The sequence below is a fragment of the Malus domestica genome, chromosome 02, assembly GCF_042453785.1.
Source record: "Malus domestica chromosome 02, GDT2T_hap1".
NCBI lineage: Eukaryota > Viridiplantae > Streptophyta > Magnoliopsida > Rosales > Rosaceae > Malus > Malus domestica.
In genome coordinates this window covers 3,402,658-3,544,568 of record NC_091662.1, presented here as the reverse complement: position 1 = coordinate 3,544,568, position 141,911 = coordinate 3,402,658, and the positions used below count along the sequence as shown (strand labels likewise).

At 37.6% G+C, this 141,911-nt stretch overlaps 11 protein-coding genes and 3 long non-coding RNA genes across 22 annotated transcripts; 11 read left to right on the top strand and 3 right to left on the bottom strand.

Moving 5' to 3' along the window:
• Window positions 1-194: 194 nt before the first annotated feature.
• On the top strand, window positions 195-9,427 carry LOC103452503 (peroxisomal fatty acid beta-oxidation multifunctional protein AIM1-like). 3 transcript variants are annotated; one of them, XM_070805917.1, is made up of 18 exons: window positions 195-455; window positions 537-608; window positions 792-854; window positions 956-1,012; window positions 1,099-1,166; window positions 1,276-1,357; window positions 1,450-1,505; window positions 2,057-2,359; window positions 4,532-4,618; window positions 4,986-5,160; window positions 5,424-5,545; window positions 6,729-6,892; window positions 7,092-7,346; window positions 7,680-7,801; window positions 7,914-8,035; window positions 8,194-8,342; window positions 8,854-8,992; window positions 9,096-9,427. In XM_070805917.1, exons 1-15 carry the CDS (start codon window positions 362-364, stop codon window positions 7,931-7,933), a joined length of 1,740 nt encoding a protein of 579 aa, XP_070662018.1. In that variant the 5' UTR covers window positions 195-361; the 3' UTR covers window positions 7,934-8,035; window positions 8,194-8,342; window positions 8,854-8,992; window positions 9,096-9,427. The 3 variants fall into 3 exon arrangements, with proteins under 3 accessions (XP_070662018.1, XP_070662020.1, XP_070662021.1); XM_070805919.1 differs by having other exon boundaries at window positions 211-455; window positions 7,092-7,492; XM_070805920.1 differs by lacking the exon at window positions 7,092-7,346 and having other exon boundaries at window positions 211-455.
• A 916-nt stretch (window positions 9,428-10,343) lies between these two features.
• On the bottom strand, window positions 10,344-15,871 carry LOC103448809 (protein tesmin/TSO1-like CXC 5). 2 transcript variants are annotated; one of them, XM_008388075.4, is made up of 8 exons: window positions 15,011-15,871; window positions 14,114-14,221; window positions 13,683-13,860; window positions 12,715-13,074; window positions 12,287-12,387; window positions 12,105-12,199; window positions 11,153-11,554; window positions 10,344-10,957 (listed from the first exon to the last, which is right to left on the bottom strand). In XM_008388075.4, exons 1-8 carry the CDS (start codon window positions 15,301-15,303, stop codon window positions 10,713-10,715), a joined length of 1,782 nt encoding a protein of 593 aa, XP_008386297.2. In that variant the 5' UTR covers window positions 15,304-15,871; the 3' UTR covers window positions 10,344-10,712. The 2 variants fall into 2 exon arrangements, with proteins under 2 accessions (XP_008386297.2, XP_028965575.1); XM_029109742.2 differs by lacking the exon at window positions 14,114-14,221 and having other exon boundaries at window positions 15,011-15,535.
• A 1,150-nt stretch (window positions 15,872-17,021) lies between these two features.
• On the bottom strand, window positions 17,022-21,526 carry LOC103448788 (uncharacterized). Of its 2 annotated transcripts, XM_008388069.4 has the most exons (4): window positions 21,095-21,344; window positions 20,378-20,415; window positions 18,403-18,703; window positions 17,022-17,871 (listed from the first exon to the last, which is right to left on the bottom strand). In XM_008388069.4, the coding sequence occupies exons 2-4, from the start codon at window positions 20,391-20,393 to the stop codon at window positions 17,250-17,252; spliced, it is 939 nt and encodes a 312-aa protein (XP_008386291.1). In that variant the 5' UTR covers window positions 20,394-20,415; window positions 21,095-21,344; the 3' UTR covers window positions 17,022-17,249. The 2 variants fall into 2 exon arrangements, with proteins under 2 accessions (XP_008386291.1, XP_008386278.1); XM_008388056.4 differs by lacking the exon at window positions 20,378-20,415 and having other exon boundaries at window positions 21,095-21,526.
• A 276-nt stretch (window positions 21,527-21,802) lies between these two features.
• On the top strand, window positions 21,803-26,472 carry LOC103448771 (probable plastidic glucose transporter 2). 2 transcript variants are annotated; one of them, XM_008388040.4, is made up of 14 exons: window positions 21,803-22,157; window positions 22,557-22,702; window positions 22,981-23,092; window positions 23,200-23,267; window positions 23,378-23,510; window positions 23,983-24,082; window positions 24,160-24,272; window positions 24,352-24,445; window positions 24,540-24,693; window positions 24,811-24,954; window positions 25,039-25,112; window positions 25,200-25,288; window positions 25,622-25,736; window positions 25,983-26,472. In XM_008388040.4, exons 2-14 carry the CDS (start codon window positions 22,579-22,581, stop codon window positions 26,163-26,165), a joined length of 1,503 nt encoding a protein of 500 aa, XP_008386262.2. In that variant the 5' UTR covers window positions 21,803-22,157; window positions 22,557-22,578; the 3' UTR covers window positions 26,166-26,472. The 2 variants fall into 2 exon arrangements, with proteins under 2 accessions (XP_008386262.2, XP_008386269.2); XM_008388047.4 differs by having other exon boundaries at window positions 21,853-22,157; window positions 22,562-22,702.
• A 206-nt stretch (window positions 26,473-26,678) lies between these two features.
• On the top strand, window positions 26,679-28,332 carry LOC103448759 (alcohol acyl transferase 1 allele RGa-like). Its single transcript, XM_008388030.4, has one exon. It carries the CDS (start codon window positions 26,816-26,818, stop codon window positions 28,205-28,207), a length of 1,392 nt encoding a protein of 463 aa, XP_008386252.2. The 5' UTR covers window positions 26,679-26,815; the 3' UTR covers window positions 28,208-28,332.
• A 604-nt stretch (window positions 28,333-28,936) lies between these two features.
• LOC103448750 (dnaJ homolog subfamily C GRV2-like) lies at window positions 28,937-42,904 on the top strand. Of its 3 annotated transcripts, none has more exons than XM_029109695.2 (22): window positions 28,937-29,898; window positions 30,481-30,714; window positions 30,883-30,970; window positions 31,074-31,282; window positions 31,649-31,750; window positions 31,823-31,885; window positions 31,991-34,210; window positions 34,746-35,108; window positions 35,579-35,719; window positions 35,834-36,226; window positions 36,315-36,809; window positions 37,531-37,754; window positions 37,848-38,192; window positions 38,526-38,820; window positions 39,012-39,470; window positions 39,557-39,902; window positions 40,015-40,358; window positions 40,434-40,898; window positions 41,242-41,366; window positions 41,450-41,573; window positions 42,201-42,269; window positions 42,411-42,904. In XM_029109695.2, exons 1-22 carry the CDS (start codon window positions 29,464-29,466, stop codon window positions 42,615-42,617), a joined length of 7,746 nt encoding a protein of 2,581 aa, XP_028965528.2. In that variant the 5' UTR covers window positions 28,937-29,463; the 3' UTR covers window positions 42,618-42,904. The 3 variants fall into 3 exon arrangements, with proteins under 3 accessions (XP_028965528.2, XP_070662007.1, XP_070662010.1); XM_070805906.1 differs by having other exon boundaries at window positions 29,026-29,898; window positions 31,639-31,750; XM_070805909.1 differs by lacking the exons at window positions 28,937-29,898; window positions 30,481-30,714; window positions 30,883-30,970 and having other exon boundaries at window positions 31,157-31,282; window positions 31,677-31,750.
• Window positions 42,905-55,404: 12,500 nt separating this feature from the next.
• On the top strand, window positions 55,405-59,990 carry LOC103448739 (palmitoyl-acyl carrier protein thioesterase, chloroplastic-like). Its single transcript, XM_008388010.4, has 7 exons — window positions 55,405-55,799; window positions 56,814-57,343; window positions 57,519-57,652; window positions 58,381-58,494; window positions 58,656-58,827; window positions 58,930-58,998; window positions 59,215-59,990. Exons 2-7 carry the CDS (start codon window positions 56,855-56,857, stop codon window positions 59,482-59,484), a joined length of 1,248 nt encoding a protein of 415 aa, XP_008386232.2. The 5' UTR covers window positions 55,405-55,799; window positions 56,814-56,854; the 3' UTR covers window positions 59,485-59,990.
• Window positions 59,991-64,826: 4,836 nt separating this feature from the next.
• On the top strand, window positions 64,827-66,443 carry LOC114822602 (auxin-responsive protein IAA1-like). Its single transcript, XM_070808939.1, has 5 exons — window positions 64,827-64,985; window positions 65,146-65,368; window positions 65,524-65,644; window positions 66,194-66,281; window positions 66,378-66,443. Exons 1-5 carry the CDS (start codon window positions 64,827-64,829, stop codon window positions 66,441-66,443), a joined length of 657 nt encoding a protein of 218 aa, XP_070665040.1.
• Window positions 66,444-68,360: 1,917 nt separating this feature from the next.
• LOC103426623 (serine/threonine protein phosphatase 2A 57 kDa regulatory subunit B' kappa isoform) lies at window positions 68,361-71,856 on the top strand. The gene is made up of 3 exons (XM_008364704.4): window positions 68,361-68,877; window positions 69,706-70,865; window positions 71,005-71,856. The coding sequence occupies exons 2-3, from the start codon at window positions 69,714-69,716 to the stop codon at window positions 71,359-71,361; spliced, it is 1,509 nt and encodes a 502-aa protein (XP_008362926.1). The 5' UTR covers window positions 68,361-68,877; window positions 69,706-69,713; the 3' UTR covers window positions 71,362-71,856.
• Window positions 71,857-72,810: 954 nt separating this feature from the next.
• LOC103426622 (uncharacterized) lies at window positions 72,811-73,884 on the top strand. The gene is made up of 2 exons (XR_528151.4): window positions 72,811-73,182; window positions 73,275-73,884. It is a non-coding gene; the product is annotated as an uncharacterized lncRNA (long non-coding RNA).
• Window positions 73,885-74,136: 252 nt separating this feature from the next.
• LOC114822599 (signal recognition particle receptor subunit alpha homolog) lies at window positions 74,137-75,657 on the bottom strand. The gene is made up of 5 exons (XM_029097306.1): window positions 75,652-75,657; window positions 75,226-75,471; window positions 75,010-75,123; window positions 74,672-74,791; window positions 74,137-74,259 (listed from the first exon to the last, which is right to left on the bottom strand). The coding sequence occupies exons 1-5, from the start codon at window positions 75,655-75,657 to the stop codon at window positions 74,137-74,139; spliced, it is 609 nt and encodes a 202-aa protein (XP_028953139.1).
• Window positions 75,658-76,122: 465 nt separating this feature from the next.
• Window positions 76,123-87,914, top strand: LOC108171427 (uncharacterized). The gene is made up of 4 exons (XR_011576270.1): window positions 76,123-76,287; window positions 86,737-86,852; window positions 87,214-87,326; window positions 87,450-87,914. It is a non-coding gene; the product is annotated as an uncharacterized lncRNA (long non-coding RNA).
• A 5,218-nt stretch (window positions 87,915-93,132) lies between these two features.
• On the top strand, window positions 93,133-99,073 carry LOC103426621 (disease resistance protein RPV1-like). Of its 2 annotated transcripts, XM_008364703.4 has the most exons (6): window positions 93,133-93,389; window positions 94,832-95,453; window positions 95,761-96,366; window positions 96,674-97,766; window positions 97,987-98,280; window positions 98,419-99,073. In XM_008364703.4, exons 2-6 carry the CDS (start codon window positions 94,921-94,923, stop codon window positions 98,812-98,814), a joined length of 2,922 nt encoding a protein of 973 aa, XP_008362925.2. In that variant the 5' UTR covers window positions 93,133-93,389; window positions 94,832-94,920; the 3' UTR covers window positions 98,815-99,073. The 2 variants fall into 2 exon arrangements, with proteins under 2 accessions (XP_008362925.2, XP_070661982.1); XM_070805881.1 differs by lacking the exon at window positions 93,133-93,389 and having other exon boundaries at window positions 94,600-95,453.
• Window positions 99,074-114,837: 15,764 nt separating this feature from the next.
• On the top strand, window positions 114,838-115,928 carry LOC139188452 (uncharacterized). The gene is made up of 2 exons (XR_011571875.1): window positions 114,838-115,358; window positions 115,552-115,928. It is a non-coding gene; the product is annotated as an uncharacterized lncRNA (long non-coding RNA).
• Window positions 115,929-141,911: the final 25,983 nt, after the last annotated feature.

Here is a 141,911-nt window from a genome sequence, read left to right as displayed (position 1 = left end):
TATAATTTTCTTGTCTCTAAGGAAGTATATTATTGATTTGTTGCATGAAACCGTCATGTCAACTTGTCAGCCAGTAGCTACACCATTAGATGAAGGGTTGAAGTTTTAGTATGGATCCTAATGAAGTACAAGATGACAAAAGGAGATACCAAAGGTTAATAGGTCGTTTAATGTACTTCACACACACAAGACCATACCTTACTTATCCGTTGAGTGTAATTAGTCAACACATGCATGAATCGAGATACCGTACCATTCAAAATAGAGGCACCGACAATAAATTCCTCGTTGAGATGAATCGAGATACTGTACCATTCAAAATAGCACTCTCTTCTTCTTCTTCACTCTGGTTTTCGAATCCATGGCGAAGGTCAAGGTCACCTTGGAGGTCGGCAACGATGGCGTTGCAGTCATCACCATCTTCAATCCACCTGTCAACGCCTTGGACATACCGAGTAAACGAGCTAGCTCTGCCTCTGCGTTATCAAATTTCTGGCGGTTCGTAATTGTTTGTTGATATTTTGGTGCTTCTGCAGCTGTAGCTAGCTTGAAGGAGAAATTCGAGGAGGCCGTGAGGCGAAACGACGTCAAGGCGATCGTTTTGACTGGTAATGCAGCTTCCATTCCTGCTCTTTCGATTGAATTGTGATGTGGTGACGTTTTGTTCGATTTAGTTCGTCCCAATTATAAAATCTAAGTTTAGACAATTGAAAGCTTGAATCTTTGTATTGATTTTCTTCTGCTTTGTGGATGTTTTGAAATTTAATTTTCTTGTTTTTTGTTTAATGAAGGCAATGCGGGAAGGTTTTCAGCCGGTTTCGATATCAATGTTTTCGGGAAGGTTCACGAGTCTGGTATGATTCAAATGAACAATGTTGGTCTCTCTCTATTTGTAGCATTGAGTTAACTGATGAAATGGATTGAGAACTCACCGTTGTTTTGTGTGGTGTTGTAGGGGATGTTTTGGTTATGCCCGATGTATCTTTTGACTTGGTGCTCAACACACTTGAAAGTATTGTCCCCAATGTTCTTTTCTAAAAGGTCAATTACTGGGTTCCATTTTTGCTGCTCAGAGTTAACCGCTTGTGTGTATAACAGATTCAAAAAAGCCTGTTGTTGCTGCCGTCGAAGGACTTGCACTAGGAGGTGGCTTGGAGTTGGCATTGGTTTGTGCTCGCACCCATGAGTGGACAACTTCTGGTTTTTAGATTTTTGGTGATAAATTTGCTGTCAGAACTGTAGTGGAATTGCGTCTTATTAGTAAATTTCATGCAGGGGTGCCATGCACGTATTGCTGCTCCAAGAGCTCAACTTAGTCTTCCAGAGTTGTCTCTTGGAGTAATACCTGGATTTGGAGGTATAACTTTTTTTCTACACAAGCAAGTAAATTGGACACTAAAATAATGTCGTTTGTGGTACTGAAATGTTAAAATATTGTTGCTATGTAAGGCACACAACGTCTTCCAAGGCTTGTAGGGCTTCAGAAGGCAATTGAAATGATGCTGGTAATTGGCCCCTCTGCTCATTTTTTTTATTTGTTTTCAATTTTCTAGTTTTGTGGTTGCAACTATATTCTTTCAATTCTTGATCTACCATAAACATTGTCATTTGCTTTGAGGGGACAAAAGGCAAAAGAGGAAAAGATAGCTTAGTGTGGAACAGTTAGAATTTATTAGAGCTTCATACTGAAATGTTGAGAATTATGAAATAATTTATTGTGTTCTATCTCTAAACTATATTTTGTTTGAGCTTTATACCCATATAAAAAGGTCGTACCCAGTGCACAAGGCTCCCGCTTTACGCAGGGTCTGGGAGAGGTGAATGTCGGCTAGCCTTACCCCCATTTATGGAGAGGCTGCTCCCAAGTTGAGCTTTATACCCATATGTCATGAAATAATTTCTTGTGTTCTATCTTGAAACTATATATTTAGGTCCGTACGCTGAACACACGCAGTGTGCTTGTTTTGGACAACTTGAAATTTTACTCAAAATTATTATCCATTATAAGCTCATTTTGCATTGATTCTAATTTAGTACAGCATGTGGTCCTTTTCAGTCGTTGAAGCCAATCCTGTCTGAAGAAGGGAAGAAGCTTGGTCTTATAGATGCTATTGTGTCTCCTCAAGAGTTGCTGAAAGTATCTCGTTCATGGGCTTTGGAAATTGCAGACAGACGAAAACCGTGGTTGCGCTCTCTTCACAGGACAGATAAACTTGCTTCCCTGTCTGAGGCTCGAGAGATACTGAAAGTTGCCAGACAACAAGCCAGGAAGAATGCTCCCAATATGCCTCATCACCAAGCATGCCTCAATGTGATCGAGGATGGCATTGTTCATGGAGGATACAGTGGCCTTTTAATGGTAATTTTGATGTCATTGGCTTTGTTTGTTAATATCAATGTTTTAAAAGGCTTGCCTCAGGGCGCGCCTAGGCGTTCTCTGAGGCTGGGCGTCAATGTTTGTGCCTTTGTTTTGAGGGAGTGGACAGAATGCTTTACCGATGATGCCGAGACGGCGGAGGCGTGCCTCAAGGCGTCCAGGCATCTTGTTTGGCTTTTTTTTTTTTTTTTTTTGAAAAACCTATTGAGAGTTGTTTCACATCGGTGAGGAACAATGTTTGCTATGTGCTTATATGATCTTGGGTTACTCCTCGTATTGCCAATTGGTTTAATGGTGGAACCCTAATTTCATCATGGTATCAAAGCAGGTTGTCATCGTGTGAAGCCAAACGGCCACACGTGCTCCACGTCACCCAGTTGTTATCCATGTGTAGGCTTGAAAATCTGCCATACATACGAGGCGTGTTGAGAGTTGTCCCACATCGATGAGAAACAATGCTTGCTACGTGCTTATATGATCTTAGACTATTACTCATATTGCCAATTGATTTTCTTCTTCTCCTTTTTGTTTCTTTACAATAGTCTCTCTCATGCTACACCTTCCAATAATGCTATGGCTATCTTGCTGCAACCTTTCAACCACCAACTCCTTCTTCTTCCTCCTCTATTTTTTTATTATTTAAATATAATGGAAGTAATCTCGAACTAATACCAGCTACGTAGAAGCCATAGTCTGTACTTTGAGCTTCCAAGTCTGTTTCTTTTTGTACTTGCTGAAGCTTTTTCTAGAGAGAGAGTGTGTGTGCGCGCGCGCGCGAGAGAGAGAAGTATATGTTCGATGTTTGTTGACTCTTCAACTTGAAAAGGGAACTGGGTTTTCTTGATTCGTCGAAATAAAGTTTCTTTTCTGTTTTGTGGGAGATTCTGGAACTGGGTTTCCTTAATTTGTCGAAATAAAGTGTGTTGGTTCTGATTTTAAGGCAGTATAGTTTATTTTATGCTAGATCTTCACTTTCTATTTCCTTTTTCTATTGATTCTTTTTGAATTTATTGTATTCTCTGTCTATGTCTTTCTGTCTCTAATTTTTTAATGGTTTATTAAGTTGAATTATATGATTAAATTAGTTTATTTTAATAGTTAAGCTTGTATGTAATGTGTAAAGCTGGCAAATTGGCCAAAAAGGTTTGGACTTGACTGAGATCTAATTGAAACTAATTGGTTTTGAAAATCTTGGTTTTCCTGAGATCTTGAATGATGCACATAATTTCTGTATTTTCAATTAGGGAAATTTTATTTAAACTTATTCAACCTCTTTTTACACTCAACTGAAATTTTAAATGTTAATTGTCTATTTTACCCTATTGCATCATTACTATTAAGTACAAAATAAAATTAATAATAAAACTCAAATTTATCAATAAACCCAAACACTATAATTAAACCCTACCATCACTCTTTGTTTATCCTACGTTCATTCTGGCTAAAACCCTAATTTGTTTGGGTGGCCTGTCAAGGAGCATGGCGGCCCCATGCAAAGTCCTGGTGGGAGTGTCCTGTGGAATGGAATAACTACGGGGGCCAGACCAAAGAAATCAAGTATTATGAATAAAATAGGTTAGATGAGTTTAAATAAAATTTCCCTTTCAATTATTTATGAATTCTGTAGAGTTTTTCAGTTATTTAGGGTGTAAAATTCTTGCATAAATATTAAATTAGGCATTTTGTGGTAAAAAAACAAAAAAGCTGCATTTCTTTGCTATCTAAAAAGTGGCAAAAACAGAAAATTCCATGTTTCAATTTTAGTTAATGTTTGTGTTATTTTTTGAATGATGAATTTGGATGATATTACCTTTTGAATGATGAAATTAGATGATATTATCTTTTGAATGACTATGATTTGAATGATAAATTGAGAATGGATGTTTATTTTACAAAGTATTATTTTTTTAATACAATTATATGTATAATATGTAAAACATATATTTAAAAAAAATTAATCCCGTGAAGCTTCGCCTCACGCCTCACGCCTAGGCCGGGCTATCCCTCCGACGCCTAGGCCGGGCTATCCCTCCGACGCCTCGCCCACTCCCCGGCCTTTTAATACATTGTTTGTTATACATGTTTAATCGTCCTTCATATGTGTAATGGCATGCCGGTTCACATATGTTCTAACAAATTAAATTGTTATTTCAGGAGGCTAAAGTTTCTAAGGAGTTACTTCTAGCAGACACTGCAAGAGGTCTTGTCCATGTTTTTTTTGCCCAACGCGCAACATCAAAGGTACGATCTTGATACACAAGTAGCTTCTTTACTAGCTTGCCCGGTCCCTTTTTCCCATTTTTTTTTTTTTAGATTTTTTTCCAGTCCTCTGTCTTTGTGTTGATGACATTTGTTGACAGATTTGGCCCTAAACAACCCTCTCCTGGCTTCTTAATGAGATTTCCCATTTGTTTTGGCTTTCTAAATCCAGTTATCCACTATTCATCCTTAAGTAATTGAATTTGTATTGATGCTTTTATGCAATGCCTCTGCTAATTATTTAAATTTTATGAAGAGTGTTTATTATCTTCTGTTGCCAGGAAGCGGTTTCTGCATTTTACCCTCCTTTTGATTCTTGTTGTATCTACTTAAATTTTAACTTATGCAGGTGCCCAATGTTACTGATGTTGGCCTTAAACCAAGGCAAATAAAGAAAGTTGCTGTTATTGGGGGAGGTCTGATGGGTTCTGGCATTGCTACAGCCCTTCTCCTCAGCAATATATCTGTGGTTCTAAAGGAAGTCAACTTTGAATATCTTCAGAAGGGCATAGAAAAGATAGAAGGTGGTTACCTCATTGGCAGAATTCTTGATATTTACCATTTTCCTATGAGTTATGAATGAGTCTTCAGGATTCAGGCTGCATTAGATCATGTTTATTTTAACTGGGAGTCCATGCTGAATTTTGTAGCAGATTGATGGTTCACTTGTTTTCAGATAACTAACAAAATCACACTCTGGCATGGTTTTTTTGAGTATACAGTGCACTGGTGATATTTGAAACCTGAAATCTTCAAATTCTTTATCGTTGTTTTTTTGTTTCAACAGGAAACGTTAAAGGCTTAGTAACTAGAAGGGGGCTGACACAGGACAAGGCACAGAAAGCTCTCGCATTGCTTAAAGATAGTTTGGACTACTCCGACTTCAAAGATGTGGATATGGTCATAGAGGTATGGAATTTTAGAATGCCATACCAGATGTTTTCAATTTCTTTTTTGTTTTTTCTTTCATATTTTCGGACCATTTTCTTAAACCTTCTCTGTTCTGTTAGAGGTGATTTCTTGTGCTCATCTGTATTGACCACCTTTTTGGGCCTGAGTGTCACATCTTGACCCGGGGTCCACCACATCCCAGACCCGTTCTACCGTCGTAGCACGATATTGTTCGTTTTGAGCCCCGACCACATCTTCAGTGTTTTGTTTCTGGGAACTCACACGAGAACTTCCTATGGGTCACTCATCATGGAAGTGCTCTCGTGCGCTACTCGCTTAACTTCCGAGTTCCAATGAACTCCGAAGCCAATGAGCTCCCAAAAGGCCTCGTGCTAGGTAGGGATGAGAATATACATATAAGGATTACTCCCCTGGCCTCGTGCTAGGTAGGGATGAAAATATACATATAAGGATTACTCCCCTGGGCGATGTGGGATGTTACAATCCACCCCACTTAAAGGCCCGACGTCCTCGTTGGCACACTTCCGGCCAGGGATTGGCTCTGATACCAAATTGTCACATCCCGACCCGGGGTCCACCACATCCCAGGCCCGCTCCACCGCCGTAGCACAATATTGTCCGCTTTGGGCCCCGACCACGTCCTCACGGTTTTGTTTCTGGGAACTCGCACAAGAACTTCTCAGTGAGTCACCCATCATGGGAGTGCTTTCGTGCGCTACTTGCTTAACTTCTGAATTCCGATGAACTCCGAAGCCAATAAGCTTCCAAAAGGCCTCGTGCTAGGTATGGATGAGAATATACATATAAGGATCACTTCCCTGGGCACGATATTGTCCGCTTTGGGCCTCGACCATGCCTTCACGGTTTTGTTTCTGGGAACTCACACGAGAACTTCCCAATAGGTCACCCATCATAGAAGTGCTCTCATGCGCTACTCGCTTAACTTTCGAGTTTCGATGAACTCCGAAGTCAATGAGTTCCCAAAATGCCTCGTGCTAGGTAGGGATGAGAATATACATATAAGGATCACTCCCCTGAACGATGTGAGATGTTACACTGAGAGCCTTAGCATCTGCTCTCTACTTAATGCTTCTTGTTGTAATGAAATTTGTATTATCTACATATTACCTCTTGAATTTCTGTTTGAAAGTCATTTGATACAATTATTCCTTGTTTGCAGGCCGTCATTGAAAGTGTTCCTCTCAAACAAAAAATCTTTAGTGAACTCGAGAATGTTTGTCCTCCTCACTGCGTATTGGCTACAAACACATCCACTATTGACCTCAACGTTGTTGGAGAAAAGACAAACTCTCATGATCGCATTGTGGGGGCACATTTTTTCAGGTTATTTCATGCATTTTTCTTCCCAGTAGCACACATCTTTACCACTCGAAGAAAAGAAACACGCTTTTTTTCCACTTAGAAATGTCTTACTCATCTAAAACCATTTTTTGTCATCATTTTTTATATATGTACTGATAGTTATGGTGGAATGCTTTTTGTTTATACTCTACTTATTTTTGAATCGTTCTTTGATGGCCAGCCCTGCTCATGTGATGCCTCTTCTTGAAATAGTACGGACAGAGAAGACTTCAGCACAAGTTATTCTTGATCTTTTTACTGTTGGAAAAATAATAAAGAAAGTTCCTGTTGTGGTTGGTAACTGCACAGGCTTTGCCGCCAATCGAGCATTCTTTCCCTACTCACAAAGTGCCCATTTATTAGTCAATTCAGGAGTGGATGTGTTCAGAATTGACAGGATCATCAGGGATTTTGGCCTACCTATGGGTCCATTCCAGTAACTTTCTTCCTTTTCACCGTACCTAGATTTCCTGTTTTCTTTTGTTCATTTTAGAGGGCGAGCCTTGGCACAACGGAAAGGTTGCACCTTTGTGACCAAAAAAGATCACGGGTTCGAGTTATGGAAATAGTCTCTTTGTAAAGGTAAGGCTGCGTACGATAGACATTCCTCCCCGACCCTTGCAAAGCAAAGAGCCTTGTTGGCTTGGGGTCACTCCTTATTCTGTTCATCTTAACATAGGATCTGGCTTTTTTTTAGGAATGTTTATGCCTACTGATCGTAGAATTAAGAACTACAATGTTGATAATATCTAGCGCTCTTGACTTGCAGGCTTCAAGACTTGGGAGGCTACGGAGTAGCCCTTGCTGCTGGAAAGGAATTATCTCGTGCTTTCCCTGATCGCACATTTAAATCTCCATTGGTTGAGATCTTGATAAAAAATGGACGAAATGGTAATCTAGAACTTCAGTAATTTTATTAGATCAGCCTTTTTCGGAAAGAAGGTGAAGAGGGGTATTGTAACATGTTTTTTGTTCCAACTGCTTTGTGCTTTTGGCATTTCAGGTAAAAACAACGGAAAATGATATTACGTTTATGAGAAGGAAAGCAAGCCAAAACCTGATCTTTCAGTCCTACCACTTATCGAGGAATCTCGACGAGTTACCAATATCATGCCTGGTGGAAAGGTACTTTTTCTGTACATCAGAAGATAGATTCTCATTTATGCACAGTAGTACTTTAAGTGGAATTCTGTCTTGCTGTTACGGGCTCAGTAGTTGCTTTAAATAATGCGTTCTTTATGAGCCTATCATGCTCATCGTGTTTGTTGGACTATGGCTTGCAGCCTTTGACTGTTACAGACCAAGAAATTCTGGAGATGATGCTGTTTCCTGCGGTGAATGAGGCATGTCGTATTCTAGATGAAGGAATAGTTATTCGAGCATCAGACCTTGACATCGCATCTGTTCTTGGGATGAGTTTCCCCTCTTACCGGTGAGTTCTATTTCGACCCTCGTGTCTGCTTGAACTTTAGATGTTTGAAATATTCGCCTCTCTACTCGTGCAGCTAATGGAGAGGGCTGATTGTTCGATCTGGACATCCGAGGTGCAGGGCAATGGATCCCTTGAGGGATCAACTGTCCCGACTTGAACAACCCTCTCCATTTTTGTACAAGCTTGTTGCAGTTGTGTACTATTAGTTTTTTCACTTGGTTGACAGTGATGGAGTTATTAGTTAATGTACATGTTACATCCCACATTGTCTAGGGGAGTGGGTCATGTAAGTATATTTTCATCTTTACCTAGTACGAGGCATTTTGGGAGCTCACAAGCTTCGGATTCTATCGGAATTCCGAAGTTAAGCGAGAACAAAACCATGAGGACGTAGTTGGGGCTCAAAGCGGACAATATCGTGTTACGGTAGAGTTGAGCCCAGGATGTAGTGGGATCCCGGGCCGGGATGTGACAGTACATGATTTCACGTCGTCTGTTTCTTACGTGGCAGGGGCGGTATTGTGTTCTGGGCAGATCAGGTCGGCCCTAAACGTATATACGCTAGTCTAAAGAAATGGTCCGGATTATATGGCAACTTTTTCAAACCATCAAGGTTTTTGGAAGAAAGAGCAACAAGAGGCTTGCCTCTGGTAAGAACATCGGTTCTTATTTTTCGTCCTGAACATCTCCCCTTTTGCTGGATTTGGATGAGTTGAAGTAAACATGTTACATATGTTTTTCTTTGTCCTGCAGAGTGCACCCACATCGTCATCCCCGTCTTCAAGGTCACGCATTTGAGCAGAAAGAACCCTATTTTCAACCGGTTTTCGAGCACATTCAGCAATCGGGAATATAAGATTCGAGTTCATCGATTCCTTGTAATATGCAAGGTGGCTATGGAGAATTCATAAGCAGTTGGGGTTTACAAACTAAAATATGTTGTTGTCACCTCTCTTTTCCTCATCATTCTTTCCTCTTTCTTTGTGAATGATTAGTTAGAACGCTTCGAAATGGTAAGGACTGTAATTTTGGCTATAATGTGGGCTCCACTAGCATAAAGTATGCTTTCTTAATTGCGACTATAATTCACGATTTTTAATCGGTTTTACTAATTTCAACAAAATCTATAAAATTTAGGGTTAAATGCATATAATTACTCAATTTTTAGAAGTGATTTTAAATTGGTCTCAATTTAAAACATTTCAAGTAACTGCTTAGTGTATATAAAATTGTACACTAGTTAGGTCAACAACATTATGTAAATACAGCTAGTTGATAATGTCCTTGACATTAAGTAATGAATGTGGACAAATATTGAAACTTACTCTCACTAACACATCATCTTTGGAATTTTGAATCCCAAATAGACCCCTATTAGCCAAGACAAACACTAAACTTATCTAGTTTTATTATTATTATTATTATTATTTTCTTAAAAAGAGGGACAACTAGTGGCAAGCCACAATTATCCATCCCTTCTGGAGGCGGGGAAAACTCACAAAAGCATTTTAACCTCCCCATGAGCACAAGTCTAGCTACTAAACTTGTCTAGTTAATAAGGATCAATTTAGAGATATAGAGCTCTATAGACAACATGAGAGTAAAACTCGCTTGAATAATTTTCAGGTCATCACTTAATATTAGAGACCGAGAGTAATTTGAAATTAGCCCTTACGATTAAGAAGTTATCCGTACTTAACCAAAGATCTATTTTAGAAAACTTTCAAAGCATAATTTTTTACCCCGCTAGTTTTCCAGTTTCAAAATTCAATAATATACCTATATAACTCAATAAATAATAAGATCGCTCCCATAAGACTTGTAATATTTTTCTTAAAGCGCACGTAAAAGATCTTATGAAAATCACTTTTCGCCAAAATTGTCAGTGGTTTGAAGAAGGCTAATTGTTTAAACACAAGGCGCAGAAAGATTAACCAGATTCTTCTCTCGAAAGAAAACTACATTGCGCTCGATTTTGTGTCAAGTCTTCAACCAGCTCCATAAAGGAAAAACTAAGTTACATATTATTTCCACATGTGAAAAGATCAAAAAGGGCAAGGGAAAAAAAAATCATCCTAGCATGTAGCAAATACAAGCTATAATGCTAATTTGTATGTAACGATCTAAAAACGATATCTTGCACAACTACAAGGCTCTGCATTTTACACAAATTCGACCGAAAAAACTATGGTTAAAGCTAAAAAAAACTATTCTATAAATATATTAATAACCTTAGAAAGAGAAATTAGATACTTCTACGAGTGGTTAATAACTTCCTAATTACCGGCTTGAATCTGCAATGGAGATAAGTCTAAGCGAAACAATACCTTTGGCGAATCTTGTGTGCTAAAATCTTTTTACATCTCTATTTCAAGCTTTTGGTCTCCCATCTCCATTTTCCGGATGGGAGGGAGCTTTACTAAGGGCTGAGACTGCTGCAGTAACCGTCTGTGATGTCGTTGTGTTGGCAGCGAGTGGAACAGCAGGTTTTGTAACACCGTTGGTAATTGGTCTCTGCGGAGTCTGAGAATCTATTCTTGTGTTTGTACTGCCATTGCTGTGTTGGTCTTTTTGAGTTTCCGCTTCGCTTCTAGCTAAAGATGAGCACTTCGTTTCTGCAGTGTTAAATGGAACAGACACATTGATTCCCAATGTAGAAGAGCAGTAAAAGAAAAATAACGAAATCTCAACTTAATGAACTATGCTGACAGTTTTATCCTGGAGTAGTGATAAAGGGTTTGGGTAAAATTTATGGAAAACTTTTAACCTTATACCGTAATTAGTCCAGAAAAGAAAAATGATTCACTTGCCTTTTATTTCACCGAAAGTGATGAGCCTGTTAAGACAATCTCGGAATTTCGTCAAGACAATCCTTTCCTGTTCTGCGTAGACTTCTGTCATTCCTTGTCCATTAGGCAACCGTGAAGATGTGTTACCATCACCCATTAACCCATTAGAAGCAGCTGACATGAACATTGTATCTTGCTCATCACACATCAATGCCAAAGTTCCGGGAGACATAGGCCTCCCTTTCGTTACATCGGCACCATCTGAATTGGAATCTTCAGGGCTGATTTTATCAGCCTCATTCAAACTAGATCGATCATCAGCCACAGCATTCTGAGCATCAGATTCCTTTTCGCTTTGCAACCTGTCTTGTGTCGTTGAAGCAAGGGAAGTTTCTGTCGGCTTCTCTGCTGTATTTCTTTGGTCTGTACATATTGGATAGATTGATGTACAAAATTTATAGACAAATCCCATTTCTACTAAAAGTCTAAAACTACTTGAAAAGTGACTACTCAAAGTATCATAATAATAGATAGTTTATAACTGAATTTGCCATATAATGCCCAATTAGTGGTTAATGTGTCTTTACGAAGAAAAGACAAACAAAAATCAGTATGAAAAATCACCTACAAAATAAACTAGTAAGATCATATACAAATGGAGAAACTCTACAACGTTGCATACAAATAACCACAACAGTGAACATAACAAGGTTCTAAGCATCTCCGACTTCTAAATTTTTTGTAAAATATGGTTTACTAAAGGAGGGTCGGAGTGAAGGCCTATCTTTCCAGATTTTTTTTGGTAGCTTGTCCTTGACATTATTTGTAGCGCTTCATGCTAAGATGATTTTTTGTTTAAGGAAGAAAATATCAATATATATAATTTTAAACACAAGTCTATAATTACACACACTCATGAAAAACAGTGAAATCTGAAAGATAGTGATTCGTCATATGTGAATCAATAAACTACCTGCAAGTGTCTTTGCAGCTTCTTCAGCTACTACAACCAAAACTGAACAAAGCTCCTTCAAGTCCTGTGGTTGGATGATGTCTGCTAGGAGAGACCTTCAACAATCATACATAAATTAGTATTGAACCACGTCAATTCAGTTTATATATATAATAAAAAAATAAAAATAAAAAAGACTCTACCTGTACGTAAACTTAGAAGGCCCTAATCCTGTGGTGCCACCAAGGTGATTAACAGGGACTGAAGACAGCGGAGAGGGTGCAGGGGCTCTGATATTGTTTCCCTGACAATTACATGAAACATGCACTTAATGATACTATCCCAAATTAGAATATGGTATTAAAAAAAAATAGATAGAAAGAATTATCAAAAATCATTCAGCATCCACGTTTAAGCACTAAATTCAGTGTCACAAGAAGTAAACAAAAAGAATGTGAATCTCACTAAAAATGATTTCTACTCATGCACTTACTCCAAAACTTAACAGCTGATCTGAAAATAGGTCTAGTGAGTTCATAAAAATCATAATCTTAATAGGACCATTTGTCCAATTGGTCAGCACCAACTAATTTGTCAAAAATTTGTTCTTATACCATGAGACTAAATTCACCTGTTGAAACTGTCCAATCCGGTGTAATGATGGATCCTTTGCTGTCGGTCCAAAGAGTTCCTGACCTTTTCTTTTCTTGGATACTGGAGGCGATGATGCATAGCCAGAGGATCCAATAGCTCCAGTAATGGCAGCATTTGCTGCCTGTTGAAGATATGCCATGTTGTTGCCATGGTCTCCATGGAATAGAGCTTGTCTCTCTTCACTTCCTTCAAAGTTCTTGCAGTCCATGCACTTGCAGTTCTCCGAGCAGAGAATGTTGGCTTGGAAGCATTCACAGTATTTCTTCAGGCACCCTGATTTCTTGCAATGGCATCCTTTGTTGTGCTTCCCCAAAATCAAAACCTCGCCAGCTTCCTCCTACATGTTTCCAAACCAGACCACATTCTTGTCAACAATGTCATAATGAAGGGTACTATAATAAAGAACACCAATAGAAATATTTAATATAATTCTAATTAGAAGGTATATAAAGTAAAACAAGTCACTTTCACCTAGGCCATTTTTTGTGATGGCATAAAAAAATAAAAACCATACATAATTCACTAAAAATGGAAAGGCAATATACACCACAAGCTCACAAATCATGCCAAATAAATTGGACATGCAATGATATTTCATACGCTCCTAAACGGCTTGATCAATTTCAAAGCATGTGTCCTGGTCCCTCATGCACAAGTCATAAATAGAACACTGGTCAGAAGTTCATGGTGACAGGTAGACCAAATTCCATATTAGATGAAACCAACAAAATGAAGGGAAAGTAAACATCTTGAATGCTCTCGTGACTTTAGAACCATCATAAAAGGTAAATAAGAGAAAATACTATTAAAGAAATCTCCTTCTGTAACATTAACAACTGCAACTCACAAAAGCCGAATAGTTGAACTCAGTTTGTTGAACAAATAATACAACATTAAAAGATCCATCATGTCTGAAACTAGGCCATCAAACTAAGAGATATGTACCCGAGTATCCCTTGCTCCATGAGGGCTACTTGCAATTTTTGGCCTGAATGCATTTGGATTGCGCTCTAAAGTAGCTTCGATTGCATCATTCCTAGCACTTTCATTTTCAACATTATTGCAACAGTTTACGCAGTTGCATCCGTCACAGTAAATTCCAGATGCAAAACACTCGCAATACCTGGTCATAAAATGACAACGTTATTGCAACAGTTTACACAGTTGCAACCTAAACCCTTTGATGCATGAAAGTCATGTGAATTAACAATTCTTGTATGACAATTGAGAACTACAAGAGAAAATCAAAATGAACCATATAAAACGTAAGGTTAAAACAATAAGAACAGCAGTTCCAAACAGTAACAAATCATCAAATCCTAGAAGGAATGGTTTTTCATACTAACCGACCGAGTGCAGAGATGATATGCACTTACAGCTTTAAGCAGCGAGAGTGTTTACAGTTACACTGTTTTTGCTTCTTAGGAGTACCATCTTTTGCATCAACATTGGGTCTTGGTCTCGATTTTGGGGATTCTGGTTTCCTAAGAAAGAAAAATAATAGTGTTTAGTGCTTACAATAAAAATGAAACAGCTTGAGGTTGCACACAATGATTCTACTCTTAGACACCGGTATGTTCAGCTGTATCTCAATGTGCAATAACAACCACAAAATTCAAGCTTTACAAATAAAGTTCAGTAAATGCATTGAAGGATAAAGATGCATCATCAACCATAGCCATTAATCACCACAGCCAAAATTACCACTAAAATTCCAAAACCAGGAACTCAGTTCAATGATGTTGCGTAAAATAAAAGTCATACTCAAGTCAATAAGGGTACGAGAATTTTTATATCAAAATTTAGAGAAAGGGAGATCCTTGATACCAGACTAAAACATCTTCAACAAAACTAAACTATCAGAACAATGTCCAGTATCAATTCATCAAATTCAAATATTCCAAAAATGCAAATGCAGTCCTCTCATTTGTTTACAAATGTAGAAGTTCAACTAACCCAACTTCAGCAATGCCAATAGCAAAAATCCCATTAAAACTTCCCCAAAATCAATCCATCAAACAAAGATTGGAACATTTTTTATTACACCCGAAAACACACGAGCTCCAAAACTACCCTAAAAAAAAATAGCAATCAAATCACCTCCAAATTTGAGAACAATTCCCACATTACCTCACAATCCAAAATCCAAACTTCTCAACCAAAATTGAACTACGAATCCACCACAGAACCATAAAATTAACAAGCAGCAGAATTTTCCAATTCCAAACAAATTAAACTTATATGCCTATCCATTTGAAAAGCTACAAACTTACCCAGGCTTCAGTGTATGCGGTTGCTGCGGCACCGACACCGGCACCGGCATGGACACCACGGGGGGCTTTGGCAGACTCGGTGGCACCGCAACGGTCGGAAGTGGTGGCTTAGGGAGCTCAGGCACCGCCACACTCGCCGGGACGCTACCAAACACCGTGAAATCGAGCTGCCTCGCCAGCTTCTTCGCCGGAACATCGTTCATCGATGACGAGGACGATGTCGTGGCAGCGCCCGCTGCCGCATCCGACTGAGCCTTCTTCGGAGCTGAATCGGCCCCGTCGCCTTCCCCCATGAAATCCAAAAAATTAAATTTCCAAAATTTCACCTGAAATTTTCGATTTTTTCTTCTTCCAGAGAAAAAAAAAATCCTCAATCCACTGATTACTCTCGGATAATCTCCCAAATTCTCCAAATTAACAAACTTTCAGATCCGAAACACAATCGGGTTCCTCCGGAAGAATTCAAACACTCCGAAACTGCTCTCCCCGCAGCTCAAGATTCGCGGCGAAGCTCCGCCAGTGGCCGGCCGCAATCAAAACGGCGTCGAATTGCCAAACAGAGGCGGTAGGAAAACCGAAAATTCCCAGAGATAGAATGTAGAGAGAGAAAAATCGAGGCTTTCGAGAGAGGGATTGAGAAGAGAGAAGGCAGCAAAGGGGGCCTTCCTTTGTTCTTCTTCTTCCTCCTTTCGTCTCTCCTCCCTCTCTCTTCCAGTGTTTTGAAATTTCAATTTTGCGATATTTTGACGGTAAGATCGGGACACTAGGTTTGATCCGACGGTTAGTGTTAAAAGAGGTGATCGACGGCAGGAATTCATAGGTGAGAGTAAGTTCGGTGGTTCACCGTCGGATTTGACGAGACAAAATTTTCCACCAGTGCAAGTCTGTGAGTGGAGGTGTCTTAGGAAACAAAAATCAGGTGCACGCGGAGCCACTGGAACTATAACGTGTTCGCAGTTGAGATTGTGACACGTATCGGATAGGTCATTGTGAAGCGTGGAGTGTGTAGCTGGAGATATAGCGTATTTGATTAAAATTTGGGTGGTGAAAAAACTGGGGTAAAATTTAAAAGATTCCGCACGGTAAAACGTGAAAAGGTAAAAGTAAATCAAGTACGGAGTTTGGCGCTAAAAAGGGTTTGCTGACTTTGAGGTGGTTAATTGGGATTGGAATATTGGTGGGGCCCGCGGTCAACAACTCTATGCCATCTCTGATTTGTGATTGGTGGAATTTTCCTAGTTTGGTGTGATGGACGGAATGGACGGAATGGACGGAACGGATGTGAAAGAAAAGAATAATGGTTCCAATCGAAAAGAACCCAGATCCTGTGCGGATCCCTAAAAACTAGCCTATGAATCAAATGATCCGGACCATTGAAATTTGATCCAACGACTACAATTATCATTAACTTTTAGAAGAACTCCTGCTTGTAGCCGTTAGATTAAATTTCAACAGCCCGGATCATTTGATCCTTAGGCTCAGTTTTTGAAATTCAAGGAGGATTTGGATTCAATCGAAAAAATCCAGATTCTCTCTGAATTCCTAAAAACTGTGCCTAATAATCAAATCATCCGGACCGTTAAAACATAAAGGTGCAATAAATAACTGAATATTCACATCAAACATTCCTACTCAAAATTCATCACGTTCAAACCATATACTTATAAGCAAAATTGTTTACATTTTAAATCACTCTGTAAGATCATATATGTAAAAAATAAATTAAAAATAAAATCGTTTAATCAATCTATTGTAACAAATATATAAACAATTTATAATGCTTTTACAGATTCTGTTCATATTTTTGTACACAATTCAACAACTAAACAACTTTAGTTTTAATTTATTTACTGCAAAGACGATATTAATAAAATAATTTACAATATGAACAAGTTTGATCATATGAATAAAAATTCTATGAGTCAGCAATGAACAATTTTGAACAAGTAAGAAACACACGAAGCAAGAAAAACCATAAAAGCGAATCGAAAACAAAAATTTAAAAGTAACATGAAGGTCAGAAGGATAACCGTGGATAATCCATCATATGAACAACATAACCTAAAAAACATGGAGGACTGAAGAAACATATAACCTGTTCAAAGTCACAAATACGAATTCAAAACCAAAATACGAAAACTAGTACTAAACTCTACGCATTCTTCCTTACTCTCTAGATGGAAAACGGATACCTACTCAGACAAAATTACACCAGAAAAAAATCCCCGTGGCCTCCTAGTCAATATGCATCTCCAACTCGGCCTCGCCCCATGCCTCGACGATTATCTCGTCCCCGGTCCATGTACATAGGCCTGTTGTAGTCTTTTGGTGGTGGGCCGCCTCTTAATGGGGACCGGCTTCTCTCTCTAGCATCATGTGCCCATCGGCCACGGTGAGGAGGTACATGCGGTGGTGGTGGTGGTGGTGGTGAAGGAGAGGGCGGTCGCCTGTCAAATGGTTTCCTTTCATTAAAGAAGCCATCCCTTCCACGATCTCTGTTACCCCAATCCATAGGCATTGGCCTATCGAACTTGCTTCTTCCTCTGTAGTTGTCAGAGTAGTCCAGCCGGTCTCTTTGCATTTGACGGTCAGGAAACCTGCCTTCATGCCTTGGAGGTGGGAGCCCAGGACCAAAATCTCTGGGGCCATCTCTGCCCCAGCCACGAGGTGGAGACCTATAGCCACCATTTAAGGTCCTTCCAAGGGGAGGAGGATCAATTGGAGGACCAGGGAAGCGTTTATGAGGAACATTAGGAGGTGGTGGCCCAGGATAACCCCTTCGAGGACTTCCCCCAGTTCCACGGCGGGGCTTGTTGCAGTTGTTACAGTATTCTCGCCTTGCAAAGTTCAGGTTGCCACATCTGAGACACATAAACAATATAAGGATTGGGGCATGATGAATGCATATTTACAAGCACTTAACTCGTCAAAAACGAAAGTAAAACTGAAAGGCAAATTGTTCCAACCAATCCTGCAATCAGAAAACAGAACTGCTACAGTGGTAACCTCTTCCACTTAAAGTGGTTAACAAGATTCTGAAGCTTTTACCTATTAAAATTCATAATTTGATCATTGTGATCGGTTCCCAGAAAACTAACTATAATGCAAGAAACCAAAATTCAACTTGGATAAGCTCCACTTTTGAGCTAAATAGATTTAAATAAATACAAAATTCTCAAAAATTGTACAAGATTTTGTAAAGTATAAATGCATTGTGTGCCTCTCTGTATAGCCGTGCCCTAGTTCCAAAATCTCGCCTTAAAACAAAATCACAGGAAGCAGAACCCTCTAGCAATCACATTAGTGACAAGTTCCAACGAGGAAAACCTCAAAAAATAAGGAAACGTAAATGAAAAACCAAAAGAAAAAAGAAAGGGAGAAAATGAACCTACAAAGGATCTGGGCAAATCCAGTCTCCAAGCCTTTGGCGCACATTTGGATTATTTCTACTCCCTTCACCTCTGAATGGCCCAGGACCGAGCCCCGGTCCATCTAAACCTCTACCAAATGGCCTGCCAGCACCCCTTCCTCGAGCATAATGGGGTGAGCGGTCTCGATATCTACCAGAATCCCGTGCACTGCCAAAATCACGCCCACGTAGGGGGGGCCCTGATTGATTATACTCAGAGCTGTAGCGATGATCTGCATCCCTGCGGTGTACAGGTGAAGCAGAACCTGCACGCACTCTATATCCTGGAAAGGGTAGTGAATTGTAAATATAAGTAACTACCAATTGCACAGAAACACAGACAATGGGAGTATAATGTAAGTAGCTGAGGAATTGGCAGTTGTGACCCAGAAACTTCAATACCATCATTTCAAAAGTTTGTAAGGACTGTTACCATAACTCAGGAGAAACATAATAAAAGTGGAAGATAATAAGAAGTTCAGATGATAACTGCCCTGGTTACTTCTCAAACAACCGGCGAATAATACCAGTAAATACGGCAATGAGCATGTCAAACCATGATTACTCAACCTCACAGTCCTCAACATGTAGTGCAACTGCTCACCCTAAGAACAATAAAATTTCAGAGAGGTTTTATATTTTCTAAAGTCACATCCATCTACCACATGAACCATTACAAGCTTTAAACCTACATATCTGGAAAACCCAATAATCATAAGTCTGGTGTAACCATAACAATGTAAGACCTTCTCGGTAATAAGGACGAAAATTTCATCCATATCTGCAACCAACGGATAAAAAAGATGCAGATACACCTAACTAATATTTGATACTAATCCAGCACAGAGAACAATAATCCCAGAACCAGTGGAAGCATGCCTGCAAGAAGGAGCAGTGAAACCAAAGTGCACGCCCACAGGAAATGAACTGCCCAAAAAAGACCCACACAGAACTTGAAGCCTCCAAATAACTCTACAATTTAACCACTCCCAATATGTTCATTTCTTCAGAAACCATCTTCACATCTTTGAAGAGAAATCAAAACGCCAGAGTTCACTAACCGCTGCATAACCATTCTGAATCTTATAGTGGGATGAAACAACAGAGGCATGTCCAACCCGAGTAAGTAATTCCATTAATTTGTTGCCTCAATTTACTAGTTCACCTTCCATCAAATACAACTCAGCAAAGTCTTACAAAAATACATAACCTAGAACTGACATACTAAAAGAAGTTCCCAAAGGTCCTTGCACTCTATACCCAATTCAGCAATGCTGAGAATTAGTTACCATATAACTATCCAACTGACACTATACAGGTATCTGACCCCCCATAAAAAAAGGAAAATTGAAAATGATACCACAAACAAACCACTTATCAAATACAATTCCCAAGCACAAGTTAAACCAGTGAAACCAAGAAAACTAGAAAAGCTCAATGTTACCGGGCAAATAACATTGTCCTTAATTTTCCTAAAATGGTAAATTCAATACCACTTGACCAAACTGAATTTCCCACCATCTGGCAATTGTAACCAAACTCTCCATCTTCCAGCAGCATCTCACGTAAAGCATCCTCACTGTTGGTTGCAAACTTGCAATTCAAAATAACCAAAATGATACCGTTAGTGGGAATAAGTTCCACGCAAAGCTTGCACCATATCCTGTGCCCAGAAATTCTTAAGACCCTCTCAAACTTCCAGTTTTGATTGGCATGTCTACATAAATATTTGATATGAACCGGACACCATAATCACCAATCCCATAAAAAAGCAGACAAAAACCACAACCATAGTCAGTACAACAAAATGATGCCCAGAAACCCATATTCATTGATGCAGCAACCCACGAGTTCACGCATCATATACATTTCCCATCAATACCCACAATATGAAAAAACAATTTGCCCCAGACCATTGCCCGAGACCATGATCCAAGACTGCATTCACACCAACATACCTTCCTCAAGATTCATGTTCTCGCAGGCACATTCAGAGCTGTAAGACACAATAGCAGAATTCATTTATTCACAGTTTGACACTCTATAATTGGTCATAGATCCACATGTTCGACACGCAGTGTAAACAATCAATAGGTTCAAGAAACCCATATTTTGTTGCCACAAATTCATAGGACACTATTTATAAGAGCACCGTAGCTACTTCTGATAATCGTAAACACGATCAAGCACAAACTAAACTTTAAAATCAATTACTGATAAACTAAGAAGTTTCGACACGAAATATATGTAGCTCAAATTTATGCTCACAGAAGTTCAAAAACTAATTCCAACATATAACCTCTTTGTTCTACAAATTTCACTTATTGCTTCTGCATCAAAAGGCCAACAGAAACTCAAGAAAATAATAAATAAATAAATAACCATGATTATTGAATCTATAAGATAAAGGAAATTGCTATTAGCACTTCAAAATTCTCAACGCTTATCACAAGCTTATCGCAATTGTATTTTTCTTTCTAAATATAGAAAGTTTGGAGTATCGAATGAGATTTTTGGAGTAGCAATAACAATTTTCAAGATAAAATGCTAAATACTAATCAAATTAAGATTTATGTACAAAATATAAAATAAAACTTAAGATTTGAGCATTGTGACACCCTCAAACAACGAATAAAATCCATGAAAATAAAAATCAGAGAATTAGAGATACGAACCAGGGTCATCGGGGTAACGATCCGAGCGAGTGTAGGGAGGAGGCTCGCGGCGAACTTCGCCGGGCTCGTAATCGCTGCCACGGCCACCGCCTCCGCCGCCGGCTCCGTCGCTGGTGGAGGGCCGCACGACGAGGCTGCTGAGAAGAGGCTGATGATGCGGTGTCGTTTGGTCTTTGTCCCTTGACCCCATCGTTCTACGCGCTTCGCTGTTCGAAAGCGATGAGTCGTGAGAAAAAGGTGCAAGCGAAATGCAATGCCCTAAAACTAGGTGTGAGAATTTTGTGTGAAATTACAGAAAAGGGTGGCACTTTTTCTACTTTTTACAATTTACATGGCTTCCGAGCAATTTAACCAAACTACAGGGATCAAAATGAAAAACTCAAATTCTCAAAGGTTCGGATGGAAGTTCCGCCGGTACTTTTACGTAACGGAGACCGACCACCGGCAACTCCAAGGCTCCAACACGTGTCAGAAATTAAACTCCTTTCTGTAAGGATTTTATTTTTGACGTCATAAAGGAAAATTAACATAAAAACAAGAAAGTTTTAATGAAAAATCTACAATTTTCACGAAAAATCACATTTTTACACTAAAAAATCAAATCTAATACCATTTATTTTATCTTTATTATTAAAATTCAAAATTTTCAAACATTTTTCATTAATTCTTTTAAAATAAATGTTTATGTTTTTCTTTAAAAAAAAAATTATGTTTCAGCTGTATCTTTTGTCTGTTTCTCTTGTGTCGCTCGAAAAAGCAGAACATGCTCCCGTAGATTTCTACGTAATTAAGTTCCAGCACCTTCCTTTCCTTCCTCACTCGTCATTTATCACACTAGAAACCACCGCACCCGGCCCACCACCGCCGCAGTACCCGCCAGTTTCTCACTCGCGCGTAAACGAAGCTGCTCCAAAGCTTCCTTCTCGAACGTTCGTACCTCAGTGCTATAAAGGAAAGCACTTCGAGAGTGAGAGGCTGCCAAACCTCGCCGAAACCCGTTCCAACACGTCTCTGATTTGCTGCTTGAATTTCAGATCCGTTGGGCGATCGGAACGTAGATAAGGTATTCCAGCTCGATGGATTTCTGTGAATTTTGAGTGTTTTCTGAATCGCAACTTGCAGCTCCCGTTTTGGTTCCATTTATTTTTTGCTTAATTGTGATTTTTTATTTCTTGATTTCCGTGTTTTCTTACTTGAATTTAGATTCTGGTTCAAAGTTTGATTCTTGATTCGGTTTTGCTGTGGAAGGTTTGGCGGAGGCTCTGTTTTTGTGAATTTTTTAATTTCATTTCGGAATTATTTGATAATGTTATCTGTTTGGTTCCCGAGAAAATGAGGGAAGGAAAATTATATAAATTTCATGTTTTGGCGTTTCCTTTACAATCGGTTAAGTTAGTGCTTGTTTTGTAGTTGAAGTGACGGATATTTCGAAAGTGTGATTCCAAATTGTTCTAATTTGTAGGGAAGGCTGGTTGCAGCTTGGCATGCGGGGCCACCAATGCGAAGCTTTCTCGATATACAATCGGTTGTCATCGAGAGACCATTCAAATACCATTGACATGGATACGAATGAGTTGATGGATCCTCTTGACATGGAAGAAAATTCAGGTAACTCAATTTATTGAGCATATGTAGTTTATATGTATGCTGGGTGCTATCAATTGTGATGCTCTGGTGTTCATTTTGTACTTTCGTATGATGAATTCACCACAAAAAGTAGCAGATTTTAGAAGAATGATGGCAGAGATATTTGTAAAGACCGCACTTTTCTTGGAAATGATAGTGATGAGTTCATTGATTCTAAGGTCTTCTTAATTCGGCATTAGGCATATACTTATTGTATGTGTATAATTCAATTAAGGGTTTAATTCTTGTATCTGTTTTAGCTCTTTTACAGAAAAGTACAGTTCCAGAACATTCAAACCCCTCATGGAAGCGGTCTTTTCCCCATGTGCTTGTGGCAACTCTATCTTCATTCTTGTTTGGCTACCATCTTGGGTTGGTGCTTACAGTCCGCTTCCCCTCTCTTTTGATAGTTTGTTTTATGTTGCGGCATAAGAGAGTAATATACCTTCCTTTTCTTTTTCTACTCTTGCTTTGTGCAGGGTAGTTAATGAACCGCTCGAAAGCATTTCTAAAGATCTTGGTTTTAAGGGAAATACCTTGGCAGAAGGTGACTTGAAGTAGATCTCTTCTTTGTTGGTTTGCTATAACTTGTAAACTAATTTATGATTTTTGCATTCAGCTATCTGTTCTAATGGGTTTTAATAATTTCAAATGAAGGTTTGGTGGTGAGTACATGCTTGGGAGGTGCCTTTATTGGATCTTTATTCAGTGGATGGTTAGCCGATGGAGTAGGACGTCGTAGGGCTTTTCAACTGTGTGCATTGCCCATGATAATTGGTGCTGCTATGAGGTGATATATTTACTTTGAAAAGCAACTGTCACGATATCATCATTTTGATTGAGAACTACATGGATCTATATTTTGCAAGATTGGTTTATTCTTTATAGTACCACATTATGTCATTGCTCTTTCTGTTTTAGTAGTTAGGTTCCTGGAATTTTTTGAGTTGTGAACTTGTAATATAACATTATGACAGAGCCCCTTTTTATGTACCATTTTTGTAGATCTTTCTGATCCTCATGGTACTGTAGTATTATAGGGCTTTACTATTTTCCTTTTATGTGATCTTTCTTTATCACAAAATCAGTGCGGATCAGTCTGGTTTTTGTAATGTAGAAGTATGATCTGTCAGTACCCGATGTAACTGCACACATTTAAGTACAAGTAAAAGTAGTCCGAAATACTCATATACTCTTATCTTCCAAGGCTCTCTTGTAATACATCTTGAAGTACTGGCTAAAACTACTACCTGCTTTTGCAGTGCATCAACCAAAACTCTTGCTGGTATGCTTATAGGAAGGTTATTTGTTGGGACTGGTATGGGCCTCGGCCCTCCTGTTGCCTCTCTTTATGTGACTGAGGTACTAGCGTAAACCTTTCTGTAGGTTGTCAATACATATTGTACTTCTTATCTGATGTTTCGTCATTACTTGAGCAGGTTTCTCCTGCTTTTGTGAGGGGTACTTATGGCAGTTTGATCCAGATTGCAACATGCCTGGGAATTATGGGGGCTCTTTTTGTGGGAATCCCTGTTAAAGAAATCGCTGGCTGGTAAGAAACATGACAGGCTTCATAATAGCGTAGATTCACATTTAACCTTTCAAATTTATAACCTTTATTTATGTGTCAGGTGGCGTGTTTGTTTTTGGGTATCTATAATTCCAGCTGTAACACTGGCTCTTGCCATGTTATTCTGTGCTGAGAGTCCACATTGGCTACATAAGGTATGCCTCGCATCTCACTTGTCTTTAGTTGAATAGAAAAATTGAGCACACCTCTGAAGACAAATGTTAATAGTCTCGGTTTCATGTGATATAGCAAGGAAGAACTTCTGAGGCAGAAGCCCAATTTGAGAAACTCCTTGGTGGATCACATGTCAAAACTGCCATGGCAGATTTAGCCAAGTTGGACAGGGGAGATGAGACAGATACTGTAAGCCTTTCAGAGTTGTTCCATGGCCGCCATTTTAGAGGTATATATTTAGGCTCGCCTTTCTCCTTCTCCATCCATCTATGGTGTATTTCTTTCCTCTTATTTGTGATCTTTCGCCTTTCTAAAAGTGCTTGGCTATTCACATGTTTGTTTGCAGTGGTTTTTATTGGGTCAACCCTATTTGCTTTACAACAGTTATCTGGTATCAATGCTGTCTTTTACTTCTCCTCGGCTGTATTTAAAAGTGCCGGAGTACCATCAGGCCTCGCAAATGCCTTTATAGGAATCGCAAATTTGTCAGGTATACCTTAGATTCTTGGTTGCATATTCACCTACCCACAACGATTGCATTCTGCTTGACTGGATGAATTTTTATAATTTCCAGGATCCATGGTTGCAATGCTTTTGATGGATAAAGTAGGGAGGAAGCTGCTACTCTTATGGAGCTTTTTTGGCATGGTAAGTTGAAGTTGCATATCATTTGTTTGGTTCACGGAATTCAATATTTTGCTAGCTTGGCAATTATGTGATGCATTGTCCGCTCAGGCGATGTCAATGGGTCTTCAAGTTGCTGCGGCAAGCTTTAATTCATCAGGGTCTGGATCACTGTACCTATCTGTTGGTGGAATGCTAATGTGAGTCATAATTTTGAACTTTACATCTTGAAGACTAATATTATGTTGTATGATCATGGCCGCATCAAATAAAGTATTCTGCATCCAAATTTTTCCAACGATATTCCTCTTATATGTTGTTCATGCTGAGGTTGCGTCCATAGCCTCTGCAAATGTGACGATAATATGATTGTTGCCATGCTTGAAATTGTCGTGAGATTTTATGATGCTGATGAATGCCCTTCAGAAAATTATAGCCACTGGTTTGGCACCTTGGTGAATAATCAAGTTACACAATAACATGAACTAAATCAAACTTCTAATATTCAATCATCTACCCTAAAATTGGTGCAGGTTCGTCTTAACATTTGCTCTAGGAGCTGGTCCAGTTCCAGGTCTTCTTTTACCAGAAATATTCCCCAACCGTATTAGGGCAAAAGCAATGGCCGTCTGTATGTCAGTGCATTGGGTAACTCTCTTTCTCCTTCTGAATTCCATGTTGTCTTTTTTTAAGCAGGTCCCCTGTTGTGAAAGGCTTCTTGTTCGGGTGATCTGAGCAGCATATTGCTTAGGCTACGTTCCTAATTATTCTACAGCTTCAGCAGTCTACTAATTTTGCGAATTAGCTTCTTCCTCCATGTGGATTCTGAATCAATCAATGTAGTAGTTCAGTTAACTTCTGGTTTCATTTATTCCGTTACTGGGTATTTTTCAGGTGATTAATTTCTTTGTGGGATTGCTATTCTTGCAACTGCTTGAACAACTTGGTCCGCAGCTTCTGTACTCTATATTTGGCGCCTTTTGCATGATGGCTGTGGTTTTCGTGAAGCGAAATGTGATCGAAACAAAAGGAAAATCGCTCCAAGAAATCGAGATAGCACTCCTTCCACAAGAATAGAGATAGATGCTTCTAATATGAGAGCAGTGTTTGCTGCTGGAAGCCTACCAGTTGCGAGTTACTGCTGAAAATGGTACTTTTTAGAATAGATAGTACTTTCCATGGAAGGGGGAAAGAGTAAAAACAAGCAAATCGTTCAGATTCTCGTCCGGTGAAATTTCGGTGAACTTGTAAGTGTCTTTATCCAGGTACGACAGAGACAATCATAGTCGTATAGACGTAGTGTAGGCACAATTACGTATCTGTATTTGTTTAAACTATATATGTACCTTGAGAATGAATGATAAATTTGAGGCTTAGTTCTACACTGATCAGTTTTATTCACCGGAACTCGAAGCACGGTTCCTCGGGACAGCTTTTCGGCACGTCGCATAACACATTATAATTTTATGTCAATTTAGAGCATACGTTTTTCTTCGTCTGCTGAAATTATATCCGATAACATCACACAAAGATACAGAATTGTTAATTCTGTCAAGATCTAATATTTTTTTTATCATGAATAATATCAGCACCAACTGTTCTACACCAAGAACTTTAAATTCTTCATCTATTTAGCTCAAGCATCTTTGCATGTCAAAGAGAATAGTGATCTTCCTACAAATGCAGCTTTTCGGCATCGATGGCCTCAGATTCCTGCGTCACCTCTCATGGCTCCTCCGTGGGTTCAAGAGCTCCATTTCTCCGACCTCCACATCCCCATCACCATCGATCATATGGTTCCCGTCATGCCCTCGTGGCCTACTCCCGCGGCTCCCGGGAAAACCCTTTACCTTTCGAACCTCGATGATGTGGTTGGATCTCGTGTTTTCACTCCCACCGTGTATTTCTATGCCTCCGATGACCAAAAACCGGTTATGAAAACACTGCAGGATGCTCTTGCTTGTGTTTTGGTTCCGTACTACCCTTTATCGGGTAGGCTGAGAGAGACTGGAAATGGAAAGCTAGAAGTGTTTTTCGGGCAAGACCAAGGAGCTCTCATGGTGGAGGCGCACTGTGAAATGTCCTTGGCTGAACTCGGGGACCTCAAAGTGCCAAACCCGGCATGGACGCCACTGGTCTTTAGGTTTCCCAACGAAGAGCCATACAAAGTGCTTGACATGCCATTGCTGATAGCTCAAGTGACTCTTTTCCGCTGCGGCGGGTTTAGCCTTGGCTTGAGAATCTGCCACTGTATTGTCGACGGGATTGGTGCTATGCAATTTCTCAGCTCCTGGGCTGCCACCGCCAAAGCCGGCACATTGATCTCAAACCCTACGCCGTGTTGGGACCGGGAAATTTTCCGGCCTCGTGATCCACCGCTGGTTAAATTCCCACACATTGAGTACATGAGAATTGATGACGGATCAAGTCTCACAATGAGTCTCTGGCAAACCAAAGCTGTTCAAAAGTGCTATAGAGTAAGCCGTGAATTTCAAACCTGGCTGAAAACTTCGGCGCAACCAAGTGATGACATGTCGAGCACTTGCAGCACTTTTGATGCTATGGCCGCTCACATATGGAGATCATGGGTGAAAGCACTCGATGTGAAGCCGTTAAACTACGAGCTCAGGCTAACATTCTCCGCCAACGCGCGGCAGAAGCTTAAGAACCTGCCGGTAAAAGAAGGGTATTACGGAAATGTAGTGTGCCTTGCTTGTGTCACAAGCACTGTGAGAAACCTTGTGTATGGAAGGCTTTCGGACACAGCACGTTTGGTTCGCGAAGCCCGGCTTGGCATCTCCGAAGAGTACCTGAGATCGACGGTGGATTATGTCGAAGTGGACAGGCCAAGGAGGCTGGAATTTGGAGGCAAATTGACAATAACTCAATGGACAAGGTTTTCAATCTATGACTCAGCTGATTTTGGATGGGGAAGGCCAATATACGCCGGTCCTATAGACCTCACTCCGACGCCACAAGTTTGCGTTTTCTTGCCGGAAGCCGAGGCTGAGCAGAGCGGGACAATGCTTGTGTGCATTTGCTTGCCGGAATCTGCCACAAAAAGCTTCACACAGCTTTTGTCCCTCACAGAGAGTCCGGGTGACCAAAGTGTTAATTAGCTAAATTGATCAAACACTTGGCATTATTTGTCCCTTGGATTTACCTACCATCCAACAACATATATGCGATTCTACATTCACCACTTAATTTCGGAAATACATCATTATTCTTTGGCTTAACTGCATTTTACATTGCAAGATTTGGGTGCTGTTTGCAAAATGAGCTATGAGGTTTCAATATTTGCATTTTACACACCTAGTTTCCCGATGGAGTGAGTGTCAAGTTTCACTCTTCCATTTGAGAAATTAGGGTTTCACCACTTCCAAGTTCCAACTTAATGGGTTGAGATAAGTGCGGGAACAAAATAATTTGGGACATACGAAAAGTAGGCCTATGTCACATGACTCATAATTTGGGGCTACATCCAAATAATCTTATGTGAGTCCCAAATCACATGTCATGTTATTAATTCATGATATGCTCTTGGGAATGATAAATATTTAATGTAACTGTCACATCGTCACGTGATGTTATTAATTTGTAAATTATAATATGCATGCATAAAAACTAATATTTTATCAAACAATATACATGTAACACTACATAACAGTAAGACACTTGAATTAACTAAACTCTCTAAACTATATATTTCTCCTCTTACAATTCTTCATGACTTAAGTAAAAATAAATAAATAAATAAATCCTTCAATTAAAAATAAGAATTCTTCAATTAAATCCTGACCGTCCAATTTTCATATAACTTCGAGACTAAGAAATATTTAAAAAGTAGTGGACTTTCAAGACTTTTGAGGGCCAACACGGCATCGTTTCTGGTTATTCGAGTTTAAAGATAGGTCACCGTCGGGCGACATCGGTATTTCTTGACAGTATTGTACACAGCGAAGCACAGCTCTTCTTCTTCTCCTTCGCCCCAGCTGTCATTCCTCTCTTTCTTCTTCCTTCCAATTAATTCATTTTTTTTTTTCCAATTCTCCGATCCAAACGCGGCCTTAAGATCTCCGATGATTCAATCCGGTTCAGTTAGGGTTTGATCGATCGGAAAACGGAGAAAAAAACTGGACGCTGTGGCAGAACGCTTAAATAACCGTCAGAGCTGGGGGCGAATCAGTCTCGGTCTCAGGCCGCGGCCTCTGCGCCTCCACCGAGTCGACCCGGTTCGGGACTCTGGTTCTTTCTTCGCCACCACAATGCACCCCGCACTCACACCCTCCACTTCCTCCCGAACGTAGAATCCGTGAGCCGCCACGCACCCGATCAGAACCCGTCTCCCGCGCCCACACCTGCACCCGCGCCGATGGACAGCCCCAAGATTAACTCCTCCAATTCTTCTTCCCGTCCTACCCCTGCCGTCGTCGAGGAGCCGGAGTACCTCGCCCGCTACTTGGTCATCAAGCACTCGTGGCGCGGCCGCTACAAGCGAATTCTCTGCCTTTCGAATGTCGCCATAACCACCTTGGATCCCGGGACGCTCTCCGTCACCAATTCTTACGACGTCGCCACCGATTTCGACTCCGCCGCGCCGATCCTCAGCCGCGACGAGAACTCCAATGAGTTCAATTTGAGTGTTCGGACTGATGGGAAGGGCAAATTCAAGGGCATTAAGTTCTCGTCGAGGTACAGAGCGAGTATACTGACCGAGTTGCACAGAATTAGGGGGAATCGGTTGGGCGCCGTCGCCGAGTTTCCGGTGCTTCATCTCCGGCGCCGGAATGCCGAGTGGGTCCCACTTGTAAGTTACTCATCTTCTGATGCTTGTTAGTGTTTGTGCAATGTCGTTTTACCGTGCTAATTTGGTAGTAGAAGATTCCGTAGGCAGTCGATAACTTTGTTAGTAGAAGATTCAATGGCTAATACTTAGTAGTATGATTGCTTCAAAGCCATGAGCAAATTTGCCTTGGAAGAGTGGAGCTTTAGTGCAAGGGACGCTTCTGTACCATATAGTTTTAGCATATAATTTACAGCATTGGGGAGACTAATAGTATGATTCTTTACTAATAGTTTTAGCATAGAATTTACGGAACTCGGGAGAATAATCAGAAATGGGTTTACTTATCATGGTGTTACTGCTTCTATTACTAAAAAGCGTACTTGAACACTGCTGTCTTGTTTATGTCTGATGCTTTTTAACGATTTTAGACCCATGTAAGTTGCTCGCAAGTATATGTAAGTCGTTAATAATTTTTACTAAACTGATGTTTATTTGAACGTTGATAATGTACATTTGAGTGGTCAGTAATGGTGACTGGCATGTTCGGTTTGCTCTTTTGTAAGGATTAGACTGATTTTATGTAACAATTGATGGCTTGTGCAGAAATTAAAAATTACTTATGTTGGGGTTGAACTTATTGATTTAAAAAGTGGAGACCTTCGCTGGTGCTTGGATTTCAGAGATTTTGACTCGCCTGCCATTGTGTCCCTTACTGATGCTTATGGGAAGAAAGGCGGTGAACATGGAAGTTTTGTTCTTTGTCCCTTGTATGGAAGAAAATCTAAAGCTTTTCAAGCTGCTTCTGGAACCACAAGTTCAGCCATCATTGCAAGTTTGGTATGACTAACCTTGAACTGTTCATTGTTTAACATTTTCTTTAGAACTTTATGTAAATGCTCATTTTCTGTAAGTTCAAATTTAATATATGAAGTGCCCCCATTGGAAAACCCTTCTGTTGTCAGGGATTCTTTTGAATCAGTTCTTATTATAATGTATTTCATGCAGACCAAAACAGCAAAATCCATGGTCGGGGTGTCACTAACTGTGGACACTTCTCAATCTCTCACTATACCAGAGTATATAAAACGAAGGGGTAGCACTTTTTAACCCTTTTTTAGAATCTTCTTTTTTGTTCTTTCTGTGTTCCAGTAATGTTGTCTATTTAGCCGCTCTTATCAATTTATCTGGTAATGCAGCAAAAGAGGCAGTTGGAGCAGAAGAAACTCCATGTGGAGGTTGGTCTGTGACAAGGTTGCGCTCTGCTGCTCGTGGAACTTTAAATGTTCCAGGGTTGAGTTTGAGTGTTGGCCCAAAAGGTGGACTTGGGGAGAATGGTGATGCTGTATCTCGTCAACTGATTCTTACAAAAGTTTCACTTGTTGAAAGACGCCCAGAGAACTATGAAGTAAGCTGATGAATTTACTGAAACAATATATCATAAGCTTTAGGTTGATGCCATGAAGTTCGAGCCATTAGACTTGAATTAAGCTTCCTTTATAAAAGGTATCTAAATTTAAGCATTTTCCTCACCGTCCTGTCATCAATAAGAAAACAAGTGCTACATTTCAGATCAGTGAATAAACTCTAAAGAAAGAAAGGACCTTTTTTTGCTCACCAAAAGCCCATGCAATTTATGTACACATAACAAATTTTAAGAATGGAATAATGAAAGTTTAAATTCTCTAAAACCTTTTATGGCTTTTTATTTCGTATATACTAGCATTTCACGGAATTATATCAAATGTTGAGAATAGTCACTAGATGTGTGCAGGCTGTTATTGTTCGACCTTTATCTGCAGTAAATGCACTTGTTCGATTTGCTGAGGAGCCCCAAATGTTTGCAATTGAGTTCAATGATGGGTGCCCCATCCATGTGAGCATAACCTTCCTTTTGAATTCCTGATTTATCATGAGGTCATGTTTCTGATGTGTATGATGTATGTAGGTTTATGCAAGCACGTCTCGTGATAGCCTACTTGTAGCAGTTCGGGATCAGTTGCAAACAGAAGTAGGTGGATGTGTGGTCTTGTAGATATTGATCAGATTTTACCCATGAATTTCTTTCATAAGATAATGATTTCTCTTGGTTGACCTCTTGGTTTAATCTCTGTAGGGCCAATGTGCAGTGACTGTGTTACCAAGATTGACAATGCCTGGCCATCGCATTGATCCACCTTGCGGGAGAGTCCAATTACAATTTGGACTCCAGCGGCCTGTTGCAGATATGGAGAGTGCATCTATGCATTTGAAACACTTAGCAGCAGCTGCCAAAGATGCAGTTTCTGAAGGTGGTTCTATTCCTGGATCAAGAGCTAAGCTATGGCGTAGAATAAGAGAGTTCAATGCATGTATACCATATAGTGGAGTTCCTCCTAACATAGAAGTACCTGAGGTGACTTTGATGGCTTTAATAACAATGCTTCCATCTACGCCAAATCTTCCTCCAGAGTCCCCTCCCTTACCTCCCCCTTCACCTAAAGCAGCTGCAACGGTGATAGGCTTTATTGCATGCTTACGTAGATTACTAGCTTCACGAACTGCATCTTCACATGTCATGTCTTTTCCTGCTGCTGTTGGAAGAATAATCGGCTTACTCAGAAATGGTTCAGAGGGTGTAGCTGCTGAAGCAGCAGGCCTCGTCGCAGTACTTATTGGTGGTGGTCCTGGGGATACAAATATACTAACAGATTCTAAAGGAGAGCAGCATGCCACAATCATGCACACAAAGTCAGTGTTGTTTGCTAATCATGGTTATGCTATTATACTCTCCAACAGACTTAAGCCTATGTCTGTATCACCATTATTATCAATGGCTGTTGTGGAGGTTCTTGAGGCAATGATATGTGAACCACATGGTGAGACAACACAATACACAGTGTTTGTTGAGCTGTTACGCCAAGTAGCTGGTTTAAAGCGTCGTTTGTTTGCATTGTTTGGACATCCTGCTGAAAGCGTTAGGGAAACAGTGGCTGTGATTATGCGTACAATTGCGGAAGAAGATGCAATTGCAGCAGAGTCGATGCGTGATGCTGCATTGCGCGATGGTGCTTTACTGAGGCATTTAGTGCACGCGTTCTTCCTTCCTCCTGGTGAGCGTTGTGAAGTTAGTCGACAGCTTGTTGCTCTTTGGGCAGATTCTTATCAACCAGCTCTGGATCTATTGTCTAGAGTTCTGCCTCCTGGGCTTGTTGCTTATTTGCACACACGTTCTGATGGAACTCAACTGGAAGATTCTAATCAAGAAGGATCCTTGACCAGCAGAAGGCAGAGACGCTTACTCCAACAGCGGAAAGGTCGTGCAGGGAGAGGATCAACATCTCAAGAACATTCCCTACCTGGTGATCCCATGACACAGACAGGTGGTGGTGCTTCTAAGGCTGATAACTATCAAAGATCTGCACTGGATTCGAGTTCTGGACAGGCTTCTACTCTCCAATCTTCTATTGCTCAAAGTCAAACAGGTGAAAATTTGACCACCGAAGTCTCTACAGGTGGTCCGCAAAACAATCATTCAACATTTGTCTCTTCAACTGATGTTCAGTCAACAAGCATTCATGAGGCAGTGGAAGCAAATACTTCAATCTCAACTGATTCTGATTCCAACACTACTGGTTTTCAGAACACAGGCCTCCCTGCTCCTGCTCAGGTTGTTGTCGAAAACACTCCAGTGGGATCTGGTAGGCTACTTTGTAATTGGCCTGAATTCTGGCGAGCATTTAGCCTTGATCATAATCGTGCAGATTTGATCTGGAATGAGCGTACCCGGCAAGAGTTGAGGGAGACTTTGCAGGCCGAGGTTCATAAGTTAGATGTTGAGAAGGAGCGTACGGAAGATATTGCTCCAGGAGGTGCTATGGTAGAGACTGCGACTGGTCAAGATAGTGTGCCGCAGATATCTTGGAACTACTCTGAGTTCTCGGTTAGATATCCAAGCTTGTCCAAAGAAGTCTGTGTGGGTCAGTATTATCTACGTTTACTGCTTGAGAGTGGCAGTGTTGGCAGGGCACAAGATTTTCCATTGCGTGATCCCGTTGTGTTCTTTAGAGCACTCTACCATAGGTTCTTATGTGATGCAGACATAGGGCTTACAGTGGATGGTGCTGTTCCTGATGAGATGGGCGCATCTGATGATTGGTGTGACATGGGAAGACTAGATGGTTTTGGAGGTGGAGGAGGATATTCAGTGAGAGAGCTCTGTGCAAGAGCAATGGCAATAGTGTATGAACAGCATTACAAGACAGTAGGTCCCTTTGAGGGCACTGCTCACATCACAGTCCTTTTGGATAGGACAGATGACAGGGCTTTAAGGCACCGCCTTCTATTGCTTTTGAAGGTACAAGTCTTTTATTCTTTATTTCTCTAGAAATACAAATTGCCTTGACATCAGTTTGGGTTCCAGTAGGGTAGTTTGAGAAGATAGGTTGGGAACACTAAAAATATTTGGGTACAAAAATTCCATAAATTTATTTTGGTTATGCAAAATCTTTGCTGCCCTTGCACTCCCCAGTTGCCTCTCCATTGTGTAATCAGTAATAACATCTGACAAGTACATTTATAGGTTGTAATTTAGATTGGTTGCTCTCTCTCTTTCTCATATATATTCATAAATGAAACTTGTATGTATATATGATCGATGTGCTTCCATTCTGGATGTGTGTGAGTCACACAGTGTGACAAACTGCCTGAGAGTTCACCACCAAGGCATCGAGACATTCTCACTGCCTTTACTATGCACCAGGGTTCCAAGTTTTGCCATCCCTTTGTTTTGTAGGTTAACCACTTGCCATCCTTGTAAATGGAAATGGTCCTTTCATTATTAATTCAACACGGGGAAGATGATAACTTTCTATATTTTACTATTTGTGAAGGCGTTAATGAAGGTTTTGTCAAATGTGGAGGCGTGTGTTTTGGTGGGAGGATGTGTGTTAGCTGTTGATATGCTGACGGTGGCTCATGAGGCTTCTGAAAGGACAGCTATTCCTTTGCAATCTAATTTGATTGCTGCGACTGCTTTCATGGAACCTCTCAAGGAATGGATGTTTATTGACAAGGAAGGAGCACAGGTTGGACCTGTTGAAAAGGATGCCATTAGGAGATTTTGGTCAAAGAAGGATATTAATTGGACAACGAGATGCTGGGCTTCTGGGATGTTGGACTGGAAGAGATTGCGGGATATTCGTGAACTTCGTTGGGCTTTAGCTGTTCGAGTCCCTGTTCTCACACCAACTCAGGTGTGGTTTTGATATGCATGATGCTTAAACTCGGTCTATGTTGTAATGATTGTGTACTTTTTGTTTCTAGAAGAAGTTTCTTCTCTGCAAATCTTTGCTGTGCTGGTAGCTCTAGTTTCAAGTAATTATAACGGCTGCTCAACTTTTGGATAAAATATCAAATGTTTTTTTTTTCTTTTCTATTTGTTATCTTCTAGACGTGTCAATGTTCAATTTATTAATCTTGTAGTTCAATTGGATATCAAAGATTTTCATTAAAATCTATGGAAAGGTACATCTGAATATTAGTTCAGTTAATTGAATACACAAGGATATGTCAATTGAAACATTTTCAAAAAATCGGGGTGAATGCTTTTTGTTGAAGTCTCTTTTATCTCTTTTGTCTATTATCCTGTAGAAAAGATGCCATTTTCTTTTCTCTTCTCATTTTCTGTGCTTGACACGATCTAGTATATGGTTTTTATATTCAGATTGGTGAAGCAGCATTGTCCATATTACATAGCATGGTGTCTGCACATTCAGATTTAGATGATGCTGGAGAGATAGTTACCCCGACTCCTAGAGTAAAAGGGATCTTGTCAAGTCCACGTTGCCTTCCACATATTGCTCAGGTGATCCTAGCATATTTCATTTTAATTTGTTTATGTGGCCCTTGTGAAGAAGTGTCTTGAATAGCATTGTTATATCATTATTAAATCACTATTTCTTTTCCCAAATTTATTTAGGCTATGCTTTCTGGAGAGCCAAGTATTGTAGAGGGTGCCGCTTCTTTACTTAAGGCTGTTGTAACTAGAAATCCCAAGGCCATGATTCGACTATACAACACAGGGGCATTTTATTTTGCCTTGGCATATCCTGGATCTAATCTCCTTTCAATCGCCCAACTCTTCTCAATGACTCATGTTCACCAAGCATTTCATGGTGGTGAAGAAGCTGCAGTTTCCTCTTCCTTGCCTCTGGCGAAACGCAGTGTATTGGGTGGGCTTCTTCCTGCATCGTTGCTGTATGTATTGGAACGTAGTGGTCCAGCTGCATTTGCAGCTGCAATGGTATCTGATTCTGATACTCCAGAGATTATATGGACTCACAAGATGCGAGCGGAAAATCTGATCCGTCAGGTAATTGGAAGCTTTAAATTAGAAATGTGTTTTGTTACTATTTTGTAAAGAGAGTGTTAATGATCTCTAAAATATTTTCTTTGTCTAGGTTTTGCAGCATCTTGGTGATTTTCCCCAGAAATTGTCTCAGCACTGCCATTCTTTGTATGAATATGCTCCAATGCCACCAGTGACATACCCTGAGTTAAGAGATGAAATGTGGTGTCACCGTTATTACCTCCGGAACTTATGTGACGAGATTCGTTTTCCAAATTGGCCCATTGTTGAACATGTTGAGTTCCTACAATCATTATTGGTAATGTGGCGTGAGGAGTTGACAAGACGGCCAATGGATCTTTCTGAAGAAGAAGCTTGCAAAATATTAGAGATTTCCTTGGAGGATGTATCAAATGATGATGCCGACACGACGCATTCTGTTGAGATGGGTGAGGAGATATCTAGCATATCCAAGCAGATTGAGAACATTGATGAAGAAAAGCTTAAACGACAATATAGGAAACTTGCCATGAGATACCATCCAGACAAAAATCCTGAAGGAAGGGAGAAGTTTCTTGCTGTACAGAAAGCTTATGAGCGCCTGCAGGTACACACTGCCCCACAGAACTGGTTTTTGTTTATATGAGCATGCTTAAAATATTGGTTATGTGCAGTCCCAAATTCATCTTGCTCCAAAGTCTCTAGAAATTCATTACAGCTGGCTGTTGGTCATTCTCTTTATGTCAAATACTGATGCGGGAGCAAGCCTGAAAGAATACAACTTGAAAATTACTCACGTGCATTGGAATTGGAATAATAATGGCAGTGCACTTTTAATTACATAGAAATTTGTTAAGTATATTTAGAATATGGTAAGAGTCTTTTAGGAAGTTGTATTTCATTTATGCTTCCTTTATCTTTACTTCCAATAAATTATGATGTAATACAAGCATTTAGTAAACTTGAATGAATTAAACTATGAAAATTACATGAACAAACTTATTTCTTTGCTAGACTTGTAATGGGTGTCTAAGTCTTTATGTATGTAGTGGATGCCATTTTTACGTCTCAGTATTCTATATTCTGTAACTGTTGGTTGTGCACCTCAGTTCTTGTGTATTCAAGTATTTTTCTTTGATGCGTGCTTTTGAGCCTTTGGATGTGCATCCTTTCAGTGTGCATGTGTACTCTTGTTAATGTTTAGTGGAGCTATACAAAATTCTATGTAGACGTAGGTATCCATTTTTATTTTACCTTGTGTGGACAGAAGGTGATAAGTATTCTTCCCCCTGTTAAGATATTTGATAACTTTGTATTATTGTTTGTAGGCCACTATGCAAGGCTTGCAAGGCCCTAAGCCTTGGCGACTGTTGCTTTTATTGAAAGGACAGTGTATCTTGTACAGACGCTATGGAGTCATTCTGGAGCCGTTTAAATATGCTGGTTATCCAATGTTGCTCAATGCAGTTACTGTGGACAAGGATGATAACAATTTTCTTTCCTCAGATAGAGCACCTCTCCTTGTTGCGGCATCAGAGCTTATATGGCTGACGTAAACACCCTTTAATCCACCTTGTCAACTGTTTTATTGTTCAAATTGATGTTGACAGGAAGATATGGTATAATTTTATATTTCCATGCTTAGGTGTGCATCTTCTGCATTGAATGGAGAAGAGCTTGTGAGGGATGGTGGCATACAACTTCTTGCGAATCTTCTTTCCCGTTGCATGTGTGTAGTTCAGCCAAGCACTGCTGCAAGTGAACCATCTGCCATAATTGTTACAAATGTGATGCGAACCTTTTGTGTTTTGAGTAAATTTGAGAGTGCCTGGGCTGAGATCCTTGAATATTCTGGACTAATTGATGACATTGTGCATTGCACTGAACTTGAGCTTGTACCTTCTGCTGTCGATGCTGCTCTCCAGACTATTGCACATGTTTCTGTGTCCACTGAATTGCAGGATGCCTTGCTGAAGGCTGGTGTCTTATGGTAAGTCAGCTTACACAAATAATTACTTTCAAAATTTTAGATGCAAGATTGCTCATCGCTCAGGTAAATGTCAAATTAGTCTGCCATCTCCATTAGTTGATTTTATCTGCATTTAGTTAAGTGACTTCAAAGGTTGGATAGAGGAGAATACAAATGCTTATAAATTCTTGGTGTCAATAGTGTTTCATTGTGAAGCCATTCACTCTCACTTTCTTTCACAGTGCCTCAAACTTTGTAGTTTCTTAGTGATACTTGGTAGAACTGATTATTACACTATGTTTGTGCAAAGAGATCAATTAATCTTCATCTTGTATTGTGTGCGCTTACTTTTAGGTACCTTTTGCCCGTGCTTCTTCAGTATGACTCCACTGCAGAGGAATCTGATACAACAGAATCACACGGAGTTGGTGCTAGTGTACAAATTGCCAAAAATATGCATGCTGTACGTGCTTCGCAGGCACTATCTAGGCTTAGTGGTTTGTGTAGTGATGGGAGTTCAACACCTTATAATCAGACTGCGGCTGATGCCCTCAGAGCTTTGTTGACACCTAAGCTTGCCAGTATGTTAAAAGATCAAGCACCGAAAGACCTACTATCTAAACTAAACAATAACTTGGAGTCTCCAGAGGTAATTGTTTTAGTTTCTGTGTTTACACTTTTTAAGGTAGTCAATTTTTATGCATGCTTTCTTATAGCATACTCTTTTACTTAACAAAAAAATAATGTAATACATAGTTTGTAACATCTGTCAGGGTCACTTGGTTGCTTTACAATGTTAGTTTCTTTATGGTTGATTGTATTATTTATTTGTGGTACTAGATTATCTGGAACTCCTCAACCCGAGCAGAACTACTGAAATTTGTGGATCAGCAACGTGCTAGTCAGGGTCCTGATGGTTCATATGATATGAAAGATTCACATCTGTTTGGGTATAAGGCACTATCAAAAGAACTCTATGTTGGCAATGTTTACTTGAGGGTCTATAACGATCAACCAGATTTTGAGATCAGTGAACCAGAGGCTTTCTGTGTTGCATTAGTTGAATTTATAGCATATCTTGTGCATAATCAATGTGCTACCGATTCTGAAATTAAGGATGTACCAAATCAGAATGGCTCATCCCTCAAGACTTCTGAGGATTCTAATGATACGACTATTGGATCAACTGACGAACAGAAGACTCCGGCTGAAGATTCTGCACTATCTAATGGACAAGTAGTAGATAAGGAAGAATCTGAGGGGGTTAAGAACCTTAAATTTGCACTGAATTCACTTAAGGTATCTTGCTCTCTTGTGCATGTTAAGTTCCAAACTTACAAATTCATTACATGTATCTGACTTTTTTTCTCTTTATTTCTTTGCAGAATTTACTGACAAGCAGTCCAAATTTGGCGTCAATTTTTTCTACAAAAGATAAGCTATTGCCTCTTTTTGAATGCTTTTCTGTGCCTGTTGCATCAGAAAGCAACATTCCTCAACGTTGCCTGAGCGTGTTATCACTCTTGACTACATATGCTCCCTGCTTGGAGGCTATGGTTGCAGATGGATCTAGCCTTCTTCTTTTATTACAGATGCTTCACTCAGCCCCAGCTTGTCGTGAAGGGGTTCTTCATGTTCTTTATGCTCTGGCCAGCACACCTGAACTTGCTTGGGCAGCTGCCAAGCATGGGGGAGTTGTCTACATCCTTGAACTTCTGTTGCCTTTGCAGGGTAAATACTTTTTGTATCTTTTCCTAGTTTTCAAAATTAATTTAGAAGAATAAAGTTTTTATTAATGATGTGAAGATTAACCCTTTTTAATGATGTGAATCATAATTTGCAGAAGAAATTTCCTTACAACAAAGAGCAGCAGCAGCCTCTTTGTTGGGGAAGCTTGTTGGCCAGCCAATGCATGGGCCTAGAGTTGCTATAACGTTAGCAAGGTTCCTTCCAGATGGCTTGATTTCAGTTATTAGGGATGGGCCTGGCGAGGCCGTTGTAGTTGCCCTTGAACAGACTACTGAGACCCCAGAACTCGTATGGACACCAGCAATGGCTACTTCATTGTCTGCACAGATTGCAACCATGGCATCAGATCTGTACCGCGAACAGATGAAAGGTCGCGTGGTTGATTGGGATGTACCTGAGCAGGCATCTAGGCAGCAAGAAATGAGAGATGAGCCACAGGTAGGACATGGGTATGCTAAATTTACATTTAAGTGCCTTATTGTTTGGAAAACTCACAGTTTCGAGCTCATGCAGGTTGGCGGAATCTATGTTAGGTTATTCCTAAAAGATCCCAAGTTTCCTCTTAGAAATCCCAAGAGATTCTTGGAAGGACTGCTAGATCAGTATTTGACATCTATTGCTGCCACACATTACGATACACAAGCTGTTGACCCTGAACTTCCTTTGCTTCTGTCTGCTGCGTTGGTTTCTTTATTACGAGTGCACCCTGCACTTGCAGATCATGTTGGATATCTTGGATATGTGCCCAAGCTCGTGGCTGCTGTGGCTTATGAAGGAAGACGAGAAACAATGGCATCAGAGGAGGTAAACAATGGCAATTATGTGGACAAAACAGATGAATCTGATGATGGATCCACACAGCCCACTCAAACTCCCCAAGAACGCGTGCGCCTCAGTTGTTTACGCGTTCTACATCAACTGGCAGCTAGCACCATATGTGCTGAAGCTATGGCAGCAACTAGTGTAGGAACTCCTCAGGTGCGTAAAACTATTTTTTTTTATGTTATTCTTTTTACATCTAAAATTCATGTATTCTATCAGGAAATCATGACTATCAAGTTTTCATAAACTTCATCTGCAAATTCTGTTCTCATATATTTCTAGGAGATTCATGCCCGTAGTATTGTGTACTTCTTTGATCTTTTCTTTAGAATGCATGTTACTTTGAATTGAGGTAGACAGTTACTGGTCAATATTCAATAAGGTTTTTGAGGAGAGTAGGAATTCCATGCAGGAATTCCTCAAGTTATTCTCACTTTGTCATGTACGGTGCTCTCTCATTTTTTAATCCCTCTTGTTTTACCACTATTCAATTTTGCAGGTTGTTCCTCTTCTAATGAAGGCAATTGGATGGCAAGGTGGAAGCATACTAGCTCTTGAGACACTAAAGCGTGTTGTTGTTGCTGGAAACCGAGCTAGGGATGCACTTGTTGCACAAGGACTTAAGTGAGTAACTTTGTAGTCTAGATTTATTATTTTTGACTGATCTTAGTCTAGACCCGGCTGATATAAGTTCTGTGATACTGTAGGGTTGGTCTTGTTGATGTACTTCTTGGCCTTCTTGATTGGAGAGCTGGAGGAAGGAATGGCCTGTGCTCTCAGATGAAATGGAATGAATCCGAAGCATCTATTGGCAGGGTGCTGGCAATTGAGGTTAGAACATTTTCATAAAAGATATGCCAATAAATTACGTTGCCCGAGTTCTTGTTCCCTTCTTGTTTTCAATAGTGAAGGAAAATTCTCTCTTCTTTTTCAACCATAATATTCGTTTCATTAGGAAATACTATATATTTCATGAATTAGGTCTCATGAAGGTTTCAACATTTGAATTCGTTTGATTGGTAGTTTGTTCAAAACTTAAAGGCGGTTTCGGTCCTTGGAAAGATTATTTTTCCGCGTTTAATCTAATTAAACCGTTATTTCCTATTGGGCGTTGGACCCAACTATTCCAATTTGCATACAAATAAACAAATAGGAATACTTGAAATAAAGAGAAGGGCTTATGCCCTTTAACAACACATTTGATGGACTTATGTCCATTTACAACAAATTTGAACTAATCAAGTTACATTCACTTAACCCAAGCATTCATAATGTAAAGCGGCCAATCACATAGCTCAATTATCGAGGCCTTTGGTTCATAATCACCCTTTTCTTAATCAATCATATTAACTAAGAAAGCAACTTAAACAAACTATCATGTTTTAATTAATCTATTTAAGCTGTTTTTCATTCCCTTTTTTTTCTTGGCGTGTTGAAAGTTTTGATTTATCGTTCCAGGTTCTGCATGCGTTTGCAACAGAGGGAGCCCATTGTACTAAAGTGCGCGACTTGTTAAATTCCTCAGATGTAAGTCCTCGCGCTTACCTTTATCCATCGCAATTTCCAGATCTTGAAACGTGGCTTACAAGATCTTGATTGTTCATCACCGAGTTTAGTGAGACCGCAATACTAATGTTGTTCTTGCAATGAAAATTGCTCATTTATCAGGTTTGGAGTGCCTATAAGGATCAGAAACATGATCTTTTCCTCCCTTCAAGTGCTCAATCCGCTGCCGCCGGAGTTGCTGGACTAATTGAGAGTTCATCATCGAGACTCGCTTATGCCCTTCCAGCTCCCCCACCACAACCCGCTCCATCGCGACCTCCTGCTTCAACTTCATCCGACTTAAATGGAAAACATGACCACCTTTCGTAGTACAGGGAACGAAAGAACCGTTGCGAAGCATTTACCGAAGAGTAAAGCCTCATACTTTCCTGTATAGTACACTGTACAGTTTTTACTGTCTGCGTCTTGGTAGCTATTGCGATTTTTCCAACGAACAGTGAGAAAAAGTTACTTGTTTTCTTTCATGTGAAGAGGGATTGCCCGCTTGTATATTGAGTTGAGCTGATTTTTGTGTGATCTCATCATCTTGGGCAATTTTCTTCCATGTTTTATGTTGATTTTATGCTCCCATAACTAATTGTTTCTTCGTTTTTCTTCTTCATCTTCGTTTCTTGTTTAACTTTTTGTTCGTGTTCTTCAACTTCCGCGAGTTTAGTGGCGATCGCTACTCAGCTAGGTGCTAATTTCAACTCGAAATGTTAACTCGGTTTGGACCTGCGAACTGATATTGTGATTCTCAAACGATCGAATGAACGAAAATATGATTTCATCCCGTTTTCATTTTGATTATGAGCCTAGTTTTAGATGCTCAATATGGGTGCATATATGTGCGTTCGGTTAGTTAGTCAAGGCAAAATAAATAGGGCATGCTAACTTTCAAGTTCGAATTTCATTTTCTATACGGTAGAACATAATATATTTCGTTAATGTAGATTCGACCGGTTAATTATAAGGGGCAAAGTAAGTTGGGTGTGTTAACAGACAGGTATTTCCAAATGAGATGTCAAATCTTAAGTGAAATGTCATGTAATCAAATTTGAAGGTATAAGCAAGTTCCAACTAATATGTCAATCTTATGTGAGTTTTCATATGCCAAATTTGACATATGAGAAAATGTGATGTCAAATAATTTTTAATTATTATGTTGTGTGGACTCATTAATGTATCAATTATAGATCTTGAAAATTTATTTTAATTGATTTCTTTTTAAAATTGGTCCTACAAATATCATTTATAACATTAAAAACATATCGGTTAAAAAAAAAGAAAATTTAACATTGCTACGTCACCTGCCAAATTAACATTTGAGATTTATCTTTTGAACTTTCCTTTTCCTTAAATTTGGATTAGATAAGATTTTGAAGATGCTGCGGATACCTGAAAAATAATTGGGAACGTCATTGGGAGGTGGACTTTCACTTTCTTGGCATCTACAGAAGCCTCTCTCCTGTCTAATCTTCTTTCCTCTTTCAAGTTTAGCAAAAGTGGGATAACCCGAATCCTCGTTGTACTCAATTTTACATTAATATTTAAACTTGTTAGGGTTGTAACTTTAGCGTTTACGAAAGTTTGTTTGTGCATCTAAAGTTCTGTGTTTGAATTTTTTTCTTTAAATTTTTTTTTTTGTAATGTTAGAGAAATCAAAATTTTAAATTATTTTTGTAAACTACATGACGTGGGATTGATGGCTGGACTCTTCCTTTAAAGGGACATTTTGGATGTGATCCCTAACTATCAATATTATTTGATTGAAACTTTATTGGTTTTCAATTTTTGATCGAAGTTCTTGAAAATAATATGATAATGTATTTCTATGTAGGTTACTATATTTTTTAAATTGAAATTTATAGTTGTTTGTATTAATGATATTTTAAATAAATAAATAAAACCCATAATTTGTGGATTAACATTATTAAAATATAAATTATACTCTCAAATATATTGTGTGTGTATGTATATAAACATGGGTACATTCATCAAAATTAATAAATAAAATTATTGTACCAAAATATGGGTACATTCTTCAAAACCACACAAAAAATAATAGATATTAGGCTTAATAACATTACTAAATTTCTTTGATTAAATTTGACACGGATACATTCTCAAATCAAGAAAAAGAATTACCCATTTAAGTTTAAAAATGGATTAGAAAAAAAATTGAATAGATTTTATATAAAAAAAGGGGTACATTTTAAGATTAAAAAGTTGAAAAATTACATGAATGGGTACATATAAGATTAAAAAATTGGAAACCTTTTATATTAAGGGGTATAACTTATTCTAATTTTTTTTTTTTGGGAAATGTTTTGAATTGAAAATTAGTTAGGAGTTTAATAAAGGTGTGAGTATTAAAATCCTAAATCAATTATTAATTTTTATTTTAAAAATTATGTAACTAACATGTAAATTCATTATTGCATTAATGTTAGGGCCTTTGATCAAAATCTGAAAACTAATAAGGTTTCAATCAATGAACATTAGTAACTAAGAACCGGATACTAATTTTTCCTTCTTTAAAACATGACTCATTTGAATCATCAACAGCCACATCATGTTATTACAACAACCACATCATATGATTACAAAAGATGATCAATGATCATCCTAGCATTTTCCTTTTCATAAACCTAAAGTTTAATTTACATTCTAACTTTAGTTCTTTCTGGAAAATCCCCAACATCTATGTCAAACTTGGACCTTTAATTCAATTTATATATTTAGAGCCGGAATACTAGGATAGCTCCATATACCCAAACGGAGAACTTTTACGGGTATATATCAACACTTTTTACCTGATTTATCATTTCACAATATGGGTGGATGAAAGAGTTGATGAGTCACAGTGTCACACTTTAAAAGAAATATATGTGTTATAATTTGAATGGTGTATTGAAAACCTCTGCAAACAAACGAAAACGAAAAGAATATTGGAAGAGTTGAGATTCCAACGCAAGACCTCGAGTGCATGAATGACACTCTTAATCAACTACATGATCTACAAGTTCTTGCTTCATATTAGGAGTTAATTAGTAACAAAAACAAACTTCAAACTACTTCCATATCACATTTCAAATGAAATATAACAGTTAGAATGATAAGGGCATAATAAACCATGTATATATCATCAATAAACGGACGGAATTTCTACCAAATAGTTTAAGACTCGGTGTAAATTTATGTTTGCTATGAGAGCTATGTGACGTCAAGTACTGTGTTTACCAAAAAAAAAAAAAAAGACATCATGTACTGTATTACTCCAATGATAATAGCAGTTACTAACAAGAAATCCCGAAGAATAATACTACTATAGTAATTACAGGGTTTAGGGTTCCTATGAGGCTATAAAAACTATGGCCATTGTTGCCCTAATGTCTAGGTCGGAAAAAGTGACTACCAATATATTAAACTTATATAGGAATTACATTTTTATAGTGGGCTAAAAAATTTAAGTGTGATGACAATATATTGAACTCGTGAGTTTAATATATTAAGGGTGGTGAGGAGGTAAAATAGGTGTGTGGATATATGAAAGTGATATATGAAACTCATGAGTGATATCAATATATTGGACTTAAACTCAAGTTATCTGATTTCTATATATAAGTATCACACTTGCATAAACCAATGTAAAAGATCTAAGAGATTATACATCGATCATCCCTTCCATCCAAGGCTCTCCTCTCTCTCTCTCTCTCTCTCTCTCTCTCTCTCTCTGTGTAGTCAACGTCTGTCATTGATTATTCAGCTAAATAAACATATTGTGACTTACCCATTAATTGTGCCAAACTTGTAGATAATACATGAAGATGATATTGCATGTTAACCAACCCTAATGCATTAAATGACAGGAATCCGGCATAAACATATCTATGACGAACCTTTCGTGCTCATTGGTCTTGGTTTTACCATTCCTGCTAACAAATCTTTTACAAAATATTAGCTCCATGTCAATCATGGGTCGCTGTTGTCCCAATCTAGTGAAGTCAATATTGTCCCAAAATCTAATTTTATATTGAAAAACCATGCAATAGAGTGGACCATTGGTTAGTGGAATTTCACTTTCTTGACATCTCCAGTAGTCTCTTCTGTCTAATCCTTTTCTTATCTTTTTCATGGGATAACCCTAATCCTCGATGTACTCAAATTTACATTTAAATATAAACTTGCTAGGTTTGTAAATTAAGTGGTTACGAAAGTTTGTCCCAGTATCTAAACTTCTGAAACCGCCAACATCTAAGTCAAACATGGACCTTTAAATCAATTTACATATTTAGAGTCAGAATTCAATTTATATATCTAGATTTTTATTGTTTTCTCTTTTTGGTAGAGGATCGATCGATGCTTTTTTTTAATTAATCTGTAAGCACAAACAAAAATTATGAAAACTTTGCAGTTGAGAAGCTTTTGCATGTAAGTGGGATATCGTCTTGAAGTTATTAACTGAAAATTAATTAATATATATACTACCCCAGCCAGGTCCTGCACTACATTTTAAATTATCATCAGGTAAATTAGACTGTCAAAAATTAATTTATTCCCAATTAATTTCTTGAGATTAATAAGAAACTGGCAACAATGAACACATGCTTGCCAAACTACATGCAACTAACAATATTATTAAGAAAATTCAATTCAGCACATGTCGACCGACGGTGGATAATTGAATTTGTTTTTGGATTTCACTTTCCAATTTCCATCTTCTCCTAGGAGGATCGTGCACCTCCTGCGACCCAAACGCTTTGGAGTACAACTAGATCGTCCCTTATTGGGCATCTCCAAACTATGAGGCTGTAAACGCACTACGTTCATGAATAATACATATCAATTCAATGTTTCTTCCTTTTAATATGGTTATTTATTTATTAGGTTTTGGGAGGTAGGTATATAGGGGATACATAATTTAGTTAGGGTATGTACTTCAAAACTAGCGAACTACACACGATTATTTGATTTAACGACAAAGTCTTTTTATGGATGATAATTACTGATTCTGAATTTAAATACACAGCTTATGGATCAAAACTAAGCTGAGAACTGCATAAAATACACTTGCATGGAATTGGATCAAAATCCAATGGTTCACGCTGATTCGAAAAGAATAAAGTTGTTACTATTGTGATTTGGACGAAATTTGAACTATTGAATTCTAGTCCATTTTTTTCATGGTTAATGTCAACCAGGTATTGTCTTGAGGGCTCACTTAGTTCTTTCTACACATATATAGGTAGGCTGTGAAAACTGAAATGTCGGCGGCAATATACCAATTAAAAACATGGTTGGGGGAGGCGGTGGATTAATATTTTGGACCACGGCACCATGGAGGCAGGTCAGGCAGGTCCTTAATTTGGCATTTAGACTGTAAATATTATATATTGTGTTTGTGTAGTGTTAGATATATAGAATATGAGATACATAGCTGAACAAACTCAAACCTACCCACATTGACCCTAAGGCACGGGTCTATGAAGAAGTTCGGATTTCCTTGTCAAAATTTGTTTTATTATATGTGTGTTAGTTGTGCAACGTTGACATGTCACTTTGCCATGCACCACATAGTTCATGATCATTTTGGTGATTTTATTTTGTATTCTTGTTTGCAACTCTCAACTGTTTGATCATATCAGTGTAAAACCCACAAGGAGCCTTACTTTCCTCTTTCTTTAACAACGAAAAAAGAGAAAAAAATGCTACTGTACCTTTTGTAAAAGTTAATGGTACTTGTTTAATAAAATTATTGGTGATTGTTATAAAAGTATCCTTTAATGTTATTTATTTTTGCGTTCTCTCCCTTCATATTTAACAGCATTTAAGCATTACAACAAGAAGTTAAGCATTTAACGTCTGAATTACAAAAAATAGTCAAAGTTCCTAGTCTAACATTAATTACATATATAATAAGAGAAATGTTATAGTTAATAACATAGAATGACATTATTATTACTGTAATAAGATTAGTGTTTACGTTGTGGATGTCATGTTACACTATTAAGGTAAACTTTAATACGTAACGTGATTGCATTACAAAATCATCGTTCATATTAAACCCCTGCCTTTTTCTAAATAGTATCATAGAGTAATTGAAAAAATACAAAATTTATGGGCCAAAGCATGAAAACCATAACGTGCATATTATCTAGTAGTACTAGTAATACAGATTCAAGAATTGTCTTTGTAGAAAAAATAAATAAATAAAGGGCACAATGAATGAAGAAAAAAGAATGATTTACATGTGAAACAAATTTTTCCAGGAGCTTCGGGGACGGTTTCCACTCATTGCTGACGATGATGATACAAGGATTTTATATGGCTTCTATCACTCTCAACTCGTAACTCGTAACTCGTAACTCGATCGATTCTACGTTCTGAAACTTCTAATCAAGTCAAAATCTTTGACAGAATTTACTAGTAATATTAATATATATGTTTCCCTCTGGTTTGGTCTTGCCCTATGATTGTCTTGACTTTTGCAGTCGCAAATAATTCAAGTGGTTATCTATATACACATAACAGGATCGAGATTCTGTGTTCAATTTTCTTTCGCTCAACTCACTTGTACAGAAAAAAATGTTCTGGCATTTGATTTTCAACCGTTCGATAATTAATATTCCAACCAGTTTGATTAAAAAATCCACAGCACTGGACTCTGGCAATTTTGATTAAACTTTTGAGAGTGTTGAGCTCCCTTTGGAGAAATGATAGGACTTACATGTGCTTATAAGCAATTGAGCTACTCTTTATGTTGTCAATAAGTTGTATGGTGGAACCTTAAATTTTTTCATAGTATCAGAGCAAGTTGTTGATCGTGTGAAACCCAAAGATCACATATGCTTCAAGTCGTTCGATTTGTATTGTCCGTATTATCTACATACTAAACTTGAAACTGATCATTTTTTTTCCCAATATAAGATTGATGCTCTCAACAAAAACCACCGATAAGTGGCAAAGTGTGGCAAAGTGTGTTTTCTGTTTAAGCCATGAAAGGTGCTCTAAATTTGCTTTCTTTCATTTGTGCCGACAATGTCTCTGCAATCCTATAATCCCATGCAGACTGTATTCTCTGGTCATCCGGTTATATTATGCTTTTGGTTAATATATTTTTTTTTAACTTCTTGTGGTTTTTTCTTCTTCTGTTTTTTACTTAAATAAATACTTTAAATTGAAAGTCCGAAACTCTCTTATTGAACTCATTTATAGTAGTCATTCGGTGATTGGTTAACATCAATATAAAGATGAGCGGACAAGTTCGTGTTGCGTTTCTCATCTTTGAAACAAAAAAGCGACTGATCTTGTTTAAAATAATAGAACTTAATGTGAATTTGTAAATTGTTTGCACACGAAATAACAATAACAAGTAATCAATTTAAGGTTCTTGGTGAGCGTGTTGCTAAGATGAATCAGTGTTCTTCATTACGTTGCTCAATTGCATGCATGGTGACAGGACAGCTACTTTTTCCTACGTAGTTGTTCCGACGAGACAGATAACACAACAATTATCAAATGTAATTTTTATTGTTATAGCAACAAGTTTTATGTAACAACAGTATAAAAACATGTTTCGAGATGTTGTAGTGACCGGTGGGCAAATGTATATTGGGATTAAGGTGGTAGGGCTATTCATAGTCTGATTAATTTACATGTGATGGTCTTTTAGACCTATCGAATGTTTAGTACAAATCTTTTTTGTGACCTTCAATGACTCATTTGGAAGTGCATTTAAAATAACTGAAAGCGTTTTTAATGAAAATGACCAATTCTTAGTAAAAGTTTAAGTGGATCCTTAAAAAACACTTTAAGTGCTTCATGCAAAAATAACATATTTGATGTTTCTTACAAAAAACACTTAAAAGTGCTTTTAGAACTCAAATCAATTTTACCAAAAAGTGTTTTAAGTCATTTTAAAAGCACTTATACATGAGCCCCCAAGTGTTTGGCGAAGTGCCTCTGGCAGGTTGCATCGACAACACTCGATAATTTCTCTCAACAACACTCATTAGATTGTTTTGGCATATGTCAATACATGTTGACATGTGCGCAACTTAATTTAGCTAACGACAACAAACCCATAAGGTATTCAACAAAATGCTTTAGTGAATAAATTTTTTTTTCGCCTTTCGCGATATTTTTCTATCTAAGACATTCAGACTTTTAATATTGGCACCCTAAACTTCGAATTCTAGATCTGCATACGGTTATGTCAATTGTTCCAATAACCCGTCTTCATTGACTCCTAGTGCTATTCTCTCTCAATTATTTTTATTATTCAAATCGAACTCTGGGATTGCAAACATTTCTTTATTTTTTAAGGTTCACCACTCAAAGAGATATAAACACATACATATATAAGTCATTCAAATAATTAAAAACGATATTGAATAGATGAACAGAGAAATTGGTTGGTAGATGAGAATAGAAAATATGCTCATGTGACATTAATTGAATTTGGCATAATGTGGCTTTGGTCTCTCATATTCTTTTGTGGAGTCTATGCATTGTGCTTGTACGTGGCTGTCTCAGATTGTTTGAGAACAATAAAAGGAAGGCACATTATTCAGACAGGTAGCAGAAAACCCAGAGCGCCCATAGAAGCGGTGGATTTATATCCTGTAGACCTCATGATCAGTATTGATCGAGCCTCTTACGTGCATATTTGCACAGCCACTCACCTCCAAGTTCGATTCATTTCCGAGTTCATTCTGTCTTTGAGTTCATGTTGTATTGGAGCGTATGCATGTTATTATATATGGAAGTGACCTCTCATAAGAGAACGTCCTAGACTAGTTCTTAAGGCTTCGATTTGGGTAATTATATTTAGATATATGTTATAATCCAGGGATACACGCTTCTGACACACATTTTGACACATATTTTCGTGTAGCCCGCTCCGTAATGTATTTCAAAGACCTAACCGTCTATCTTTTATGTTTTAACTCAAATATCATATCTATAAAAAAATCACATAAATCTGAAGCCATATATGTCTGCATGTAGGATTAAATTTAGTTTTTTTTTGTAGGACCATATTCGTTCGTTTTCTTTACTATAAATGAATGTATGTTTTAATGGTTTTGGATTTGTCTAATTTTGTGCAAGTATGATTTATGAATGATTAACTAAAATATAAATATTTTGAATCGTTAAAATACATTACAAAATGAACTCCACGAAAAAAAAAAACGTCAAAAGTGTATCTCTTGACTTTTATATATATATATGGGAAATTGACTACTCGATCACGCATGGCATTCATATTCTCATCTCATAGTAAAACCTAGACTAGGTTAAGGCTTCGATTTCAAAATTCTCCTAGATAGGGTTAAGGTTCCGTGTGAAGAATAAAATTTTGAAACCGAAGCCCTTAAGGCCCTTAATTAACCCTAGTTTGGCTTATCTTTCAAGAGTCATCTTCCTAATTGAGTTCCTAATTCGTATAAAATCTCAGTCCTTATATCTGCCACTTGTCTTGATAAATAGGACACGTTACATCTCTTACTATAAATTACTTAGAACGAAATTGCATCGGAGGACATTAAACATCGAGCTTATCCAAACTTTAATCCATATTATTCCATCTCTTGCCAGCAAAACCCATGACTTGAAGTGTTATACCCGTAAACATAATTGTTAATAGTTAATATAAAATTTCTATTAGAATTTTTTTTTTTAAATGGACCAACTGGTGCCCGGGGGGGGGGGGGAAGGAGAAACTCATGGAGACATTTCATCCTCCTCTGACTATCATCATGTAATTTTAGGAATCAAACTTAGAACGTGTGTACGTATCATTTCTGTTAGATTATTATAGTATTACTTTTAATACGTACTAACCGGATGGCAACCCCACCTTATCCAATCTCACATGGCTCTCGGATACACTATCCCAATCAATCTATTGCAAGGTTTAGGAAAATATTTTTCTATGAAAAATAAAACCATTATTAATTAATAATTTTAGTCGATTAATATTCATATCGTAATTTAATTTCATATACTAAATTATTTAATTTATTTTTTGGTTATAAATCCAGGTTGTATCCCATAAGTTCAAAACCCTAATTGCTGGTTGCCAGGCTGTGTAAGTGAACGGATCATGGGGACCAGTGAACAAATAGCCGAGGACAGTTAACGGATTAAATCCCTTGTTAGGCTACGCTAACTGTTTATCGCTTTACCAAGTTTGCCTTTCCATGCACTGATATTCACAAAACTGCCACTGGTATATGTCCGTTGCACGTCTTTTCACCGTTGTTCTCTCCGCCCTTGACCGCCGGAAAAGAAACTTCTTGGTTTTACCAGCTTCGCACACGTCACAGTCCACAAGCAAGGAAACGTCTTAACGTTCAACGCGCCAAACACACGCAGAAGATACAACATGTAGTTTACCGGTCTAATTAATTAGCTTTTTCTTTTTCTTTTCTATTTTTCCATAAACGCACACGTTAGTTCACAACACAAGCACGAGAAATTTTAAAGCGATCATTACACATAATTCACAAAACAAGGATGCGAAATGTTTGGTTTTACGCATGTTATCATGTAAGTAGACCTGGCATTTTGAACATAATCCGTTAACCCGATCAGACCCGACCCGTTAACAACTCGTTAAATAACGGGTCACTTTGGGTCAACCCATTAGACTCGTTAGCACCCGTTAACACCCTTTAGTTGAGGATGTTTTAGTAATTTCAATAAAGTTTTAACAACAAAATATAAACTCTATGCAAAAAGAAAAAATAATAATAATTGTTAACAGGTGTTAAAGGGTGAAATGGGTGACCCGTTAGCTTAACGGGTCGGGGTCGGGTTCGGGTGACCCGTTAGCTTAACGGGTTGAATTCGGATGACCTGTTAACTTAACCGGTCAAGTTGAACCCGATCAAACTCAATAAACCCGACCCGTTTACAGGTCTACATGTAAGTGGTTTGGTACGTGTTATATCACCACCTGATTTGCTTTAGCACTAGCAGTGTCATTGTCAAACCTAAAAGTTATTCAACACTGCACAAGCACTGGATGACTGTTTAGTATAATGACGTACGTGCATGTAGTCGTCCATCTTTTCGGAAGGAAACTTTGAATGCAAATTTAAGTGATAAAAGTTGTTGAATCGAGAGTTGTTTTCTTTTGATCAAGTTGATCTACGTCACAGATATGGCTCTATTGAGCAGATTAACTTGTTTAGAGTAACTTTTTTGAGGAGTATGCTTGCATGAAAACGTAGCGTGAGCCAACAAGATTGAAGGGTCAAAACTTGAGCCAACGAACAAAGTTCATTGAGCTTGTCAAATGAGACTTTCCTTTTCCTTTCGTATTACCAAAAAAAGCATATATACATCAACGTTTTTCAACAATACACATTTTAAATTAAAGTTTATGGATAGGATGACAAAATAAAATAAAATTGTAATATTGCTGGGTTAAGTTAAGGGGATGGCTGATGGAGGATGGCCGATGGGGGGATGGTCGATGGAAGAATTAAAATGGTGTACTTTTTTAATGAAACTTGTTTCTTAATACGAATTCAAATTTTCTTCGAATCTCACAGTTCGAAGTCGATGGACTGAGAAATTCAGACCGTTCAAGAGAGAGAGAGATCTGAACCCTTAATTTGTGTGATGTGGGCTAATGAGATGTATTAATGAAGGTCATATGATTTAAAATGAGTGGTTCAGATCTTTATGTCCGTCATCTTCGAACACAGAAATCTGAAGAGGATCTTGATTATTTGAAGACCTCAAGTAACATGACACATAATCATATGACAAGTCAAAACCATGTATATATATAGATGTTTGTATACATATATAAACAATTTGAGAATGAATGTAATTCCTTCGGTCTCCAACGCGTTGGAGGTCAAAACCAATTTGAGCTGGCAATACAACTGTTAATTTAGTACACATATGGTTGAGCTACTCACCATCAATTTGAGAGATGGGTATCATGGAATGTAGTGTTCAAGTTTGGCATCGAGCTAATACGTAGCTCAACCAATATATGTCCCAAAATACAATTTGTATGTTTTTTTTTAAATTAAAAAGGTATTATTATAACGCTAGGATGATGTTGTTGTTAACTTTTGGAAGTTACAAGATGGATAATCACAAGTTTAACATTGTTTTAGAGTTAAAGGACGGATATTGTTTGAATCATGAATTTGAGGGGAGGGTCCAAATTGCCCCTTTTACACCTTTAAAAATGACATGTTTCAAATTTTGAACAAACGTGATGGTGATATTAAACTACTCACTAATGTGTTCATAATTTCCTAAATTGACTCAATACAAAGTATGGTAAAAGTGAAGCGTTTCAAAGAGTATTAAGAGAATTCGCAATTGTGGTTGTCATGATATTTATCTTTTGAATAGATTCGTTTATGTGTGGTTCACATACAAGAGTGAAAATGTTGTTTTCAGACATTGAACTTTGTTTGAATTTATAAGTTATGTTTTATAGTCAATTTATCTTACCTAGAAGAGAACTTCGAACATTGAATGCATAACGTAGATCACACTGTAGCTAACTTGGCTGAGTTTAGGCATGCAATGTTTGTTTGACCTTTAAATTAGGCTTGAAATGATCTTCCATTCTTAAAAATGAGGCTTACATGGACAGAATTAGACTTTTTTTTGTTGGACAAACAATATGATGATACACTAAACTCATCTAAACTACAAGATGATGCAACAACGAATATTCTTAACTAATTGCGTTACAAGATCTCTTACAAAAAAAAAAATTAAACAATTTAGATGTTAAGTTTGATTTGGACTAAAATTGATAACTTATTCACACATGTGTGTCATCAAGAGTTTTTTTTTTTTTTTTTTTACCACCATATATTCTAAAATTTACATATAACCCCACCATAACGACAATTTCTGCAATTTGGTAAAACATAAAAGGTCCCTCAACTCAACAATAACAATAATGTTAAACCAAAATAACACAACAATAATAATGAACCAAAAAAGAACTCAACAGTAATTGTTGGCAAATTAATAAATCCGATTAACAAAATAAAAATTGAAAAAAAAAAGGTGGGAGTGGCAAAGACGTAAATAAAAGAAGAAAAATGGTGTCGGGTGAAGAAGTTTGGAATGAGGCGGGATAACGTACAGCCAGGTGGAGAAACTATATATTGAGTCCCTCGCTGGACGCCAATTCCCCACCACCCACAAAACCGCTGGCCCTAAAATCCCCTCCCTCCCTCTCTCTCTCTCTCTCTCTCTCTCTCTTTCTCTCTCTCTACACTTTCTCTCTCTCGAAAGCTAAAAGAAACACCACCCCCACTACCACCACCGAAGGAGAATCGGAAAACCGTGGAAACTACGCAGAACTCGAGGTTTTGCCGATCCGGAATGACGCAATAGGCCTTCCATCTGCTCTGGATTCGTGTTTGTTTGGTTTAAGGTGAGGGCAGGAGGAGGTCCAGAAAGCTTTCTCGATTTCTTCCGGAGGGGGCCTGTTTGGTTGCCGAGAAAGTTGAGGTAAGGCGGAATGAATGGGAATGTTGTTGTTGTTGCCGCGTTGTTTCTGTTTTTTTCGTTTCGTTTGAGGGGGAGGTGTTATCTCTGCCCGTTAAAATTGAAGATCTATGTGAGAAAGTTTTGAAATTTTGATTTGTTTTTCTTTTCGTTTCTGCATTTTCTCGGCAACCAAACAGACAAGGAAGAAAATTTGTTTGCTTGAAGTAACGAAGTGGAAAAATGGTTCTCTTTTCGTATTGTAAATAATTTGTATGGCATATGAAATGTTTGTGTGATTTCTCACTGGATTTGTGTTGATGCAAAAGCTCAGATCTGCCTTGATTTTCTCTGCATATATCCCGAAAGTGTTCTTTTTGTTTTTGTTTTTTTTGTGGGCCGTAGCTGTATCAATCATTGTGCTTCTTAATTCTGTTTTTTTAGACAGATTAAGTTCTGATAAAGTTTTATAATTTCAGCTGGTTGTGCATTTTTTCTCACCAATTTTAGGCTTCTCTGATACTTTTGTTAATTTTTCGTGTTTTCGATTTTGGTTATACACAATCATTGATGATTGAAACATATGCTGAAAATTTTAATTTCTAGCTCTTATGGGGTTAGAGTAATTTTTAGTTTAGTTCCTCTATTTTTCGGTTTTGTAAGGAGAATATGTTGTTCAAATTTTGAATGTTGAGTCTTGTTTAAGTTTCTGAATTGGGTTGTCTTCTAGACTGCTTTCTCCCAAACAAATAAACGAAAAATGATAATTGCACAGTACAAATTCTTTTGGCTTTTTCGTTGGTTTCTGAGTATGGAATCAGGTGGTGTTATTGGCCTAATTAGTTAGGGAAGGAATTGTTCTCATTTTTTGTTCAAATTATGTTACCGTCGGTGTTTTGGTGTCAGTTGCTACCTGGCAATTGGCTATTATGCCCGCAGTAGTAACATGCCGGCATTTTGTGCATATTGCTGAAGATTGGTTATTTTTGTATTCCCATGTGAAACTACATTGACAAATTTGGAATTTTACTGTTACAGTGCTTGGATCGGTGACTCTTTGCTCTGATCCAATTGTCATCATGGTTGCCACTTCTGCTACTGCCTCGTTCTTTCCGGTTTCTTCTCCCAACTCAGACTCAAGCGCCAAGAACGCCAAGCTTGGGTCAGCCAATTTAGGACTCAAATCGAAGTCTGCATCTGGTGGTTTGCAGGTAAAGGCAAATGCTCAAGCCCCTTCAAAGATAAATGGAACTAGTGTTGGTTTGGCAACCGTGGAAAGTGGGAAGCATGGGGATGACATTTCATCCCCTCCGGCACGGACTTTCATTAACCAATTACCTGATTGGAGTGTGCTCCTTGCTGCTATTACCACAATCTTCTTGGCTGCAGAGAAGCAATGGACAATGCTTGATTGGAAACCCAAGCGACCTGACATGCTCATTGACCCATTTGGTCTAGGACGAATTGTTCAGGATGGTCTTGTCTTTCGCCAGAACTTCTCAATTAGATCATATGAAATAGGTGCTGATCGTACGGCTTCAATAGAGACGTTAATGAATCATTTACAGGTTTTTGACAAATTTGATTTCTATGTTATAGTTTTTGACAAATTCAAATTCAGTTTGTAGTTAAGGAGATTGAAGCACAAATTACATGTTCTGTGACTGGTTCACGTTCTTGAGCTTGAGTGCATTTTCTTCCTGACAAGCTTTGTCATTACATACTTCTCTTTTTGGGCTGCAGGAAACAGCACTTAATCATGTTAAGACTGCTGGACTTCTGGGAGATGGTTTTGGTTCAACTCCAGAGATGACTGTAAGAAACCTGATATGGGTGGTAACGAAGATGCAGGTTGTGGTAGACCGCTATCCTACTTGGTAAGTCACATTCATCTTGCTCTTCTGCTAGAAAAGTTGTTTACTCTTTATTTTGCCTGGTCACTTGTTCATTTATGTATTTGGGTTGATTGACTTTACTATTTTGGAATTTATGTTGGTTCTGCTATGCCGTTATCTATTGTATGAATTATGTATAATTTTAAGATTAGCCTTGAATAGTAGTGGGGACACTTCAAAAGTTACTATTCAATTTGGTGTTTGGAAAAAACACAAGCACACTGTTGATGCATTATTGCAGTAATTCAAAATGTTATTTGTAGATAGGCGGAGCTAATTTCTCATTAATATTCTTTTTTTTCTCTTCACTGTGTATTCAAGGTCTGAAGGCTACCTATTTTCTTTCGTCTTTCTATGTTGTAATGATTTTGGCATAAAGGTTGAATGTATTATGTATTCATATCCATTTGCATTCTGATTCTAGCGAGTTGATGTATTGTTTTAGAAGAGGAAGATACTAGAGGCAGAAGCTAACTATTCAAAATTCTCAATATAAGAATGAGTGCTAAAGTATCGACGACTTTGGGAACATAATTAACTTGCACTAATACATCATTTCTATGCCCAACTAGGTTAAAATTGACAAGTTTTATACCATCTGTTATAGCTGATGACTATATATAACTCTTATCTCTGAATGGGAGGATTTGTCACTCATTAATTTGATTGGACAATTATGCTGATAGACTCAAATTGCTTCTTTATTGCAGGGGTGACGTTGTTCAAGTTGACACTTGGGTTAGTGCCTCTGGGAAGAATGGAATGCGTCGTGATTGGATTATCCAGGATTTGAAAACTGGCCAAATTCTAACAAGAGCCTCCAGGTAATTGTTATACAGTCTAAGATATGTTTTCTATATTATAGATCCAAGGTAGCTTTTGGCAATTCAATCAGCAATATGGTGCTCTTGCACAATTAAATGGTGTTTTAAAGAGTAACTTACTGGGATTTGTATGGCCGTTGTTTTCCCTTTTGGTTTTGCAGTGTGTGGGTGATGATGAATAAAGTGACGAGGAGATTATCAAAGATGCCTGATGCAGTTCGCGGTGAAATAGAGTCCTTTTTTATGAATTCTCCTCCTGTTGTGGAGGAAGATGGCAGGAAACTGCCGAAACTTGATGACAAAACAGCGGACGTTGTTCTCTCTGGTTTGACTGTAAGTCAACCATCTTTGCACATAATTCACGCGTTTCTTTTAGCTGCTTGCTCACTACGAAAGATTTTCTATTTATGTTTCCTTTTCCCCCTCAATTTGCAGCCTAGATGGAGTGATTTAGATGTCAACCAGCACGTTAATAACGTGAAGTACATTGGCTGGATCCTTGAGGTAGACTTTTTTCAATGGAATTTTTTTCTTTCCATTAGTTGAAGTTGTACTAGTAGGTTTGCTGATTTTAAGTTGAACCTACATACCAAGCTGAAAAGTAATTAGCGGCTATGTTACATCGAGATTTTGGATGGATATTGGATAATGATCGTTCCTTATTTACATCTTATACTATTGCACACCTCTTTAACTGAAAGATGATTCTGGTTGATGCAGGGTGCTCCCTTGCCAATCCTGGAGAGTCATGAGCTCTCTTCTTTGACTCTGGAGTATAGGAGGGAGTGCGGGAGGGACAGTGTGCTTCAGTCTCTGACTGCAGTCTCAGGTGCTGATATCGGCAACCTGGGAAGTAATGGCACGGTGGAGTGCCAGCACATGCTTCGACTTGAGGATGGGGCTGAGATTGTGAGGGGAAGGACTGAGTGGAGGCCCAAATATGCCAACAATCTTGGGATTGTGGGTCATCTTCCAGCAGAAAGCGCATAGCAAAACATTGGGTTCGTTATGGCTGGGACAGAACCCGTCCCCTCGGCTTGTGCCCATTGCTTGTGTACAAACCTTCTCATGTTTCTCGGATTGAAATATGTTTCTTCACCCTATATATATATTCCCATCTGTCATCTTTGGAAAAAGGATAAAATGTAGTCCCTTTGTAATTAGCCCTTGTGTACTCTTCTTCTTCTTCTTCTCTCCCTCTCTCTTGCTCTGGTTCGCGCTCTCCCCGTCTCTCTCCCCGCCCTAGTAGTCTGCGTCGTTACTCCACCCGGCCATGGTGGTTTTGTGCCTGTAATTTTATTGGTTTGTGCCACTGGGAACCTTTGGTGTTTTATCCTGACGCCAGATTAATCGTCTTGGTAAACTGGGCAAAAGACAAGACTATTTTTGTCATTTTCTCTAGTTAGATATGGCTTAATTTTTTCATTAGTTCACATTTGGATCGTTTTGTAGGAAGATTGGTGTCTTTGTGAATAATGACCTCCTCTTGTATTGCACTCTCTACATCGCATTTTTTATTTTTTTATTTCTCAATTAAAATCGCCATTTTTCTTCCGGAAAATGATTTCCGAACACCCATTTTGCTCGTGTACATTTCTGTTTGCCTCTATTTTTATTTGATTTATGCAATTCAAAGACTAGAAGAGACACAATTGTCCAGTCTAAACTTTTAGCGCACCACTTACATAAAGGATATTTCAATGTTGTCTTGGTCGACTGGACTTTGTCCTGATACTGTTCTAGCTAGGCTTTGCTAATATTTTTATTGAAATTTTTGAGCTGGAAAATAAAGAGTTTTTATCACAAATCATTAATGTTTTATCAACTTGTCAATTTGGTCTTTTATGTTCTAAACTCATCAATTTCGTCATTGTTGTTTTAGTTCATTAAAAATTGTTAACGAGCTGATGTGACGTAAAAACGGGATCTAGGAAGCCAATCACATTGTGCCATGTGAATTGTTAGACCAAATTGTTGAGTATAGAATATAAAGGATTATTTGAAGAAAATCAATGAATTGGTATAAAAGATTATTTGTGGTAAAACTCAAATAATGTTGTAAATATGGATGCCCCACATGCGATGGAGAAGCTTTTACCTACTATTTGCTACAACCGTCTTTGCTTTGTGATTGTCATATCCGTAAGATTATGGTTTTTTTTTTTTTTTTTTTGGAAAACTAAGATTTTGGTTGTTTGTCTCTGTGACTTTTGCCTATATAAAAGAGTTATATTGTGACTCCGAAATACCATAAACAACACATTTTTCTTACAAAACAACAAAAGATCAAATCATATTGCAGAAATAAATTCTACAAGTGTCTCTCGCTTCTTTCCTTCTATATTTATTTCCCTTATCTAACACAAGTAAAGAGAATGTGACAGAGTGATACACTAATCATGTTCTACTTCGATCTCTAACAAAAGTTGTCTCTCTTTTACCTATTTATAACAAATGAATAAATTTAAAAGTACCCCACTTTTTTGGCTACAGGTGAAGGTTATTGATTTGGGTATTCTACCTGAAGTTGTCTGTGCCTGTTGGTGTTTGATTTAAGCCCATATTATTGTGAAGAAAATAAAACTATTAAAAGCCCAAATTAAAATGCTACAATTAAAACTAGAGGAAAAAATATATATATTTAATGGCTTTGTTTTGTTCTTAATACAACTCATATGCATGCACAATTGCACATGTACAGGTTGAAAGCTCAAAACTCTGCATGAGACCTCACATGATTAGGCATCATTCTCCAATTGCTTAATTGAAATTGGATGGCGCAAAACCAAATACATTGGTTATTAATTATACCATCGCATGCCAACTAATTTAAACTTTGAATCATTCTATGAAATTCTACATAACTACGACTACACTCGTGGATCCACTGTAAACTTTTATGTATGCAATTGCTCTCACTTCCCGCTATTCAGTTGATGGTATCTTAGAGTAAGTTTGGCAATTTCTTGCACAACTCGTTAACCCGACACGAAACAATACGAAAATAATAGGTTTCAGGTCAACCTGTTAACGAATCGGATCGTTATCGAATCATCCGTTAAGAACCTAATGATATATCGTTAGCCAAATCTAGAGATTAGGCTTGACAATTTCTTGCATGATTTGCTACCCGAATACTAAATGACCCGTTATGGGTTGTTATCAGGTTATTTCTTGTTAAGAACTCGTTACCAATTCGTTTTCGGGTCACCTATTAAGACCAGTTAAGGTAACTAGTTTGACACCACACGACTCGTTTAGATAACGAGTATGACACAAAACAACACGAACACGACAAATACAACCCTTTTGTCAAGCCTTTGAGTATGACTCAAAAGGTTTAACTAAATGCCCCTAAGAGGCTAAGGCAGGGTAATGAGTCAAGAGTAACTAGTAAACGTAGCGTGTGAACTTCATCTTGATCTCAAGTTGATCTCAAGAAGAAGAAAAAATTCTGAATCCATAACTATGAATTAGATGACTGATGTCTAATCCTAGGAATCTCGCCAATGTTTGATACTAGTGAGATTTCAGCGGTGAACACTGAATAAGGGTTTAAGTAAATGTTTAATTAAATATTAACTGGAATAAGAAAAAGAAAGAAGATTAACAACTAATCTAAAGTTAAAGCTACTGGTCGTGTAAAGCTGCGCGCTGGTTTAGCAATATGGAGGTAGATTGTCTGCCCTCTTCTTTGGGTGCCCTTCTTATCTTTTCTTATTTGTACGGTAACGGTTAAGCCACGTCAATATTTTATATTTTTATTATTTTTTGTCTTATTATCTCTATAAAAAATTAATATAAAATGTTGACGTAGTTTAACCGTGATCGCACAAAATATGAGAGGATCGGAAGGGCACCCAAAGAGGAGGACAGACAATCTGCCTCCTTAGCAATATAGGCATCTTCATTTTCATTTTCAGTGGCTGCCACTTGTTGGATTTCAATTCAACGAATTGGAAGGCAACACGATTTCGACATTCCAACACTTGTCACATGCTTGTCGACTTATTTCATCCTTAATTTGGGAACTGTAGTCAACGGATTTGGATCATCTCCTGAGCCAATGGAGATGATCCTCCTGACCAACTGTAATTATTATAACTTTAAAAGGATTTCTCTGTTTGTAGTTATTGGATAAAAATCCAACAGTCCACAATGGTTGGTTAGGAGGATCCTCTCCATTGGCTTAGGAGAGGATCCAAATTCGTAGTCAACGAGTCACCCCCCCCCCACCCCCCACCCCGCACTTTGTATAGTTTTATTTACATTTTTTGAAACTTACCATATTATTTACATTAAGGGGTTGAAGCGTGAATCAAGTTTTACAATGGCTAGTTATAATAAATTGGTTCAAATTTGTTTTGACAAAAATTGAGCTTAAAATCTCTCACTTATACATAAAAATAATACATTCAGAACGTAGTACTAAGTAACGTCCTGTTTTATTTTACATTTTGAGAGGTGAGTTTAGTAATCCAAGTTGGTTGAAGGATTAATATATTATTAATAATAAAACAGCTTAAGTAATTATTTTTGTTGTCAATAAATGTCTCGACTTCAAAACCACCTTTTTTTCATGAAATACTCACATATTGTATGGGTTTTGTGATTAAAGAGAAGGAAACGAAGGAGATGATGTGAAAACGGCTATATACTTTTTTGTGTTTTTAGAAAATATTTTTGTTGTCCTTGAACAAAAAGTATATTATAAGTCTTTCAAATTTTAAAGGAGGCAAAGATGTGGATTTAGACCCGTTGGCGTGGACAATGTAATCGGCTTCTTTGCAGTCAAAGTTATTCCTCTCCAAGTTTTGAAAGACCGAGTTAGATCATTCGTTAGATTCAATCCATGGTGATAAATTAAGATTACACTTATGCATCCTTAAAGTTTGATAACTTATGTTCACAAAAAAAAAAAAAAGTTTGATAACCATATGTCACACAATCATTATATATTAGAAACTTAACTAAGACAAGCTTCTGACATGGCAGATAACGTGATCTACCACATTAATTGTCGTATTAAGTGATTCATAAATGTGATATATAAATAGATGTATATCTATCCTTATTTTGCTCAATAATTAATTTTGCTCAAGTATTGCGTATGTTTGGCAAGATCCCAATAAGAGTTGAAAACTCGAATTCATATGATGTTATCAATTACACAAACTTTTCGTCTAGTTACATCTTTCTCCCTGATGTTTGAGCTTTTTTCTCCCTAATGTTTGAGGCTTCAAATTTCACATTTCAAATATCCTCTTCCTAGAGAAATACTATGATTCTCTAAATCAAATATTTAAGCGATATAATATCTACCAAAAAAATACAAAAAGAGGATTAGGATATACGCTAATTGGATTATCCTAATGGAATTATATATGTATGCACAACAATTAGCACGAATAATTTTTCATAAACCAAAACAAAATATTGTTACGTAACATTACTGTTTCACTTAAATTATATCACGCGTATTTATAACATATTCAATAAGGGATGTGTTATCCACACACCCATTTTTACTTCTCACACACCCCTTGTTAATTTATGTCCGTTGATCTTCTTTATTTCATCCGATCCGACGGCCGAAAATTAAAAATGTTTGTAAAAAGTAAAAAGAAATGTGTGATATCACATCCTTTCAATAATTCCCTATGTAACTTTTGCTTATAATGCCTACAGAATTTCCTCCAATTTGTACAATTGAAGATGTGGAATTTCTAAAGCATTATGGTAATTTTGGTAATAATGTATGGAAGTCGATTCAGAGGGAGTGACAGAAACTGAATCGGATTGGATGAACCGACAGCCGGCACAAACTTCTATGCTGCTACTGTCAAGCCATGCATGAACCTGACCCCACGTGGACTCTCCTCATTCGCCCCCCCCTCGTGCCATTGAAATAATCAAACAAGGATCCTTGCCGATCCCTTTTCTAAGAATCCTGCAATCTTATTCGTTCATTATACATCGTACGATTATAAATTATTTAAAATTTAAAATTTAAAATTCAAATATAAATAATACCTAACAAAAATCGATCGCACAATATACGATGAACGGATATAATTGCGAAATCGCTAGGATCCATAGGAAAGAGATCCGGCGAGATCCTCCTTCGAAATTTTCTACCTCCACTCTTCCTGTTCTCTATGTATGTAACAACAAAGCAAACAACCTGCATAAGTTCACACAGTACTAGCCGGCCGACCGGAAAGCTGATGTCAGCAAATGAAAGCATGGAGTTTAAGGACACTGAGCTCACCTTAGGGTTACCTGGTACGACGTCATTATGATCATCATCGTGTCTTTGGAGTGGCAGCTCGATGAAACGTGGGTTCATGGAGACCGTTGATCAGATTTGCCTACAGAAAAGCTCTACCTGTAGCGGTCCACGTGGCAGTTCATTATCAAGTAGTAGTTCTACAACTACTCCCGCCGTCATCAAAGCCCCAGCTGCAAAGCAAAGATTGGAGAGGACCCATGTCCTTGTTTTAACTTGTCTATGTTGTTTCGTACATGCATAGTTCCGATGTGTGATATCAAATCGTTCAGTTTTAAAATTGTAATCCAAGAATTATATATCCATGTCAAAAGTTGACTAAATCATCATACTTGTTTAGCTTGTCGACATTTTCCTTTCAGCTTTATCTAACGAACTGTGTATTTGGGGTTTTGATATTCAGAGCAAGAATAATTGGGTGGCCGCCGGTAAGATCGATGAGACAGAAGGCGTTGGTGGTGGTGGAGAGCAGCAGAAAGAATGTAAAAGTGAGTGCAGATGGAGCTCCTTATCTGCGTAAACTAGACTTGGAGGAGTACAAAAGTTATCAGGAGCTATTGACAGCCTTAGACCAAATGTTCACTTCTTAACCATATGCCGTGAGTATTATAAAGTTAATTAAGCTAAAATCTAGCTAGCGCTAGTTAATTAACTAGTTGTTATACCAATATAAATTTGTGATACAAGCTCTAATTAATAAATACAAGGTTAGTAATTAATCTGGATAATGTTTTAATTAGGTAAGTATATTGAGGATAGCAATGAGGTTATGAAACCTGCATTGAAAGGAATGGATCAATATGTGCTGACATATGAAGACAAGTATGGAGACTGGATGTTAGTTGGAGACGTCCCTTGGAAGTAAGTTACCAGTACCTACGGGCTCGTATGGAAGTATTTTTAAAAGGACTGGAAGTGCTACATATGCATGTTTGTCACAAATCTGCCAAAACATTTCATATAACTAAAATTAGTTAGTGTTTAAGTATATATGTAGCAAGCCAAGAGTACCATGTGCATGTTAATCCTCATGGTTATATATAGTTGAGTTGGCAAAGTGTTACATAGTAGCGACCCAAATTCAAATCCCCACCAGCCTTCTAAATGGCCAAATCTTTAGCGTTAGTGGAGTTTGGTTAGTGGAACGATCATATAATAAACTGTAATTTTAAATATTATATGATTGATTTTTCATCAACTATAAGAGTCTTGATTAATGTTGTTGCATAAAATAATATAGAGCCATTTCGTGTGACTAGGGTTCGGTCTATTTCTTGTTCATCGTACTTCTATTTTCTTTTCCAGATTTAAGTTTGGTTATGCAATTTGCTTTCATGTGATTTGTCAAACCCTAAACCTATGTATAACCATACGTTTTCTTCTTTGTTTTTTTGTTCCAATTAATTGCAGGATGTTTATAGAATCATGCAAGCGTATTCGGTTGATGAAAAGTTCAGATGCCGTTGGGATAGGTACACCGTACATGGCGTCCTGCACGGTTAAAGTAGAAATAGATAATCCCTTTTAATTTCATTTTATTTATTTCTTCTTTTAAAAGGTAGTCATATAATAATTTGATGTAATCATTTTGCAGCTCCAAGGACTCAGATTCCTTCCTGAGTCATCATGTGCATATATAGATGGAATTCATATCCTGTAGTTCAGAGCAGACAAATTGCGTAATTCAAACTATTCAAAAGAGGGAGAAGAAATTTTGAAGATCATACCCTTGATTTTTATGTGGCAGACTGATAAGATAGACTAATAAAAACCGTAAAATTTAAAATAAATGATCCAAAGTACTCAATTTGTTAGCTTCGAACTGTGAAATACAGAGAAAATCTCAATTCAGGTGTCCCTATTTTCCTTGTTAAAGCCATTTCAGTCAGAAAAATAAGAGAGAGGTTAACCTGACTGTACCTTTTCCCCCCCTCTTTTTAGGTGTGTTATTCAGTGAAACTTTGATGGTAATTACAGCTGCACCAGTAAAAGTACTCTGCCCTACTACTTTTACTGCAAATTGATCATTTGGTTAGTAATAATAGCTTCCTTAGTTTATGCCAGAAATGCGCACCAGCTTTTGTTTTTTGGACAATATCATCTTGTCCTTAATAAGTACTTGTACCGAGCCAAAGTCATGTGCATTTTGCTGTTAAATTCTCCCAATTCAATACCTTCATGTAAACTATCTAACCTTTCCGAACTTGGATACAAGAAAACGGACACCGTTCTTACTATTAAGTGTAACTCTCACAATATAAACATTATAATAAAGAAAAATGAGTCATCACACGTAAAGAGCAAAAATATTTTTACGTTCTTAGAATGCAAAGCCATGTTCTACCCAACAGGGAGCCAATTAATTATAGTATCTAGAGTTAACGGAATATTTGGTGCAAAATCAAGTGTAGTGACGTTCTAAGATTCATATATAAAGTCAACCTCACTTATTATAATAAGATTTTATTGTTGTTATTAGGATGTCATCAGGCAAACATAACTTTGTAAATAAAGTTCACTATAACGGATGAGATTGAAGTTAAATGGAAACAAAGTTATTGTTATGTGAATCATTTGGTCTTCTTTGCTTCTCAAAGCCGATAAGCAAACTCCAACCTTTTATTATTTTAACTTTGCTTTATTTTTGTTTAATACACATTTTTTCTGCTTACCAACTAATTGATGGGCACCCTGTTGGGTAGGACAAGACTTGGCACTATATTTTGTCATTTAGTTATGATGTTGATCCCATAATTTGTCTTGGGGAACAATTGAACAAATCAAAAGATTAACCTTTTGTTAAATTGGCCAACATGCATTATGGTTCCTTTTCTTTTTTAAAATCACCCCTATGGAATTTGAAGAGTGAAATACATTAATAAAAAGGTGGTGCTATCCATATACATTTTTTTAATTCTCACATATTGTCTTAATAAAAGTTACTCTTATAATAATTAAAGCCACGAAGTTCGTACAATGATTAAACGCATTAGGCTCACAGTTAAATTACAAAGCAAGATCTTAAGCCGAGTTATTCAAGTAAGAAAATTGTAACTCAGTTTGTTAATAGAATTTAGTATTATCATTAGAGGTCATGAGTTGGATTCTCTCATTTTATGATAACACTTTATAAAAGTTGAGTTACCTAAATAACCCAACTGGGTTAAAAAGAGTATGTACAATATATGTTGGGGAGTCTATGCCTCATCTAATTATATGTAAGATACTAATGTGAAGGTATCTCAAGTCAATAACGCATGTTCGGACTTACACTATGACATATTCAATATCTGATGCATTAACCCAAATTGCGACTTAAAATATATCAGTGCATAAGAGATACGGTCATAATAACATCATTAGAAGAGGTTAGTAGTCCTCCTCTCCATCTACCCCTCTTCTTTGTTTAGGGCTAATCAAACATAAGTAAACCAAATGGACCAACAAAAATATCAGTTAGAAAGGGAACAACACACAAGAGTTGGGTTGGTGCTACTGCTAACATGGTACACAAGAAGGCCGCTTTCGGTGCCCCACAAGTACAATAATAGCAATGCTTTTTACCAAATGAAAATCCAATCCAGATCTTATTCAGCTCAGCCAAGCTTAGCTTAAGGAATATTTCTCAAATAGTTATTTTTGTTCATATAGTTTAGTTTCTTTCTTTTTTCTTCTCTACCAACTGAAAGTGTTAAAACTTTATTTTTGTTGGGTGGAGACCGGCGCCTGCAATTCTCAGAAAATGCCACACCGCCTCTTCTTTTCAATCGAGGACCTCGTATTGATCTCGTATTGATCTCCCATGGAAGCCCTCTAGCTTAAGCTTTTGGTCCAACATAAAGGGAGATAGTGGATCAAAACATCATTTTTTTCACAGCCAAACACTGCCTCTCTCTCTCTCTCTTTTTCTCTCTCTCTGCTGCCTGCCTTATGTTTTTCTTCCCCTTTGTTCTAAAGTAAATTGCTTTTTCATTTCTCACCCAAAATTACATTTTGGGTAGTTTTGTGGATACCATGACCTCCTCCTCTACTCTCATTTGCTAAAAAGGGTCTCTCTGTGTTTTTTACAAGCACACCCAGAAGCTCCAAAACAGGTTTCTCTCTCCTTGAATGTTTGTGTTCAGTTTAGCTAACTTGGGTAGACTTCAAATTCTTGTTCTTGATGAATTTTGTTTGTGCATTGTCTAGATCGTGCCCAAGTTTTATTTTTCAAGAGGGTTTTATGATAATTGTGATCTGGGGTTGGTGTAGATCTGTGTTATTATTCTGTTTTTGTGCCAGATCTGAGTTTCCATTGTTTGTTGTACCAAAATCTAATAACTTTATAGGCATTTATTATCTTATAATTCGTTGCTAATTAGAGACTTGTTTTTAACTTGTTTCTTTCTGTAGTGTTTGTTTCTTTTGTGGTCAGATTGATGTTCTTCTTTAGTAAGATAGAAGTATTTGTTAGATTTTTATTGGTGTATAAATTTTTCATGTTTTGAATTGATTGCTTTTGAGTTTGATCTGGTGGGTGAAAGATTCAGTTCACTTGCTACTTGTATATGCTTTTGTTCTGAACTTTACTGAAGAAATGCAGTCATGTAGATATTACTCTGATTTGATGATTACTAATAGACAAATTAACAGTCCATGGACTAACTGAAGTTGTCTTCTAAACGGCTTCAATTTCATCGCAAGTTGTGTTCCGCTCAGTCTGTTTTTCGTTTCCCGTTACCACCTACACAGTTGAAGTCTTATATTGCTTTGTTGTGTAATCCCTTTGCGGGACATTGTAGTACTATGGTTACACTCCATATATGTGGATGGTTTTGTAGCTGATGTGCCCGAAGATATTTTGTTTGAAGGTTTGATGTATTGATGTATTGATTTGATTGCTACAACATTTCGCCATGTTAAATGTTGGTTGGATTATGCAGGGTCCACCATGCTGAAGCAAATCCTAAGCAAACTTCCTCGCAAGTCGTCAAAGTGTGATTCACTAGATTCTATAGGGAGTGATTCTGGCAGCAATACTTCCAATTTGGGGAGTGGGTTCCCATGTACAATTGGTGGGAGTTCTCTTACAAGCAAATTAAATGTTGTCAAGCGGGTGTCTTCAGCAGTTTTCCCATCAAGCATTGCAGCTGGAGCTGAGGCAGTGGAGCCCCATCTATCCTTCAAGGAGGTTTCAAACCCACAGAAGCATAATCTATTTATCAGCAAGCTGAACCTTTGCTGTGAGTTCGTTGATTCCAGCGATCCAGTTAAGCAAGATCTCAAACGTGAAACATTAATAGAACTTGTTGATTATGTTTCTTCTGGGACTGTGAAGTTCACTGAACCAGCAATTTCTGCAGTGTGTAAAATGTGTGCAGTCAACCTATTTAGAGTTTTCCCACCTAAGTATCGATCTAATTTTACTGGCGGTGAAACAGAAGATGAAGAACCAATGTTTGATCCTGCTTGGTCATATCTGCAAATTGTGTATGATCTTCTGGTTCGGTTTATCAGTTATAGTTCACTTGATGTAAAGGTGGCAAAAAAGCATGTGGATCACTCTTTTATCGTAAAATTACTTGACCTCTTTGACTCTGAGGACCCAAGAGAAAGAGATTGTTTGAAAACCATTCTGCATAGGATTTATGGAAAGTTCATGGTACACAGACCATTTATCCGGAAAGCTGTAAGCAATATCATATATCGTTTTGTTTTCGAAACTGAAAGGCATAATGGAATTTCTGAGCTGTTGGAGATATTTGGAAGTGTAATTAGTGGGTTTGCTTTGCCACTGAAGGAGGAACACAAGATATTTTTGTGGAGGGCTCTGATTCCTCTACACAAACCAAAGTCCGTGGGTATTTATCATCAGCAGTTGACATATTGTGTTGTACAGTTTATAGATAAGGATCCGAAATTGGCGAGTACTGTAATAAAGGGCTTGTTGAAGTACTGGCCTGTAACAAATAGCCAGAAGGAGTTGATGTTTTTAAGCGAGTTAGAAGAGGTTTTGGAAATGACTAGCATGGACGAATTTCAAAGGATCATGGTTCCCCTGTTCCGGCGGATAAGATGCTGCCTTAATAGTTTTCATTACCAGGTAATATTCTACTGCATAAACTGGAACCCCCTGTTTGACTGAAAATTTGCTTGCTTGATCGTAAAGAACTATACGTTAGCATGATCTAGATCATTCAACTGATGATGCTTCTAAACAATAACACATTTTTTTGTTTTAGGTGGCTGAACGAGCCCACTTGCTGTGGAACAATGAACACATCCTTAACCTTGTCGCACATAACCGCCAGGTGATCTTGCCGCTTGTCTTCCCAGCTATTGAGCGAAACACCCAACACCACTGGAATCAAGCGGTGCTGAACCTGACCCTGAATATGAAGAAGACATTTTGCGATATGGATGAGGAGCTGGTAATTGCCTGCCAATGTAAGTTGGAGGAGGAAAATCTAAGGTCAAGCGCTGCAGCTGAGAAGCGAAGGTTAACATGGGAACGCTTGGAAACTGCGGCCGGGGTCCAACCTGTAGCCTGTAACTTTTTATCTCCTATAAAACCTCCTGCTTACCATGTTGTCTGCTAATTTCTTAAGTAACAGAACTTGGCATGCATAGTTTGACAGCTCTAATGGAGTATCAAATTTTGGTTCTGAACTGGACCAGAGATAACAAACGGTGCAGATTGTGTTAGTGCTTGGATGTTGTACTTCTGAGTTGTACTTCTAAGTTGTATTGATAGATGATCCCGCTGCGCTGAAGATTCGTTAAAGGACCGTTTTGCTTGCCGTGTGTTATGTTTGTTGACACATCTTGTATCTTTACAGAAGGGTTGGTTTGTTATGGCCTATCTTTTGTAAGTTGTATTTTTTCTTGTCTCCCTGTTGAGTAGATAGTGATCATGTTTAAAGCCATCCGCTTTGCAATGTCAAGGATTTGTATAGCTAAATTAATGTCCTCCTCATTTCATTTTTTTTTTTTTTGGGTATTTTTGGGTTTTTTGGACAAACATGTTTGACCTTGGCTAGCATGGATTCACATGTACTAGGTGAAGTTCATAAATCTAAATGTTGTTGATATGATGACTTTTGGAACAACTTTTGACTCGTATTATACACATTATTTGTGTTATTATGTCGGTGTTTTGGTCTCGCTTGTGTTGATAAATTTTGAGTTTAAAGTTATTTTTCTGCTAAAAAGAGTTTATCTACATACTTGAGAAATTTTGGTAGGGCTGACTGATTAGGATAACTTTTACATAGAACGAGATCACATACAAACGGTCGAAATTTCAATAGGATTGTCTAACTAGGCAACTCCTGCATCGGTTGAAGATCAATGGAATCGAGTAAGATCAAATTATACGCCATCCCTTAATATTTTGAGAGGTGCATCCCTTAATATTTTGAGAGGTGCTTTGTGGATGATGTGGTCGGACTGCGTTACCCTTATTTTTCTGTCTACTAACCCATGTTAGAATCATACAATTGTAATACATGAAAGAATAAAAAGAGAGAAGATGTGGTAGTCTCGTCTTTATATTGATAAAGAAATCAGTGATTTCTTGTGAATATGAATCACGGGAAGCCCTGATGATGGTGTCATGACTCAAGCCATTGGAATCTGACTTCACATCTCCATTTGGACGGTGATCACACATGGCCTGCACGTATGTACCCACATGTGTATACGTATATACACACCTATATATACATGTATATATATATGCACGTAAACATGTATGTATGTATGTTTATATGTATGCTGTTGAGAATGTAAATTTCACATTAGCGAATTAAGGATTTTGCATGTCCTCATAAAGAGTTAGGCTACGTCCAATATTACTAATTGGTTTATTTACCTTAACTTTCCCTAAACATTTTTTATGGTTTCAGAGCATGTTACTCACGTGTTGAGTCACATCTTGCTTGCTCCTACTTTACCCAAGTGTGCTGTCATGTGCTAGGCTTAAATGACCCCACACAAAAGGGAGTGTGTTGAGAATGTGAATTACACAACGAAGATTAAGCGATTTTGTCTGTACTTATAAAGAGTTAGACTGCCCACTTCTGTGGTGGGATAGAATCTCAGCTTCATTCCCTCACCCACCTGTCAACCATTGATTTTGTAATGGAAGCTCATAAAAATGATTGGTGGATACATTTAATACCAAATCTGAGTGGTTGCAAATCACACACAGCTTTTATCATTCAGTATTTCTATCAAATTTGTAAGCCTAAAAAAGAAGAGAGTTGCACAGAAAAATCAGCACTCAGTCTATTTATCTTTCTTAATTTGTGGTGGGAGGAGGAAGAAGAGAAAATGTATGCACCACCGGGTTACCAAGAAATGTCCCCGGTTGATCACGTTTGACGGCGCCACGAGGAGAAGGGGTGCCTCTATGCTTGGTTAGTATGATTGAAATTTTTACAGTTTTTACTTATATATGTACTTGATTATCCTTTTAATTTCGTTTTGTGATCTGTGAATTTCGGTGCAGTTTGTTTGCAGCTTCTTCTTGTTTCTGCTGCTATGAGACTTGTGAGTGCTGTTTAGATGTACTGTGTTGTTGCTGCACTTGAATTTGTCATCTTTTATTTGGAGATGGAGTCTCAGTTTCAGGAGGCTCTGAGTTTAAATTTTATAGACGACGGTTTTAATAAAAGTAAAAAGAATCGGAGATTAGATTTTTTTTATATTTTATTTTATCTTATTTTTTAAATTTCTCATGAATAAATTATGTAATAAACTAAGCTTTAGGCTCTACTCTAGAGATCCCTTAAAATTGAGCTCATATAAATATTATAAAAAATGCTACTCTAGTTATATTTTATATATCATATTGTAGGTTCTTTTCAGATTTCGAAGTTTGGAGTTGATGGACTGTGTAATCTAGATTGTTCAAAAGACGGAGAAAGATCCAAACCCTTGAATTTTGTGAGGTGAGCAAATGAAAAAGACTAGTGAGAGTTGTAAGATTTGAAATGTGATCTAGATTATTTGATCCGTCGACTTCAGACCCTGAGATCTGAAAAGAATCTCAATTCCATTTGTACCACCTCTCTAACATTTATTATTATTTTTTACTTATTGTAGTTTGTCTTTCTTCAGTCCATTTTGCCTTCAATTCACTCAATCATTTGTTCTACATCAGTTAATTACAGTAGAGAAAGAGAAGCTCTAGAACAAAAGAGAATTAATTAGATTTGACATTAAACTAGTGCCAAAACAACTTCATCAATTCACGTTCAAGTTTCGAAAATACACGATAACGATACTAGATTACATAATCAACAAACAAATTAATTAACAGCATATATGCTGTGATTATAACGAAATTAAGAAGCCAGCACAGTTGAGTGTCATTTGAAGAGTTTCTTGACAAGCTTTCTGGTTGTGTGCTTCTCTCCTGTGTACGGCTTCCCAACGCCACGTAAAATGACCTTAGCTCCGGATAAGTACGCCGTCGCCAGCACAGTTGCCGCCTACCCAAGGCATGGTCAAATTCAGTCATTAATTCACACAATGCATAATCATAGGACTTGACAATTTTTTACACCATTCTTTAAACCGACACGAAGTGATACAATACGAAAATTACATGTGTTGGGTCAATCTGTTAACGAGTTAAGTCATTATCAAGTTACCCATTAATAATTAGTTAATCAGTCATGTCGTTATTAGTTAATAACCGATAAGACATTAGGTATGACAATTTCTTGCATGACTCGTTAACTTAACACGAAACCACATTAACAAATCAAGTCATTATTTGATCGCCTGTTAAGAATCTTTTAAGATAACGTATTTAACACAAAAATGAACGAACATGACAAACACGACCCGTTTAGCAGTTCATCAGTAATGCAAAAGAAGAAACTCGGAAAAGCGATATACCTGCTTTGGACTGGCTGCATGAGCAACCACATCCGAACCATCGTCTCTGGCCTCCTGGACTGCTTTCTTTATGGTAATTGTGGGATCCTTCTCATGCCGCATCTCGAAAATAGGAATCCGCTGACATGGAGCAAAATTGGTTTCTTAATAATCGGAAGTTAATTATCAGGCTGAGACAGTAAGTAATAATCGACTCGAATTTACAAGTAAGGGTGTTCGAACTTAGATGCAGGGGCGGAACACTACCTGACAAACTGACCTATCTCACATCTGTAAAATTTAATCTTCTTAAGTGAACGTGAATCCTATAAATTGAAACTATCTGTATAGTTCAGTACCTGGAGTTTCCATGCATCTCTACGCAACTGCATAACAGTGTCTGACCGGAATGTATCACGGTCGGCCACCATAATAACGCTGTTCTTCCGTTCCTTCTGGAGCCGACAAGCAGCCTGCAGCAAATTGATCACAATATATGATTAAGCAGAACCATTTAGTAAAATTAGAGGCCTGCTTGACTTAAGCACAAGAATTAAATTAATCAGCTTAATTACCTTAACCGAACTGGTTGCTTTCCAATCTCCTGTGGTGTCAATGTAAGCGAAAACACATGGTTTCCTGGGCAGATTCTTCCGCGGGTTCAGTATAGGAGAAGAGTCCACAGTAGGAGTTAAAATACGAACAAGTGCTTCTTCCATTGCTGCCTGCACAGCAGAAGATATTGCCGTGAACCATGGCAACTTTTTACCGTCAAGACTAGCTGCCACTGATTCACATAGCTCCTCAGCTACGGCTTCAGCCTACAAAAAAGCACAAACCGATTACAAATGAAATTAATTGAGAAACTTGATGATCAAGCCTACAAAAAAAAAAAAAAAAAAAAAAACAGCAAAATTTGGTTTGTATGCTACTGATAATTTCATTTTGTGAAGCGGACCAAATTGTCTTTAGGGTTTTATCAAGGAAAGTGTTATTCATACACTCATTTTTACTTCCCACACAACTTTGTTAGTTTTTCGCTATTGATCTTCTTTAATTCATTTAATTCGATGGTTAATAATTAAAAAAAAACTTATAAGAAATAAAAATAAATGCATAAATAGCACCACTAATAAAAATAATGTATATATTACACACTACACTCACTTAAAAATGGTTTAAAGCCATTGCCACCAGGGGTGGGCAAACGGGTAAAGGAACTGCGGGTCGGGACGGGTAATGTAGGTTTGGGACGGGTATAGGCCGAGTCCTATTTTTTTTTGGAACAAATGGGACGGGCCAGGCCGGGCCATTGTTATTTACGGGGCGGGTTGGTTTCTAAACCTTAGAAAAACAGGGCCCCGGACCGACCCGTTTTTAATTATAATCAACGGTCAAGATTGAATGATAACCTATCATCCAATCTGAACTGTTACCTTCTAAACTAGGTTTCCAGAATCAGTTTCAGTCTCACTCTTTCACTCCCACCTCTCCACCATCCGTCACTCCCTTGACTCCCTCGACTTCGACATCCCAGAGAACGCCCATCACCACTGCCACAACCAACACAACGGCACCACCACCACCCATCCAGCCATCCTCCGACCTCGACGACATCCGTTACTTCGCCGGCTACTGTAAGTCTACTTCTCCGAATTTTATTTTTGTTGATGCGGAGGATCAATAGCAATAGCATGAATAATAGGATTTGATTAGAGACTAAATCTTTAGGTGGGAGTAATTTGATGAATGTATGAACATTTGGGTGAAGGAATTGTGGACCTGTTTGGATGGGAGTGGGATTTGGGATTTTAGAGTTCGGATTTGTGTTGGGATCTTTTTAATTCCTTAATTATAAAATTCAACTGCCAACCTATTGTAGACATCGAAATTTCGGTAAATAAATGTTGACCGATAAATCAAAGTTTCAACGCTCATGTATTACATAAATTTTACACGTAGCGTGTGTCTAAACAAAAAATCAAAATAAGTTGGAAAAGTCATCAAACAGGACACGTGTCAACACCTAGCAGAAACGACTTATTTCATCTGGGATATTATATTCAAAGTTAGGCCTTGGAAAATTCTATAAATACAAGCCCATTTCATTCATTTACAAGGAACGAATTCATATTACACCTTGAAGCTCTGAAGCTCTGAAGCTCTGAAACTCCGAAGCTCTTAAGCATCTAGGTTCCCGAAGAATCAAGAAAGCCTTCTTCGTTCTTCGTTCATCGTTCTTCCAAGATCAAGCCCCGACGGCCTTTGGATCAACAATCATCCACCAATTCAAGATCAAGCCCCGACGGCCCTTGAAGAAAGTGTTCTTCGTTCCTCGTTCATAGTTCATCCAAGATCAAGCCCCAACGGCCATTTGGATCAACAATCATCCACCAAATCAAGATCAAGCCCCAACGGCCCTTTGGATCAACAACGTCGACAAATCCACACATCCAACCGTTTCTTCAAGATCAAGCCCAAAAGCCCTTGAAGATCCGTTCATCACTGTTCTTCAAGATCAAGCCCAAAAGCCCTTGGAGATCCGTTCATCACTGTTCTTCAAAGATCAAGCCCAAAAGCCCCTTTGAAGATCCGCTCAAATCCACCTTCAAGATCAAGTCCACGGCCCTTGAAGAACGTTCATCCTTAGATCAAGCCCAACGGCCATTTGGATCAATCACACATCCACAAATACACACCTTACGGAGATCGAATCAGAGGATCAAAATAGAGAGAGATTGTAACCCAAAATCAAAAATACAAATATTTGTTTGTGCACGTCGTTTCTTGTCTCTTTCGTTTCAGGAATTTTCCGTGTTCACAAATTGGCACGACCAGTGGGACAATCTCTACCTCTCATCTCTTTCTCCGTTCAAGAAATTCAAGCGCACTTCCAAAATTAATGGCATCAAGGAAGGCTCAAACTGTTCCCGCAACCGGCGCAAAGAACAAAAGCGTCCTCGTCGCAACTGGTGTCACTTTGGGCATCATGACTCGAAGCATGGCAAGAGCTACTTCTGCCGCCTCTTTCACCTCTGCATCAACTCTGCCAAGGGAACAAAAGCACCCAAGGCACGAGCCTTTGATCACCTTAGCCTCACTAAGGGCACCAAGGGGGGAAAGCCCAAGGAAATACTCTGAATCCATGCTCTCCGATGCCGATTCAAGCGATAGTTCAGCCATGCAAGTCATGACCATTGGAGCAACTTCAATCGATGAGCAGCTGGCTCAAATGAATGAAGCAATCGCAAGGCTAACCCGAACTGTGGAAGAAAAAGACTTGCAAATTGCAGCACTAGTCAACCGACTGGAAGCGCAGGATGGCGATAAACCCGACCCAGAGGATGATCCACTAAAGGGAGGAGCTGGCGGAGACGAAGAACCCCCGGTGAAGAAAATCGATGGGAAGCCGGAGCCAGACCAAGCAGCGGCACTCATGGGATCTCTTTCTATCCAGCAGCTACAGGAGATGATCACCAATACCATCAAGACACAGTACGAAGGGAGCTCACATACCTCATTGTTCTACTCGAAGCCCTATTCCAAGAAGATTGATGCCCTAAGGATGCCAAGGGGTTATCAACCACCAAAGTTCATGCAATTTGATGGAAAGGGAAACCCAAAACAGCACGTTGCCCACTTCGTTGAAACTTGCAACAACGCAGGAACCGAAGGACACTACCTCGCCAAGCAGTTTGTGCGCTCGCTGAAAGGAAACGCCTTTGAGTGGTACACGGACCTAGAGCCTGAGTCCATCAACAGCTGGGAACAGTTGGAAAGGGAATTCCTCAACCGCTTTTACAGCACCCGCCGCACTGTGAGCATGCTAGAGCTAACGAGCACAAAGCAGTGGAAGGACGAGCCAGTCATTGACTACATCAACAGGTGGCGCACTCTAAGCCTCGACTGTAAAGACAGGCTCTCGGAAACCTCTTCAATCGAGATGTGCATCCAAGGCATGCAATGGGGTTTGCAATACATCCTTCAAGGCATCAAACCACGGACCTTCGAAGAGCTAGCCACCCGCGCCCATGACATGGAGTTGAGCATCGCCCATCATGGGAAGAAGGAACCGATCGCCGACTACAAGAACGACAAAGTTCTTGAGACAAAGGTGGAGAAGGCTGCTTGGAAACCCACCAAGGAAGCGATGATGATCAACACATCTCCTGTCAAAATATCCACACGAGGCAAGGCGATTCAAACCGAAGCTTTTCGTGATCAAGAGACGCGTAGACGCACTTTGAAGGAGCTTGAGGAGAAGACTTATCCATTCCCCGACTCTGATGTGGTTGCCATGCTAGATGACCTGTTGGACAAGAAGGTGATCAGTTTGCCTGAGTGCAGACGGCCGGAAGAGATGAATCGCACCGACAATCCAAGGTACTGTAAATTCCACCGCTTCATCAGTCATCCGACAGAAAAATGTTTCGTGCTGAAAGATCTCATCATGAAGCTGGCTCATAAAGGAATCATCGAGCTAGATCTTGACGAAGTGGCGAAGTCAAACTATACCACCTTCACTTTTGGCTCTTCCAACTCAAAGTTTTCACCTCAACCGCTGGGGGCATCCTCAAAGACAAGCAAAGTTGAAGGATGGACTCAAGTCACTCCTAAGAAATTGCACAAGAAGCATACGTCTCCTTCACAAGTCCGCCAATCGGAAAGGGGGCAAAGCAGCTATTGTCAACCTTCAAAGCAACGTGAACTTGTTGAAGATGATGAAATTTCGACACATAGATCGTCCATCCCCATCACGATGCGCGATTTCCTGCCCGAAGACTTTTTCAATCACGCGGTCAAAGCTCCTTGCTATGAAAATTGTGAGGAACGCCTCTCCCGGATTGCTTGACAAAATTCACAAATTCTCCTTGCCCGCACGAGTCTAAACTGCATGGCACAAAGCTCCTGGTCTGCACGAGCATAAAAGGCAACACCAATGCTCCTTGTTCGCACGAGCCTAAACTGCACGAACCAAGGCTCCTCGCCTACACGAGTCTAAACTGCATGGCACGAAGCTCCTGGTCTGCACAAGCATAAAAGGCAACACCAAATGCTCCTTGTCTGCACGAGTTGAAACTGCAAACGACACCAAACGCTCCTTGCCTGCACGAGCTGAAACTGCAACACGGCACCAAAAGCTCCTTGTCTGCACGAGTTGAAACTGCAAACGACACCAAACGCTCATTGCCTGCACGAGCTGAAACTGCAACACGGCACCAAAAGCTCCTTGTCTGCACGAGTTGAAACTGCAAACGACACCAAAAGAAAGTACAAAAAAAAAAATGTATTTGAACTACGTTACGACTTGATCTCTTTTTTGGAAGGGTACGTAGGCAGCTCGAGCATTCAATTTCGAGTTCAGTCACACCAAAATAGGGAATAAAGATTTAATTAAAAGTTTTGATGCTATTACAATTTCTTTGTACAAAAAAAAAAAAAAAAAAAAAAAAACATGTTATTAATGTATTATAAAAAAATATATATATAATGGTGGGCTGCATTATTGAGGATGACCGTGAGCCCAACAAGCACTCAACGGCCCAAAACTGTGAGTTACTTTTCAAACAGAAGGAGTCTTCGTCTTCTACCTCCTTTCTGCCTTCTGCCATCGATGAGATTAGGTTGTGGTATTGTCGTCAGAAGGGCTAAAAAACAGATGGTTAATGAGCAGAGAAGCCTTTTAATGGTTGCTGCTACATATGTTGTCAAAGCTCAGAGACGCAACAATGGCGACGAGGTTGATACGGAGAGCCATAGCTTCTGCGGTGTCGTCGAGATCAACGGCGGCGGCGTCGTTTTGTTACGTCTGCATCCGGGCTATGGCGTCAAAGGCCCAAGCCCAACAAGTGGACCTCAAGGCCCGAGACAAAACGGACATCAAGACCCTACTCGAATCGGACCAGTATGTGTGCGAAGATCTGCAAGCAGGGGATTGCTCAAGACACCCAACAAGAAATGCGACCCAGGCCCAATCTCGCTCTCCCGGACTCTCGGCCGCCTTATGGTCAGATTCATCGTAGTTCTGCGTGTTGTGAGATGCAAAACAATCTTTATCATAACGGTACTGACGCACACCACCATCTGAATCAAAACGCCTCACGCGATGAACAATCTCATATCTTCCATCAGGACGCATCACGGGTTCAGAGTAACCATCTTGATTCAATCTCCGAGATGAACGCTCTGAGTCAAACCTCTGTCCTGGCTGGAACCGTCTTTCGGCAAATCTCCCGCCCCTGAAATTGTGATCTACTACCTCAGATTTCGACTAATATTTCAGACTTGGACGCAACCGCAACCAAGGCATGATTTTCTTAAGCTGGGGCAGGCCAACTCCTCAGGAACAAAAGGCTTGCATTGGCAGGACTGGAGGCATTTTGGTTTGAATTGGGCATTTTTTTTTTATCCGAAGACACCAGTTCAAGATGGAGTGAAGTTTTGTGTTTGCGTCAACGAGTTTCTGCCATGGGTCACAGCCCATTCTCATGCTTTCTCCACTCTCAAACTCCTCTCACGGCTAAAGAAAGCTTTTACTCGGAAAGAGCCCACAGAGAAGCATATGCAACAATCCTACATTCTGCCCATGTGGAGCCATTGCTGCAGCTCAGAGCATCCGTATGTCTGGTTCAACACGAGATCTTGTAATACTTGTTGATGAAACAATCAGTGAGTATCATCATGGAGGGTTGGCAGCTGCTGGATGGAAGATGCACACAATCCAAAGAATCAGGAACCCTAAAGCCCCAAATCTGAACCCATGTCGCTGCGGAAAGCCTTTCGCTCCTGGAAATTCTCCAAATCGTTCAGGGAATTGAAGCTCAGCGACGAGGATCAGGCCCGTGGGGGCGACCGCCGAGTCGTCCGTGACTCGAACTGTGCTGACTCATCTTCGTCGCTGTTGTCGTCTTCGTGGTCGGATATGCTCCCGGAGCTGCTCGGTGAGATCATACGGAGAGTGGAGGCCAGCGAGGACAAGGGGCCTCACCGTAAAAACGTCGTCGCTTGTGCCTGTGTCTGCAAGCGGTGAAGGGATATCACCAAGGAGATCGCGCGGTCTCCTTCGTACAGTAGCAAAATTACCTTCCCTTCGTGCCTTAAACAGCCTCTCCCCGACGATGGCGTCCCCAGACTGCTCCTCGACATTGGTCTCTACTGCAGGATGTGGGTTCTGGTTGTTTGGTTTTGGGAATTAGGTTCTGGTTCATCATCATCGGTATGCAGGTTCTGGGTCAGGGTTTAGAACTTCGTTCAGGACTTCGATCTCGTCGTCTCAGTCTCTCATTCTCCGTCTGAATTCGATCTCGACTCTGAAATCCACCAGGCTCCTCCCTGCCTTCTCTCCATCTAACCTATACGGCCTGGACCAGGTCCCATGGCACAAGGATCATCGCTGGGACAGGAACATGAACTTTCCTCAGTTTTTGGAAATTTCTTCTTACTTTGGATCTCTGCCGAGGGATGAGTGGGCTGTGCTATGTGCCTGTGCTCAGTAGCGGTGCTCTGTGGCTGTGCTCGATCAGTGGCGGTGCTCGGTGGCAGTGCAACGGATGCGCAATGGCTGTGCTCAGTAGCAATGCAACGGGTGTGCGGCGGCTGTGTTCGGTGGTTGGGCTCAGTGGCTATGCTCTGGGTTCTAGCTGGATCCGACGTCAAAATCACCTCCACCTCCTCCGTCTCTTGCCTCGCAGCTGCCAACAACTTCAAAGACCGCTGTCAAACGACTAGCCGGCCGAGAAGCGCTTCCTCAAACTCCAACTCTTCGTCCGCTCCCTGCAAGTTCCTCTACCCATCACCCAAATTTATAAAAAAAAAAAAAAAAAAAAAAAAAAAAGGTGGTGGTGCATCTGGCACCACGTGAAAAAAGGGAATGGTGCATGGGCACCAACTAAAGAAACAGAAAATAATACAAAAAATAAAAAAAAAGGGTTTCATGGTGCGTCTGGCACCGTGTGCAGAAAAAGAAAAAAAATATATATATATATATATATTTATTTAAAAAAAAAAAAAAAAAAAAAAAAAAGAAGGAGAAAAGAAAAGAAAAGAAAATGAAGTTATGATAATATGGTGTGTATGTACATAATATATGTATGTATATAGCAACAAAAAAAAAAAAAAATGCATCGAGAGAAATAAAGTCCATTTTATTTATTTATTTTCTGGAAATTTTACACAAATTTGCATTATGCATACCTTAAAAAAAAAAAAAAAAAAAAAAAAATCAAATCAAATTTACAACAGGGGATATTCAAGGACGATCAGGTGGCGCCTCACAACTCGGCAGAGCTCCAGGAAGAGAAGGCGTCAGAGGTTGGCTGTTTGAAGCCTCAGCAGTCGGTACAGCCCCAGAAGACGAAGGTAAATGCTGCTGGAACAAACCCACAAACCTCCGATGATCAAGTAAAATCTGACCATCAGATTCCTGCATCTGGTCAATTTTCCTCTTCATGTTTGTGGCATAGTTATGTGCAAGCTTGTGCAACTGTTTATTCTCATGCTTGAGCCCTCTAATCTCCTGTTTGAGACTCATCACTTCAGCCGCCAACGATTCAACTTGACGGGTTCGAGCAAATTGGCACGCACTGCACACTAAGAGCCAGGGACTCCTTAACAACCAACTCATCAGACCGCCTGGAAAGTAGTCTGTTATCTTTGGGAGTGACAAGGTTCCGGGCCACCACCGCAGCGGTCATATCATTCTTCATCACCGAATCCCCAACAGTAAGAGGACCAGTAGGGGATATGAAGGATGGGCGCCATATGTTATCTGGAGAAGACGGGACTACCTCTTCACCAAGGTTCAAATCAAAACGACGGTCGGAGGGTCCAGACATTTTCAAAGTGTTGAAGGAAGAAGAGATCGGACAAATCAAGACTTTAGAAGTGCAAGAAGGGAGTTTCTACAAGCGAAAATTCAAGTGTGCTTTGAAACGAACTGCGTGCCTCTATATATAAAAAAATTAACACTCGACGGGATTTCAGAGATCGAAGAGGTGAGCTCAGAGTTCGAAAATGCCGATTCAAAAATCGAAGCGCCGATCCCAGATATCGAAGAGACACCAGTCTTTTCCAGACGCGTCGGCACCCATCACACGCAAACTCAGCTTTGCGGAAATCACGGGTAATTTGTCGAAGCGCCGATCCCAGATATCGAAGAGGCGCCAATCTTTTTCAGCCGCGTCATCACCTGTCATATGCACACTCAACTTTGCGTAAATTACGGGCAATTTGTCGAAGATTTTCGATGAAGGAGAAAGCACGTGAAAGTTTACTGTTCAATCACGCGTTAGTTGCCGACACAAGTGAAAGAATAGTACCTCTACAGGTATTAAGGGACCTCCTATAACTGTCCACCTTCACCTTCCATAGCAAGGCAGACATACAGAACCTTTCTTCATCTCCGAGAATGCCTTCCCAATGAAGCATCTCGAGTCCCTTAGTGTTCCTTATTCCTTGGGGTACCTCTGTAAGCCAATAACTTCAAAGCAAAAGTATCTCATATCACCAGGGTAGAAAGCAAGAGTATCTCATATCATGCGTTCTCCCTGTCGTTTCCTTTGTCCTTGCTCCTACCTACAAAGACAAGGATAAAGAAAACAATATGCCGGAACTTCCACTCAAACTCGGGTAAGGAACCGACTGCTTGGAACCCTTCCTTGATTGCCTACCTAGCACTGCTCTCGAGTACTCGTCTCCCACTGCCGTTGTACTTCCAAAGAAGCTGCCACATCTGCCTGGAGAACAGATAAGGCAAGTGAAAATGATACCTTGCAGCATGTGGAGACAAGGTGCAGAAGGAACAAGCAGAGAAGAATGCAGTCTGCACAGTCAACTCAGCAGAAGGAGTCCGAGCTGAAGAACTCGAGAAGCTGCCATATCTGCCTGAAGAAACAAGCAGAGAAGAATGCAGCATGCTCAGTCAACTCGGCAAAAAGAGTCTGAGATGAAGAACTCGAGAAGATGCCACATCTGCCTGAGGAACAGATAAAGGAAATGAAGATGATACCTTGAAGCATGTGGAGACAAGTGCAACCAAGCACGTGCTGAGTCATCCGCTACTTCTTCAAAAGCAAGAGTATCTCATATCATCAAAGTTGCAATCACTCTGACGGTAAATTCGTTTTGACCCTCAAATTCTTGGGTCGACTTACTAGGCGTTGTAGGCTGCACGTGCCGATTCACCACCCTTGAATCAAATCCTTAAAGATCAAGTCACCAACTGGAAGAAAAGCCCATCAATCTTGAAGATCATACCGTTGACCAAACTGCTCAGGTGTGAATTAGAAAGATTGAACAGAGCAATAAGTCGTCACCTTCACCTCGTGCCTGCTTGTCATGTGTTCAAGTCAACCTTCAAGGATCAAGCCCTAACGACCCTTGAAGAAGTTTCCAACCAAATTCAAGATCAAGCCTCGACGGCCCTTGAGGAAATCACAAGTCCGATTCAAGATTAAATGTCTACCACCCTTGAATCAAAACCTAGTTCAAGAATAAGCTGTGGAAAATCAACAATTGGAGGAATCCAGAAAATCCTCCAACCCAGTTCAAGATCAAAGTTGTGGAAAGTCAACAAGCGCAACAAAATACGTGCCGATTCACCCACTACCAAAGCCAAAGATCATTCACCACATGAAGCTCCTTGTGGTCCAATTTCAACCTTCAAGATCAAGCCTCGACGGCCCTTGAAGAAATTTCAAACAAAAGTTCAAGAACAAGCCTCAAAAGCCCATTGAAGAAATCTCAAAGCCCAATTCAAGATCAAGCCTCAACGGCCCTTGAAGAAATCTCCAGCCCAATTCAAGATCAAGCCTCGACGGCCCTTGGATCGACATCTACAGTAAGGGACTTCAAAACGCATCTCCTACACGTGACAAGCACATGTATACGACGCGCCTTGAAGTGGGGGCATTTGTAGACATCGAAATTTCGGTAAATAAATGTTGACCGATAAATCAAAGTTTCAACGCTCATGTATTACATAAATTTTACACGTAGCGTGTGTCTAAACAAAAAATCAAAATAAGTTGGAAAAGTCATCAAACAGGACACGTGTCAACACCTAGCAGAAACGACTTATTTCATCTGGGATATTATATTCAAAGTTAGGCCTTGGAAAATTCTATAAATACAAGCCCATTTCATTCATTTACAAGGAACGAATTCATATTACACCTTGAAGCTCTGAAGCTCTGAAGCTCTGAAACTCCGAAGCTCTTAAGCATCTAGGTTCCCGAAGAATCAAGAAAGCCTTCTTCGTTCTTCGTTCATCGTTCTTCCAAGATCAAGCCCCGACGGCCTTTGGATCAACAATCATCCACCAATTCAAGATCAAGCCCCGACGGCCCTTGAAGAAAGTGTTCTTCGTTCCTCGTTCATAGTTCATCCAAGATCAAGCCCCAACGGCCATTTGGATCAACAATCATCCACCAAATCAAGATCAAGCCCCAACGGCCCTTTGGATCAACAACGTCGACAAATCCACACATCCAACCGTTTCTTCAAGATCAAGCCCAAAAGCCCTTGAAGATCCGTTCATCACTGTTCTTCAAGATCAAGCCCAAAAGCCCTTGGAGATCCGTTCATCACTGTTCTTCAAAGATCAAGCCCAAAAGCCCCTTTGAAGATCCGCTCAAATCCACCTTCAAGATCAAGTCCACGGCCCTTGAAGAACGTTCATCCTTAGATCAAGCCCAACGGCCCTTTGGATCAATCACACATCCACAAATACACACCTTACGGAGATCGAATCAGAGGATCAAAATAGAGAGAGATTGTAACCCAAAATCAAAAATACAAATATTTGTTTGTGCACGTCGTTTCTTGTCTCTTTCGTTTCAGGAATTTTCCGTGTTCACACCTATGTTTACAAAATGTCGATAAACTGTAAATTGATTTCAAGTAAAGGCTTATATTCTTTGATTTCATGGAGATCTTACTTGATCATCTTTGATTCAAGTAGTCCCTCCCTGAATTTTGATCTTTGTGACTCGAAACTGTTGGGTTTATTATTTTGAATTTATTTTCTTCTTATGCCTATATTTGGAAATTCCTCTTCTCAGCTTTTACTCTGTATCCACATTGTGCAGACTTTTTTGGTGTGGCAGATGAGTTTTTCTGCCTTTCTCTTGGGGAGAACAAACACACTCAATCAGATTGTTGGCTGCATACTCGTAGCTACAGGTGTAGCAGCGGCTGTTTCAAGGTACCTTGATCCATTCTTCCACCGATTAAAGAGCTGCTACTGTGTTTGGTTGTCCGGTTCTTCTGTCAATTAAGCCGAAGAATATGTGATACAGATCTTTTAAGGTCATTATTAGTAGTCACTTAGATGTGGTGTACTTTAAACTCATGCCATGCCTACAAATGTTGATGGTTTGCATGCTTATGCATTGTGTTCCAGATAATAACAAAGCAAAGACCAGAAGAGTTGAATGGTCTTAACGATATACCAATTACATTTATCTGTCAATGTATCTGTCATTTGTATACATATGATATGCTTTGAGTGCTGGAGTTCGTGTTTGAATCTCGATATTTCATACTAGAATGCTACCGAAATGCAGGTTAAGCAGTTGAGCAATTGGCTTCTCTTGTCAAAGACAATCTTACTTGCAAGCATCTTATTCTCTTAGTGGAAGAGTCCTTGGTGGACTTCCTTCAGAGTTATACTAGGCATGTAAGACAAACTCCTAAGTGGTATTACCGTATTAGCATTGCCATTTCTTATGAGATTAATTTTAGAGTAAAATATTAAAATTATATGGAGCAGGAGTGATGCAAGTCTTTGTGGTATATCTAGGGTAAAACGAGAGCTGGGAACGACGTTGGACTTTGTATTTGGATTTGAATCTGCTGGGGCTGGGAATGAATTTGAATCTGTGCAAATCTGTGCAAATGTGAATGAGTGAATCTGCTGAGGCCTGGGAATGAATTTGAATCTGTGTAAATGTTACTTCTTTTTTTTTTTTTTTTTTTTTATGTATAATATATACATAACAAAAAAAAAAAAACCAAGAACCCATGGACCCGACCCGAACTGGCCTGTTTCAACCGGGCTGGGTTATGTTCGGTTTCTATATTAGAATCTGCTATCCCCGGCCCGTTTCCTTTGCATCCAGGTTTGGTCCGGTCCATCCAAAAATGGGTCCTGCCCGACCCGTGCCCACCCCTAGGTGCCACCAACTGCTGCCGAGTGAGTTGTCCTACAAGTAAAGAACAAATGTCAATTTGTCGAATAGAAAGTTGATTTAAACAGCCATGCAAATCCACATCTAACCCTCTCCAGCTATGTTTTGAGGATAATATTTTACTACCGATCACCTCAGTCTCCCCAAAACTTTAAGCTTTAATTCCAGGCATTGCAGTTCAATTGTGATCACACTCTACCGCGATAACTTTATATGGTCTTGCACTTGTATGATGGCTTATGTGGTTGCACGTATAAATTTGTTGCGTCTATCATATTTTTGTGACAGATTTGTATTGGTGACATTTTGTAAGGTAGGGTAGGGGTTTTACTATAGTTTGTGTCATTGTACAAATTTATTCCAGATCAATTTCTTACTTGAGCTGATGTACCCGATTGATAATCTCTGTAATTGTTTTTGAAGTTCAATGAAATACCACTATTGTTTCTTGTAAAAAAAAGTTGGTTATCCCACAGAAGAGAAAAAAAGAAGAAAAAAAGCCACAAAGTTTGCCTTAAAAAAGTCTTACTACCATGGACAATTCGGGCTAGTGTAGCACCGGAATAATTTAGACGCTGTATCCATTAAATATGACTAAGAGCAGGGTCAGCATGATCGAGGGAACAGTAACAAACTCTATCGGCCATACAAAAAAGTATCTATTACAACATAACGAGAAAAACTCTTGTTTAGCAAACCAATACAAATGTAGGTAAACCATCAAAATTTTAAGATTGGAAGCTACAGTCTCACTATTGCCATATAACATCAAGAACAAAAAATACATGATAGAGTAAGGGGTGTGATATCCATACACCCATTTTTACTTCTCCCACACCTTTTTAGTTTTCGGCCGTCGGATCGGATGAATTGAAGAAGATCAACGGACAGAAATTAACAAGGGGTGTGTGAGAAGTAAAAAGGGGTGTGTGGATAGCACATCCCTAGAGTAAAACGTAATGAGAATAAAAAAAATAACAAAGTCAACGAAATCCTCCTCTTCTCCTCCCTCTACATATCAAGAATAAAAATTCTAAGAAATGAAATAGCATGTGTGCAATTGTTAGTTTTTGATTAAGCAAATTGCATGGCCCATGACATGATTTGCTTTTGTCGAGAGCCATATGATTTAGACTACGATTTCACGCCATTGAATTGGCTGACCAAGATCGATATTTCAAACTCTTGTGTTAGAACATAAAAGTGTATATAATCGTACAAAGTGGATAATGTAAAGTTCATTTATATTCGTTATGACAAATAATTATCTACACTAAGGAGAGATGATGAGTTTAACTTCATAACGAGCTAGCAATAATGTGTTTAAATTCTTCTTTGATGACTATCGAACCTAATACTTGTCATTTACAAATAAAAAAGAATACTACTAAACTGCAGTATTAAGTGGCATGTAAAATTTGTATTCGGTTTATCTATATTTATCCATATTTCCGCTCATGACACGAAGTCATACAGGGTATTGGTTCCTCTATTGTGAGAATGAAGGCTAAGGCCCAAAATTAACACCTACAACATAACGGACAATCAACAAGGGCAGGCCCATGTGTAGCCTTATAGGTCGATATGTTGGTCTTGTTGGGTGGGCCGAAACCATGAAGATCTTTCGCGTTTGGATGTCGTTTCACGCGAAACAAGAAATAAAGTGGAGGAAGACTTTTGTTTTTGTTGACTGAAGGAGATTTGACTTGTTTAAGGTAGGGGTGGACACGGTTTGGTTCGGTACGGTTTTGAGTGAAACCGAAACCGAAACCGATTTTTTTTACGGTTTGGTTCGGTGCGGTTTTGAAGCCAAAACCGAAATGAAACCAAACCGTTTGGTTTGGTTCGGTGCGGTTTCAAACGGTTTCGGTTTGGTTTTTAAGAAAAAATGTACAAGTTGCAATTTAACATATTAATAAGTATTTTTCAATAGCAATAGGAAAAAGACATTTGTTATGTAAACAATTAGCATGTTGTATGCAGTTGTGATGTTAAAACATGTTAAAACAATGTTTATCATAAAACAAGTTGAATAAATTTGAATTCATTAAACATGAGCAAAACTTTGATACTAGAATATGTGATATCATGCTTCAAATGAGTGGACTTCATTAGATCATTGTTCGACTTTTGATAACAAGATTAGTCCATCCTTTTACATATATGTGTGTGTGTGTGTGATGGTATAAAATAACAAAGGTCCTTCAAGTTAATGAACAAAAGAAGGTGATGAATGATGATATTCTAGTGTATTTGAGTCTCATACTAAGTGTATGGATTCTAACAAACAACCAATTAAAACATGAAATCTAATATAGACATTTAATTAAATGTTTATTAATATTTGCGGTGCGGTTCGGTTTCGGTGCGGTTTTCAAAAGCCAAAACCAAAACCAAACCGTTTTCTATTTTGCGGTTCGGTTTCAAAACCGAAACCGTTTCAAAACCACAAAACCAAACCGTTCGGTGCGGTTCGATTTGATTCGTGTTTCGGTTTCGGTTTTCGGTTCTAAGTGCCCACCCCTAGTTTAAGGTATATTTCAGCATCATTGGTTCTGCAACGCAACCACAATCACAAGCATTGCCATTTTCTCAATCGTGATCTGAACCACTGCAGTGTCATAACGGTGGATACCACCATGACAGCCCACAAAAAGCCTCCCTTTCATTCTCCTCCAAGTCAAAATTTTGGAATTACGACTTCTTGAGCTTCAAAGATGAAGACGCAAACAATTAACAAACAAACAATTTGTAAGAACATTATTTCGGGTGAGTGTATTTTTGATCATCACCCACTCAAGTGGTGGTGAAACCCACTAGTCTCAAGTGGTGGTAGTGGACCACTGTACTTATTATTATTATTTGAGTTTAAATTTTGAAAAATTTATGTTTATTCATTAAACATATCTCAAAATTTAAACTTAACTAACAACGATAAATAAATGAAATAGTGAAGACCACTATCACTCGAATGTGATGAGCTAAAATATTCCCTTTGGTATTAATAATGTTTCTGCCTAGCGATTATTTAGATGTTTTTATTCAACCAGCAACCAAACTCTGTTGGAGCCATATGTTAAAATTATGAGATTGCACATGGAATCCCAATTATTACGCATGTTGTGGAATTCACGTTTTTTGTTAGGATAATTTTAAGGAGATTAAAATTTTAAATTAAAATTGCAAACTATATGAAGTGTCATCGATAGGAAATAAGCATGTTAATTAATGCTTCACATCATTTTGTTTAAAAATTTGGTCTCTCTAATATTATTTATTAGGTTATATAACAGAGGACTAATACAACTCTCTCTTTGTTTCCCTTTCCTTCTTTCTTATTTCCTCTCTCCTTCCTTTTCTCCCTTTTCCGAGCAAACATCTCTCTACTCCCTCACGCACTCTCAGGCCAATTCTGGGATTTTTGAGGTGTCGGGCGACCCAAAAAAATGTGCCCTAACTTCATAGAAGAAAAATGATTTGTTTTCACACGTAAAACTTCGATAAAATTATACTTAGAAAAGTACTTCAAACTCAATAATTAAGAAAAAAAAATATTGTATTGAGAGAATGAAACAAAAAAACACTTCAGACTTACAAGTAGATAGATGATGAGTTTCATTTCCCTTCTATTGGAAAGAATAAAAAAGCACATAGCATTTCAAACTCTAGACCTTTCATTACTATTAAACAATAACAATCATTGCTTCTAACCAAAAATCTTGATCATTTAATCAAATTTTATAAATTTATACTCTTTTGAAAAGAAATTCATAAAAACAGGAAAGTAAAAAAACACACATAGTGTTTTGAACTCAGAACATCTCGTTATTTTTAAATAACATAAACCACCGCTTCTAGTTAAACTTCTTGATCATTTAACCAAATTTTATAAATCTATACTCTTGTGAAAAGAATTCGTAAAATTTGGAAAGTTAATAAACACACATAAGACCATCTCCAAAGGAGATGTTAAAAATGTCACATAGACATATAACAATAACAAATGACATACCGTTTACTCCAACCGAGATGTCAAAGCTACATAAAAAATAAGGCTAAGTTGACATGGACAAAGAGATATCAAATTTGAAGCTGCCTTCAAATATGATTTTTGCTATTTCCAAAGGCATTCCACTTGCCTTACGTTAAATCTTGCATATTTAAGTATTATTTTTATTATTTTTAAACCAACAACAACCCAACTTTTATTATTTTTGTTATAAAAAAACATAAATAAAGTAATAAATTTTGGCATATCGGGTGGAAGAAAAATATCGACAATATGTTAAATTGCCAAGTCAGCAATCAAATTGAAATTTGATGTTTTGAATTTGACGTCTCATTTGGAGATGCTATAACGTTTTGAACCCGAGGCCTCCTTAATTTTAAAGAAGAGAAACCAATTGGTTTAGTTTAACTTCTTGGTCATTTAAACAAATTTTATAAATTTATACTCTTACGAAAACATATATGAATATATCACTCTAATAACTTTGGTGCCCCCAATTTTTTATGGCCCCGAACAATCACCCAGCTCGCATTGGGCCTAGGCCAGCTTGTGCACTATCTCTCCACTCTCACTGTGCATACACGGTGCACATAGTTTACGTCCACCACCGCCCAAACCAAGGAGACCACCAGCTTTGTCTCGTCCTCACGAGCCCAGAACACCCAGCCTCGCCTCGAACTTCCTTCTCAATCGTCAGGATTGAAGCTCGTAAAGTCCACGACTTTCCGGCCAAACTTCGACTGGTTAACCGTTATGACATGTATCAATTTGTTCGTCTCGTTTCGAGGTATGATTTTCTTTCTTGGATCATTCAATTTGGTTGAGAAATGAGAAAGTTATGACGATTGAAAAAATGTGTAGAAAATCAGCCAAAACCCAGTGTTTCCAACGAGTTTTAGAAACTCCGGTGAGCTTCTAAACCATTGCAGTGCCATAACGGTGGATATCCCCTTGACAGCCCACGGAACCTTCTTTTCGTCCTCCTCCAAAATTATAGATTACAATTGATGAGAAAAAATCTTAAAAAGATGCTAATCACAACTAATAAATTACGGCTTCACTTGTAAACTAAAAAAAATAGTTAACCACTTAAGGGGAGGATAAACGGGTTCTGTACCCGCGGGTCAGGACGGGTACCCGCAGATCGGGACGTGTACAAAATTTCAAAAGGGAAACTAACGAAAAATTTAAAAAAACTTCATTTTTAATGAAAAGTCATTTTTAAATGTATAGTGAATAGTACCAGAGAAATGTTATAAATATGATTTTTCATTAAAAATGAACGGTACCAAAATTATTTTGTTAAAACTCCCAATTTCAAAATACAAAACGGGGCGGGGACTCGAGCTCTAGTTAAGTCCTCGACAGTAGCCATCCATCGACAACCAACATCTCAGACTCCAGTTACTCCACAGCCTTCGACTTCGTCTTCGTCTCCCTCTTTCTGGCGAAATGTCAGTGGCGGTAACCATCAACAACCACCATCACCATCATCTCTCCGAATTGAGACCACCACGTTCATCTCATCTCCTTCCAAATTAAGGTAATGTAATTTCGGAACTCTTAATTTTTAACTCTCTGGTTAATTTTTTGGATTTAGGGATTTATGGTTATCTGCAATCTCTGAATCTCTCTGATCAATTTTCAGATTTGAGAGTTAGGGTTTTCTACAATCTCTCAGTCTATTGACCAGTTCTTCATGCCCCAAACACAATCCATAAATTTTCCTTCGTAGAAATTGGGAATTTGGAATTTAGGGATTTAAATGTTCATACCGTACCTATTGGGCATTCCATAATGTTTGAAATTTGAATTGGGAATTTATGTATTGTTCAAACTTGCATACTTGTTGTATAGCATTGAATAGGAATTTATTTATTGTCCAAATCTACAAATGTACAACACCTTGCAACGATCTTCAACCTGTGCAATGTGCAATCTCTGCTTCGAATGGAAATTTATTTATTGTTCAGCAACTTGTGCAATGTGCAATCTCTGCTTTGAATCTACAACCTTGAAAGTAAGCTGAGTATTTTATTGATAGTGAAAACTATTTGTAAGACTATATTTGGAGACTCTGTTTACAAGGCTCAAAGTTTTGAATTTCCAAAAAGCTATATGGTTTCTCTTCCCAGTCCCTCCTCATGCTGTCTTATTGTTTGGCATCTCTTTGCAGATGTTTACATGAATCAATTGGTGATTAATCTCAGTCCATATCATGAATTCGTTTAAAGATCATAAACGTCAATCAGTAATTTTGGTTTTTTCTGGCCAACGATATATGTAAGGGTAGATGGCTGTAAATATACTTATATATAGCTATATATGGAAACGAAACTTTGTAATCAAGGAGGTTTCTTCTGCAAGAGTAATAAATTGTTAAAACTGCTTTTTTTATTCCCAAAAAAAAAAAAAAGGTCCATTGACCCGCTCCGAACCAGCCAAGTTCAAATTTCTTATACCGGCCCCCCGGTTACATTTTAAAACAGGTCCGGTCCGGTCTCTCCAAATTTAAACCCAGCCCGCCCGTGCCCAGCCCTAAACCACTTGCTAAGGAATCCAACCGTCTAATAAGATTATTAATTACATTAGTTAATTAGCTCCAATAAGATTTGGGGTCCTTACTTGCGCGCGCACACATATATATATATATATATATTTTTTTTAATTTGGGGTTTTACTTGCATATATAACCATATCATATTTTTATACATATTGTTAGTTAAATAGCTGTAATCACGGCCAAAGGACTCATTGTTATAATCTGTTAAAATAATGCATTATTGATAGTTGAAATTAAGAATATTCTGGATAGTCTTTTGTCTGTTCCCTTATTTCCTCTTTTCCTCTCTCTTTCTCCTTCACTGCACCTTCCCGGCTGGCACTATGTCGTTTCTGAAGTCCATATCCTAACATTGTTATATTATGTTTAAAACTTCTGTTTTTGGGGACTAAAGAAAGGTTGACTTGGCTTTGGTGCTTCAGTATCATCCGTTCGGCAACACAAACACAACCACTACGATTTATTCAGTCGTGATCTGAACCACTGCAGAGCCATAACGGTGGTTACCACCATGACAGCCCACGAAGCCTCATCTTCATCCTCCTCCAAGTCAAAACTTTGGAAGTACGACGTGTTCTTGAGCTTTAGCGGTGTAGACACGCGCAGTGGCTTCACAGGCCACCTCTACGCGGCATTAACAGACAGAGGATACCAGGCTTTTATCGATGAGGACGATCTAAATACAGGGGAAGAAATAGGAAATGCACTGTTCCGGGTAATGGAAGAGTCGAGGATCTTTGTTGTTGTCTTCTCAAAGAATTATGTGGATTCGAGTTGGTGTCTTGACGAGCTGGTGAAGATCATGGAGTGCAGATCCAATCTGGGGGGACATGTTTTGCCAATATTCTATTATGTTGATCCTTCCGATGTCAGGAATCAAAAGGGAGATTTAGCCCAAGCATTTCAGAAGCACGAAGAGGTCATCCGAGAAGAAAAAGATGACAAGGAACGTGAAGCTAAACGAGAAAGGGTAAGGCAGTGGAGAAACGCTCTTACAGAAGCTGCAGATTTGTCTGGTCACCATTTTCAAATCACTGGCACTGGGTAATCATTCAGCTGCTTTTCATGATTTAAGTTGTATTACTCTAATTAACATGATTAATTAATTTATACACCTTAATGTCTCATAAAAAACCTAAACCGTAATTGGAGTTTAATTAATACACCTAACTTTTATATGTCAATGAATGACTTTGTTTCGTTTAGTCAGGTTCGATACAAAATCACATACTAGGTTGTTAGTATATAACTATATATATGAAGGAAAGAAGGAAATGAAATTGTTTATGTACTGATAGCTCCTACTGAGCCTTCATTGAGTCTCACTAATGCTTACGAATTCAATTTTCAGGCACGAAGCAAAGCTTATTAGAGAAATTGTTGATAAGATTATTACGAATTGGCTTCCGAGCACGGAAAAATTACATGTGGCCAAACACCAAGTTGGAATCAATTCTCGCATGTCAAAACTTTGGAAGTACGACATGTTCTTGAGCTTTAGCGGTGTAGACACGCGCAATGGCTTCGCAGGCCTCCTCCACACGGCATTAACAGACAGAGGATACCGGGCTTTTATCGATGAGGACGATTTAAATACAGGGGAAGAAATAGGAAATGCACTGTTCCGGGTAATCGAAGATTCGAGGATCTTTGTTGTTGTCTTCTCAAAGAGTTATGCGGATTCGAGTTGGTGTCTTGACGAGCTGGTGAAGATCATGGAGTGCAGATCCAATCTGGGGGGACATGTTTTGCCAATATTCTATTATGTTGATCCTTCCGATGTCAGGAATCAAAAGGGAGATTTAGCCCAAGCATTTCAGAAGCACGAAGAGGTCATCCTTGAAGAAAAAGATGACAAGAAACGTGAAGCTAAACGAGAAAGGGTAAGGCAGTGGAGAAACGCTCTTACAGAAGCTGCAAATTTATCTGGTCACCATTTTCAAATCACTGACACTGGGTAATCATTCAGCTGCTCTTCATGATTTAAGTTGTATTACTCTAATTAACATGATTAATTAATTTATACACCTTAATCTCTGATAAAAAACCTAAACCGTAATTGGAGTTTATTTAATACACCTAACTTTTATATGTCAATGAATGACTTTGTTTCTTTTAGTCAGGTTTGTCACAAAATCACATACTAGCTTGTTAGTATACAACTACATATATGAAGGAAAGATGGAAATGAAATTGTTTATGTACTGATAACTCCTACTGAGCCTTCATTGAGTCTCACTAATGCTTACAAATTCAATTTTCAGGCGTGAAGCAATGCTTATTAGAGAAATTGTTGACAATATTATTACGAATTGGCTTCTGAGCACAGAAAAATTACATGTGGCCAAACACCAAGTTGGAATCAATTCTCAGATTCAAGATATTATCACTTATCTTTCAAGTGGTGGATTAGATGATGTTGTCATGGTTGGAATTTGGGGAAAGGGTGGATTGGGTAAAACAACAGTTGCCAAAGCCATTTATAACGAAATTCATCCTATGTTCCAATTCAAAAGTTTCCTTGCCGATATTAGGGACAATACAAGTAAACATGGTCTGGTTTATTTGCAAAAAACACTAGTTTCTAACATCTTGAAACAGAATTCTCATGTAAGCAGTGTTGCTGAAGGTACCAGTCTGATAAAACAAGGATTTCGACATAGAAAGGTACTTGTCATCATGGACGACATAGATGAAGTGGAACAACTGAATGCAATAGCTGGAAATCGCGATTGGTTTGGTCCAGGAAGTAGAATTATCATAACGACAAGATATAAACATTTACTAAAGAATGTGGACAAGACATATCTGCTTCAGGAAATGAATGAAGATGAAGCTCTGGAGCTTTTTAGCTGGCATGCCTTTGGAAATAGTAGGCCTCCTGAAGGATATCTTGAACTCTCAAGAAAGGTGGTTTCTTACTGTGGAGGTTTGCCACTAACCCTTACAGTTTTAGGTTCTTTCTTGTTTAAAAGAGCCATAGCAGAGTGGAAAAATGAATTGGAGAAATTAGAAAGATCTCCAGGTGAAGAAATAAAAAAACAATTCAGATTAAGCATCGAAGGGCTAGATGATACACAGAAGGCTATATTTCTTGACATATCTTGTTTCTTTATTGGATGGGACAAGGACTATGTCACAAAAGTATTAGATGGATGTGGATTTTTTGCAACAACAGGAATCAGGGTCCTCCGTGAACGAGGTCTTGTAACCGTTGAACACAACGAGTTGAATATGCATGATTTGGTTCAAGAAATGGCCAGAGTAATCATTTCTGAAAAATTCCCGGGTTACCCTGGAAAATGGAGTAGGTTGTGGAATCCTCAAGAGATCACCGATGTATTAACAAATAAATCTGTAAGTACATTCCCAATTAAATTTTGGATTAATTCATCATAGAAAATCATACATGTAACCCACATATCTCTATTATACATTTAACAACATTCATGTGTAAATATATGCGGTTGCACAAGGAGGGCTCAATTAGCCAACAATAGTACCTGCATATATATATATATATATTTATATTCACCATACGTGATTTTGCCTAATGAATAATAATACATTTAAACAGGGAACTGGAGAAGTTGAAGGACTTGCTCTGGATTTCTCTGATCATTGGTTTCAAACCTGTGACATGCCTAGTTTCAGTACAGAAGCATTTGCCAGTATGAAGAAACTGAGATTGCTTCACCTCAGATACGTTCAGTTCACTGGAGAATACAAACATCTTCCCAAAGAGTTAATATGGTTGTGCTGGCGTGGATTCCTTTTGCAGTCCATACCAGATGACTTTTTTAATCAACCGAAGCTAGTTGTTTTAGACATGCAGTCAAGCAATCTTGTACAAGTTTGGGAGGGCTCCAAGGTACAATCAATTACAAATGATGATGTTCTGTTTCTACTATTCTTTTATGGATTTCCTTTATTATTATTATTTTTAAATTTTTTTATGAGATCTTCCTTTTGGATATTAATTTCAATTTCCTTTCGTTTTCTGCAACAGTCGCTTCAAAAGTTGAAAATCATTAATCTCAGTCATTCCCTTGACTTGGAAGAATCACCAGACTTTTCACAAGTCCCAAATCTTGAAGAGTTGATAATGGAAGGCTGTGAGAGTTTGTCTGAGATTCACCCCTCCATTGGTCATCTTAAAAGACTCTCTTTGGTAAACCTTAGAAACTGTTGCAGTCTTAGTTCTCTTCCGAGGGATTTCTTTAAGTCCAAATCTGTTGAGATTCTTTGTCTTAATGGATGTTCAAAATTGAGAGAACTGCATGAGGATTTAGGGGAGATGGTATCATTGAGAATACTTGAAGCAGAGAATACATCCATAAAACAAGTACCAGCTTCCATAGCGAGGTTGAAGAAACTCACTCGTTTCTCTCTAAGGTCTGGCTAGAGAACACCCTTCCACTTGGGGATGAGCAACCAGGGATGTGAGATCACATGCTTTTATACTGAGACTAATTTTTGAAAAGTTGATTGGTTAACTAATCTGTTGTATAAGGGTTGCTAAAATACTTTTTACAATAAGCAGTTCATTCCCCTCTTAGACACCTACTTTCTTTTCTTTTTTATTATTGTAAATAGGGTTGTAAATAGATTTTCACGTGTATGTAAATGGTATTGTCTATCACATATATTTAAAACTTTCTACATGTTTTTATACGATTTTATAACATGCATCAGCACCCGGGCACCCTCGCTAGTTCAATTCAAAAACCAAGAAACACTAACTATTACAAAGTAAAAAAATGTTGAACATTTATAATAAATAAATAACTAAATAAGTTAACTAAATGCATTTCTTGTGTGATCGTTGATATAGAAAAAAATTAGCAGAAGTTTGCTTTTCCTTGATTGAAATGATTCTAGTTTTATTGTGCCACCTTACACCTGCCCCATCTTCAACTATATATGCACCACTAGAAATAATCAGTGAACAAATCCAAGTGTAAAAACATCGGCCTCCTCTTGACCCCTTCCCCGCAACTACGTGACATAAAACTAAACTTAATACAACATTAGTAGTGGTTAAACTGTACGTGGAACGGATGTGAACCTTGCCAAATTAATAAGAGGCATTCTAATTAATTGTGATTAAAAGTCATGTGTCAGCTCCAGAACCTTTTTGAATATTTTTTACTCCACAAATATATCTCTCCAATATTTCATACAAAATATCTAAAAGAAGCCTCTCCCCTTAATCCATCCTGCAGTAAACTTGCCAAAGCACAAATTACTAACAAGTGATGAGTGTTAAAAGAATATAGATTACAATTGATGAAAAAAATCTTAAGATATTAATCACAACTACTTAATTACTACTTACTTCTAAACTTTAAAACATAGTTAACCACTTGCTAAGGAATCCAACTGTCTAATAAGATTACTTATTACCTTAGTTAATTAGATCCAATAAGGTTTAGGGTCGTTACTTACATATATAATCATATCATATTTTATACGTATTGATAGTTGAATTAGGTGAATAGTTGTAATCACAGCCAAGAAGTCAAGTTATAATCTATTGCATAGTCTTTGTCCTTTCGTGTTCATTTCTTTTCTCTTCTTCCCAACAAACGCTATATCGTTTCTCAAGTCCATACACCAACATTATTATATTATAAACTTTTGTTTTTGTTGACTGAAGGAGCTTGACTTGCTGCAGCGCAACCACTACCAATATTCAATCGGTTTGTGATAATAACTTGGTATAACAAAAAATTGTATATACAAAGTCCTTAACAACAAGGCACAAAAAAGAACTTAACATAGATTTAACATATCTATGGCAAAGTCCTTTGATTAAAAAACTCAATTTACTTATGGTGCAAGTTCACAATCTAACAATAACATTTTACAATCTTTCTGTTGATCTAAACCAACAGTGGTATGCTTGACACTAACAACTAACTCGTTTAAAAGAGGCAAATGTCTACTCAAGGCCTCCAAAAGCATATTTAAAATGACAAAGAGTTCCAACACTCTCATAGAGAATTGTGGCATCAAACAATTTCTTTGTCTCCTGATCATTCATCTACTTGCTGAGGCCACATTCATCCGGACACACACCTGACTCTCTTGGCCTGAGCAAAGACTCACAAATCCACTCCAATTAATTTATTACAAAATCTAGGAAAATTAATTTTTATTTTTTTATTTTTTTTGGAGAACCTCGGCGGTACGAGGGAAATTTATTGATAAGAAAAAAGAAGATACACCTAGACAGGGGGGACATAAACCTAACCCCTCATAGAACAAGAGAAAAGAAATACAAAAAAGGGGGGGACATGCACCTTACCCCTTTTGAGAAAGGAAATACAAAAGAGGGGGGGACATAGACCGTACCCCTCTTGGAAAAGAAAATACAAGGAAAAGACTGGGCGGACATAAGCCCAAACCCCTCTAAAAACCTAAAAGGTAATAACCTGCAAGACAAGCTGCAAAACAAAAGGGAATCCAAAAAGGTTAGGAAAAGAAAGGAGAACACACATCAAGAAGAGGAGACAAACCTGTAGGTTGGCATGCCCAAGAAATCTGAGTGCAGAGGAGGAAGGATCTCTATAGGGGGAGCGGAATGCCAAACAAGTGAAGATGATAGAAGCCCTAAATTGGCTAATTTGTCAGCAACAACATTCCCTTCTCAAAAAATATGAGAGCAACGAAAAACCATGTTCTGCAAATGGAGAGTACAATTGTTCCAGCGTGTCTGGAGTGACCAAGGGGGAGAGAAAGATCCAGAAGCAAAACATGATATTACACTAGAAGAGTCGCTTTCAAGCCATAAATTTTGCCAGCCCCGCGCGTGGGCCAATTCGACAGCAAGGATGACAGCATGGAGCTCCGCATAGAAAGAAGTACGATGGCCCAAGCTTAGGGAGAAACCACCAGGAAAATTAATTTATTGAACTCAAGTAATCTATTACACTCAACTAATGCCCCATTTGACTCAATCATCTTCAAAAACTCACAAATCCACTCTATTTGGAATTACTCCAAAATTCCTTCATTTCATCGTTTTTTTGCTCAAAGTAGATCCACATGTCCTACAGTTGAAATATAGAGTAAAGTATCTAAATTTTCTCAAAATAACCAATATATTATAACTAAAATTAAGGCAAAAATATATAATAATATCGACTCATCATCACCCTCTTAAATAATTGCTTTTAATTATCCTTTTATATTTGGGTCTTTTCTCTAATCACTTTTGCTTATTATGTGGTTGTTGCCATGCTACTTCTCAAATGCTTCCAAATTCCAACATAAAATAACGCATTTTGCAATAGTTTTTAGCAGTGGAGCCTAAAAGTGGTCCACTTACGTGTATTATAATAGAACACCACTTAATGGTTAATATAACGATTCAATAAATTGTTGTCTTAAGTTAGAAGTAGATGACTTAATCATTTGTCGCCTATCTTGAATAATTGTTTTTAATTATCTTCCACATTTGGATTTTTTTTCTAATCACTTTTGTTTATGTGGTTGTTGCCACGTTACGTCCCAAATACTTCAAAATTTTAACATAAAACAATGCTAAGCATAAAATAATGCATTATTGATAGTCCCTTCTGCCTGGCTATATGTCGTTTCTCAAGTCCATATACGAACATTATTATATTATAAACTTTTGTTTTTGTTGACCGAAGGATCTTGATCTGAACAGAAACACAATCACAACCACTGCACTGCTAAATAGTGAATACAATGACCGCCCACGAAGCCTCATCTTCATCCTCCTCCAAGTCAAAACTTTGGAATTACGTGTTCTTGAGCTTCAGCGGTGTAGACACACACAATGGTTTCACGGGCCACCTCCACGCGGCTTTAAATGACGGGATACCAGGCTTATATTGAAAGGAATTATTATGTGGTTGTTGCCATGCTACTTCTCATATGCTTCCAAATTTCAACCTAAAATAATACATTATTGATAGTTGAATAGCTTAGTCACATCCAAACAGTCATTGTTATAATCTTATGGATAGTCTTTACCTTTTAGTGTTCGTTTCTTTCCACTTTTCCTCTCTTTGTCTCTCTCTCTTCCACTGCACCTTCCCGGGCCGCAGTGAAGGAATTCAACTTTAAATAGTCTATTTCGTTCACCATTATCCTAACAACTCTCTCCTAATTTTGATCCGAATTGAAAGTGAAAGCAAGTAGACAAAATAAAATGTTTGGTTAGTACTATAAACTATCTAGAGGTTTATTTTAATTTAGCAGATTGATTCCTAAGTATTCGAATAGACAGCGGTACTTTGAGGTTTAAACTTATTTTCATTCTTAAACCATACATATATTTTGTTTTCTCATTTTTATTAAAACTGTCACTTATTTACGTTGACAACTTCCATTTCTTCCAATTTGTAATAGAGCAATGAAAACAACTACACAAGAAGAAAAAAGAGAAAGAAGGAAGTTTTGAAATGCAATAAAAGAAGGAAGTCTTGCTATTTTACAGCATTTATGGGGATGAACAACTAGGATGTGAGATCATGCTTTTGTACTGAGACCAACTTTTGAAAAGTTTATTGGTTAACTAATTTGTTGTATAAAGGTTGCTAAAATACTTTTTACAATAAGCAGTTCATTCCCCCTTATCAATAGTATTGTCCATCGTCACTTATGGTGCGTTTATGTAACCGTAATCAAAATAGATGAATTTGATTGAGGAGGAATTAAATTGAGGAGGAATTGGATTGAGGAGAAATCAGAATTGGATTCCTGTTGAATCTGTTTACTAAAAATATCAGGAATCGGAGTATAAATGTTGTTGAATTACATAAACTGTTTACTAACTCACATAAATTGGAATGAAAGCTAATGTCATTACTAAAATGCCCCTAGGCTAATTGATGCGTGTTTAATTTTGCTATTTTATTTTTTCAATGTATTTGATTGTTTTCCTTATAAAAACCAAATAGGATAAATAACAAAAACGTAAAAAACAAATAGGAGAGGAACTATCAACTTTACACGGGACACACAAAAGAAGTACTTTGATCCTATTAGACGGGGGAGGGTGAAGAAGCTAGGACAGAAGGGTAGAGTTCAAGAGAGCAAAATGCGTTTAGGAACGTGGAATATAGGAACCTTAACGGGAAAATCTATGGAAGTAGTGGAAGTTATGGTGAGGAGAAGGATAAATATTATGTGTCTACAAGAAACTAAGTGGGTTGGTAGTAAGGCAAAGGATCTAGAAAACTCAGGGTTTAAACTTTGGTATTCGGGCACAAATAGAACGAGAAACGGTGTTGGCATCATCGTGGACAAGACCTTGACACAAGATGTTGTAGATGTCAAGAGGGTAGGAGATAGAATCATGGCAATCAAGATTGTAATAGGACAAGAACTTATCAATGTGATTAGTGCGTACGCACCTCAAGTAGGGTTGGATACGAGTTCGAAGGAGAAATTTTGGGAAGACCTTGGAGACTTGGTGCAAGGAACTGCTCAGACGGAGAAGTTATTTATAGGAGGAGATTTAAATGGACACGTGGGCAGGGAGACAGGCAACTATGGAGGTTTTCATGGTGGCCATGGTTTTGGGGAGAGAAACGAGGATGGGGAAGCTATTTTGGATTTTGCAATGGCATATGATATCTTCTTAGCCAACACCTTCTTTAAGAAGAGAGAAGAACATGTGATCACCTACAAGAGTGGGTCGTCAAAAACACAAATAGATTTTCTTCTAATGAGGAAAGGGGATCGTATAACTTGTAAGGATTGCAAAGTTATACCAGGAGAGAACGTGGCTAATCAACATCGCTTGTTGGTGATGGATGTACATATCAAAAGAGTGAGACAAAAGAACAAGACTTGGAAGTGTCCAAGGACTAGATGGTGGAATCTAAAAGAAGAAAAACAAGCCATTTTCAAAGAGAAAGTAATCACCCAGTGTGTGTGGGATAGAGATGGGGAAGCTAGCCAAATGTGGGATTCCATGGCTAGTTGTATCCGAAAAGTAGCAAAAGAGGTATTAGGAGAGTCCAAGGGCTTTGCCCCACACCAAAAGGAATCTTGGTGGTGGAATGAGGAGGTACAAACAAAGGTGAAGGCTAAGAAGGAATGTTGTAAAGCCTTATACAAGGATAAGACCGATGAAAATGGTGAAAGGTATAGAAAAGCGAAGCAAGAGGCGAAGAAAGCTGTGAGAGAAGCTAAGTTAGCGGCTTACGACGATATGTATAAACGACTAGATACCAAAGAAGGAGAGTTGGATATCTATAAACTAGCTAGAGCAAGGGAAAAGAAGACAAGGGACCTAAACCAAGTGAGGTGCATCAAGGATGAGGATGGAAAGGTTCTTGCTACAGAGAACGCGGTTAAAGACAGATGGAGAGGTTATTTTCATAATCTTTTCAATGAAGGACATGAAATGAGTGCTTCTTTAGGGGAGTTGAGTAACTCATAAGAGTGTAGAAACTACTCTTTTTATCGTCGAATCCGGAAGGAAGAAGTGGTTGTAGCTTTGAAGAAGATGAAGCATAGAAAAGCAATAGGCCCAGACGATATACCAATCGAAGTGTGGAAAGTTTTGGGAGAGACAGGTATAACATGGCTCACTGACCTTTTCAATAGGATTTTGAAAACGAAGAAGATGCCAAATGAGTGGCGAACGAGCACTTTGGTGCCTATTTACAAGAATAAGGGCGACGTACAAAATTGCATGAACTATAGGGGTATTAAGCTAATGAGTCATACAATGAAGCTCTGGGAGAGAGTCATTGAGCATAGATTGAGGCAAGAGACACGGGTTTCGGACAACCAATTCGGGTTCATGCCAGGGCGCTCAACCATGGAGGCAATCTATCTCTTACGAAGATTGATGGAAAGATATAGAGATGGGAAAAAGGATTTACACATGATCTTTATAGATTTGGAGAAAGCGTATGATAGGGTCCCAAGAGACATTCTTTGGAGGATTCTAGAGAAGAAAGGAGTACGAGTAGCATATATCCAAGCTATAAAGGATATGTATGAAGGAGCAAAGACTGCCGTAAGAACTCATGAAGGACAAACTGAAAGCTTTCCCATAACTGTAGGATTACATCAAGGCTCATCCTTAAGTCCTTATCTTTTTGCGTTGGTAATGGATGAGTTAACAGGACATATTCAAGATGATATTCCTTGGTGTATGCTTTTTGCAGACGATATAGTGTTGATAGATGAAACTCAGGAAGGGGTAAATGCAAAGCTTAACCTTTGGAGAGAAGAGTTGGAATCTAAAGGTCTTCGCCTAAGCCGATCAAAGACAGAATATATGGAGTGCAAGTTCAGTGCAAATGGAGGTCAAAATGAGTTAGGGGTGAGGATCGGAGATCAAGAAATACCAAAGAGCGACTGTTTTCGTTACCTAGGATCTATCTTGCAAAAGAACAGAGAATTAGATGGAGATCTCAACCATAGAATACAAGTTGGATGGATGAAGTGGAAGAGTGCATCCGGCGTGTTGTGTGACCGCCGTATGCCACTGAAGCTCAAGGGAAAATTTTATAGGACGGCAATAAGGCCGGCGATGCTGTATGGCACAGAATGTTGGGCGGTGAAGCATCAACACGTACACAAAATGGGTGTAGCGGAGATGAGGATGCTTCGTTGGATGTGTGGGCACACGAGAAAGGATAAGATTAGGAATGAGGATATCCGGGGTAAAGTAGGAGTAGCCGAAATTGAAGGAAAGATGAGAGAAAATCGGTTACGGTGGTTTGGACATGTGCAAAGAAGGCCTACTGACGCTCCGATTAGAAGATGCGACTATGGGACAGAGGTTCAGGGCCGAAGGGGTAGAGGAAGACCTAGGAAAACTTTGGAAGAGACTCTAAGAAAAGACTTAGAGTACTTGGATCTAACGAAGGACATGACACAGGACCGAGCACAATGGCGTTCTAAGATCCATATAGCCGATCCCACTCAGTGACTTGGATTTTCCAAGTCTCCAACCGAGAAGTTTTCCTCACTCAGGAAATTAAGGGAACACTACCTCAACCTACATGCTACACTCACAAAGCTTCAACAAAAGAAAATTCAAAGAACTTAGCGAAGAAGGCTTTGGTGTATTTAACACAATACGTTGAAATGAAGGAAAGCTTATTTATTGATATCCCCGATAAGCTACAAATATGTACATATACATAAGTCAAAATAAACAAACAAGAGGGAGCCTTCACAAAGGTTGCTTAGGAGAAGTCTCAGCAGTCGGTAGAGCCCCAGAAAGAGAAGGCACCGGAGGGGGATCATTCGGAGACTCAGTACTGGACAGAACCCTAGAAGGAGGAGGCATCAGAGGTTGATCATTTGGAGCTTCATTACGCGGTACAGCCCCAGAAGATGAAGGCAATAAATGCCTTTGGAATAAACCCACAAATCTCTGATGATCAAGTAAAACCTGACCATCAGATTCCTTCATCTGGTCAAGCTTCCTCTTCATGTTTGTAGCATAGTCATGTGCGAGTCGGTGCAACTGTTTATTCTCATGCTTGAGCCCTCTAATCTCCTGTTTGAGACTCATCACTTCAGCCGCCAATGATTCAACTTGGCGGGTTCGAGCAAATAGGCGTTGGGCCATATTAGACACAGAACCTGCACACTGAACACTGAGAGCCAGAGAATCCTTAACAGCTAACTCATCAGACCGTTTGGAAAGTAGTCTGTTATCTTTGGGAGTGAGAAGGTTCCTGGCCACCACCGCAGCGGTCATATCATTCTTCATTACGGAATCCCCCACGGTAAGAGGACCAGTAGGGGAGACGAATGATGGACGCCATATGTTGTCTGGAGAAGGCGGCGCTACCTCTTCAACAAGGTTCAAGTCAAAACGACGGTCGGAGGGGCCAGACATTTTCAAAGGTGTTGAAGAGAGAAGAGGTCGGACAAATCAAGATCTTAGAAGTGCAAGAATGGAGCTTCTACTGGTGGAGATTCAAGTGTGCTTTGGAACTTAATGCCAGCCCCTATAAAAATCTGCACTCGACGGAGCTTTAGAAATCGAAGAGGCGACTGCTCAGAAATCGAAGAGGCGTTTGCTTTCTCAAAAGCAAGGCTGCTCAGATACCACGAGGGTCGATCTCAGAAATCGAAGAGGCGTTTGCTTTCTCAAAAGCTGGGCTGCGCAAAGACCACGAAGGCCGATCTCAGAAATCGAAGAGGCGCTTGCTTTCTCAAAAGCTGGGCTGCTCAGAGACCACGAGGGTCGATCTCAGAAATCGACGAGGCACCTACTTTTCCAGCCTTGTCAGCACCTGTCACACGCACACTCAGCTTTGCGGAAATTATGGGCATTCGGTCGAAGACTTCTGGTGAAGTAGAAAGCACATGAGTTTTACTGTTCAATCATCCCACACGCAACAGTAGCTCATGGATACCACAGATAACCCAAAGTTGAACACGTGAAGCTTGCAGCTCCCACTACATCGCTCTGACCAAGAAGGGTAAAAGAATAGCAAAGAAACAACACTAACAAAGTTTAGACACATAAATTTTGAAGGTCTAGCTACCATATTATTACCCATAAGGGTAAAGGAACAGTACCACTGCTGGATAATTGGAAAGTCCCTGTGTGTCAACCTCTGTGCTTCATGGCAAGGTAGACTAGCAAACATGCCCAACCTTTAATCACATTCGAGAAAACACTCCCAACAAGATTGCTTGCTCCAAAATCGAAGAAGCACCGTCCTCCGAATCTCGAGAGCCAGACTCCCAACATGACTACTTTCTCAAAAATCGAAGAGGGTAAAGGAACAGTACCATTGCTGGATAATTGGAAAGTTCCTGTGTGTTAACCTCTGTGCTTCGTGGCAAGGTAGACTAGCAAACATGCCCAACCTTTACTCACATTCGAGAAAACACTCCCAACAAGATTGCTTGCTCCAAAATCGAAGAGGCACCGCCCTCCGAATCTCGAGAGCCAGACTCCCAACATGATTACTTTCTCAAAAATCGAAGAGACACCGCTCTCCGAATCTCGAGAGCCAGACCCCCAGCATGATTGCTTTCTCAAAAATCGAAGAGGCATCGTTCTCTGAATCTCGAGAGCCAGATCCCCGATAGGATTGCTTGTTCGAAAACCGAAGAGGCAACACTTTCCCAACTTCAAGAGCCGGATCTCCTTGGATAAAGCTGTCTGTAATCTTCACACGCAACATCAGCTTTCCAGATACCACAAATCACTTTTTCAAAGTGCTCTGACAGCGTTAAAACATGTGAAGCTGATAGCTCCCACTACCGTGCTATGACCAAGTAGGGTAAAGGAATAGCATTACTACTTGTTGTTAAGGAGACTCCTATATATGTCGACCTCCATCCCCAACGGACATGCAGACCTGCAAAAATGCTCAACCATTCCTCATATCTGAGAGGGCACTCCCAACGAAGCCTTTCGAAATATTCAGCTTTCTTTCCCCCCGATAATCCCTCTGCAAACAAGCTATACTAGAGCAAGAATATCTCATATCATCAGGGTTAAAAGCAAGAGTATCCCATATCATGCTTTTTCCCTGTCTTTTCCTTAGACCTTGTTCTTACCTGCAAGACAAGGAGAAAGAGAGCAATCAGTCAGTACTTGGAATCAAGCTTCCAGCCAGGAACTGACTGCCTGGAACCCCTTACCTGATTACTTACCTGACATTACTCTCGAGTACTCATCTTCAACATCTTATGCTTCCAGGGAAGATACCGCATCTGCCTGAGGAACAGATAGGGCAAGGGAGAAGGATACAAGGAAGCATGTGGAGACAAGCGTAACAGCACACGTGCCGATACATCCATTACTCTGTCAAAGCAAAAGTATCCCATATCAGCAGGGTCGAACGTACTCTAGATTTGATGGACTTGTTTTGACCCTCAAATTCTTCAGTCGGCCTTATACTCTGGAGGAAACCAGAAAACCCTCCAGCTCAGTTCAAGAATAAGCCTGTGGAAAGTTACTTCTTCAAAAGCAAAAGTATCCCATATCATATCTTCTCATTTTCTTCTCTTTATCCTTCATGCTGCCTGCAAGATAGGGAGACTGTGAACAATCAGCCGAAGCTATGATTGCTTACCTTGTCTGTCACCTCTTTCAGCAGATCCCCTAGCTCGGCGACTTGGGGGACTCCTACTACATGGTTTGTATCGCGCTTGACCAAGCCTGAAACTACAAGTAAGCTTCAAGTGAAATTGATACATTACCTTGTGCATCTCCACCAGTTAAAGATACCACCCCGGGATGGAGGAAGAGTACTTCCAGAGAAGATGCCCCATCTACCTATGAGACAGATAAGGCACGTCAAGACGATACCACACTCCGATACTTAGAAGTTTCGTGATTACGAGATCATTCTCCCACAATATTTCCTAATGTCTTTTGTACTAAATCATTCACTTGTACTCACTAAAGGAGAGCTTGAACCTATGTACTTGTGTAAACCCTTCACAATTAATGAGAACTCCTCTATTCCGTGGACGTAGCCAATCTGGGTGAACCACGTACATCTTGTGTTCGCTTTCCTATCTCTATCCATTTATATACTTATCCATACTAATGACCGGAGCAATCTAGCGAAGATCACAAAAAGCGACCGTTTTTGCTACCTAAGATCTATCGTGCAAGAGAACGGAGAATTAGATAGAGATCTCAACCATAGAATACAAGTTGGATGGATGAAGTGTAAGAGTGCATCCGGCGTGTTGTGTGACAGTCATAGGTCACTGAAGCTCAAGGGAAAATTTTATAGGACGGCAATAAGGCCAGCGATGTTGTATGACACAGAATGTTGGGCGGTGAAGCATCAACACGTACAAAAATGGGTGTGGCGAAGATGAGGATGCTTCGTGGGATGTGTGGGCACACGAGAAAGGATAAGATTGGGAATGAGGATATCCGAGGTAAAGTAGGAGTAGCCGAAATTGAAGGAAAGATGAGAGAAAATCGGTTCCGGTGATTTGGACATGTGCAAAGAAAGCCACTGACACTCCGGTTCGAAGATGTCACTACTGGACAGAGGTTCAGGGCCGAAGGGGTAGAGGAATACCTAGGAAAACTTTGGAAGAGACTCTAAGAAAAGACTTAGAGTACTTGGATCTAACGGAGGACATGACACAAAACCGAGCGCAATGGTGTTCTAGGATTCATATAGCCGACCCCACTTAGTGGGAAAAGGCTTTGTTGTTGTTGTTGTTGTTGTTGTAATTACAGAACCCTTAGTCTACAGTATCCAAAACCCCCACCCAGCAACTGGGGTGTTTATCTAGAACCCCCATCCAATCTCAGGAGGACACATGAGGCCACAAACACACTGCAGATCACAAACATACGGAGGGGAGGGAGGGCTAAAGGTGGGAGGTATTTTTAGGAATATCAGAAAAAGTAAATGGGTATTTTGGGTAAAAAAGTAAATGGGTATTTTGGGTATTTTGATTCCTGATGTATCCTCCTACCCGGAGTCCAATTACTACCTCTATAGAGGTAATCCAATTCCGGGATATTAAGGAACTGGACTCCCGATATTGGGTGGGCCCTACATGATTTATGATTCCCCAGTTGTTGGTAAACGCCAGAATACTTTGGGAAGAATCCAATTCCGTTTCTTCACGTTGCAATCCCGATTGGTAAACACGCCATTAGTACTACGGTCTAGCGGTATTCCTCTTCACTTGTAAGTGAGTGATCTTAGGTTCGATTCCCTCCAAAGGCGAATTTGAACCACATTATTGCTAGCCCATTGTAAGGCTAAGCCTACCCCCTCCTCCTTAGTGCAGATAATATTGTTTATTAAAAAAAAAAAAATTAGTATTGTCCATCGTACATATATTTAGAACTGTCTACATGTTTTATATGATTTTACAACCTGCAACATACATGTTTTATACGATTTTACAACCTGCAGCATCGTGTGGGCACCTTCACTAGTTCAATTCTAAAACCTACAAACACTAACTATTACAAAGTGAAAAATTGAAGAACATTTACAATAAATAAATAAGTTAACCAAATGTGTTTCTTGTGTGATCGTTGAGACAGACAAAACAGAGTAGAAATTTGGTTTCCCCTCGATTCAAATGATTCAAGTTTTATCGTGTGCCACCTTACACCTGCCCCATCTACAACTATATATATGCACCACTAGAAATAATCAGTGAACAACTAGGTGACATAAAATTAAACTTAATACTACACAAAACCTGGATGCAGCATAGAATAATAGTAAAATTTAATAACAAGCTGCAAGCTGGACATGAAGGAAAATCCACCTTCTTTTGTCCTCGTAGTCATTGTAGAGCTACTAAGTTTGTCTTGAGTTCTTTCCTCAAGGGATTTTGTATCTGTCTCACTTTTTTAATATAACGATCCGTTGGTCTTGGTCCTAAATTCGAATCTTGTAAATGGAATCATTTACACCCCCATCTTGAATAATTTTTTTTAGGGTAATTCTCACTTTACGCATAAGTATTGTGAAATTCCATCTTTTAGACCTATAATTCTTTTATCTCACTTTCATACCTAAAGTTTGAATTTTGTGACACCTTCATACTGCTGTTAATATTAAGATATTAATCACAACTACTTAATTACTACTTAGACTTCTAAACTTAAGTTAATCACTTGCTAAGGAATCCAACTGTCTAATAAGATTATTTATTACATTAGGTAATTATTAGATTCAATAAGGTTTAGGGTCGTTACTTACATATATAATCATATCATATCTTATACGTATTGATAGTTGAATTAGGTGAATAGTTGTAATCACCACTAAGAAGTCATGTTATAATCTATTGCATAGTCTTTATCCTTTCATGTTCATTTCTTTCCTCTTTTCCTTCCCTCTTTCGTGCACCTTCCCGGCAGGCAATATGTCGTTTCTCAAGTCCATACACCAACATTATTATATTATAAACTTTTGTTTTTGTTGACTGAAGGAGCTTGACTTGCTGCAGCCCAACCACTACCAATATTCAATCGGTTTGTGATAATAGCTTTGGAGGTTTGGAGAACATCAGCCTCATCTCGACCCCTTCCCCACAACTAAATAACATAAAATAGGGGTGGGTTCAAAAAATCGAAAACCGAAAAAAAAGGGACCGAACAGCGAACCGGAACCGAAAAACCGAAAATAAAAAAAAACCGAACCAAATCCCTTTAGATTTTATGAATGTATGCCCATTTTTGTGAAACTTTGTTGTCAAGTTTGAAACTAAGCCTAGGGCTTTTTCAAGGTGCATACTTGTCTCAATTAGGGAGGATATTTCATTGGTTATAGACGAAAGTTTTGGAACTTAGAAGAGCTTTTCTATTTGTTTGCTTTTTAAATGGATACAGTGATCATTTTTCTTTGCAACTGAGGTTTTTGATAGCATAGGATTGGTTTATATGATCTTGTATATGTACAACTACCTTCCCACATTCCCACATTCCCAATTTTCTTATTATTAGTCTACCAATGCAAGCCTCTTTTCTAAATTCCATATTAAAAAAATGATCAAGTTTTTAAAATAAAATAAAAACGAAAACGTACCAAAATCGAACTGAATAAACCCAAACCGAAAAAAACCTAAAGAAAATTGAACCGAACCTAAGTTTCGGTTCGGTTTCGATTTTTGCAAAAAAAAAAAAACGAACCGAATGAATCCGAACCCACCTCTACCATGAAACTAAGCATAATACTACATTAGTAGTGGTTAAATTGTGTGTGAAACGGATGTGAACCTTGCCAAATTAATAAGAGGCATTCTAATCAATTGTGATTAAAAGTCACGTGTCAGCTGCATAACTTTTTTGAATTATTTTTTCACTTCACAAATATATTTCTCTCCAATATTTCATACAAACTATCTAAAAGAAGCACTCCCCCCCCCCCCCCTTTAATCCATCGTGCAGCAAACTTGCCAAAGCACAAATTACTAACAAGTGATGAGTGTTAAAAGAATAGATTACAATTGATGAAAAAAAAAATCTTAAGATACTTGATCATTACTAATTAATTACTACATGACTTCTAAACTTAAAAAGATAGTTAACCACTTGCTAAGGAATCCAACTGTCTAATAAGATTATTTATTCATTAGTTAATTAGATCCAATAAGGTTTAGGGTCGTTACTTATATAATCATATCATATTTTATATGTATTGATAGTTGAATTAGGTGAACAGTTGTAATCAACGCCAAGAAGTTATGTTATAATCTATTGCATAGTCTTTGTCATTTTCGTGTTCATTTCTTTCATCTTTTCCTTCTCTCTTTCGCAGCACCTTTCCGGCAGGTAATATGACGTTTCTCAAGTCAATACACCAACATTATTATATTATAAACTTTGTTTTTGTTGACCAAAGGAGCTTGACTTGCTGCAGTGCAACCACTACCAATATTGGATCGGTTTGTGATAATAACTTGGTATAACAAAAAATGGTATATACAAGTCCTTAACAACAAGGCACAAAAAAGAACTTGACATAGATTTAACATATCTATGGCAAAGTCCTTCCTGCCTGATCTAAACCAACATGGCACGCTTGACATTAACAATTAACTCGTTTAAAAGAGCCTAATGTCTACTCAAGGCCTCCAAAACCATATTTAAACTGACAAAGAATTCCAACACTCTCACAGAGAATTGTGCATCCAACAATTTCATCCGGACACACGCCGGACTCTCTTGGCCTGAGCAAAGACTCACTAATTGACTCCAATCAATTTACTACAAAATCTAGGAAAATTAATTTATTACACTCAACCAACGCCCCACTTGACACAATCATCTTCAAAAACTCACGAATCCACTGCAATTGGAATTACTCCAAAATTCCTTCATTTTATCATTTTTTGCTCAAAGTAGATCCACATGTCCTACAATTGAAATATAGAGTAAGGTATCCAAATTCTCTCAAAATAACCAATATATTATAACTAAAATTAGGGTAAAAATATAGAATAATATCAACTCATCACTACCTTCTTAAATAATTGTTACTTTTGCTTATTATGTGGTTGTTGTCATGCTACTTCTCAAATGATTCCAAAAACCTAAAATAATGCATTTTGCAATAGTTTTTAGCAGCGGAGCCTAAAAATGGTCCACTTAGGTGTATTATATGGATCACCCCCATTTGGGTGTATTATAATAGAACACCACTTAATAGTTAATCTAACCGTTCAATAAATTGTTGTCCTAAGTTCGAAGTAGATGAATCAATCATTTATCACCTATCTTGAATAATTGTTTTTAATTATCCTTTCACATTTAGGTCTTTTTTTCTAATCACTTTTGTTTATGTGGTTGTTGCCGCTTCCCAAATGCTTCCAAATTTTAACATAAAATAATGCATTAATGATAGTCTTTCCTGCCTGGCTGTAAGTCGTTTCTCAAGTCCATAGACGAACATTATTATATTATAAACTTTTATTTTTGTTGACTGAAGGATCTTGATACGAAAAGAAACACAAACACAAACACAGCCACTGCACTGCTAAACAGTGAATATGATGACAGCCCACGAAGCCTCCTCTTCATCCTCCTCCAAGTCAAAACTTTGGAATTACGATGTGTTCTTGAGCTTCAACGGTGCAGACACACATAATGGCTTCACGGGCCACCTCCATGCGGCTTTAAATGACGGGATACCAGGCTTATATTGAAAGGAACTATTATGTGGTTGTTGCCATTGCTACTTCTCATATGCTTTCAAATTTCAACCTAAAATAATGCATTATTGATAGTTGAATAGCTTAATCACAGCAAAGAAATCATTGTTATAATCTTATGGATAGTCTTTGTCATTTCGTGTTCGTTTCTTTCCTCTTTTCTTCTCTCTGTCTCTCTCTCTTCCACTGCACCTTCCCGGCCGGCAGTGAAGGAATTCAACTTTAAATAGTCAATTTCGTTCACCCTTATCCTAGCAACTCTCTCTTACTTTTGATCCGAATTGAAAGTGAAAGCAAGCAGACCAAATAAAATGTTTGGTTAGTACTATAAACTATCTAGAGGATTATTTTAGTTTAGCAGATTGATTCCTAAGTAATCGAATAGACAACGGTACTTTGAGGTTTAAACTTATTTTCATTCTTAAACCATACATATATTTTGTTTTCTCATTTTTATTAAAACTGTCACTTATTTACGTTGACAACTTTCATTTTTTCCAATTTGTAATAGAGCAATGAAAACACCTATGCAAGAAGAAAAAAGAGAAAGAAGGAAGTTTTGAAATGCAATGAAGGAAGATGTAAGGACTTTCGATGATGAAGTTGTATTGCTATTTTTGCAGCATATATGGGGATGAACAACCAGGGATGTGAGATCACTGCTGTCCGATCTTTACACGATTTTGGTCGTTTTCAGGTGATATTTTGATTACCAGTAGAATCAGTGCTATGTTTCTGAACTAGACAAAGGCATGTGAGCTAATTAGTTGATCCAGATAGAGGAGGCAGGGTCGCATGCAAGTAAATTACTCCAATTATTGGATGACAAAAAACACTGGTACAAAATTCTTGGATGACAAAAAACATCTTGGTATTTTGGTTTTACAACTCTGAGGTTATGTATTTTCAAGCAACGAAATTGAGGCTCTTTGCTCGTTTTATGAAAAAAAAAAAAAAAAAAAAAAAAAGATCACATGCTTTTGTACTGAGACCAATTTTTGAAAAGTTGATTGGTTAACTAATTTGTTGTATAAAGGTTGCTAAAATACGTTTTACAAGAAGCAGTTCATTGCCCCCTTAGACACTTTTTTTTTATATTATAAATAGATTTTCATATGTATGTAATAGTGTTGTCCATCGTCACTTAGTACTACGGTTTAGTGGTATTCCTCTTCACTTGTTAGTAAGATGTCTTAGGTTCGATTATCGCCAACGGCGAATTTGAACCACATTATTGCTAACTCATTGTGAGGCTAAGCCTCCCACATCCCCCTTAGTACAGATAATATTTTTTGTTCAAAAAAAAAAAAGTATTGTCCATCGTACATATATTTAGGATTGTCTACATGTTTTATATGATTTTACAACCTGCAGCATTTCTTGGGCACCCTCGCTAGTCCAATTCTAAAACCTACAAACACTAACTATTACAAAGTAAAAAAATGGAGAACATTTACCATAAATAAGTTAACCAAAAGTTTTTCTTGTGTGATCGTGGAGACAAACAAAACTTAGTAGAAATTTGGTTTTACCTCGACTCAAATGATTCAAGTTTTATCGTGTGCCACCTTACACCTGCCCCGTCTACAACTATATATGCATCACTAGAAATAATCAGTGAACAAACATCTGTCTCCACTAGAAATTAAACTTAATACTACACAAACCCCGGATGCAGCATAGGATAATAGTAAAATTTAATAACAAGCTGCAAGTTGAACATGAAGGAAAATCCACCTTCGTTTGTCCGCGTAGTCATTGCAGAGCTACTAAGTTTGTCTTGAGTTATTTCATCAAGGGATTACGTATCTGTCTCACTTTTTTAATACAACGATCCATTGGTCTTGGTCCTAAATTCGAATCTTGTAAACACAATCGTTTACACCCCCATCTTGATTATTTTTTTAGGGTAATTCTCAGTTTCCCGCATATGACACATCCCGACCTGGAATGTCCACTAGGACTCAGAATCGAGTTGCGCTGGCCGACACCTGGAAGGTGACGAAGCCATAAAGTGTGATGATGTGGAAAAATATGAATAAATTTAAACCTAAGAGTGCCTAAATACCAGAGTGCGCTGGTGAGCGGGAAGGAACCCACTTCATGCAAGATACAGAGCATATGCACAATACAGTAAGGTGAGATAATGATTATACCATCATAAAAGACATCGGTGCTGAAAAGTGCCACGAATCTTCATCGATGCGGAACTCTGCTGCTAGAACCTAGAGGGGTACAAAAACAGAAAATGTGAGTGAATGAAACAAAACTCTTCAAGCCAATTCCAACTATCAATGATAGTAGCCCCTCGTCGTAATACCTGTTTAATTTCCTAGAAAATAACAGGCTTGACTATAAATCAAAACCATAACCAAAATGATAGTCTTACGGTTATGCTACGTCATATATCTTAACAGGAATGAGTAACCCAGGTGAAATAAACCAATAGGAAATGGCATGTTAGCTTGATCCACCCATCATGTATGGTTAAATCAATATCTCATCCCATATATGCTAGCATCTCATCACATATCTCATCATAAATATATACTAGCATCTCATCATATATCTCATCATAAATATATGTTAGCTTCTCATCACATATCTCATCATAAATATATGCTAGCATCTCATCATAAATATATGCTAGCATCTCATCATATATCATCACATATATGCTAGCATCTCATCATAAATATATGCTAGCATCTCATCATAAATATATGCTAGCATCTCATCACATATCTCATCATAAATATATGCTAGCATCTCATAGCATCTCATCATATATCTCATCATAAATATATGCTAGCATCTCATCATATATCATCACATATATGCTAGCATCTCATCACATATCTCATCATAAATATATGCTAGCATCTCATCACATATCATCACATATATGCTAGCATCTCATCATAAATATATACTAGCATCTCATCACATATCTCATCATAAATATATACTAGCTTCTCATCACATATCTCATCATAAATATATGCTAGCATCTCATCATATATCTCATCATAAATACAAATAATATGTCAGCCAGATCCACATCTTGTGGTCTATATGGCTAAGTCTATAGCTCATATCTCAATCTGGCAGGAGTCACCTCTAGTGACTTGTACGGCACTACACCTGCACACGATTCGGAACCACTGTAGTGGTCTGTACGACATGACTGGGTGTAAATGAATATGCTCAAGTGCTACGATCACGTGAAGAGTCACCTACGAGTTGGAACCACCTATAATGGTCTGTATGACAGGCATGTGCACCTACCTTGAATTTAAGGTGAGTGTATGGTACGAGGGGTGAATATTACATGAAGGACTGTGCCCTGGCCACGAGCGGGAGCACTAACACTGGGGTGCAGGTTTATGAGCTTTAAAGGCATCTAATACCACATGTACAACTCATAAGCAACATGTACGACAATGCCGGAGTTGCCAACTATTGCAACCTGTACGACCGTGTCGGAGTTGCTTAAAACATAACTGTAGTCATACCATAACCCCATTAGTTCAACTAATATCGTATACTTACCTGAACTTACTAGTGTGCCCTGCATTCATTCTTGCACTCCAGAGCATTCACAATAATTATGTGCAAGGGATATACATATAGATATACCAGGATATAAATTTGAATTTCAACCATATCATAATATTTCCAGATATATAAACATATAAACAATTTGCCTAAAATGCAATAACTGTAACGCCCCACTCTCGAACCATTTACTTTTGGGAATAATTATCAGTGACAGGCCTAGCAAAACACTAGTTTAAATTAATTATCGCTGCTTACGATTATTTACTTCAATCACTAAATTTCTTACATATCGATTTATGATCAACATTTAACCATCAAGTTCATAAGGTTAAACCTCGCTTTTTCTACCAACCTTCTTCACATTGTTCCATTCCCCAAACAAGGCTGTTGTCTCAATTATTTAGTCTCATTTATTGTATGGCTGCATATAACATCTCGTTAGACTGCCTACGTACCCTAAATAGAGATCAAGCTATTCGTAGTTCACTATAATTATTTGTAGGTACATATATAATTCACTTTAGAAACATTTGTGGAATATCAATTATATACATATGATAAGGAGAAAAGATCCACTCACCTGAAGCCCACGCTATGATTCACTAGCACGTACATCAAGGCATCCCGAACAATTGGTGCCTATAACAATTATCAAATTACATCTCAGAACCCTTATCAATATAATACGTAATTCACACAAAGCACATCCTCAAGGACATTCTAAAATGATTTGAGATCCATTGACCAAAGGTCGACCGTCGGTCAAAGATTGACGGTGGGGTCCACAACCCTACATAACTCAATCCAGGAGATCCGCAACTCAGATTTCCGATCCGTAACTTCCAAAGATGCACATTGAGCTTCTAAAATAACATACTAAAATTTCATCACGATCCAACGGTTGGATCTCCGCCAATTGCCCAAAACCAAGTGGCGGTTAACATTTATTTTATAAACTTACAAATCCAATTCGGGAAGATCCGTACGTCGGATTACCGATCCATAAGTTTATATGGTCCTCAAATATTACGTACTATAATGTATTAAAGTTTGGTGACGATCCAACGGTCATTTTGTCAATTATTATTCTAATCAAATGGTGGACCTCAATGAAACTTCGCCGAATTCTGCAGATTTTGCAGATTTCCTGGGCAATCTTTGGAACTCTATATCTCACTTGTTTCTAAACCAAATTCAACCCATAATATACCAAATCGAAGCTAGAGAAATGTAGAACAAATTTATACCAGCTTGGAGTCCAAATGGTAGCCAGAAAATGGTCTGAAAGACAGCTGTCCGCGGGAAAACTGGTAACTCGCTGGAATTTCTGGGCAACCTTTCAACGTCCATCACTTTGTCAATACTCAACGAAAACAAGTGATTCAATCGTAGTTCTCAACGAGACGAAGAGAGTGGTACTTACACGATGGCTATCTCACCGTGATTTGGCCGGAAAATACCTCGAAAGTGGCGGAGGTCGCTGGAAACTGAGCAAACTTTAAATCGTTATAACTTTCTCATTTCTCCACCAAATCACACGATCCAAACATGAAAATTTATCTACACAACATGAGGAATCGATTTATACCTGTGGCCATGTCCAATCTAGCCAGGAAAGATTCCAATTTCACTTAAACCCGCCGGAACCCTAAAATGGGTGAACTTCGATTCTTCTTCCTCGGTGCTCCAACGTCTTTACTATTGGTTGGATCTTGTTCCTGGGTCCAAGGGAAGTTGATTAAGGGTAGTTTTAGGTGGTGGAACTCGCCGGAATGGAGGAATTGCCGTCGAAACTCCACAGGTCACTCGTACGATTTTTACACGATTTTGGACCTAAAACCCTTCAATCTTGAGTGAGAAAGGTAGAGGGGAGGTAGTGGAAGAGATTGTAGGTAGTAGATGGTGGTTGTTCAACGGAAAAATGGCAGGAGGAGGCTGGAATTAAACCGGGTTGAAATCGGGTTTTGTTGGGGTTGCACAGGTTAACATGAAGGGAAAGTTCCCTCCCTTCTTTTGATTTCTGATTGGTCCCCCTTCCCACTTTTAGGGAGTTCAATTTATTTAATAACTTTAGTTTCGTAACTCCACTTCAAATGTCCGTAACTATACCGTTATAATCTGGACTCGCAAACGGTTTTCGCCTATGTGTTCGCACCAACGAGTACTACACATATGCACTAAAGGAGTAAGTCATACATCTCACTGTACGTTGGTCAACGTAAGTCAATACCTTCGCCTCTCAGGGCATTTTCATAAATTCACACCTTTAAAATTTATAAAATTCTAGAAATAGGGACGGGTTGTCACAATCTACCCACCTTAAAAGTTTCGTCCCCGAAATTTGAAATCACTAGTTATACATAAAATGCTCCGAAAATCGTAAGAAAATGTACACATAAGAAGAAATCAAACTAGAGCGGTTGCATAAAAGAGAATGTCATTCCATCGCGATCGAAGTGTAGTGATTCCTCTTTTATGCCTCCAAGCTCAAACTTTCCTTCTCTTTCAGTACCATGCCACAAATATAATATTTACATTATCTCTCAAATGATGCCATATTCCTAATCAAAATGCAACTGTAAATACACATAACTCTAAAAAATTAAGCGTCTATCAAATATGCACTGTGCATAAAGTCTTTGCATGTCAACTCCAATGGTACCATCGCTAAACTAAAATTGTAACCGTGGTTACAAGCAACTAAAATAGAGACAATGGTACGTTGCAACCAGGATAATGGTGGAACGAACGAGATGAAATTCGTCCACTAAGGTCTGAGTAGCTAGTTTCGAGCTAATCGTTAGTTTAGGGGTAGAAATGTGATACTAAACATCATCTAATATTCATAACATTCATAAAGACTTCCAAAGGCTTGGAAGTGAAACATGTAGCACGATGAAATATAATTACACCGAGATGATAATCTTGTCGAATTTCTGTTTACCTAAATTGGTATCACTGAGGCTTCCCAAACACTTGTAAACATGCATCCCGATAAAATATAATAGTGACATACATGTTATGTAGTCGAGCTAACATAGTCTGCAATGCTTTATCAAGCGATTTCATAATGAAGTTCCTTCAAACTTAGTGAGAAAGTGACCATGTCAAGAAGGCTAGAAGAATACTAAAAAATTTAAGGATCAAGGCAAGTCTATCAAATTTAGAATAAGAGATAACTGGACTGGATGTATACATCAAACTATGACAATAGCTTTCGAGATATTCGATCATCATGGTAAGATTCGTTCAACTGAGCGTTTACTGGTTGATTAAGTAATTAATGGTTACGATTTCACTTTCAACGTCGAAGGTTCCTGCTAGCAACGATATGAAAATGGCGCAAGCACCCGCCAAGTCGATCTATCATAAATCCCTCACCAACCGAGTGAGAAACCATGTCGAGAAAGTTAAATGGACACTCAAGAATTTGAGGGTTAAAACACGTTCATAAAGTCTAGAGTACAAGATATCTGGATTAAATATACAATTTCAATATCTAAGTGATCCTCCTAGACCGTTGTCAATATCCGAAATGATATGAGAAACAAACTGGTGACTCTAAATCAACCCAATTACCTTTAATACCAGGAGGTGAGACTGAGAGTATGAATATAACTGACGCATACTAGAATATTAAAGATGTGGATGCAAATTTTCTCCTCCTCGATCTTGGACGATTTTGCACCTACAAAATAACTAGCACCTTAGGTTAAGGCCAAAAGCCTCACACGCCCACGATGAATGGGGGGGGGCTTTGGCCGAAGAACCTTCGATGCCAAAGTTAGAATTTTAGAGAGAAATAGTGTTTAGAGTATTTGAGATTTTTTGTAAGAGAATTGGAATTACCATTTGGTGAAAATAGGTACCTATTTATAGGGCTAGGTAGGTTTACTTTAGAGAGGAAATGTGGCCGGCCACTAAGTAGGGATTTTAGGTTTTATTTTGGTTTAATTAGCCAATTAATTGGCTAATTAAACATAAAAGGAAATGTTTTGGTGGTTATGGTATTAATTGGCTAATAAAAAGGAAGAAATGGTGAAAAAGGTAGAAAAAGGTGATGGATTAGGTTTTGAATGGGGATAGCCAGCCCTCTAGTATTTTTAGGTTTGAATGGGTGTTTCAACTTGATAATTAAGGGATTGATTAGGTAATTAATCCCTTAATTAGTCAATTTTTAGGAAACATGAAAGGAATATATTATTTAGCTAATTGATTAGCTAAATAATGGAATATAAAACATATAAAATAAATTAGGTTTTGGGAATTACCTTATAGAAAGAATTTGATGAAATAGGCTTTAAATTGTTACCTATTTTGAGCACTTTTGACTTGGTTGAAAGACAATTTCCCGCTGCTTGTGCATAGGAATCCCTGTATGCCTCAAGGGTATTTTTGTCCTCTTTTGTCCAAAAGTCCACGTGTCGCCTAGGGAATATTTTTGGCTCCACAAAAGAGTCGAACAATTTTCAAAAATGATAATTTATGACGAAAACTAAACCATTATGGGGTTGTCTCAAACTTAAAAGTAAAATGTGGAATTTAAGAATAAGCTAACAAGGTTTCTTGACGACCACAAAGTAACATCACAAAATATTAAACTACCAGGGATCAAAAGTAATTCCCCAACATGTTCATCTATCGAGTGCTATCACTTTAGCACCACATTGTCACATGAGACATTTCTAGAGTCTTAACAGAAGTAGACTTCACAAGAATTCTATTAGGTGATATTCTAACAATACCACCAAGAAATCCAAACTAGCTGAGATTTCTAATCTCAAAAGGATCAATTCTAACAACGGAAGAATGATGATGGATTTGGTTGATAAAATCTTCGGTGATACACGGTTATCAATACATTAACTTAGGCCATCAACTTGCCTCAAATCTAAACATTTCTTCCACAAGGAATAACTTCGTTTTAAATTCCACGGACAAACGCCATAATAATTTTCTAAAATGTCGTCAAGACCACAAAACTGCCCAAAACTGAAGAAAGGTCACCTATTTTCCGTATTCGACGAAGTAGCGAGATTCGAACATTAGACACAAAGACCAAGAATACTCACATCACACGTGTGATGAACGCTATACTGCCCAACTTATGCTCTGATACCAAACTGACACACCCCGACCCGGAATGTCCACTAGGACTCCGAATCGAGCTGCGCTGGCCGGCACCTGGAAGGTGACGAAGCCATAGAGTGTGATGATGTGGGAAAATGTGAATAAATTTAAACCTAAGAGTGCCTAAATACCATAGTGCGCTGGTGAGCGGGAAGGAACCCACTTCACACACGATACAAAGCATACGCACAATACAGTAAGGTGAGATAATGATTATACCATCATAAAAGACATCGGTGCTGAAAAGTGCCACGAATCTTTGTCGATGCGGTATATACAACTATATATATGCACCACTAGAAATAATCAGTGAACAACTAAGTGACATAAAATTAAACTTAATACTACACAAAACCTGGATGCAACATAGAATAATAGTAAAATTTAATAACAAGCTGCAAGCTGGACATGAAGGAAAATCCACCTTCTTTTGTCCTCGTAGTCATTGTAGAGCTACTAAGTTTGTCTTGAGTTCTTTCCTCAAGGGATTCTGTATCTGTCTCACTTTTTTAATACAACGATCCGTTGGTCTTGGTCCTAAATTCGAATCTTGTAAACGGAATCATTTACACCCCATCTTGAATAATTTTTTAAAGGGTAATTCTCACTTTACGCATAAGTATTGTGAAATTTCATCTTTTAGACCTATAATTCTTTTATCTCACTTTCATACCTAAAGTTTGAATTTTGTGACACTTTCATATTGCTGTTAATATTAAGATATTAATCACAACTACTTAATTACGACTTAGACTTCTAAACTTAAGTTAATCACTTGCTAAGGAATCCAACTGTCTAATAAGATTATTTATTACATTAGGTAATTATTAGATCCAATAAGGTTTAGGGTCGTTACTTACATATATAATCATATCATATCTTATACGTATTGATAGTTGAATTAGGTGAATAGTTGTAATCACCACTAAGAAGTCATGTTATAATCTATTGCATAGTCTTTATCCTTTCATGTTCATTTCTTTCCTCTTTTCCTTCCCTCTTTCGTGCACCTTCCTGGCAGACAATATGTCGTTTCTCAAGTCCATACACCAACATTATTATATTATAAACTTTTGTTTTTGTTGACTGAAGGAGCTTGACTTGCTGCAGCCCAACCACTACCAATATTCAATCGGTTTGTGATAATAACTTTGGAGGTTCGGAGAACATCAGCCTCCTCTCGACCTCTTCCCCACAACTAAATAACATAAAATAGGGTGGTTCAAAAAATCGAAAACCGAAAAAAAAGAGACTGAACACCGAACCGGAACCGAAAAACCGAAAATCGAAAAAAACCGAACCGAATCCCTTTAGATTTTATGAATGTATGCCCATTTTTGTGAAACTTTGTTGTCAAGTTTAAAACTAAGCCTAGGGCTTTTTCAAGGTGCATACTTGTCTCAATTAGGGAGGATATTTCATTGGTTATAGACGAAAGTTTTGGAACTTAGAAGAGCTTTTCTATTTGTTTGCTTTTTAAATAGATACAGTGATCATTTTTCTTTGCAATTGAGGTTTTTGATAGCATAGGATTGGTTTATATGATCTTGTATATGTACAACTACCTTCCCACATTCCCACATTCCCAATTTTCTTATTATTAGTCTACCAATGCAAGCCTCTTTTCTAAATTCCATATTAAAAAATGATCAAGTTTTTAAAATAAAATAAAAACGAAACCGTACCAAAACCGAACTGAATAAACCCAAACCGAAAAAAAACCTAAAGAAAATTGAACCAAACCTAGGTTTCGGTTCTTTTCGATTTTTGCAAAAAAAAAAACGAACCGAATGAATCCAAACCCACCTCTATCGTGAAACTAAGCATAATACTACATTAGTAGTGGTTAAATTGTGTGTGAAACGGATGTGAACCTTGCCAAATTAATAAGAGGCATTCTAATCAATTGTGATTAAAAGTCACGTGTCAGCTGCATAACTTTTTTGAATTATTTTTTCACTTCACAAATATATTTCTCTCCAATATTTCATACAAACTATCTAAAAGAAGCACTCCCCCCCCCCCCCCCTCTTTAATCTATCGTGCAGCAAACTTGCCAAAGCACAAATTACTAACAAGTGATGAGTGTTAAAAGAATAGATTACAATTGATGAAAAAAAAATCTTAAGATACTTGATCATTACTAATTAATTACTACATGACTTCTAAACTTAAAAAGATAGTTAACCACTTGCTAAGGAATCCAACTGTCTAATAAGTAGACTTGGCAGTTTTTGACATGACACGGTGACACGACACGAAAACGACACGAAAATAACGGGTTTTGGGTCAACACGATAACTTATCGGGTCACTATCGGGTGACCCGTTAAGAACCCGTTAATAACGGGTTCTTAACAGGTATACACGCGGGTAACACGTGGGTAACCCGTTTCGACCCGTTAAGAAAAAAATTATTTTAATAATTTTAAAGTTTAATTACTAAAAGATTTATTATAAAATACAATAGTCATATTAATGTATACAATATATTCTATATTAAATATATAGTTTTGTATTATCGTTCTATATAAATTATAAAAAAAATAAAAAAAAAGTTTTAGTCATTATTTATTTTTATTATGAGAGTTCCTTATTATCATTACTAGGATAAATTTTACATAACATATTCTTGTCCAAAATTAAAATATACTAGTATAGTATTTGTATATGAAAGAACTAAGAAGATATACATACAAGTATGAAAAATGTGAAAGAATATATAAACACTTGTGATTTATCATTATTCCTCTACGAATAGATAATTGTTACACTTATATTATCGTTTAGATTTTTAAAATCCTTCAAACCCTCATGAATAATGTTTTTTGTTTGAGGGCAAAATTAATAAAATTAATAATAATTATTGTAGAAGTATAAAAAATGTAAAAATATATATAAACAATCACTCATATATAAAAAAATGTAAATGCTTTAAATTAAAGATCAAATTTATTCATTACATTCTTATAGGGTCGAAGAGTGTATATGTACAAAATCATCAAAATCGAAGCTAAAATAACCGTTAAATTGTAATTTTTCGTTTATAACCGTCGAAAACTTTTGTTCCGTTACGTAATTTCTGAATGTTTGTTTTTTACGATTTTTTAAGTTTGCAATCTCGGAATGTGTACAAATAAGTTTGACGGTTGGATCGTTGAAAAAAGTTTTGTACAATGCATATTGCGTACAAACGGTATATTAAACAAACACTTAGAGTTAATATTATACTTCTATTAAGTATAAAATAAGTTTTTGTGGTATCCACTAGTGTAAATACTTTAAATTAAAGATCAAATTTATTCATTACATTCTTATAGGGTCGAGGAGTGTATCTGTAAAAAAATCATCAAAATCGGAGCTCAAATAACCGTTAAATTGTAATTTTTCGTTTATAATCGTCGAAAAATTTTGTTCCATTACGTAATCTCTGAATGTTTGTTTTTTACGATTTTTTACATATGCGATCTTGGAATGTGTACAAATAAGTTTAACGGTTAGATCGTTGAAATTTTTTTTGTAGAATCCATATTGCGTCAAAACGATAGATTAAACAAACACTTGGAGTTAATATTATACTTTTATTACGTATAAAATAAGTTTTTGTGGTATCCAATTGTGTAAATACTTTAAATTGAAGATCAAATTTATTCATTACATTCTTATAGGGTCGAGGAGTGTATCTGTAAAAAATCATCAAAATCGGAGATAAAATAACCGTTAAATTGTGATTTTTCGTTTATAATCGTCGAAAACTTTTGTTCCATTACGTAATATCTGAATGTTTGTTTTTTATGATTTTTTACGTATGCGATCTCGGAATGTGTACAAATAAGTTGGACGGTTCGATCATTGAAAAAAGTTTTGTAGAATGCATATTGCGTCAAAACAATAGATTAAACAAACACTTAGAGTTAATATTATACTTCTATTAAGTATAAAATACGTTTTTGTGGTATCCACTAGTGTAAATACTTTAAATTAAAGATCAAATTTATTCATTACATTCTTATAGGTCGAGGAGTCTATCTGTAAAAAAATCATCAAAATCGGTGATAAAATAACCGTTAAATTGTGATTTTTCGTTTATAACCGTCGAAAACTTTTGTTCCATTACGTAATCTCTGAACGTTTGTTTTTTACGATTTTTTACGTATGCGATCTCGGAATGTGTACAAATAAGTTTGATGGTTGGATCGTTGAAAAAAGTTTCGTAGAATGCATATTGCGTCAAAATGGTTGATTAAACAAACACTTAGAGTTAATATTATACTTCTATTAAGTATAAAATAAGTTTTTGTAGTATCCACTAGTGTAAATACTTTAAATTAAAGATCAAATTTATTCATTACATTCTTATAGGGTCGAGGAGTGTATCTGTAAAAAATCATCAAAATCGGAGATAAAATAACCGTTAAATTGTGATTTTTCGTTTATAACCGTCGAAACGTTTTGTTCCATTACGTAATCTCTGAATGTTTTTTTTTTATGATTTTTTACGTATGCGATCTCAGAATGTGTACAAATAAGTTTGATGGTTGGATCGTTGAAAAAAGTTTTGTAGAATGCATATTGCGTCAAAACAGTAGATTAAACAAACACTTAGAGTTAATATTATACTTCTATTAAGTATAAAATAAGTTTTTGTGGTATCCACTAGTGTAAATACTTTAAATTAAAGATCAAATTTATTCATTACATTCTTATAGGGTCGAGGAGTGTATCTGTAAAAAATCATCAAAATCGGAGATAAAATAACCGTTAAATTGTGATTTTTCGTTTATAACCGTCGAAAACTTTTGTTCCATTACGTAATCGTTGAATGTTTGTTTTTTACGATTTTTTACGTATACGATCTCGGAATGTGTACAAATAAGTTTGACGGTTGGATCGTTGAAAAAAGTTTCGTAGAATGCATATTGCGTCAAAATGGTTGATTAAACAAACACTTAGAGTTAATATTATACTTCTATTAAGTATAAAATAAGTTTTTGTGGTATCCACTAGTGTAAATACTTTAAATTAAAGATCAAATTTATTCATTACATTCTTATAGGGTCGAGGAGTGTATTTGTGAAAAATCATCAAAATCGGAGCTAAAATAACCGTTAAATTGTGATTTTTCATTTATAACTGTCGAAAACTTTTGTTCCATTACGTAATCTCTGAATGTTTGTTTTTTATGATTTTTTACGTATGCGATCTCGGAATGTGTACAAATAAGTTTGACGGTTGGATCGTTGAAAAAAAATTTGTAGAATGCATATTGCGTCAAAACAGTAAATTAAACAAACACTTAGAGTTAATATTATACTTCTATTAAGTATAAAATAAGTTTTGTGGTATCCACTAGTGTAAATACTTTAAATTAAAGATCAAATTTATTCATTACATTCTTATAGGTCGAGGAGTCTATCTGTAAAAAAGTATCAAAATCGGAGATAAAATAACCGTTAAATTGTGATTTTTCGTTTATAACCGTCGAAAACTTTTGTTCCATTACGTAATCTCTAAATGTTTGTTTTTTACGTTTTTTTACGTATGCGATCTCGGAATATGTACAAATAAGTTTGACAGTTGGATCGTTGAAAATTTTTTTGTAGAATGCATATTGTGTCAAAATGGTAGATTAAACAAACATTTAGAGTTAATATTATACTTCTATTAAGTATAAAATAAGTTTTTGTGGTATCCACTATTGTAAATACTTTAAATTAAAGATCAAATTTATTCATTACATTCTTATAGGGTCGAGGAGTGTATCTGTAAAAATTCATCAAAATCGGAGCTAAAATAACCGTTAAATTGTGATTTTTCGTTTATAACCGTTGAAAACTTTTGTTCTGTTACGTAATCTCTGAATGTTTGTTTTTTACGATTTTTTATGTATGCAATCTTGGAATGTGTACAAATAAATTTGATGGTTGGATCGTTGAAAAATGTTTTTGGATCGCCAGCAATAGATAATTTTGTAGTAGTGAAACCTTAAATTTATTTAACCGTCGATTATCATTTACACTTTATTCTTCTTACTGAATTTCATTTTTAAAATTTTATTTTTTGAAAACATGATTATCTGGCGGATGTAAGAAGATGATATCACGTTTCGATATTTACGGTTAACTGAAATATGAGTCAATGTCATATAATTTGTAGAAACTTTATAAACATCAAGCAATATTTTCACTAACCGTAAAACTCTAAATATAATATCAACGATCCAAACCGTTCATCTACCTGCACCCTCTAATAGATCATGTTTAAAAAAAAGAAAATCTAAAAAAACGAAATTTGATGAGAACAATGAAGCATAAATGTAAACAACAATCAACGGTTAAATTTTGATCTATGAATTATATGATTATAGTGGCGAATTTCGAAGTTAAGCTCTTCATGAAAGTTATAAAGCTTGTCATTACGAGTGTTTATATATTTTTTTCTATATTTTTTTACACTTCTACATTAATTAAAAAACTATTAAAGACTTTAGGTAAGCGAAAATATACTTAAAACAAAATTGTGTTTTTATGTTTTGGATGTGATAATATGGAATGTATATACTTATTTAGTATTATGTTTTTCATTTGATTATTTATTGGTTTAAAATATATTTTCCTTAACGGGGTAACGGGTCAGGTCATGTTACCTGTTAATATTATCGGGTCGATTTCGGGTCGGGTCATTTTACCCGTTTATTTTAACAGGTGTTACACGACACGACCCGTTAAGATATCAGGTATGACACGAAAACGACACGAACACGGAAAACACGACACGAATGCCAAGTCTACTAATAAGATTATTTATTACATTAGTTAATTAGATCCAATAATGTTTAGGGTCGTTACTTATATAATCATATCATATTTTATATGTATTGATAGTTGAATTAGGTGAACAGTTGTAATCAACGCCAAGAAGTTATGTTATAATCTATTGCATAGTCTTTGTCATTTTCGTGTTCATTTCTTTCATCTTTTTTTTTTTTTTTTTTTTTTTTTTTTTTTTTTTTTTTTTTTTTTGTCATTAGTTAAGCTTGGGGGTGGGGGAATCGAACTTGGGTGAGGTGGGAGTTTCTTTGGCTCTAGTGCCACTGCAACTAGGCCCCCATCCTCATTTCTTTCATCTTTTCCTTCTCTCTTTCGCAGCACCTTTCCAGCAGGCAATATAACGTTTCTCAAGTCAATGCACCAACATTATTATATTATAAACTTTGTTTTTGTTGACCAAAGGAGCTTGACTTGCTGCAGCGCAACCACTACCAATATTGGATCGGTTTGTGATAATAACTTGGTATAACAAAAAATGGTATATACAAGTCCTTAACAACAAGGCACAAAAAAGAACTTGACATAGATTTAACATATCTATGGCAAAGTCCTTCCTGCCTGATCTAAACCAACATGGCACGCTTGACATTAACAATTAACTCGTTTAAAAGAGCCTAATGTCTACTAAAGGCCTCCAAAACCATATTTAAACTGACAAAGAATTCCAACACTCTCACAGAGAATTGTGCATCCAACAATTTCATCCGGACACACGCCGGACTCTCTTGGCCTGAGCAAAGACTCACTAATTGACTCCAATCAATTTACTACAAAATCTAGGAAAATTAATTTATTACACTCAACCAACGCCCCACTTGACGCAATCATCTTCAAAAACTCACGAATCCACTACAATTGGAATTACTCCAAAATTCCTTCATTTTATCATTTTTTGCTCAAAGTAGATCCACGTGTCCTACAATTGAAATATAGAGTAAGGTATCCAAATTCTCTCAAAATAACCAATATATTATAACTAAAATTAGGGTAAAAATATAGAATAATATCAACTCATCACTACCTTCTTAAATAATTGTTTTTAATAATCCTTTCATATTTGGGTCTTTTCTCTAATCACTTTTGCTTATTATGTGGTTGTTGTCATGCTACTTCTCAAATGCTTCCAAATTCCAACCTAAAATAACGCATTTTGCAGTAGTTTTTAGCAGCGGAGCCTAAAAATGGTCCACTTAGGTGTATTATATGGATCACCCCCATCTGGGTGTATTATAATAGAACACCACTTAATAGTTAATATAACCATTCAATAAATTGTTGTCCTAAGTTCGAAGTAGATGAATCAAGCCACATCCCAAATGCTTCCAAATTTTAACATAAAATAATGCATTAATGATAGTCTTTCCTGCATGGCTGTAAGTCGTTTCTCAAATCCATACACGAACATTATTATATTATAAACTTTTATTTTTGTTGACTGAAGGATCTTGATACGAAAAGAAACACAAACACAAACACAGCCACTGCACTGCTAAACAGTGAATATGATGACAGCCCACGAAGCCTCCTCTTCATCCTCCTTCAAGTCAAAACTTTGGAATTACGATGTGTTCTTGAGCTTCAACGGTGCAGACACACATAATGGCTTCACGGGCCACCTCTATGCGGCTTTAAATAACGGGATACCAGGCTTATATTGAAAGGAACTATTATGTGGTTGTTGCCATTGCTACTTCTCATATGCTTCCAAATTTCAACCTAAAATAATGCATTATTGATAGTTGAATAGCTTAGTCACAGCAAAGAAGTCATTGTTATAATCTTATGGATAGTCTTTGTCCTTTCGTGTTCGTTTCTTTCCTCTTTTCTTCTCTCTGTCTCTCTCTCTCTTCCACTGCACCTTCCCGGCCGGCAGTGAAGGAATTCAACTTTAAATAGTCAATTGCGTTCACCCTTATCCTAACAACTCTCTCCTACTTTTGATCCGAATTGAAAGTGAAAGCAAGCAGACCAAATAAAATGTTTGGTTAGTACTATAAACTATCTAGAGGATTATTTTAGTTTAGCAGATTGATTCCTAAGTATTCGAATAGACAACGGTACTTTGAGGTTTAAACTTATTTTCATTCTTAAACCATACATATATTTTGTTTTCTCATTTTTATTAAAACTGTCATTTATTTACGTTGACAACTTTCATTTTTTTCCAATTTGTAATAGAGCAATGAAAACACCTATGCAAGAAGAAAAAAAGAGAAAGAAGGAAGTTTTGGAATGCAATGAAGGATGATGTAAGGACTTGCGATGATGGAGTTGTATCGCTATTTTTGCAACATATATGGGGATGAACAACCAGGGATGTGAGATCACATGCTTTTGTACTCAGATCAATTTTTGAAAAGTTGATTGGTTAACTAATTTGTTGCATAAAGGTTGCTAAAATACTTTTTACAACAAGCAGTTCATTGCCCCCTTAGACACCCTTTTTTTTATTGTAAATAGATTTTCATATGTATGTAATAGTGTTGTCCATCGTCACTTAATACTACGGTTTAGTGGTATTCCTCTTCACTTGTAAGTGAGATGTCTTAGGTTCGATTATCGCCAAAGGCGAATTTGAACCACATTATTGCTAGCTCATTGTGAGGCTAAGCCTCCCACATCCCCCTTAGTACAGATAATGTCTTTTGTTCAAAAAAAAAAAAAGTATTGTCCATCGTACATATATTTAGGGCTGTCTACATGTTTTATATGATTTTACAACCTGCAACATTGCTTGGGCACCCTCGCTAGTCCAATTCTAAAACCTACAAACACTAACTATTACAAGGTAAAAAAATGGAGAACATTTACCATAAATAAGTAAGTTAACCAAATGTTTTTCTTGTGTGATCGTGGAGACAGACAAAACTTAGTAGAAATTTGGTTTTACCTTGACTTAAATGATTCAAGTTTTATCGTGTGCCACCTTACACCTGCCCCGTCTACAACTATATATGCACCACTAGAAATAATCAATGAACAAATCAAAGTGTAAAAACATCGGTCTCCATTCAACCCCTTTCCCACAACTAAGTGACATAAAATTAAACTTAATGCTACACAGTACCCGGATGCAGCATAGGATAATAGTAAAATTTAATAACAAGCTGCAAGCTGAACATGAAGGAAAATCCACCTTCTTTTGTCCTCGTAGTCATTGCAGAGCTACTAAGTTTGTCTTGGGTTATTTCATCAAGGGATTACATATCTGTCACACTTTTTTAATACAATGACCCATTGGTCTTGGTCCTAAATTCGAATCTTGTAAACGCAATCATTTACACCCCATCTTGAATATTTTTTTTTTAAGGGTAATTCTCAGTTTCCCACATAAGTATTGTGAAATTCCATCTTTTAGACCTATAATTCTTTTATCTCACTTTCATACCTAAAGTTTGAATTTTGTGACACTTTCATATTGTTGTTAATATTTCTGTTAGGTGCGCTGTTAACTGATGACACAACATGCCACTGGCCACCAGCTGGCAGTACGTCGTTTCTCAAGTCCATAGCTGATATTATTATATTACTAGCCTTCATTAAAACGTCACATGTGTGCATAAGACATTTTTTGAATCACGGCGTGTTATGCACGAGTTACACATTTTAAATATATTTATATGCGTAAATTGACAAAAGGAAAGTCAAATATTTAAAGTAAATGAATAATCTTAAATCATGCTAGAAGAAACCCCTCATAAACCAATTAAAGCAGCTGAATCCACATAATAAAATCGGTCTCAATAGAATTTACATTAAGAACCGAGAAAATAATATTTAATAAACAACTGATTGAATCACATTATTGCTAGCCCATTGTGAGGCTAAGCCCACATCTCATGCTTAGTGTAGATAATATTGTTTGTTAAAAAAACAATCGTTTGACAACTAATTTAATCATACTATTATCCGCATGCAAAAGACCTTATTCGTGCTACGCGCGATTTACATATTTTAAATATATTTATATGCGTAAATTGACAAAAAGAAAGTCAAATATTTGAAGTAAATGAATAATCTTAGATCATGCTAGAAGAAACCCCTCATAAACCAATTAAAGTAGCTGAATCCATATAATAAAATCGATTTCTATAGAATTTACATTAAGAATAGAGAAAATAATATTTAATAAACAACTTATTGAATCACATTATTGCTAGCCCATTGTGAGGCTAAGCCCACACATGCCCTTAGTGTAGACAATATCGTTTGTTAACAAAAAAAAAATCATTTGACAACTAATTTAATCACATTATCATCTGTGCGTGAAAGACCTTTTTTATAACCGACATTACACGCCTCTTAAGATGTTTTGAACGCGTTTAAAAATAGATAAAATAATATTGAATGAATAGCTAATTGAATCACATTATTGCTACCCTATTGTGAGGTACTAATTAAAAACAATACAAAAAATTAATTATTAAAAAAAGCACAGTTAAAATGATAAAAATACCCCTACATTATTTTGGGATGTCTTTGAAGTTTTTTGTCTTGGGGGCATTTTTGTCCAAATATTTTTTGTTGAAGCTTGGTGAATTCACATAATAAAATCGGCTAAATTCATTTAGATCATGCTAGAAGAAACCCCTTATAAACCAATTAAAGCAGCTGAATTTACATAATAAAATCGGTCTCTATAGAATTTACATTAAGAATAGAGAAAATAATAGTTAATAAACAATTGCTTGAATCACATTATTGCTAACCCATTGTGAGGCTAAGTCCACCCCCTCCCATTTAGTGTAGATAATATCATTTGTTAATAAAATAAAATAAACAATTATTTGACAACTAATTTATTCACATTATTATCCGCGTGCGAAAGACTTTTTTTATAATCGGCATTACACGCTTCTTAAGATGTTTTGAACATGTTTAAAAATAGAGAAAATAATATTTAATAAACAACTAATTGAATCGCATTATTGCTAGCCCATTGTGAGGCTAAGCCCCAGTTTGGGGTTGAGGTGATTTTAAAAAAATCTCCTATGAAAAAAAGCTGGGAGTGTTTTTGGTGTTTGGTAAACTTAAAAAAAATGGCTTATTTTGGAAGCTGCTGTGAGAATAAGCTAAAATCAAAGGAAAAAGCTGAAGCTGCAATTTGTAGCTTTGGAAAACTGGCTTTTTTTCAAAGCACACAGAACTACAGTGCTCCTTTAATGAAAAGACCCACTATCAGACTGCTTTTTTTTCCAAAAGCACTTTTACAAAAAAGTTTACCAAACACTCTGCTGATTTATTTCACAGCCGCTTATTCTCACAGCAGCTTTTTTTCAAAGCACAGCAATACCAAACCAGCCCTAAGCCCACCCACATCCCCCTTAGTGTAGATAATATCGTTTGTTAAAAAAAAAAACAATCATTTGACAACTAATTTAATTACATTATTATTCGCGTGTGATGCGATGATAGTTAAGCACTCAAATTAAACCCTTGTTGTCAAATTGTAGTATAAATGCAAGTAGGGATCGTTCTAAACCGGGGATTATGAGGGCTTGCTAAAACCTCTAAACTGACTCAAAAACATAAAAACAAAATTAAAAACGTTTGAATAGACTCGAGGGACTCAAAACAGATTCTGTAGATTCAAAACAACTTAAAAACACTCAAAACTGCCTAAAAACACAAACTAGGTAGATTTGGACTCTAAAACATCTTGGGACGAATTTAGTGTTTTGGCTTGAATCAAAATACTCAAAAACACAAACAAAACAGAAATTTAACACTTTGAAACAAGAAAGTAAAAGGGGGATTTTGGTTTGGATGAATTTGAAATAAATAAGCAAGTTATAAAACTAGGCAGATTATAAAATGAATTTGAGAAATAAAATGATTGATGAATTAGTTAGAGGTCCGTTTTTCACACATGACACACTTGTACATGAATCGATTTCCAATTGCTTTTCAATAAACTATGATACTCAACACCCTAGATTAACCGTGATGCACAAATTAACCCTCAGATTTTCCTTTACTCATTGAATTGGATGAATGCATGCGACAACCCAAATCATTCTCTAAAAGTCCCATATATGAATGCATAATAGAGATACAATCAGAGATCATTACGTTTAGTGAAAATCATAAGTGTTGACGAGGCAACTATAACTATGAATGCATGATACATTTGCCAAGAATTCAATTAACACGATTGTGACAAACAACCTTCACTACTCATGAATATAAACTTGTAACGATTAGGTGAAACTCATTTATATTCTAGCATCTAATTCATGCATGAAAACTAAGTATGCATCCTTAATAAACATACAAGAATCAGTTATGAATAAAATAGATAATTGAATTGCAATCACAACTTATCAAATCACAATTGGAAGAAATCAATTCATATCTCAAGCATGTTCATGGTTTCAAACTTCCCCCTAACTAAATAGGGGTTTAGCCACTCATAATTGCAACAAAATTAGAAAATAACAAAATAGACATTGAAAATAAGAACGAAGTACACCTAAAACGCTCCAATCTTCAAGCTTGAAACGCCAAAGGACCATCTTCTTTTTCCCCACCTTGTTGCGGCACAAGTGTCTATGGATGTTGATGGATGAATGGAAGGATCATGGATAGGTTTAGATTGGATGGAGAATGCGGCAAAGAGTGGAGAGTTGTGTAGATGATGTGTGTGTGTGATTTTGGATAGATCCATCTCCCATGGTGAAGGGTGGATGAATGTATTTATAGGCTAGAGAGATGATGTAATGGGTGGTGGTAATGAGTGGATGTAGTGGTAGGTGAATGTGTTGGATGGTTGAAATGAGTGGATGTAGTGGTAGGTGAATGGATGTGTTGGGTGAAATGAGTGGATGTAGTGGTAGGTGAATGTGTTGGGTGGTTGAAATGAGTGGATGTGGTGGGTGAAATGAGTGGATGTAGTGGTAGGTGAATGGATGTGTTGGGTGAAATGAGTGGATGTAATGGTAGGTGAATGGATGTGTTGGGTGAAATGAGTGTGCTAAAATGGTTATTTATAGGGAGATGATGATGCACAAACTTCAAATTTCGTCCATTCCTTTTGCTCCAAGCATATGCCATCCATTCCATGTCCAAAAATGCTCCAAAATGCTCCAAAATGCACTTCTTTGCCACATTAACCCTTTGGACCTACAAACACACGAAAATAGCTTAAAATACTAAAATAACTACGAACTAACAACATAAATGCCAAGAAACAAGTTAACTAAGTCGCATAAATATGCTCCTATCAGCGTGCGAAAGACTTTTTTTATATTCGGCATTACACGCCTCTTAAGATGTTCTGAACGTGTTTTTTAAATAAAGAACTGGTTGAATCACATTATTGCTAGCCTATTATGAGGCACTAATTTAAAAAAAACCACAAAAAAATTAATGTTAAAATGATGAAAATGCTCCTGCATTATTTTGAGATGCCTTTGAAGTTTTTTGTTTGAGGGGCAATTTTGTTTGAATATTTTGTTGAAGCGTGGTGACACCAAAAGCACTATTCACCTCTTTGTTTGAATATTTTTTTGAATCATTGGCGTGCTACGCGCAACTTACACGTTTTAAATGTATTTATATGCGTAAATTGACAAAAGGAAAGTCAAACATTTAATTAAATGAATAATCTTAGATCATGCTAGAAGAAACTCATTATAAACCAAATGAAGCAGCTGAATTCACATAATAAAATCGGTCTCTATAGAATTTACATTAAGAATAGAGAAAATAATATTTAATAAACAATTGATTGAATCACATTATTGCTAGCTTATTGTGAGGCTAAGCCCACCCCCTCCCCGTTAGTGTAGATAATATCGTTTGTTAAAAAAAAATCATTTGATAACTAATTTAATCACATTATTATCCACGTGCGAAATTATCAGAGCCACTCTGCCGTTCGGTGTGGATGTGCCGGCGAGGACGCCGGGTTCCCCTTAAGTAGGGTGGATTGTGAGATCCCACATCTACCAACGGAGAGGGGGTGATGTGCCTTATATGTACATACTCCCCTCCCTATAGCACGAGGCCTTTTGGGAACTCACTAGCTTCGAGTTCCATCGGAACTCCGAAGTTAAGCAAGTTCGGGCGAGAGCAGTCCTAGGATGGGTGACCCACTGGGAAGTTCTCTCGTGAGTTCCTAGAAACAAAACCGTGAGGGCGTGGCTCAAAGCGGACAATATCGTGCTACAACGAAGCCGAGACTGAGATGTGACAGAGATACCTTTTTTATAACCAGCATTACACGCCTCTTAATATGTTTTGAACGTGTTGAAAAATAGAGAAAATAATATTTAATGAACAACTGATTGAATCATATTATTGCGAACCTATTGTGAGGTACTAATTAAAAAAAAATAGTACAAAAAAAATTAATTATTAAAAAAACACTGTTAAAATAACGAAAATATCCATGCCACGTTTGATGCATTATTTTGGGTTGTCTTTGAAGTTTTTTGTTTGAGGGGCATTTTGGTCCAAATTTGTTTGTTGAAGCTTGTGACCAAAATCATGCATCAAATAATGTAGGGGTATTTTAGTTTTAACAATGTTCATTCCAAAATAATGCATCAAATAATCTTAACATTGTTGTATATATAAAATGTTGCAAACATTATTACATACACTTTAAAATTTTGATTTGATCAAAGAAATGTGACAAAAGGTATATATGATTACTTGAACCCTCTCCTCTCCTCTAGGGTTCATCCTTATTTCTAGAAATTTGAAAAACATATAATATCAAAGCTCTCATAACTTTGACTTTTATTTCCCACAAAAGCAAAACCAAAAGGTTTCATCAGATCATATTTCTTTCGTGAAAAATGTTAAGGAGACTTTTTTAAAATAATTCTTTATGAACTCTCTGTCACTTTATAATTTAACGTCAATTTTCGTGTCAACATTATAAAATATTGTGCAAAAAACACGAGGCGGCAGAAAGTCTATAAAGCATCTCACTATTAAGAGAGTATCCTTAGAATTTATCTTCTTTCATTTCCCGTCCTTCCCCATGGCTTTGGCTTTGGGTCTGAGCTACCAGACTCTTGTTCTTCCCAGAAAAGCCATGGTCAAAAAAGAGACACACAAACCCTACTATACATACATATATGTATATTTTCAAGTACGATTGATTTCTTGATGGATACGTCCCAACTCCTAAATTAATTATGCAAGTTTTGCAATTATTACACATATTTTATTACTAATCAATTACGTAGATATTCGTTCTTAGCTCCAACCAGAACTTGGCCCACTCGGGCGATTATATTCCGCATGCCACCAAAATGGACTAATTCAAGCGTTCTAGTACGCCCGACTTTTCGCCCAATTTAATTTGGCTAATAAAAATATCTAGGTATGAGAAGATTTTCTCTGTCATAAGGTGCATATAATTTTAATACGACAACAACCAAGTGGGTTAAAGACTTGGTTTAGTGGACTCAAAGTTTTGTCCCTATTTATATGACAAAATGATAGTCAAATATTTAAGTAAATGAATAATTTTAGATCATACTAGAAGAAATCCCTCATAAACCAATTAAAGCAGCTGAATCCACATAATAAAATCGGTCTTTATAAAATTTACATTAAGAATAAAGAAAATAATATTTAATAAACAACTTATTGAATCACATTATTGCTAGTCCATTGTGAGGCTAAGCCCACCCTCCTCCCCATTCGTGTAGATAATATCGTTTATTAAAAAAAAAAAATCATTTGACAACTAATTTAATCACTTATTATCCACGTGCGGAAAACTTTTTTTATAACCGGCATTACACGCTTCTTAAGATGTTTTGAACATGTTTAAAAATAAAGAAAATAATAAGAAAGACTAATGAAAATGGCTTGAAAACTTTGATTTTTAACGAAAATGAAAAAAAAGTGTTGTAAGTGAATAGTACCATGATTGATTTTTTAGAGTAAAAATGTGATTTTTCGTTAAAGTAAACAGTACCGGGAGCTTTTCGTTAAAGTTCCCAAAATAATATTAAATGAACAGTTGATTGAATCACATTATTGCTAGCCTATTGTGAGGTACTAATTAAAAAAAACAGTACAAAAAAATAATTATTAAAAAAATACTTTTAAAATGATGAAAATACCCCTACCACATTTGATGCATTATTTTGAGTTGCTTTTGAAGTTTTTTGTTTGAGGGGCATTTTTGTTAAATTATTTTTGTTGTAGGTTGTGACACCAAAAAACAGTATTCACTTTATTATTGGCTTTATATGTAGAAGATAGACTTTTGTTTTTGTTGGAGCTTGACACGCTGTTGTGCAACCATTACCAATATTCAATCGGTTTGTAGTTATCACTTGATATAACAAAAAATTTATATATAAAGTTCCTTAACAAGAAGGCATAAAAAAGAATTTAACATAGATTTAACCCTTCTTTGGCACAGTCCTTTGGTTAAGAAGCTGAGTTTAGTTGTGGGGTAAATTTACAATCTAACAATAACAGCTTACCATCTTTCTTTTGTTCTGAACCAACAATGGCACACCTGACACTAACAACCAACTCATTTAAAAGAGCCTAATGCCTACAAAAGGCCTCCAAAAGTACTTTTAAACTGACAAAGAGTTCCAACACTCTCATGGATATTGTGGCATCCAACAATTTCTTTGTCTACTGATCATTCTTCTAATTGCTCAAGCCACATTCAGCCGGACACCTGACTCTCTTGGCCTGAGCAAAGACTCACGAATGTACTTCAATTAATCTATTACAAAATTTAGAAAAATTAATTTATTACACTCAAGATCTATTTGCTCAAGCCACATTCAGCGGAACACCTGACTCTCTTGGCCTGAGCAAAGACTCACGAATGTACTTCAATTAATCTATTACAAAATTTAGAAAAATTAATTTATTACACTCAACCAACGCCCCACTTGACACAATCATCTTTAAAGACCTACGAATCCACTCCAATTGGAATTACTTCAAAATTCCTTCATTTCATCTTTTTTCGCCCAAAGTAGATGCACATGTCTTACAATTAAAATATAGAGCAAAGTATCAAAATTCTCTCAAAATAACTAATAATACTAATTGAGATTAGGTAAAAATATAGAATAATATCGACTCATCACCGCACATCTTGAATAATTATTTTTATATCCTTTCATATTTGGGTCTGTTCTCTAATCCCTTTTGTTTATTATGCGGTTGTTGGCATTCTACTTCTCAAATGCTTCTGAATTTCAACATAAAATAATGCATTATTGATAAGAATCACTACCAATAATATTTTGGATAGTCTTTATCCTTTCGTGTTCATATCTTTGTTCTTTTCCTCTCTTTCCCCGCACCTTCCCGCCCGGCAGTGAAGAAAGATTATTATATTAATTATATGGACG

Excerpts from the sequence above, each read along its gene's own strand:
- LOC103452503 (XM_070805917.1), top strand. The coding sequence starts at position 362 with ATGGCGAAGGTCAAGGTCACCTTGGAGGTCGGCAACGATGGCGTTGCA. Across the intron at positions 1,167-1,275 it reads GTGGCTTGGAGTTGGCATTG|GGGTGCCATGCACGTATTGC; the intron begins GTTTGTGCTCGC and ends AATTTCATGCAG. Across the intron at positions 7,347-7,679 it reads CTACCTATGGGTCCATTCCA|GCTTCAAGACTTGGGAGGCT; the intron begins GTAACTTTCTTC and ends CTTGACTTGCAG.
- LOC103448809 (XM_008388075.4), bottom strand. The coding sequence starts at position 15,303 with ATGGGGGAAGGCGACGGGGCCGATTCAGCTCCGAAGAAGGCTCAGTCG. Across the intron at positions 13,861-14,113 it reads CACTCTCGCTGCTTAAAGCT|GTATTGCGAGTGTTTTGCAT; the intron begins GTAAGTGCATAT and ends TTTTATGACCAG. Across the intron at positions 13,075-13,682 it reads ATGGAGCAAGGGATACTCGG|GAGGAAGCTGGCGAGGTTTT; the intron begins GTACATATCTCT and ends GGAAACATGTAG.
- LOC103448788 (XM_008388056.4), bottom strand. The coding sequence starts at position 21,284 with ATGGGGTCAAGGGACAAAGACCAAACGACACCGCATCATCAGCCTCTT. Across the intron at positions 18,704-21,094 it reads TCGTTACCCCGATGACCCTG|GATATAGAGTGCGTGCAGGT; the intron begins GTTCGTATCTCT and ends TACCCTTTCCAG. Across the intron at positions 17,872-18,402 it reads TGGATTTGCCCAGATCCTTT|ATGTGGCAACCTGAACTTTG; the intron begins GTAGGTTCATTT and ends TATGTGTCTCAG.
- LOC103448771 (XM_008388040.4), top strand. The coding sequence starts at position 22,579 with ATGCGGGGCCACCAATGCGAAGCTTTCTCGATATACAATCGGTTGTCA. Across the intron at positions 22,703-22,980 it reads TGACATGGAAGAAAATTCAG|CTCTTTTACAGAAAAGTACA; the intron begins GTAACTCAATTT and ends TATCTGTTTTAG. Across the intron at positions 25,737-25,982 it reads TCTGTATGTCAGTGCATTGG|GTGATTAATTTCTTTGTGGG; the intron begins GTAACTCTCTTT and ends GGTATTTTTCAG.
- LOC103448759 (XM_008388030.4), top strand. The coding sequence starts at position 26,816 with ATGGCTCCTCCGTGGGTTCAAGAGCTCCATTTCTCCGACCTCCACATC.
- LOC103448750 (XM_029109695.2), top strand. The coding sequence starts at position 29,464 with ATGGACAGCCCCAAGATTAACTCCTCCAATTCTTCTTCCCGTCCTACC. Across the intron at positions 31,283-31,648 it reads GACGCCCAGAGAACTATGAA|GCTGTTATTGTTCGACCTTT; the intron begins GTAAGCTGATGA and ends AGATGTGTGCAG. Across the intron at positions 40,899-41,241 it reads CTAGTGTAGGAACTCCTCAG|GTTGTTCCTCTTCTAATGAA; the intron begins GTGCGTAAAACT and ends TCAATTTTGCAG.
- LOC103448739 (XM_008388010.4), top strand. The coding sequence starts at position 56,855 with ATGGTTGCCACTTCTGCTACTGCCTCGTTCTTTCCGGTTTCTTCTCCC. Across the intron at positions 57,344-57,518 it reads CGTTAATGAATCATTTACAG|GAAACAGCACTTAATCATGT; the intron begins GTTTTTGACAAA and ends TTTGGGCTGCAG. Across the intron at positions 58,828-58,929 it reads TTGTTCTCTCTGGTTTGACT|CCTAGATGGAGTGATTTAGA; the intron begins GTAAGTCAACCA and ends CTCAATTTGCAG.
- LOC114822602 (XM_070808939.1), top strand. The coding sequence starts at position 64,827 with ATGAAACGTGGGTTCATGGAGACCGTTGATCAGATTTGCCTACAGAAA. Across the intron at positions 65,369-65,523 it reads CTTAGACCAAATGTTCACTT|GTAAGTATATTGAGGATAGC; the intron begins CTTAACCATATG and ends TGTTTTAATTAG. Across the intron at positions 66,282-66,377 it reads CGTACATGGCGTCCTGCACG|CTCCAAGGACTCAGATTCCT; the intron begins GTTAAAGTAGAA and ends ATCATTTTGCAG.
- LOC103426623 (XM_008364704.4), top strand. The coding sequence starts at position 69,714 with ATGCTGAAGCAAATCCTAAGCAAACTTCCTCGCAAGTCGTCAAAGTGT. Across the intron at positions 70,866-71,004 it reads TTAATAGTTTTCATTACCAG|GTGGCTGAACGAGCCCACTT; the intron begins GTAATATTCTAC and ends TTTTTGTTTTAG.
- LOC114822599 (XM_029097306.1), bottom strand. Across the intron at positions 74,792-75,009 it reads GAGATGCATGGAAACTCCAG|CGGATTCCTATTTTCGAGAT; the intron begins GTACTGAACTAT and ends GCTCCATGTCAG. Across the intron at positions 74,260-74,671 it reads ATGCAGCCAGTCCAAAGCAG|GCGGCAACTGTGCTGGCGAC; the intron begins GTATATCGCTTT and ends TGCCTTGGGTAG.
- LOC103426621 (XM_008364703.4), top strand. The coding sequence starts at position 94,921 with ATGACAGCCCACGAAGCCTCATCTTCATCCTCCTCCAAGTCAAAACTT. Across the intron at positions 95,454-95,760 it reads TTTCAAATCACTGGCACTGG|GCACGAAGCAAAGCTTATTA; the intron begins GTAATCATTCAG and ends TTCAATTTTCAG. Across the intron at positions 96,367-96,673 it reads TTTCAAATCACTGACACTGG|GCGTGAAGCAATGCTTATTA; the intron begins GTAATCATTCAG and ends TTCAATTTTCAG.